Source organism: Symphalangus syndactylus, chromosome 12 (assembly GCF_028878055.3).
Source record: "Symphalangus syndactylus isolate Jambi chromosome 12, NHGRI_mSymSyn1-v2.1_pri, whole genome shotgun sequence".
In the NCBI taxonomy this organism is placed as follows: domain Eukaryota; kingdom Metazoa; phylum Chordata; class Mammalia; order Primates; family Hylobatidae; genus Symphalangus; species Symphalangus syndactylus.
Genome location: NC_072441.2, coordinates 50,290,720 through 50,434,898, shown reverse-complemented (window position 1 = coordinate 50,434,898; position 144,179 = coordinate 50,290,720). Strand labels below are relative to the sequence as shown.

Below are 144,179 nucleotides of genomic sequence, written 5' to 3'. Positions count from 1 at the left end.
CAGTGACTCTTTTAATCAGATAATCATATTTTGTTTTGTGGCTATGGGCAATGGAATAACTAATAGCACTCTACTGACATAAAAACAAAAAAGGTAAAAACAAGATAAGCCTTAAAGCAAGGTGTCACAGACCCAAGGTAGATCTGCTGGCCACATCCTCTTTTTAGATTATTTTTAATTTAGTGTTTTACTTATTTATTTATCTGGATACCCCCATATGAAAACTTCCCCATCACACATACTCTTGATTTTCATAAAAAAATATTACTGGGGCATAGCTTCAAGATGGCTGAATGGAGACATCAGACACGCGCCCACTCCAAAGAAGAACCAAAATTGTGAATAAATAATCACTCGTCAAATAGAACATCTCAGAGAGAACGCTGGAGTTCAACAGAGAAGTCACAGTAAACATCTGAGTCACAGAAAGAGAAGGAAGTGAGCAGCCAGGTCAGCCGAGATCAACTGGGAGCCCAAGGGACTCCCTCTTGCAGGGAAAGGGTAAGTGAGAGACCCTAAGCAGTCCACATCTCCACAACGAACTGCTGCAATCCTAGCTACAGGAGAGCTCCTCTACCCACATGAGCCCTGAGACTAGTGTGGGCAGTGATCTGAACACTCTGGAGGGCACTGCACTAAACAGGGAACAGCGCTGGATCATACACAACCATGAGACCTAAGCAGCTACAGCATGGCACTGTTGTGAGAGCCCAGCCATCATGGGACATCATCCTTTCCTGGGAACCACAGCCTCCATATATCTACATCCCAGGAGCCCCCACTGACATTCCCCAATGTTCATACCAAGGCCTACAGTGGCACAGAGCTGGCTAGAGCCAAAGGTGCTGGGGGTCCTTAGTACTCTAGGCAACATGGGATACTACTCCCAAGTGAAAGGATGGTGCAACATACCAAGGAGGTGGCACCTGGTACAACAGAAACCAAGGCATGCACTTTCCAGAGCTTCAGAGCTCCATGTCTGGGGCTGTGAGAAGTGACCACGCCCCCAGCAGCAGCACAGACTCTATGCTCAGGCCAACTATCAGAGACTGGAACCCCTTCCATTATTCCACACATTGCACAGCAGTTGCTACCACGAGGAGCTGAGGTAGGCAAGCCTGAGAGTAGACTGTCTGGTCTGGGAGTAGTAACCCTGCCCCCACTGGGGGAGTGACCTCTATGCTCAGGCTTGTCATAGAGCAAGATTTCTTCCCCATTCTGCACACTGCTGCAGCCACTGTTGCTGCCACCAAGAGTAGGGGTGGGTGAGCCTGAGGGCAGTGTGTCTGGGGCTGTGTGTGGCAACCACATCCCCATTGGCTGCATGGTCTCTGTGCCTGGCCCATGCACAGAGGGCAAGATCCCTCCCTGTCTCTGCACACCACAGCTGCCAGGGACCAAAGCAAGCACAACTCACAACCTGAGAGCTACCATCTGGGGCTGCGATAGCCAACCTCACCCACTCCAGGAGCATGGCCTCTGTGCTCCAGTGCCATCCCAAATATGAGCTCCCCAGGCATACCAAGGCAGCTGCTACTGCTGCCAGAGGCAAAGTGAGAACTCCCCAGAGACTTGAGAGCTGCCTGCAGGGGACTGTTGATAGCAACCCCACCTACATCAACAGCAGGACTGCTATGCTTTAGCACAAGTCCTGGGGTCAGGCTCTCCACACCCACCACCACAGATTGCCCATTCTGTTTACTACAGCCTATGCCACTGCATATGACCGGGGGCCTGAGGTCAGATCCACCTGGACTGATACTACCCTTGAGAGCCTGAGAATGCTGCTCAAGGATCTGGGCATCACTCCACCCATTCTACCATCTCTGGCATCTGTGCATTCACCACTGGGAACCTGAAAATGAGTCCACCTAGCCTGCTACCAACACCACTCATACCCACCCACATGTACCACCTAGGAGTCTGGAGACTGGCTTCCCAGCCCATCACAGCCACCACTAACACCAACATACACTGCTCAGGAACCAGAGGGTCCTGCCACTGCTACTGCCATTGCCCATGCCACACCAGCTGCCCAGGAGCCCAAAAACCTGTCTACCTGCCCAGCCCACTGCTGCCACTAGTGCCATCTGAGAAAGCCACCTGGAGGCCCCAAGAAATGACCTATCTGAACCCACTAACACCAGTGCCAGCATATGCCACCCTGGGGCCCAAGGAGTGGCACAAGGAAAGTCAGCTTACCCCTGCACCAGTGAGGCCTGAAGACTTATCTACCTGGCATCCCTGTCACCAGAAAAGCTTCATTACAGCCTCTACTAATAACTGCATTCTAAGCCACTGAGGAAATTACAGATTCCACTGATGCTGTTTGCAGATGAAGAACCATACAGAGACAACACTACTGAATACACCCAGAATCAAAGCTAAAGTAGGTCCCTGCTCAACCAACATCATAGATACATCTTTAGGAAAAAATCCTCTGCTACAAAAGTAAATTTAAAAAATTGGAAGAAGTGACTATCACACCTGATGTGCAGATTTCAATGTAAGGAAACAGGAAACTTGAACAAGCAAGGAAATATGACAACTCCAAAGAAATGCAATAATTCCCTAGCAACAGATCCTAATCCAAAAGAAATTCACAAAATCCCAGAAAAAAAAATATTGATTTTAAAGAAGCTCAGTGAAATCCAACACAATTCTGAAAGAACAATACAAAGAAATCAGAAAAATAATTAATGACATGAATGAGAGACTTACCAAAGGAACAGATATTATAAAAACAAACCAAATAGAAATTCTGGAAGTGAGGAATTTATTGAATAAACTACAAAATATATTTGGAAACTTCAACAATAGACTAGATAAAACAGAAGAAAGGACCTCAGAACTTGAAGACAGGTCTCTTGAAATAATCTAGTCAGACAAAAACAGAGAAAAAAAGAATGAACAAAGACTTTGTGATATATGAGATACCATAAAGTGATCAAATACATGAATTATCAGTATTTCAGAAGACAAAGAGAGAACAAAAGAGTTTGAAAACTCTTTCATCTATTATTTAACAAAATAATAGATGAAAACTTCGAAGTCTAGTAAAAGATTAAGTCATCCAGATATTGGAGGCCCAGTGATTCCCAAACAGATACAATGCAAAAGGGTTTTCTCCATAGCACATTACAGTACTATGTGTACACATCACACTTTCTAAAGTCAAAGATAAAGAGAGAATTCTAAAAACAGGAAGAGAAAACCATCTAGTCACCTATAAAGGAATTGCCATCAGACCAACAGTGGACTTCTCAAGAAGAACCTTATAGGCCAAGAGAAAATGGGATTATATATTTGAAGTGCTGAAAGAAAAAAGTTGTCACCACCAAGGATACTATATTACTATATCCAGCAAAATTAGCCTTATAAAGACTAATTTATAAAATGAAGGAAAAAATAAAGTCTTTCCCAGACAAGCAAATGCTATGGGAATTCATCACCACTACACTGGTCCTACAAGAAATGCTCAAGGGACTCCTGAACCTGGAAGCAAAAGGACAATTGTTACCATCATGAAAGCACTCAAAAGTATAAAACTCACTGGTAAAGCAAACACATTAATGAAGAAGAGAAATGATTCAAATGGTACCACTACAGAAAACCACTAAACCACAAGGACAAACAATAAGAGAAATGGAAAAGAACAAAGAATATACACAACAACCAGAAAATAATTAACAATAATGAAATGACAAAACCTTACACATCAATGATAACTTTGAATGTAAACAGATTAAACTTATCACTAAAAATATGTAGACTGGCTGAAGGGATAAAAAATCATTATCCAACTATATGCTGCCTACAAGAAACACACTTTACCCATAAAGACACATATTGATTGAAAGGGATGGAAAATAGATATTCCATACAAATGGAAACCAAAATCAAGCAGGAATACCTATACTTGTATCAGATAAGACAGACTTTAAGTCAAAAACAGGGGCAAAAAAGAAGGTTATTAAATAATGATAAAGGGATCAGTCCAGCAAGAGGATATAATGAGTTTAAATACATATGGACTCACCCAGATTAACAAAGCAGATATTACAAGATCTAAAGAGAGAGATAGACTCCATACAATAATAGTGGGGGACTTCAATACCTCACTTTCAGCATTAAAGAGATCAGCTAGACAGAAAATCAACAAAGAAACATTAGATTTAAAGTTGGACTTTAGACCAAATGGACCTAACAGATATTTAAAGAACATTTTATCCAACAACTGCAGAACACACTTTTCTCATCAGCACATGGAACATTCTCCAGGATAGACTACAAGTTAGGCCACAAAACAAATCTCAACAAATTTTTAAAAATCAAAATCATATCAAGTATCTTCTTAGACTGCAATGGAATAAAACTAGAAATCAATACCAAGAGGAACTTTGGAAACTATACAAATATATGGAAACCAAATAACATGCTCCTGAACAACTACTGGGTCAATGAAATTAAGACAGAAATAAGAAAAATTTCTTGAAAAAAATGAAAAGGAAAACAACATAAGAAAACCTGTGGGATACAGCTAAAGCAGTGCTAAGATGGAATTTTATAACAATAAGCACCTACATCGAAAACACAGAAAGATTTCAAAGCTACAATTTCACAATGCACATAAAGGAACTAAAAAAGCAAGAACAAACCAAACCCAAAATCAGCAGAAGAAACAAAATAATAAAGCAGAACTAAACAAAATATAGTCTAAAGTAAAAATACAAAGGACTAACAAAATGAAAAGTTGGTTCTTTAAAAAGATAAACATAATTGCAAAACTTCTAGCTAGACTAACCAAGAAAAAAGAGAGAAGACTCAAATAAACAAAATCACAAATGAAAAAGGAAACATTATAACTGATACCACAGAAATACAAAAATCATCAGAGATTATTAGGAACAACTATACGCTAACACCACTCTCATGTTTATCACAGCACTATATACAATAGTAAAGATATGGAATTAACTCAAGTGTCCATCAACAGATGAATGGAAAAAAGAAAATGTGGTGTGTGTGTGTATGCAATGGAATACTATATATATATAGTATATGGAATAGTATATATATATAGTATATGGAATACTATATATATAGTATATGGAATACTATATATATAGTATATGGAATACTATATATATAGTATATGGAATACTATATATATATAGTATATGGAATACTATATATATAGTATATGGAATACTATATATATAGTATATGGAATACTATATATATAGTATATGGAATACTATATATATAGTATATGGAATACTATATATATAGTATATGGAATACTATATATATATAGTATATGGAATACTATATATATAGTATATGGAATACTATATATATATAGTATATGGAATACTATATATATATAGTATATGGAATACTATATATATATAGTATATGGAATACTATATATATATAGTATATGGAATACTATATATATATAGTATATGGAATACTATATATATAGTATATGGAATACTATATATATAGAATATGGAATACTATATATATATAGTATATGGAATACTATATATATAGTATATGGAATACTATATATAGTATATGGAATACTATATATATATAGTATATGGAATACTATATATATATAGTATATGGAATACTATATATACACACACACACACACAGACACATATACACATGCACATATATATATATACATATATATAATGGAATACCATTCAGCCATAAAAAAGAATGAAATTATGTCATTTCCAGCAACATGGATGGAACTGGAGGTCATTATGTTAGTAAGGTAAGCCAGGCAAAGAAAGACAAATACTGCATATTCTCACTCATATATGGAAACTAAAACACTCAATCTCATGAATTGGACATAGAAAATAGATTGATAGATATCAGAGACCGAGAAGTGTGGGTGCGGGCAGGGGACAGATAAAGAGAAGTTGATTAATGGGTACAAAAATACAATTAGATATAAGAAATAAGTTCTAATGTTTGATAGCAGATTAGGGTGACTACACTTAGCAACAATATTTTGTATATTTCAAAATAACTAGAAGACATGACTTGAAATGATACCAACACATAGAAATGATAAATACTCAAGGTGATGGATACCCAAATACCCTGACTTGATCATTACACATTCTATGCATGTAACAAACACTCACATGTACTCCATAATTATGTAAAATATTATTTTAATAAAAGAAGAAAGATTTTTTTAATTGCCAATTATTTGTCTGAATTAGAAACTGAGCACAAACAATTCCTATACTTTAGCTAGATACTTAGGTTTTTCAAAAATAATACATGTCATTGAATGATCTGAGCATTCTTAGCCCTGAGTTCTTTTTCAGTTTGACCTAGGCCCATCGAAATGTTCAAAAATCTGTTCCACAGGAATGCTAACCCATTTCTATTTCTCTCTCTAGGTGTTGAAAACTGGGTTTAGAATTTTTACAAAACTGTACAGCTTTAGAGACTCTGCTTTCACTGTATTCAGGAGTGTGCATAAAACATCTGAAGAGGCAATTTCTGGCAAAGTTAACAGCCAGGGTGTTCTATCACCTCTTTAAATTCAACATAGGTAAAACCCAGTTCTAGCACTTTGCCAAGCAAATAACTCCTCCTCCTGTTTTATGCATTTCTAAAAATAGTACCAAAATCCTTTCCAGGAATAAAACCTCATGTTTTTTTCCTATGCCCTCAGCAACTAATCAGTCACTAAAATCATAAACGTTTCTCATGAACTTACTACAGATTTTAACTTCTAAGTGCTTCTGACGTATTATTTCTAATTCATAGTAACCTTGCAAAGTAGTTCTTAAAATTCAATCGATAAAAAAATCTTAGGCTCAGAGAGATTAAATAAATTACATGTAAAGATCTACTAAGTACTAGAGTCCAGATTAAAATCCAATGTTTGATTCCAAAGCCATCTTCCCGAGTATTGCTATTTTTCCTTTATACAAATTCCGGTATCTTTCTGTTTTTTTCCATTCCCAATACTCCCGCCAGCCAGCTTAGGTGCCTATCATCTATTCCCTTCACCAGCCTCTTGGGCTCCAGTTCCTCCCTATTCAACCACCTGCCCACTCCCACATTACTGATGAAGAGTATGAATGGGAGAGAGAGCTCTTTGAAAAATTCCCCAACTGGCTCGCAGGACAAGATCTCTCCTTTTGAAACTTTATAGCATATATTCTTTGTAAACTAATATTGTTCTTGCCATGTTTACTCTTGTATGATTATTTTGTCATCTCTTATTAGAGTCAAAGATTTTAGCAGGCAGGAATTTAATCCCAGTACATACTGCTGAATACGTATTCTAATTTTATTCTATCTTAATTATATTCTGATTTTTCTGCTTCCTAAAATAATTGATATGGATGTTTCCTTACTTCTGTCTTTTTTCCTGCCTAAATTGTTATTTTCCCCTCCTGAAAGTCAAAAAGGCATTAAAGAAAATACAATGGCAAGAGGACCGTATCATGAGAAAACTTTTTTATAAATGTATTTGCCTGGCATGAGAAGACAATTCTGCTTTTCCTAGTGAGACCTGTGCATCACGTTGAATAGCATTCAAACGACTATCTTTGCTAAATCTCCCATCTAACTGTGTCTTTGTTAAAGTCAGGGCACCAGGGAGTTCAAGGTGAGATTTTACACGGCATCCCCTCTTGTATTTTCAAAGATTACTTTATATTGTCCATACATCTCAAAATAGCACTGCCCTTCTTTGACATCGCATTGCACTATGAACTCCTATTCAATTTGTTATCCGCCATCCTTCCCAAGTCTCACTCAGCACGACAGCTTCCTGAGTAGTACCCCCATAATTTGAATCTGTGCTGAGCATTATTTTCTCTCAGGTGCATATTTTTTCTTGCATGGCTTTGTATTAAACCTCATTTCACATTTGTTCAACCAATGCCCTGAATTATCTATATCCTGCTAGGGTTGTAATATGTCATCTTCTTTATCTCCCCTCCTTGCAAGCTTTCTGCTATTTGCAAATTTAGTCAGTATTGCATTAATCTTTTCAAGGTGAGGAGGATTGCATGGAAGTGGTGGGCTCAGGCCATATCCTGATGGAGCACACAGGACCCATATCCCAGCCCTGTACTATCCTGACAATAACCACTCTTTGTAAGCCATCCAAGTTTATCCATCAACTCTCATATTCTCCAGACAATGCTTTTCTAATCTCTCAGTGAGTTATGTGTTGTATTAGTCCATTTTCATGCTGCTGATAAAGACATACCCGAGACTGGGAAGGAAAAGAGGTGTAATTGGATTTACAGTTGCACATGGCTGGAGAGGCCTTAGAATCATGGCAGGAGGTGAAAGGCACTTCTTTTTTTTTTTTTTTTTTTTTTTTTTTTTTTTGAGACGGAGTCTTGCTCTGTCGCCCAGGCTGGAGTGCAGTGGCGCAATCTCGGCTCACTGCAAGCTCCACCTCCCGGGTTCACGCCATTCTCCTGCCTCAGCCTCTCTGAGTAGCTGGGACTACAGGCGCCCGCCACCACGCCCGGCTAATTTTTTGTATTTTTGGTAGAGACGGGGTTTCACTGTGGTCTCGATCTCCTGACCTCGTGATCCACCCGCCTCGGCCTCCCAAAGTGCTGGGATTACAAGCGTGAGCCACCGCGCCCGGCCTGAAAGGCACTTCTTACATGGTGGCAGCAAGAGAAAATGAGAAAGATGCAAAAAGATCTGAAGATGAAGAAAGATCTGATAAAACCATCAGATCTCATGATATTTATTCACTACCATGAAAACAGTATGGAGGAAACCACTCCCATGATTCAAATTATCTCCCACTGGGTCCCTCCCACAACACTTGGGAATTATCAGAGTACAATTTAAGATGAGATTTGGGTGGGGACACTGAGCCAAACCATATCATTCCACCCGTGGACACTCCAAATCTCATGTCCTCACATTTCAAAACCAATCATGCCTTCCCAACAGTCCCCCAAAGTTTTAACTCATTTCAACATTAATCCAAAAGTCTACAGTCCAAAGTCTCGTCTGAGACAAGGCAAGTCCCTTCCACCTATGAGCCTGGAAAATCAAAAGCGAGCTAGTTATTTCCTAGATACAACGGGGGTACAGGTATTGGGTAAATACAGCTGTTCCAAGTGGGAGAAATTGGCCAAAACTAAGGGGTTACAGGGCCCATGTAAATCCAAAATTTAGCATGGCAGTCAAATTCTAAAGCTCCAGAATGACCTCCTTTGACTCCATGTCTCACATCCAGGTCACGCTGATGCAAGAGGTAGCTACCCATAGCCTTGGACAGCTCCAACCCTGTGGCTTTGCAGGGTATAGCCCCACTCCTGACTGCTTTTACAGGCTGGTGTTGAGTGTGTGTAGCTTTTCCAGGCACATGGTGCAAGCTGTCAGGGGATCTACCATTCTGAGGTCTGGAGAATTGTTGCCCTCTTCTCACAGCTCCACTAGGCAGTGTCCCAGTAGGGACTCTGTGTGGGGCTCTGACCCACATTTCCCTTTCACACTGCCCTAGCAGAGGTTCTCCGTGAGGACCCCACCTCTGTAGCAAACTTTTGCCTGGACATCCAGGTATTTCCATACATCTTCTGAAATCTAGGTGGAGGTTCCCAAACCTCAATTCTTGACTTCTGTGCACCCACAGACTAAACACCACATGGAAGCTGCCAAGGTTTGGGGCTCACATCCTCTAAAACCATGCGCCAAGCTGTACCTTGGCCCCCTTTAGCAATGGCTGGAGAAGCTGGGATGCAGGGCACCAAGTCCCTAGGCTGCACACAGCATGGGGACCCTAGGCTCGGCCCATGAAACAATTTTTTCCTCCTAGGCTTCCAGGTCTGTGACGGGAGGGGCTTCCATGAAGACCTATGACATGTCCTGGAGACATTTTCCCCATTGTCTTGGTGATTAACATTCGGCTCCTTGTTGCTTATGCAAATTTCTGCAGCCAGCTTGAATTTCTCCACAAAAAGAATGGATTTTTCTTTTCTACTGCATTGTCAGGCTGCAAATTTTGTGAACTTTTATGCTCTGTTTCCCTTTTAAAATGGAATGCTTTTAACAGCACCCAAGTCACCTCTTGAATGCTTTGCTGCTTAGAAATTTCTTCCACCAGATACCCTAAATCATCTCTCTCAAGTTCAAAGTTCCACGAATCTCTAGGGCAGGGGCAAAATGTCATCAGTCTCTTTGCTGAAACATAACAAGAGTCACCTTTGCTCCATTCCCTACAAGTTCCTCATCTCCATCTGAGACCACCTCAGCCTGGACCTTATTGTTCATATCACTATCAGCATTTTTGTCAAAGCCATTAAATACGTCTCTAGGCGGTTCCAAACTTTCCCACATTTTCCTCTCTTCTTCTGAGCCCTTCAAACTGTTCCAACCCCTGCCTGTGTTCCTGTAACACCTGCATTTGAGAGGCTAAAAAATATTTGGACACTGTATTACACTTTGCCCCTTTCCACTTGGTGCTTATGGTAATCCTGATGCATTTCTAAGTCAGTTTCAAAGTCGCTTCCACATTTTCGGGTATCTTCTCAGCAACATCCCACTCTAATGGTACCAATTTACTGTATTAGTCCATTTTCACACTGCTGATAAAGACATACTTGAGACTGGGAAGAAAAAGAGAGGTTTAATTGGACTTACAGTTCCACGTGGCTGGGGAGGCCTCAGAATCATGGAGGGAGGCAAAAGGCACTTCTTACATGGCATCGGCAAGAGAAAATGAGGAGAAGCAAAAGCAGAAACCCCTAATAAACCCATCAAATCTCATGAGACTTACCGAATGCCATGAAAACAGTATAGAGGAAACCACCCCCAAGATTCCAATTATCTCCCACTGGGTCCCTCCCACAACACGTGGGAATTATGAGAGTACAATTCAAGATGAGATTTGGGTGGGGACACAGAGTCAAACCATATCATGTGTGATTGGAGTCCAGTGTCCTAGAAAAAAATAGAAATGCATCAGGATTACCATAAGCACCAAGTGGAAAGGGGCAAAGTGTAATACAGTGTCTAAATATTTTTTAGCCTCTCAAATGCAGGTGTTACAGGAACACACCTCATTTAGTTGTGATCTGAAGATTTCTTTATCTACCACTTCAGGGGTTGGGTGCTTTAACCCTACTCTTCTGCTTTTTTAACCCAAAGTCCATACCTGCTTCTCCTAGAGCCCATCATGGGATTTACTTGCAGGTGAATGCTCATCTATGTCTTGCTCCTGAAACACGTTCACCTGTCTGGTTTCACCACTTTATCGCAGGCTTATTTCAAATTGTTTATTAAGTTTTCAAACCCAATTCAAATGCTCTTCCCCTTTGTGTTTGGACTCCAAAGAGGGTAGCAGCGAATGCACAATTCTGAATTCCTTGTGTGGAAAGCAGAGCTCTCATCCTGGATGGAGGGCTGGATAGGTAAAAGATAATGGGCTGAGACTGGGTATTGCTGTGGCTGCAGCGCATTTCATCATTTTCATTCTTACTTTTCTGCCATGCGGTGCTTGGTGTAGTTTGCCATTAAGGTGGATTCTGTGTTGTTTTTAATCTCTGTGGACTGATTTATACTTTTGGACAACAGGAACGAAACTGCTCTTATTTCTATCATTATTTCCCCCTTAATATCCATATCTCTGGCATCTCCACAAACACTCTTTGTCCTTAGGTTTTTAAAATAATTGTTTTAGACAGAAATGCATCTCCAAGTGAATGCTATTATCAGTGTTATGCCCAGATTTGTCAACAAACTTCTCAACACGTGTTATAAATTTTCAGATCATTTTACCCTGCACTTGGAACAGCCTGGAATCATCATCAGTTCTCTATCAAGAAGTTTTCTACTCTAATTTAGAACCCAGAATCACAGTGCTACCAGCATCAGTGAATGTCTCGCTGTTTTACTCTCTAATGCAGTGGTTCTCAGCCAGGATTGATTGTGCCACCAAAGGGACATTTGACAATGTCTGGGACATTTTGGTGGTCAAAACATGGGAGAGTGCTTCCTGTGGCTAGCAGGTAGAGGCCAGGGATGCTCTGAATATCCTACAATACCCAGGGCAGATTTCCAGCCCCAAATATCTATAATGCCAGGGATAAGAAACTTTGGTCTAATGTCTTCTCAACATTACACTAGTCAAAAAAACAAAACAAAACAAAACAAAATGAAAAACAAAATGAAATGCCCCCATTAAAGCAATTGAAGTGAGTCGGTATTTTGGCTCCATAGGTTTCAGTGCCTCAGGATAAACTTAAGCCTCTTCCCCCAATACTTCCCTCCCCACCCATGTTCCAGTTTGTCTATTAATCCTCATTCTGACCTCAGTGGAAGAAAGCAGAAGCCACCAGTCCATATATTCACAAGCTTTCCTAGCACTAACACCTTATTAAGAGCGCCTCCATTTGCATTTCTTTGAGAACAGGACCTCTGACACAAATAGTTTATTTCCCCTTTCTCCCTTCTGGATCCCATTAAAGGCCTGGGTGTTTTGTTGTTGTTTTTGTTTGTTTGAGATGGAGTTTCACTCTTGTCACCCAGGCTGGAGTCTAATGGCACAATCTTGGCTCACTGCAACCTCCGCCTCCCGGGTTCAAGCGATTCTCCTGCCTCAGCCTCCCAGGTAGCTGGGATTACAGGTGCCCACCACCACACCCAGCTAATTTTTGTATTTTTAGTAGAGACGGGGTTTCACTATGTTGGCCAGGCTGGTCTCGAACCCCCGACCTTAGGTGATCTGCTCGCCTCGGCCTCCCAAAGTGCTGGGATTACAGGCATGAGCCATCATGCCTGGCCTAGGTTTGGGGTTTTTACGTCTTACTTGGAAAAAAGTTCTCAAACCTGTGGCTGTCCCAAGGCTGTTCAACTGATGAATATCTAGTAAGGGATGGAGGTGGGTGGAGAGAGAGAAAAGAAGGAGAGGGGGAGGAGAGGGAAGTGGGGTGTGGGGAGAAAAGAAAGGGAAGGACTGCAGTGTCTGACAAAACATTTCATTTCATTCTTTGCTGGCAATTAATTTACAGAACTTCTTCTTTCCAGCCAAGCACAGCATATACCAAGTCACCCTCTTGGTAGTCTCACACCTTCACAATGGGTCTGTTCTCCAATTAATTTTCTACTTCATGCAGATAAAGACGCTTACCAGCTATCTGATTAGTGATGCTGGCGTTACCTTCCTTAATGCTGCCAAGCAGTCACAGCCACAGACCTCTCCAAGGAGTCAAACATCCTCCATTGTGCTTTGATGCTCCCACAGCATGCCCAGTAGGTGGGGTAGCCTGCAATTCAGAGCCAGTAGGGGTGCTGTTTCCTGCCCCACGCTGACTCCTATGACCCACAGTCTTCCCTTACCTTTCTCCTATGGAAATGTAACTTTTGCTTTCTCTCATCTGGTAACAGCCTCTCACATGTCCCACTGTGATGTAGCTTGCATTTCTCTGTGGCCTCTCTAAATACTACTTTCAAATTTAACCAAATTTTGATGGGTGTTTAGATCCATGTGTAGACAGAGTCATACTGGAAGTTATTGTACATTCTTTAAGCTAGAATCAGAGCTTAAATTTGCAGTCGTCCAGTGGATGGTAGATAATTTTTCTCATATTCCAGGTAGGGTGATTTGATTTATTTGCCAAGCAAACTTTCTTGTTTCTTTGTGGTTCAGATTTTAGGGAGTTAGACTACTAACAAAAATGATCTCCCCCTCCCTTCTGTACTGTTACTACTCTGACAGATTATATACTACTCTATAAATACAGAGAGTGGTACATCATTTATAAACATTCATATTTTACATGTGCCAGTCTTTTCTGTTAACTAGATTATAGATCATGGTTCAATTCAGTGAGCATATACGAGTGTCTGCTTTGTGCCAGGCACCATGCAAACAAAGGTGAGCAAGATGAACTGGAATCAAATCCACAAATTATTGAGGGTTTTCTACAAATTAGGCACTATGCTGAGTCTTTTACAAACATGCTATCATTAATCCTTATATTAACCCTATAAGGAAGGAATTGTTTTCCTTTTTTTAAAAAAGAGAGAGCCCGTAACTTTCTCATGAAGGTTTATTAGAAGGTCTGTAAGGATGATCTCTGCATTGATGATCTCTGCATTGAGGCCTAATTTTGTATGGGTTTGAATCCCTGTCTAAAAATTCTGATGTGCAATTAGAATTGATTTTAATCAATTTCTATCTTGTGTGCCCATTCTGTCAGGTGGTAGAATTTTCACCTCAGTCAGTTTGGGGTTGTATCCACATTCTGGGGGTGTTTATAGTGCCCAGGTGTTGTGTGTATGGTGGCATTTGAGGGCCTGGCATCTATAAGCACATCCATCATCCCACCAGCTTCTTGGGGTGGTCCATGCAGATCACACCCAAGTCATCCCTCACATCCAGCAAAAGGCCAGTTCAAATCTAGCAACTCCATTCAGCAATTTCCTCTCTGCTGCTGCAGCTGCACATTCTAAAACAAGGGCGCTAAAATCTTATGGCACTTGTCTTCATGAGGTCCTTCTGAGATGCCACAGCTCCCTGAACCAGGGTCTCCCGGCTGGAGCTCTAGGCCTGTCTGCTTGGATGGGCCATGAAACCATTCCCTCTCTGGGGCTGCTTCTCCTAGTTTGGACACAGCCTTCTGTGCTCTCCAATAATACACACCTCTCTAAGAGATCTGCCTCTCCCTGTTCCAACCCCTACCCCACCGCCCCTGCTTTCTCATTCCTCATGGCTCCTCTACCACCTCCTCCTTCCTTAAACCAGTAGAGAATTCATCTTTGGTGCTTTCATCTGTGGTAGGGGAAAAGCTGCTTTTATGCCTCATTATTTTCTCAAATCCATGGCTTCCCTTTCCCTGAGGGCCTAAGGCTTTTAAAAACTCAAAAGTCAAGGATAGATGTCCTTGTCTTCTGCTTTCTGCTTTTCCTGAGCCAATAAGCAGAATAAATACCCCAGTTGATTGAATGATGGAAAGCTACAGGCTAAAATGGTGGAGAGGAGAGAGGCTGTACTGGCTACTCTTAAAAGAATGAGAATTGCTCAGGTGAAAAATGTTAAGGAAGAGATTCCAGGCCTGTAACGTAAGGCGTAAAAAGCCATCAGAAAGCACATGGCAGGTGGTTTGGAATAGACGTGGGTCAGCCTGTAAGGGGAGGGACGAGAGATGCCGGGTGGGGAGAAACAGGCAGGCAGCAGTGTGTAAAAGGGTTTCTAATTCCAGGTGGGGATAGGGGACTTGAAGTAAGGAGGTTGTTCTGGACTAAATGTTTGTGTCCCCCACGAAAATTCATATTTTGAACCCTAACCCCTAACGTAAATGGCATTACGAGGTGGAGCCTTTGGGAAGTGATTAGGTTTAAATAAAGTAGGGATGGTGGGGCTCTCATGATGGGATGAGTGCCCTCAGAAGAGGAAGAAGAGACACCAGAGCTTTGTCTCTCTGCCATGTGAGGATACAATGAAAAAGCAACTGTCTGCAAGCCAGGATGTGGGCCTCATCAGAGCCTGACCATGCTGACACCCCGATCTCAGACTTGCAGCCTCCAGAACTGTGAGAAATGAATGCCTGTTGCATAAGCCACCCAGTCTATGGCGGGTTTTTTTTTTTTTTTTTTTTTTTTGAACAACTCGAGTTTGCTAGAGGGCTTAACAGAAGCAGTGAATAAATTTGTATTTTGGGGAAGCTCGTACTGGCACCATATGAACAGAAACTACGGGGCTGCACCCTCTTCTGGGTTCCCCACAGACTCAGTGCTGAAGTGTGAAGATATTTGGTCAATAAATTAAAGAGAGAGTAGAGTGTCACAGGTTAGAAATCCTGCCAGTAAAACAATCCTGTTATTTACTTTAACTTGGTTCCCCGAAAGTAACGCAGGCCTGTGGGCCCGAGTAACACTCCAGAAGGGAAACTTTGCTACTGACTCCCTCAAACTCCATGTTGTGTCTGTCTTCTTCAATGTCTGTGGTGTCTTTTAGACCTTTTATTTTAAATGGCTGTTATTATCCCCAATGTGACTTTTAAAATTAAAGAAATTGAAATGTAGCAAATACCTAATCCGGGATGTGATTTGCTTCAAAAGAAATTTCAATGCCTGAGCACTTAAATTAGTCATTGGGAGATTCCCCCGCCCCCAGTATCGAGCCCTAATTTTTAATTAAAAAAAAAAAACCAGATTAGCTGCCCACCATGTGTACTTAACTAAATCAGAAAAGGTATACATGGAATTATAAAAGAATTACTGACCTCGTGATCCGCCCGCCTCGGCCGGAAAATGGCGCGAACCCGGGAGGCGGAGCTTGCAGTGAGCCGAGATTGCGCCACTGCACTCCAGCCTGGGCGACAGAGCGAGTTTCCGTCTCAAAAAAAAAAAAAAAAAAAAAAAAAAAGAATTACTGAGGAGGGATCCTATACTATGTATGGGTTATGGTTGATATAAAGCCTTGATTTTCTTTTTTTCCCCTTCTCTTTGGCATCTGGTTTTATTATCCAATTCAGAACACTCCTGTGTGAAAAAGTTAGTTTGTGAAAATGGGCTGAATCAAACTGTTTTTCCTGTAAAGAAGGAAAATTTTTAAATTTCAGGGAAATGGGCCCTTTATAGAGGAACTATTACAGCAGTGGAGAGGAATCACTGATCTTAGCCAGCAAATTTTGCAAAGTACCAGCAGAGGAGGCTGTAAATCAACACTGCTTTTCTTTGCAATTTCCTTTTTTTTTTCTTAATGATTTCAGAAAAGGGTAACTCATCTCCCCGCTAGATTTCAGCATCAAGCTATCTGGTGTTAGAGCAGTTACTTAAAATTACACCTACTGGATAGAAATGCTCTTAACTCTACTGCTGAAATAAGGCAAAAAAAAAAATGCAAGCAATACACTTTTTCTAGAAATATAATGTACATTGACTGGAATTTATACTATAGTGTTAATGACTGATGTCATTTTGATGAGGGCAGATTTTGATAGGAGGGGAAAAAGGAAAGCAAAGATAGGAAAGCAAAGATATCAAAGATATTCGTTAACTACCAATATCTTTGCTTTCCTTTTTCCCCTCCTGTTTCTTTGTGTTAATCTGAGAAATAATTAACTGAAACATGAAAGACTGACCTTTTTCACCAATCTGCCTGACACAGGCTTAATTATTAGAAACACAAAGGTCTTCACAAACTGAATTTTCCCCCAACATAGTAAGTAGTTTATGTTGAAGTGTAAGCCATTGGCTGTGTATTATCTAGTACAGTTCTTAGTACTGGAGTCACAACCCACTATCACTGAACAATCAATTATAAGATATTGTAAGTAACTTGTAACCTTTAATAATAATACTAAGATATAGGAACAAACAGATTTTTCATAAACATGGACCAGAATCAAGATTGTCCCTGTGCTGGGTGCGGTGGCTCACGCCTGTAATCCCAGCACTTTAGGAGGCCAAGGCAGGTGGATCACCTTAGGTCAGGAGTTTGAGACAAGCCTGACCAACATGGAAAAACCCCGTCTCTACTAAAAATACAAAATTAGCTGGGCATGGTGGTCATGCCTGTAATCCTAGCTACTCGGGAGGTTGAGGCAGGAGAATCACTGGAACCTGGGAGGCGGAGTTTGCAGTGAGCCGAGATTGAACCATTGCACTCCAGCCTGGGCAACAAGAGCAAAAAAAAAAAAAAAGAAAAAGAAAAAGAAAAAAAAAAGATTGTCCCTGTAATAACATGAATTTCACTCATGTTCTCTTGAGTGATAAAGGAAAAGGTGGATTTAAAACTAAGCTGTCAGGAATTGCAGGTAAACTGCCCCAGTCTAATCCTTGCCACACCCTATAATCTGGCTATAACCATGAAAGTGTGGTACAGATATAAAGGCCATAAGTGATATGAGTTGCAGCCAAAAAACTGGAAAGCCATTGATCTAGTGTCAGCAAAATAAAAAGCAATATACACTCTGAGTTCATTTTGTTTTTCTTGAGGCAGCCTGGCCCAAATCAAGGTCAAACAGAGACCCTCAGGGGCTCATGTCCACTACTTGACCTAGTTAATAAATATGGAGGCAAAGCAAAAGGTTACATTATACTTGAAACCTGAACGACTGCTTGGATTTTCCTTTGGCTTTGATGAATTGCATAGATATTTTCCTTAATCGAGTCCCAGGGCCTGAGAAAAGCAACTTAAAGCAAACAGAGTCTGAAGACGGGCTAACAGATTAATGGAAAGGTTGAAGAGTTGAGAGAGAATAGCATGAGATAAAGTGAATAAATAACTAAAATGTAACCGCTGGGTGCTCTCTAATAGCCTCCTGGGCTGTACGATGGCTTTCAGTTGATTGGTCATGAGGACACTGCAAATACAGGGGAATTTAATTACACCTCAAGTAAGAGCTAAAATGCTATGTTCTGAGAATTTTTAATGTTCTTGAAATATCTTTGGAATTGTGGCTCTAAAACCACATGTGGTGTCCCCAAATAAATTGGATACACAATGTTGACTGAGTTTTCATGATGTGTCAGTGTGGTGGCTGAATTGAAAGGCAAATAGGGTGAGTTTGGCACAATTTATTCTCAAAAAGTTTGATTCATGTTCATTATGATTCCTTTTCTAAGTATTTGTGTTTTCTAAAAAGCAAATTTAGTCTAGAATACTGTCCTGCATTGTCATAAAACTCATATGCTTGTGGTTTGAAAAGCATATGCTTCTCTTTTTTATTTGAAAAGCTGCACTGTTGCCTTCAGTTTGGGGGTACCTCTCCAGGACTTCTCATTTCCTCAAAAATCACTAAGTAGCATTTGAAGGTTGCACCTGTAAATTCTTAGAGTAACCTGGCATGAAGAAGTTCATCCACACCAGGACACTTGAATGTCACCCTCTCTCCAGCCTTAATTCCCTCTTGCTAATGTCAAATCTAGAATTTCTGCTAATAATAATTTTCTTTGATAGGAAAATAAAATGTGAGTTTAATACTTCTTCCCCATATGTCTCTCACAGATAGACCCAATGCATTTGTTCCTCCAATTGCTTTCTTAACCTTCTGAGAGATAAAACTGTCAATAGAACAAGTCAAGAATTTATGCTGTGAAGTTTTCTTTAAATGTTTATTTCTTCTTCTAGGCCATAAGCAATCTGAAGGTTGAGACCATAGCTTATAATTTTTCTTTCTGTCTCTGACTCATGGTGCTTAGTAGTACTTGGTACAGAAAACTCAGTAAGCATTGAATGTATCTATTTTATAGAATTGAGTGTGAGTGGCAAATGTCAAGGGAGATTGTCCTTGTTATTCAGATTCTGATTCCAGTGCTCCCAGACATTGCCCAGGAGGATTTTAAAAAACAGAGATGTCTTAGGCTACTGAGGATTTCCAACTCAGAGCACTGATGAGGAGAGGGTCTCTTTATCCCAGTGAAGTTGTCTAGTCTTGACATGGTTCAGTAAGTATATGTCTTCTGGATTCTTACTCATAAGTGAATAAAGTAGGCTTGTTCAGAGAAAGGCCTCATCATTCCTAGCATTCTGTGTTACAGGCAGCAGAAATGTTTCTTTGGCCTTTTTCATCCTTTCTATAGCAGCCAACTGTGGCACTTTTTTCCAGTGGTACCCAACACATGTTGCTAAGGTTAGACATTCTTCAAAATAAGGCGAGTTGTTGTTGTCTAAGGGTGTTTCCAGTTCTAACCATCTATGATTCATAAAGAACATTGAATAGTTTTCTGCTCCTCAGGATATCCTAAGACTCCTTGCTAATTGGAAATGGTCCTGCTAGGGCCTGGCAATATGTCTGTTGCTTTGAGTCTGCAGATGGGTCTGTGAAACACACAGGCAAGTAGAATGTCATCTTCACTTGGGTGACCTACAAGCACCTCAAAGGCAACCTGTCCAAAACCAATCACATTTCTTCCCTGACAAACACAATCTACTTCCTGCATTCCCATCTCAATGATTGGCACCTCCAAAAACCAAGACACTCAGAAAAGAAATCAGAGAGCTCTTCCTAATTTTTCCATTTCTCTCACTAGCAACCCTACTTCTTCTCAAGGCCAACGACTCACGAGGTCTTGTATATTCCCTCTACTTAGTTGCCAAAATCTGTCCACTTGGATTACCTGATAACTGTCACAACCTCCTAGGTACAGTCTTATCTCCACTTACCCTTGATCCTCCACAACTAGAACTTTAGCATTACTTCCTCCATGCTGGCATCTTTAACCCAACAGTCTAATTTTGGTGCCCCTTATATAAGCTCCATATGAATAGGTTTATCAGAGTACTTCTGTCACTATTTTGAACACTAATTACCTTATGTCCCCTGTTATTTCATGAGTTCCTTTAGGGCAAAACCCATAAGAATATTTTCAGACTGAATGAATGAGGTGTTTCTTGTTTTCAGATTCTTCTTACTGTAAATTCTTGCTTGTAACTGAAATCTATTCTGTTAGAAAAGCTCCCGTTCCTTCAATGACAGGTGTCTGTGGCTTCAGGGAGTACTACAAAGCCAGGCTGAAGTCAGCTCTGAGCATGTACACTGGGGGCCTCCAATCTACCAAACACAGTCCTCAATTCTCAGTGGCAGTGTCAAGGCCACAAAGAAGGAACTCTAGTGAAAAAAGAAAATTAAGAGAGAGATAGAGAGAGAAAGAGAGACAGAGAGAGAGATCGGAGTTGGGGAAAAATGTGGCCAATAAAGAGGGCCCTCATCCAGCCATGTTCACAAGAGTTGCCTTAAAGAGAAAAGAAAGACTTCCCATGGCTGCTTTGCCAAGGAGTGCAGGAAAGAGCAGGACAGTAAAGAGGCCAATATGAATCTGTTGGAATGCAAAGAAAAGGGCCAGGAAACCGAGTGTACCCAGCCTGCCTCTGTGCTTAGTGAAGTTGATGAAGCCAGTCCCCAGCTTTGGAGAAAGAACTTGCTGGATGAGAGGAAAAAGGTAAAGCTGACCCACCCCCACTCCTACACACAACCTCATGCTCACCTGGCATCTTGTGTGTGCAGGCCCTTGGGCTGGGTGAGGAACACAACACTGCTTGTAGTGATAGGGACCTCATCTATTGAAACAGGAAGCAGAGATAACCCTTTGTTCAAGAAATAGTGGAAGCAAGTAATGGTGGGGTCTGAGCAGCCCTTGTTCATATCCAACACCCAGAGAGTTACTGGTTTTGACTGCAAATCCTTTCTGAGAGTCATGCTGCCATTTCTGGCTGTCCTCAGATAAGCAACAACTCCCTACCAGCCGAGTGATGAGTTATCTACTGACAAAGTTGATCCCCCATGAGACAAATCCCTTTGATCAGAAATTTTGTTTTGTTTCAGCTCATGGAGACAGATCACATTGAGGCATCTGAGAGTCAATAAGAAAATGTTAATAGATTTACTCTTGCTGGGGAGGCCAGTACCAGTGTTTTAATCATCTTGTGGCTGCTTAATTAACATTTGTTGGCATTATTTCTGCTACTGTTAGCAAAATGTAAATATTTAAATGGCATGTATTTTTCATGAAGCAGGAGAACTATGAGCACAGAACTTGAGGCAAAGATCTGGCCTCATCTTAATTGCAGCTCGCATAAAACACACTCCGTAGCTTTTGGCAAGTGTCTTAACTTCCTGACTTTTCTACCTCAGTTTCTTCTCCCATAAAAGAGAGATAATGAAAACAGTTCTAAAGAGGGTTATAAAGATTAATCACCAATTGTCCAGAAAAATTCTTTGAAGATGAAAATGGGCAAATATAGTATTCTACCTGTGAGCAAAAGGACTCAGCAGAGAGAGACCATGAAAAGACATGGAACTATATACTGACATTATTCTATATACTTTGCATTCACCCTGTTTTAGCTGCTCAGGGTGCTGCATATTAAGTATATGCAGACCACAGTGAGAAACAGAATATTCAGGAGAATAAACCAGAATGCTCTAAAAATAAAGTTGTTTGTGGAGAAGCTGTGTATTTCAAACTGCCACTAATGCCCAGATGGATCCTATTAAATAGATCCATCTTGGCTTTTTTGCTTTAACTTTTAGCTGCAAACTGTTTACAAGTCAGGAGAAGAGAAACTGTAGAAAATAAGAATCTTCAGTGTCAGAGAGCAAACAGTCCTCAAGGTAAAACATTATTGTTCATGTTCCGTCTATGAGAATAGAGTTTTTAAATATTTTGACAAGATTGCATGGAAATTGGTCTTTCTTTAAGGAACTTCTGACCCTTACATTGAGCTCATATAATGCAGTAGTTTATATTACCACAGGCTATGGGAAGATGAAAGGGGGTAGATTGTGAAGTCTGGAACTTCTTACACTGTCTGGAACAGTGAAAAACTATCTTCATGCTAAATCCATTTTATCCACTCCTTCAGGTTAAACAAAGCTGCTTCTTATGGCTTCCATTTTGAGTTGAGCTAAAAACAGCCAGGTTTGAAAAGGGAGATTTTATGAGGTGGAAAGATGACAAAACTATGGGTTATACTTCTGGTTTCATCCTTGAACAGTGACGTTGAAACCTGTTTCCATACCTAAAAAAATAGGCATACTCTAGGGGTATACAGTAGAGTAGTGAGTGTGCAGACTCCAGATCAGACCATTGGGATTAACTCCTGACTAAGTCACCTACAGCTAACATACTTGGATGAGTTATTTAACTCAGTATTTTAACCAACAAGCAGGAATGGTAATCATACGGGACTTTGTGAGAACAAAATGATAATATATGTAAACCACCTAGATCTGACAGGGGTCCATAGTTAATGATTGATTAAAATTTAGCTGCTGTCATCGTTGAAGTCATTGTCATCATCATCCTCCTCCTCCTCCTCCTCATTGGCTGGGCTACCTCTGAAAGTTTTGTATCAAGCCTAAATGAATATAGGAATGTATTGCAAACTGCAAAGTGCTACAGGAGTATAAGTTATAATTATATTAAATTAAAAATTTAGACCTAAGAGTCTGAGATTAAAGCTTTACATTCCACACATGGCTTGAGACAGTCTTCTTGGCTCGACAGGTAAGAAATAGGTGTCAGGAAAGCTCAGCTGCGTCTTACAGCCCTAATGTTGTCTGCTAGGGACACTCTCACCCATCTGTGCCTCAGTATCAAGTGCCATGGCTTCTCCCCATTCCCTGGTGGTCTGCCCAGGCCAGGAGGCTATGTGTGCCCCGGGGGAGAGGAGGAAAGGAACGTTTCCTGAGCAGCAAAGTGTGTGGGAAGTTCAGCAAGTGGAAGAAGAGAGTGAAGCATGATGAAATGTGGAAGAGAAACTTGGAGATATGAAAGGCCAAAGCTGCTTTTTCCTGCTGCAGACCTGGGGGAGGTGATATATACTCAGAAAAATAGATAACAGTTGAGACAGGATGGTGGGAGGCTAAAGCAGGAAGGCCAGAAAAAGAGGAAAAACGCGGATTGGCCGTTTTATTGGAAGAGCAGGTACAAATTTCAGTGTTAAGTGAGAAAGAAATGTAACTGTATTTTTCTCTGATTGAACTAATTGTGGACCCTTTGCTTCTAAAGTGGTGAAGTTATCCTCAGGCATTCCTAGCCCAGTCTTTGTGGCTCTCTCACACACCCTTCAGAATGCTGCTCAAATGTTCCTCTATCAATGAAGCCTCTCTTAATCACATGATACAGAATAGCACTCCCTAACTCTATTCCAATCTCTTTCCATTTTTTGTTTGCGTGTGTTTGTGTGTCCACTGCATTTGCCACTATTTGAGATGATATAGCAGATAGATGACAGACAGATTTAGATAGACAGATGTAGGTATAATTTGTTCATTGCCTGACATCCCTTACTAAATGGAAGCTCCATGAGGACTTTGATGAGCATCGAGGGCATCTGTGGTAATATGATGTAGATGACAGCAGACCCACTATGTCAGTCAGCATGAACTGTTTGTTACAGAAAATTTTCGTGAGGAAAAGGCAAGGCTGTTAGCCAATAAATAACTTAATTGTTTCCTTTAGGAAATCCCCTGAGAACAATTTATCAGAGACAATGAACTGTTCACTCATCAACCACAGCTTACTTATCAAAGTTCACTTCAAAATTTTCAATTTCCCATGTTCACTAATCCTGAAAAATTTTATAATAATTTCAAAGTGGGCAATTTCAGGTGCCCACTTCGAAAGGCCTGCCTTAAACTACTTGAGCTCAAACTCAAAGTCATACAACACTTAACTTTTGACTTCTCCTTTCTGAACCACTCTTAAAACTGTCAAGGTGGTGTTCTCCTTTATTGCGGTAAGTTCTAATGAATTTACCTTTGTTTTGTTAACAGGTTGTCTGGTGATATTTTGGGGAAGTTCAACATTGTTTAAACTTCTTACACTGTCTTTCATAGTGAAAACGATTAAGCAGAAGTTGTTTTTTTTTTTTTTAAATGTTGTGCTTCCCATTCTTAGATCCATTCTAGGAAGATAATACGGGTTCTATGAGCATTTGTTGAATGACTGAATGAATGAATGAATGAAGCAATGGATATAAGATCTCCACTCTCCCATCTCTGCAGTTCTTTAAAGGGACATTGTCCATTGGCATGGCAAGTCGAGAATACCTGGTCTGTGGTGTAGGTTCTTAGTCCAGACTAGCATCTGTTTATAACATCAGTCATCCCTTTGGGTCCCTGGCCACTGGATCATGCGGGATACTGAGGGGCCATCCTTTGTTCATTTCTGTGCTGGCTCCCCCAAGCCCTGATGGTATTCTTAGTTATTTCTGTATAGTCATTGTTCTGCTGCATCCATGCCATACATAAGTTGTGAAAAACTCACCTGTGTGTCTTAGGCTTTCCTCCACTCTTTTGCCACTCTGAATGCATGAGAAATCATTTGCTTATTATGTGCTTAGTGGTTGTGTCCAGTCCCTCAACCTAAGCACAGCAGCCATTTCTTCTACTCTCACACAAGACCAGCCAGGCTCAACTCCCTAGGCCAGGGGCTGACAAGTGTTTCTGTAAAGGATTAGATAGTAAATATTTAGGGCCATGCAAACCATAAGGTTTCTGTTGCAACATTAGGCTCTGCCATTGTGACATAAAAGAAGCCATAGACAGTACAGAAATAAATATGTATTTACAAAAAAAGGAAGGCTGGTCTGTGGACCAGCCAGTGTTTGATGACTCCTGTCCTAGGCAATACTAGGATAAGAATATACACGTAATAGGATGTTAGAGGATTACATGCATTGATACATGTAAACCACTTGCATAGTAAATTTGGCAATTAGAAGGTCATTAATAATTTAGTGAGAGCAGTTTCTGTGGAATGTTGGTGGCAGAAGTCAGACTGCAGTTGACTAAAAAAGGAATAAGGCATTGAAATATTTAGTATAGATTATACCTATAAGCAGTTTGAATGAGAAGCGAAGGTGAAATTAAATTGTATTTAGAAAGAGAAACAAGACCAAAGAAGGTGTGTATGTGTGTGTGATTGTTCTAGGCAATTTGAACACGTTTATAGGCTGAGACAGAATACAAAGGGACAATTTAGAGATCGATGAAAGAGGGTGATTCACAGAAAAGTTCTTAAAAGGGTACGAAGAGGGCTTTGAGAGGAATAATCCTGGTATAGAATGGGCTCATTCTCTGAGACTGCAGAGAAGTGCACATGTGACAGTGATGTTGGCAGACAGAAGTTGGGAGTTTCACTTGCTGTTTCCTATTTAGATTACAAATTTGGGGTGGGGAGAGAGGAAGGGTGTTACAGGATCCTTTACTGAGTGGAACCACATGTGTACATACGTATTACGTGTGTGTGTGCATGTTTATTAGACAGTAGGCTTGAGTAAATGTGATGAGGAGAAGGAGGGGAGTAGGAGTTCATCAAGGTCAAGTAAAATGACTGATATGGAGCATTGAGGACCAAGTAAGTGATGGCCTCAATCTAATGGTTGTGAGCCTATCTTTATCTTTGGATCCATAGCCCAGATATGTAAATGAAGAAGTCTGATTATGAGATTACATAGACTGTATAGACAAAACATGCTACCAAACAACTGTTATTTGCAGTAAGTTTTGGAGAAACTTGCCATTTGGATCCTGCCTGATGTACTCTTTAAAGGACTCCATGTCTCTGAAACAACTGTGGTAATGTTCCAAGGAGCTCTCCTTTATCATTTTATATTAAACATATTCTCAGTCTGTGATGATCTTAACTAAAGACGTTAGATTTTGAAGTCCTGTAGAGATCTTCCAAGCAACCATGATTTTCAGGATAGAGGCACTATTCAGAGTCCTTAAACTAGTTAAGATTAGATCCTACTTAGGAGCCTAGCTCTTTTCAACTGCATCACAATATGATTTTTTTCAACTATCCTGTGACTTTTTTCTTCCACTAGAGATAAAATCTCCACTTATTTTATAATTAAAGACATTATTTGTTGTCAGCATTCTTTAAAAAATGTGTAGCATTTCCTATAGAAATGGAAAGATAGATGAAAAGATTTTTTTGGCTAAGTGGGGTGGCTCACGCCTGTAATCCCAGCACTTTGGGAGGCCGAGGTGGGTGGATCACCCAAGGTCAGGAGTTCAAGACCAGCCTGGCCAACATGGCGAGACCCTGTCTCCACTAAAAATACAAAAAAATCAGCTGGGCGTGGTGGCAGGCGCCTATAATCCCAGCTACTCAAGAGGCTGAGGCAGGAGAATCGCTTGAACCTGGGAGGCGGAGGTTGCAGTGAGCCGAGATCGTGCCATTGCACTCCAGCCTGGGCAATAAGAGCAAAACTCTGTCTCCAAAAAAAAAAAAAAAAAAAAAAAAAAAGTTAAGATTTTTTTTCTATGTGGAAAGATATTTTAGTTTCTCTAAAACTATCAATTAAATATAGTAAATCTATTCATGAGAAAATTTATCCATTAAATAGTTAAATGATTTACTCAAGGTCAGATTTAAATCACTCTCAATACTGGCTCATTATCCTAAACTTTTAAATGTGTTCCCTTATGTATTAGGTTTTGGCTTTACAACAAAACATTTTTCATGATAAAATGGACATTTTCTAGATGAAAAAATACAATTGTACTAAATAAGTACATGGATCAGAGGCGACACAGTCTTTAGGTTGTACAAATAGGCTTCCCTATCAACAGAATAAATAGATAAATACTTATTTTTATTTAAGAAGTGCTTATTTACTTTTAAGTTCCAGTGTAGCATTTTTGATTTTGTAACCAACTGAAAGAAAAACAGTTTAATACAACTATCTGGGGGAAAAACATGCTTACTTTTTCACTCTAGCTAGGATCCTTTCAGTTTGTCATTTCTTCCCTATTGACTTCAGAAATGACATGTTCATTTTATACTCTAGTACTCTATTATTTCAAATAAGTAGTCTATTTAGGCCTCACAAATTCTTGCTAAATAAAACGTAAATGGAATGAAACTAGCCTGCACTTCAGAAGAAAAGGTATAGCATTGAACAAATAAACTTATACGTGCTTCTAGGTACAAAAACAATTTTTAGATGAATACACAAAGAGAAATCATATTTTATCTGCAATACTGTGGTGTATATTATCTCTGATTTTTGAAATATGTTATCTCAATTTAAGAATAAGATAAGTTACTTTTAAAGTAATAGATACTAGCACAAAAATTGTTCATATAACTACACTTTTTTAAAGAAAAGTAGTCACATTTTGAGAAATTGATAAAAATTAATGCCTTTTGTTTTCATGAAAGGATATTTTTGGGACAATCAATGCATAAGATTTTTAGCTACAAGTGAACATTTTAAAAGAGATAATGCATTTGTTCTCATTTTAATAAATGATCTGTCCTAACATTTTCAGGAACATAACAAGTATTAAACTTGGCATCAGTAAATCATAGTTCTTATGATAATCATAACTGCCAAAATGACATCACTCATGTTAATTCCAAAGTGCAAAACATTCTTGTATAGCACATAGTATATCTCTTAACCATTAAATAGATAACTACCAATCAGCCACAACCACAGATTTTTGAGTTAACATGTATGGTCCTTAAATCCTACTAGCACTATACGACTAAAGTCTGTGACGTGTAGAATATGGCAAACTTCGTGATGTATCTATAGTTAAATAAAAGAAGACACACACATGATAAAAGTAGCAACACACAGGGTACTTACCCTCAGAGAATGCTATATTTAAATGTATATTAAAAAATAAATATAATAGGCAATAAAATTTCTGTGATTGACTGAAAGGCTTTTCTCAGGAGGTACATGAATAAGTTTGAACTATAGAATCAAAGCAGTATTTTAGCACTGACTCATTTCCTATGATAAAATAGGTTTCCTGAGATTTAACTTGAGAATAAATGAAATTTCTAGTAGCCTAATTACAGAAATAAGGCAACTTTAAGACAGTGTTTCTTGAAATTATAATCATGTTTGTGAATTTCAGGCAAAGCTCAAGTTCAATATGCTTCAAGGTCATGATTATACCTTTTAAAGTAATATTAAAGAATGAATGCAAGCCTGCAAGTCTGTGACCTGAATGTTGTTTTGTTGCTATACTATATATTTTAAAATAGAATACCATGAGGAAAACAGTGCTGAGTAGGACCAATGCAAAGCTTTCAAATATTTATGAATCAGATCATTAATAATACCAACCAAGTACTAAGTGTGAGCAGTCAATCGATGTAAAACCTGTACAGTTATTGGCCCTCTCTGACTGGCTGGAAAAGTATGGGGTAACTAATGATATAAAATGCTTATTACAAATTTGACAGTTATACAGGTATATATTAAGATCTGGGAATAAAATGATAAACTGAACCATAGAAAAGAGATTTTGAAGCAATTACTAATCAGGGTAAGATTCTAATAAATCAATCAGCATTAAGGTTGCTCTTCATCAGTTAGATTCATGGTATTGCAAATTATTTACATTTTTAAAGGCTCACCTGGCTTAGCAATGATATTCAAATAATTTCCATAATGTCGCCTGACAAGGACACCTTAGAAAATTGCTTATTTAACTCTTAGATTTTAATGGAACAAAAAGAGTGTAGGGAAAAAAAGAAAAGAAGGGGGAAAAAAATTCACCTCACCTAAGCCAGTTAGAGGAAAATATGAAGGAAAAAATGCCAAATATAAAGGAGTAAAATTGTAACACGTATCTACAAGCATAGAGTCAGCCTATTGACATAGAGTGTAGATGTATAGATGTAGAATCGTGCAATTTTTCTATGACAGCATATCTGTAAGTAATTTATATGATTATAGAATAAGCAGTGATAGTCTAAGCCCCTTTTCATACATTTGGTGAAAACCGCACAGTACCCTATTTATATACTGTATCCATTCCAATTAGCATATATTTTAGCTTCAAAGCAGAACAATAGGAAGTTACATCATCATCACTTTACAAAAAAAAAATGACTTTTTTAATGTTCTTGAAAAATCTCTAAGGTGAAAAGAAACTCTGCCCAGAGTAGGTTCCACGGAGCACTCAAATTTTTCCCTGTGGTGGAATTTCATTATATTCTGCACCTTGCCAGAAATTACTTTCTAAATTACTCTCTGTGCTGAATTGAACAGAGAGTACATAAGCAAAGAAACAAAAGTGCTTTAAACATAAAGGAACAAAGAGGGAAAAAAACTTCTTAAGCAAATATTCATTCATGTTGAAGTATCATTTTCTGCTGCTGCACTTTTAGGCATACAAAATTTGACTCAGTCTCAGCCCTCAAGGTGCACACAGTCTACTTGGACAGAGATAACTGATAGAACATGAAATAGATAAAAATATAAATATCTACCCACTCTCTAGAGATAGCCTTATCTTATTCACTCCCACTGCTTAAACTATTATCTACATGGTACGGCCAAAGACTCTCTAAATATTATCTTCACTCTCACCTATTCTCTGTGATTCATATTATGCTTTTATAATCCAATAGATGTCTCAATAGTTCTTTAAACTAATGTGAAAATCACTAGCTTTCACTCTCAGACTATACTACAAGAACTACTTTTTCTAATTTTTTCCTTAAAAAATAAGTTTAACCTTCTGATCACCAGCTCTTCTTTCTCCTTCACATTTTCTCATTTAGTCAATCCTTCAACCCATCTGTGAAGAATTTCTCAAATTCTCTCCATTCCCACTGCCCGAGCTGATAGCATTATCTTTGGCCTGCACTACTTCAAGAGTTTCTCAGACTGATCTCAATTACTGCAGGCTCTCTTCACTGTAATTCATCCTCATCATTCCTACCAGTTCCCTTTCTAATATAAATCTGATGAGATAAAGCCCTTGCTTAAATATTGACTATTTCTATCTATAGAAATGGCCGGGCGTGGTGGCTCAAGCCTGTAATCCCAGCACTTTGGGAGGCCGAGGTGGGTGGATCACGAGGTCAGGAGATCAAGACCATCCTGGCTAACACGGTGAAACCCCGTCTCTACTAAAAATACAAAAAAATTAGCCGGGCATTTTGGCGGGCGCCTGTAGTCCCAGCTACTTGGGAGGCTGAGGCAGGAGAACGGCGTGGACCCAGGAGATGGAGGTTGCGGTAAGCCGAGATGGCACCACTGCACTCTAGCCTGGGGGACAGAGAAAGACTCCGTCTCAAAAAAAAAAAAAAAATAGAAACAAGACCTATCAGCTTTCCCACTTTTATCTCTTGCCACTTCCCACCTGCCATCAATATTGAACTATTCATATGAACTAAACATAATGTCTTTCCACACTGCACATATTTTTTACTGTATCTAACCAAGATGTGCACATTATCCTTTTCTCCTCTGGCAAATGCTTACCTAACCTTCAGTACCCTAATGGAATGTCACTTCCTCTGTAGCATTATCCTTCCCATGTGCTCTCATGGCACAATTTATATAAATATATATCTCTCTATATATTTATATACATACATATTATATATTTATAAACATACATATTATATATTTATACACATAAATCATACTACCATGGTTATATATATATTGGTATGGCTTATGTTTTCTTTGTTAGACTATAGGTCATTTTTGTAATTTTTACTTGCATGAATTTGGAAAGGACAGTGATACAAATACACAGAGTTTGTTAGTAGAGTACAAATTACCAGGGCTAGGCTGAGAAATCAGGAAGGACTCACGTAAAATCATTCAGTCTTAGGAGTACATGTACATCAGCAAGCTAGGAAAGGGGGAGGACATTCCAGCAGAAGGACAAACATGTACAAAATGTCATGTTCAGTAATCCATAAGTATTTGCTAGTGGTAAAGCTGGGAAAATGTATATATAAGCTAAGGGGGATAGGAAAAGATAATTGAACCTGATCCTTCAAATGTTTAAATGATGTTGCTAAAGACTCAGATGAGTTGAGCTAATCTGCAAGGATGTAAGATTTTGTTCAACTGTACCTAGCAATACAAAGAATATAGAGTTTGATACTGATCTGGGTTGGGATTTGTGGGGCAGGTGTGGCATAAGCAGACAAGTATAAGGATAATGAAGATCTTAGTGAATGGTTCAGATAACGTGTCATTGGTTCCAGACTATGTAGAAGAACTGGGAGGAATCAAGGAACACAGACTATGTTTTCAAAAATCAGATATGCTGGAACTGCAAAATTGAAAGCTGTAATTCATGGATCCAATAGGTTATTTACTAAGCACTTCCTATGTCCCAAGTACTGTTTTAGGCACTGGGGATACAACAATGAAAAGAAAGACAAAAATCCCCAAGATGTTTGTTAATCTTCAAGTTTTCAGAGGTAAACCAGTTCTGGAAAACATCATGACCACACAAGACTCAAGTGTGGTGGAAGTCTGGGTCCCTGGAGTTTAGGAGAACAAGGAACTCTAAGGAAAACATATTCCATAAAAATATGTTTGAGTGATAAACAGGAAATCAGAATAATCAGGACATAAGGACTTGGATGATAATGGACAAAAGGCTAGGTGCAAAAGTTCTCAGTGAATGTGGAGTGAACAGGAGGTTGCTGGACTGTAAAGATGAAACTGGGTAGAAGAGAGCATGGTCAGATGTAAATGTTTCATTGAAGTAAGAATTTTTACTTGAAAGTAGAATATGACGAGAAGCAGCCATTGAGAGAAAAGAACATGCACTACTTTCTGATCCTGTGGGATGCACAACATGGGCAGAACTAGGTTAGTATTGGTTAAGACAAGACCAAGGAAGACACATTTTATGAACATTAAGGATACGCTTTGTTTACCATGGCATGAGGAACAGCGTTCCACAGGCCCATTAAAAAGGTCAAGGAGATAGTAGCAGTGAAGTTGGTTCAGAAAAAAAAAGAAAAAGCACAGAAAAGTATATGGGTGAGTGTGAGGTGGAAGATGAGAAATGATTTGAGAAATGCACATTGTGGGCAGTGATCTGAGTGCACTTAGCTGACTCAAGTGTTACAAAGAGTATATAGTGCAGCAGATGAGTGCAGGTTCTAGAGAAAGAATTCCTGTTAGAATTACAGCTTTACCACATATAGACTCTGTGACTTTGGAAACCGTATAAAGCACTTTACGTAGAGCTTGCCAAAAGCAATCTTTTTTTTTTGAGACGGCGTCTCCCTCTGTCGCCCAGACTGGAGTGCAGTGGCACAATCTCGGCTCACTGCAAGCTCCACCTCCCAGGTTCACGCTATTCTCCTGCCTCAGCCTCCTACAGGTGCCCGCCACCACTCCCGGCTAATTTCTTTGTATTTTTTTAGTGGAGACGAGGTTTCACCTTGTTAGCCAGGATGGTCTCGATCTCCTGACCTCGTGATCCGCCCGCCTCGGCCTCCAAAAGTGCTGGGATTACAGGCGTGAGCCACCGCTCCCGGCCGCAGTTCTTAAATAGTAGCTATTATTAATGTGCTAAAACCAAAGGAAGTGTTGAAAGTTGAAAGAAATAGTCACTGAAGGCCTGTTTTATAAGCTAGTGCAGGCTGATGCCTTGAGAAATCAGAGGTCTGTTGATGTTGAAGTTAGTACAAATAGGTTCCGAGTGGAAATGGAAGTGAACATATTGCAAAACTCAGAGTGGACTGAGGCTTCACTACACTGGGGTAAGTAACAGACATAGTAGGTGATCAGAGCCTCACAGCCAGCACAGGTATTAAGTGTTGGAAAATCAGTGGCCTTGTTATATAAGCCAATGATTCTCAACCTTTGGTGTCCATCAGAGTCATCTGCAAGGCTTGTTAAAAAAACAAATCGCTGAGCCCCACCCTACCTAATTTGTATTTCAGTAGATCTAGGGTGAGTCTTGAGAATATACATTTATATTAAGTTCTCAAGTAATGTTGGTACTGGTCCAAGGGCCACAAATAAGAGAATCATAAATTCAGGCCCTAATTACAAATGCATTCCTGGTAATCAGAGGTCATTAATAAAGTCTGTTTTGAATGAATAACGTGATCAGCTAAATAGTACAGAAAGCCATGTAGTCTCTAGACATCAGAGAGGGCTCTACAGAGGAGGGGAAATTTAATGACTTTGGAAAGATACGTGGAGATCAGAGAGCTAGAAGCAAGCAAGCTGAGGGGAGAGAGAAACACAAAAACCTAACTCCAAAAAAAATGTGTGTATGTTGTTAGAAAGCAGCTAGTATGGCTGAAGCAGACTATAACTATTTTATACACACACACACACACACACACACACACACACACACACACGAACACACATACATTCCTTTTACGCAGAGTCGAGATTCTGGTGTACCTACCCAACTTGAAGAGTAAAAAGCAAAGAATGCTATCACCTGGTCTCTGCAACTGGCTCACCTCCACTGGAAAGTGAGCCCAGCTTGGTGTTTATTTGTCCCTACCCTAGAGCCTGAAGTAGGCAGGGCAATGAGACAGGATAAATAAATGTGTCAAATGAAAATTCTGCATATTTATGGAGGCATGTGATAAAGTGTTATCACTAAAAGCTTGTGGCCTGGGATGACAGGAGGAGAATCAGCGTTTAAAATACAGGTTCAGGCTTTACCATCTGCTATATGACCTTGGTAGTTAACACCTACTGAACCTGTTTTCTCTAATATGGAAGTAATATTTGTCAAAGGAATTAAATCATCAAATGCATATAGAGTTCGGCATAGTGAATATGGCTAGAAAATATTCTCTAAGCTCTAGCTATTACTTAATACAAAACCACACCTTTAAATCCAGACCTACTGGACATCAGATTCGTTTTCCTGCTGCCACTGCTCCAACAGGAGTGTCATTTCCTGAAGCTTTACTAAGCCCTCATCTGAAAAAGGAAAACAGATGTTCCAATGCCGGTACTTCGGGACAAAGATGGAGGACAGCTGAAAGTTCTGGCTCTTTAGTGCAAAAATGCATTTAGATCTTATGATAAAAATGTGTAAGACTTACATCTAAAAGACAAAAGAAATGTTAATATAAAATTGTGTCAGAAATAAGACAGCTAGATAAGGGGACAGAACCAAAAAGGATAAAATTCAAAAAGCATGCTTTGCTCCATCCTCTTTTTTCACTGAAGGACTACCAGATGGATGGTTTACTTTTAGTGTTGGTTGTATATACAAATTAAAGGCGTATGTCCTCTTCTTGCACTGCAAATCTAACAAAGCTAGATTAAGCCCATGGGCAGGAACACCATTCTGATTTTGTCATGTCTTCATCACAGCAAATGAAAACAGTGTAAATTTAGTTTTTTATACTGAAACTCAAAATTTTCAGCAAATTGTCAAATAGCTGTTATTGGCTCCTTAGGAAATACTTTTTTTTTTTTTTTAAGGAAGCAGAAAAGAATAAAATTCACCATGATTCCAGATCCCAACGCATGAAGTTGATTGTTGAGAGTAGCGCAGATGGAAAAGGACATACGTAACCACGTTTGCGTTCTTTCAATAATCTTCTTACATGTTAAATAATGTTGCTATGTTCTTGTGTGTCTTGTTTTATAATCTCAATTGCTTCCTATAGTTTGCCTCAACAATTCTACAAGGAACCACATACTTCAGCTTTCCAACCCCAGCAGAAAACAAAATCCTAGCTATTCTTAAAAAAAAAAAAAGGAAAACCTTGTTACTGGCAGATTAGTACTTGTGTATATTGTGTTTATATATATATACAATTTAGTGAAAATAGATGACAAGTGAAACAAAATTTGGACTAATTTTGCCACTTATTTTTCATTTATTAGGGCCATGTGCTAGACGAAGAGGGTCTGAGATTTATGCAGTAAATATATTAAATATAGATTGAATAAAATGAGAGTTATTTTATGTTTGGATAGGTCAAACACTATTAAACTATTACAACTAAATTATATCTACTCAATAACAGTTCATTTAAAGTATGTGTCAAAATTTGACAGGCTTTTGGGAGTTTCTAAATTGGGATTTGACCTAAGATATCAACTCCATAAATCATCCCAGTTATGAATGATTTTCGTAAAAAGAAAGACACTGGAAAAGAAAAAACCTGAAAGAGACTATGTTATTGGTAACCTAGATTTCTAGGTTAAGTATAGTGATTCAGTGAAACGCCGACACAATTATTTTTGGGAAAACTTAGGTATCTATCATAAAGCTCAATATTCCCATAGACATTTTGTTTACTTGATTTAAAATAATTCTCATGACTAGGTGTGGTGACTCACACATGTAATCCCAGCACTTTGGGAAGCCGAGGCAGGCGGATGGCTTGGGCCCAAGTTTGAGACCAGTCTGGGCAACATGGCAAAACCTTGTCTCTACAAAAAAACCACAAAAACTAGTCAGGCATGGTGATGCATGCCTGTGGGGGACTGAGGTGGGAGGATCTACCGAACCTGGGAAGTTGAGGCTGCAGTGAGCTGTGATCATGCCATTTGCACTCCAACCTGGGTGACAGAGTGAGACCATGTCTCAAGAAAAAAAAATAAACTCAATTACAAATGACTTTAATGACTTTTATATATAAAAAAAAATTGAAGTAGATAGCAGGTGGAGAGACATAGGTAGTAATGTATAGTGAATTTTCAATCATTAATCTGTTTCTTTGTTGGTAACATACTTGAGAATATATTGCATGTATAATTCTACTCAAATTATCTAAAAAATATATTATGGCTAACAGACACTTTTACAAGTAGTATTAACCGTACTGTGAGGATTCAACATTTTTTAAAGGGTAAGCATTTTTTATAAAGGGGTTTTTGCTTATCTACATTAATTCTTTCTACTCAACAAAATAATTTACATGTCAAAACTTAAAATTGTATCTTAGAGTAGTGATTCTCAAAATTCTCAAGCCAGAACAGCAGCAGCAATAGCATACAGTGAACCAGTATTCCTGGGGAGACCTGAAAGCACAGCTTTAAGTAGTCTTAAAAGCATAGTGGCTAAAATGACCTTGAAGTTTCATCTTGGCCGGGTGCCATGGCTCATGCCTGTAATCCCAACACTTTAGAAGGCTGAGGCAGGTAGATCACTTGAGGTCAGGAGTTCGAGACCAGCCTGGCCAACATGGTGAAACCGTCTCTACTAAAAATACAAAAAAATTAGCCGGGTATGGCGGCACACGCCTGTAGTCCCAGCTACTCAGGAGGCTGAGGCAGGAGAATTGCTTGCACCTGGGAGGTGGAGGGTGCAGTGAGCAGATATCACACTGTTGCACTCCAGCCTGGGTGACAGAGCAAGACTCTCTCACACACACACACAAAAAAAGATAAATCTCATTTCAAGTCTTATAACTTACAAGCTTTATGTTTTGAAGTTTTCTAATGATATATACCCATGTTTCATGAAAAAATGTTTTAAGTTAACCATGGAAAGACAATTCAAAAACATGCATGTTTCTTCCATGGTTTTGCCTAATCCTTATCACACTGAGAGGCATGGCCATGGGTTCAAACTGCCAAAGTATAACGCAGCTTTACTGAGTAAGGGTCTTCCTTTTACTCTTATTCAACAAGATTCTTTTGGAAGTCTTAATTTTGTAATTTTAAAAGAATCTAGTATCCAGTTTTATGTGCAGCTTTTAGATGGATAAGTTTAAGTAAACTTATTTGTATGGTTTTTTGGAATTATAACAAAGAAACATACAAAAACTAAATCAATTCAAAAGGGATATTTTAGTGAACATAAATTCACTGTATTTGTCATGTCAACCCTGTCCCTTCTCATAAGTCCATTTTACCAATTACTGCATTTAGAATCCCTAGTGGAGCCCAAACAACTTAGCACAGCCTATAATCTGACTTTTCTATCCAAACATATTTCTCTATTTGTTCCTTGTCTCCTAATTTATGACCTAGCCATGCTGAACTTTCTCCAGGGTGCCGTAATCTTGATTCTAGACCTTTTTTTGTCCCCCCACCTTTTAAATAAACTGTTCTGTTTCTAACACTTGTGTCCCCAACACTTACCTCCAACCCAGGTAATACACTACCTTCAAGAATCCTTTCCTAACTGCTAAAGATTGCGCACACTGTAATAACACCCAGTAGTTCCTCCAGAAAATTTATCAAACCATATAATTCTTTACTTATTTCACACTGAACCGAAAGCCCCATGATAGGAAGAAATTGTGTTTTATTTAGGTTGGTGCAAAAGTAATTGTGGTTTTTGTAATTTTAATGGCAAAAATCGCAATTACTTTCGCACCAACCTATATTTCATCCACAGCATCTAAGCTGGCATATAGTTAGCAGGTAATGAACACTTGTTGAACAAAATAATTAAAGACTCTCAAGAGGTTAAATGTTAGCAAATAGGCTGGGAGCGGTGGCTCACGCCTATAATCCCAGCAGTTTGGGAGGCTGAGGCAGGTGATCATTTGAGGTCAGGAGTTCGAAACCAGCCTGGTCAACACGGTAAAACCCCGTCTCTACTAAAAATACAAAAATTAGCTGGGTATGGTGGTGGCTGCCTGTAATCCCAGCTACTCGGAAGGCTGAGGCAGGAGAGCTGCTTGAACCCGAGAGGCAGAGGTTGCAGTGAGCTGAGATCACACCGCCACACTCCAGCCTGGGTGACAGAACAAGACTCTGTCTAAAATAATAATAATAATAATAATAATAGCAAATGTTAGCAACGTTATGTGGCTAGTAATCCATATTTCTAGGAGCTATTTTCCTTGAAAGCATAATAATGGATGTTTTACACTGACATACAATCTTTAAAACTGAAACCAACCTCTTCTTAACTGTATAAAGTTAATTGCAGGTACACTCCTGCAGTTAACTTTATAAATAGATACAAAAAATTAAACTACTACTTTACAAAACAAAAATGGAAAGCCAAAGTAATAAATTAATCTCATATGTACAGTGTTATTCACAATGGTGTAGAGAGAAAAGAACAAAGACTTTGAGGTCAAAAAATGTCTCATAATTATCTCAACTTAAAATTGGGCCAAAAGTTGATTTTTGTACCACTAGATATTCCCAACCCTGTATTTCTACAGCATATTTCATAAGTTATCTTACTTGAAACTACAAATAACACAAGACAGAAAAGACATGTACTATCATCACCTCCATTGTACAGATGAGAAAATGGACTTAGATAAATGAAGTGCCTTGCTCAAGCTACCATTGGTAAATGGTGATATGCTCAGCCTCCTGTTCCCTGATGTCCTTATTTTGCTGTACCGTGTACTGTCATAACTTGAATCAGACTAGAAGCTATTTGAAAGTAGTAAGTCAGTTATACTATAACACAACATAAGCATTTCCAAGAATTACCACACTATGCAAAATCATACAATAAAAACCACAGGACTTATGAGGAAAATGATAAGGTTAGGGCACAACACTCAAAATCTTCATCTGTAACACTAAAAAGGATAGAATTAATTTCTTAAAGCAGCACAGTTTACATGTTAAATGATTAATATATAAATACTACTATAAATGACTTTATCTTGAAAACGACCTGAAGTTTGCTTGAAAAAAAGAGGGTGTCAGATGTGTTGAAAACAGCTATCTGAAATTGGATGGGAAGTTATTAGCACCAGATATGGATGAGCGTGGCTCTTGACTTGTGGAAAACAGAGAATGCTAATAGATGTCTGAGGTATGTACATGTGTGCACACCATATATATATTTCTTACACAGCTGGTTCAGCTGGTTGTAATTTCCTGCTTTCATTTGTTTCTCAGGATGAAATCTTAAGTAAACATGAAATTCACATTATGGTTAAATTTTTCCCTAATAAATTAAATATGCTAGAACGAATATGCATTTTCAATGTCTTATAGAACCAGCTGTACTGTGGTTCTGTTTATCTTTGTATTCTCTACAATGTACATAGCAAATGTCCAACGTACATAGCAAATGTCTTTTGAGAGGTCAAAATGATTTTAGGGAAAAAAAAACCTTCCATAAATAGAATGCCAAAAACTGCCCCCACCCTCAATTAGAGGAAAAGAAAAACTATTAATGGAACGGAACAGTATTTCACATAATCCTTATAAGTGAACATATGAAGTAATTCTCTCCATTTTACAGATGAGAAAATAATGGTTTTTAAATGTCTCATGTCAGTGTCTATGCTTTTTCCAGAGTAAAAATGTATTTATAATTAGAGCTATTATATATATTTTACACTATAAAACTCCAAACTTAGGGCAAAGACAACTATAGCAATGTTACTATCTCTTCCTGTGGCTAATTTCTAAGAATCATGACTATATGAATCGGAATCACATTTTAGAATTCTACAAATCTCCTTTTTAAAGGAGCTCTTTAACCATAATTCTTCAACCAATTTCCCTCCACTATAGTTGAATATACCAGTAATAAATACATGAATGCTTCATGTAAATCACTACTAGTGATTTCAACCATCTGGAACCACTGCAATCCCAGAAGTTAAAAAGCAAAACTGGAAAATAATAATAAAAAACCCCACAAAAAAAGGGAGTGGGGGGCAGGGAGGTTTTAAGTTGAACCAGATAAAAATAGCATAACACCTGAATATTACATAAAATGCACTATCATTTATCAACTCATTAACCACAAATAAAAAGAATCTAACTGGCTGATTATGGTTATAAAAAGTCTAAGTCATTTAGTTGCAAAGAAGAGAATGATGGAAGAAAAACAGAAATAGACAGTGTTAAGTGATGGACAGCTGATGCAGCAACAAGGTTTAGAGACAAATGCGGGTGGTAAGCAGGAAATAGTAAGACATGACAATAGATAAAATTGCTAGCCATAAGAATATTTTAAAATTTTGCTAAGGTTATGGGGAATAGCCCCTGAAGGCATACTTTGCACAGGTAATATATCTTTATAGTACAGCTCTAACTTTCAGAGGGAATATCAGAGTCACCATTCAGTAAGGCTTAGGCATTTCAACTGTTAGACTGTGCTATGCAGTAGGAGTAGAGAATGTGACTGAGGAAGCATTAATAGAAAAGCTATTTATGAAAATGACCCGAGTATCATTTTATTAAACCACAAAATGTAATAAACAAATCAGGAATTAAGTGTATTAATTTGCATTCTATTAAAAAAATCAATTCACATGGACATTCCTTCCCTGTCAGATTAGACTTTTAACACTAAATAATCATACTGATTTCTATTATAAGCTATCAACTTGTACATAATAGTTTAAATTTACGAATAATAGCAGGCCTGTATTTCTTTTGATCAGTATAATACATTGAAGACTGGATTGGAAAGCCAGGGACTTGGATTCTAACTACAGGTAAGTTATAATAAATATGTTGCTAAACTATTCATTTGATCTCTGGAACTGTTTATCTTTAAAACAGCAGGTTAAAACTAGATATCCGGGTTCCTTTTCAGTTCAGTTATTTCTTGGTATTAACTATGTATCTGCATAACTTAAAATTACTAATGAAGTAATTTCCACACTCAGGAAAAAACTTTGAAGCTGATTTTTATAGAACTGAAAAAATGCATTCTATTAAGAGTGCTTCTCCAACTTATGTCCAAATGCATCACCTGCCAATCTTGTCAAAATGTAGATTCAGTAGGATCATAGATTGAGTTTCTAGTAAACTCCTTGGTGATACTAATTTGCCACTGGTCTGGTGACTGCATTTTTAATAGTGAGGTTCTAGGATTTGAAGAAAAGTAGTACTGACAAGCTAGGCTAGTCTAGATATTAGAGAAAGCAATTATGACCAGGAATAAAACAACATAAATATATGCCACAAAATTTCTTGATAAAATGTCTGGGATTTGCATTAATAAAGGAGATGAGAATTGGGTGGAGGAAACGAGGAAGATCTAAGTTGCTAACTGAAGCTGACAAGGGTTTGTTATATTCTTCTATTTTTTGTATGTTTGTAATATCTAAAAATGTTAAAATTTTCTGATTCAAAAACCTATACAACATACCGACAAAAAACCAAGTGAATGAAAATAGAGATGCCACAGTCTTTCTGTCCATTGAAATGGGAGCAAAGGAGGGAGGAAGAAAAGGGAGAGAAGTGCAAAAAGGGTGATTCTGTGAAGCTACAAAGGGTATGTTTGTATTTAAGGATCTTACACATAATTCAGCTTCTAAAATACCAATGATACAGCTCCTTGTTTATATCTTTAAGAGAAACCTGAGGTCCAAATGACTTATTTCTTAAACACGATTTAAAATCCTTGTTAAAAATTGGTTAAAAGTCATGAGATTTGATAAGGGAATTATCAATGTCCAGTCTGTTAAAAATTATAAAGTGTATTTTGAACAATATTGTACTATTTAAACACCCAATATTATATTATTTGCCATTTCTATAACTAGGCAGAACAAGAAACTTAGCCTACAGAATATAGGACAAATTCCTCTTGAAAAGCAACCACTGAATAATAAAATACTAAATTGAAGGTAACAATTACCTCTTGGGAAAGAATAAGGTTTGAACTAAGATCACAAAGAGGTTCATACGGGATTTCAGTTCATTCTGTAACCTTTTCTTTCAACTAATATATAATTACGTTTAAACATGGAAAATGTTAGGTAGTGATATAGTTGAGTGAAGTGCATAGGTGTTCATTAGTTTTTTATTTTTCCGCGTATTTGAACAGTTCTTAATGTGAATAATCTAATACTCTGTAACTTTAACATGTACAGTTTTATTTGCAAAATCCGAAACTAAAAAATTCAAAGGGAAACTATCCAAAATAACAAAGAATAACTATAAAACTAAGGTCTTGGATAATCAATGAATATTACGGTTTAAAATTAAGACTTTCTGCTGAATTCTTGCCATCAGATTTTCTAGTATACTCAGTTTCACTGAATTCTGTACTTTCTTCTGAATGAAAAAAACGTTTTCAGATTTTGGCTCCATTTTAATATATTAAGACAGCCAGAAAATCCTGTTTGAAGTTCAGAGCTGCTCATGAGAATATGTCTTTCTTCCTTAGCCTTGAAATTCCTGAGTGTTAGAATTACCTTTGTTTCACAGCAACTTTTTTATACATATGAAATCTTCAGTGCAGTCTATAATTAAATAGGTGCATTTTATGATTGGGCTATCAAGTTCAAACAGAAAATATAAAGCTAAATCCATGGTTTCTTTTCATGTGGCTTGGGATGCTCTCTATAACTGCATTTTACATCTTTCTGCTTTATGAAACTAGTAAATAATTTTAAAACATTAGTATTTCTTTGTAGCAAAAAGACGTTATTAGGATAACATGTATTGTGGATAATGAAGTTTACTGTGGGCAAATCTGGCAGTCCGGGAACTCTGGCATAACAGTTTACTAATTGCATAGCATTCCTTCACTTATCCTATTTGAGCCTCTATAATAATCCTGTGAGGGGAGCAAAGCAGAACTTATTGCCTCCATTTTACAAATAATATTGAGGCTTTGAAAAGTGATTTGTCCTTTCCCTAGTAATTATATGGTGATACAAATAGATGTACATGAATGAATTAAGCTAATCACCATAATTTCCCTGTACTAACCTTAACTCTAGGGGCTAAAATGCTTCCAAAGTGTTAATTTAATCTCTAATATAATGATTCATTACACTTCCTGGTTAAGGAAAAATTTTCTTTGTTGCTTTCAAATGCTAACATTAAACTGTAGATATCTCTTAAGTAGGTGCTTTAAAACCCATTTCCAAAATACATCTTATTTAATATCAAAAAATAATTTTTCGATTAAAGTTATTTCTAAATATTCAAGTTAAGACCTCTATTAACAAAGCAGCTAAGTCCTAAGAATACTTCATTGTTAGCTAGTTCACTCTAAGAGGCACAGAGTACTAATATACGACAAAGCTGTTATTATTTTTATCTAACATTTAATAAGCAATTCACTATATGCCAAGGCCTGGGTTAATTTAACGTACTGAATTAAAAATATTCTAGAATGTCAAAATCCCCCTTTAGTGACTTGGTGCTTCGGAAGGAAGGCTGTATTAGGGCATACTGTAAGAGTATGGAATCTGCTGTAGTCCTTAGGCAGGAAGAGCTGGTTTCTGGTTATCTCCCACTAGGGAGACTGGGAGCTCCCACCAGCTTAGCAACTGTGCAAACTAAGTTCACACACACAGCTCAGGACTTAGTCTCTCCTTCCCAAGGCAATCCCACCCACAATGAGCACCTGAAAAGGTGACAGAACCTACTTTCAAATATTATAACCACCACTAATATGAGAAAAACTTCACCGTGAGAAACTTTGTTCAATTACTGTTCACTAACCCTGGTACTGGTTTTTTAGACTTTAGACTTATCCGATGCTGCTAGAGTTCCTCTGTGCTACAATGTTATTTTAAGAAAAAAACACAGATCACCTAGCTTCCAAATCATCCCAAACTGTTGACTCTAATGTTTCTTCTTCAGATGACAACAGTGACACTAGTGTAAACAAAATTGTTTTACTTATTATATTCTTCTTTCTTGGAGGTAACTGAATTACTACATTAAGTATAGTAAAACATATTTTATGTTCATTTACTTTTTATTATCCTATGTATAAGTTTTACGTAAGTGTGGGATATTTTATAACAGAACAAACCTAAGAAACATGCGTTAACTCCAAAGTTATTTGATACCAATGTATCTGTTTAGAAAAACTGACCAAAATATTTTGAATATAAATAGCACCCTAATTCTAACTGTTTAAAAAGTTAAAGTAGTAACATCTTCAGTTGTTAAATGCAAATTACTCTAAGTTTTCAAATACTTGAATGTATATCATCATCCTTCCCACCCAAGGCAAAAGCAGACAATATGCTGCTCTTTCTTCCCAGTAACATCAAGTTCTTTTTGTTAACTCACAAAGTAGTCTAAGATTAGTAAGAAATCTTTAGCAGACACAAAAGATGAAAGATGAAACTGCAGCAAGAGAGCATGGCAAATCCAAAAGATCTATTAGTGCATAAATCTACTGGAAAAAAAAAACAACAAGAACAAAAGAGATAGAATTAACAAGCTACAATAAAAGTTATGTCTTTAAAGCAGTAGATTATAACAGGGTGGGAAATGTTTAATATGTGTCCTCCTGAAAAGCAGTTACCATCTTTTAAGTTAAAAAAAAACAGCTGGTATATTTTCACAGCATCTAGATTTATTTATGGTATAAAGCCATAGAGTTGTAATATTATTACTCCTTTCCCACCCTGGCAGAGAATAAACATGAATTCAGAAGCACAGTGGAGTGAAAACAAAGAAGAGGAGAGAGAAAAGGCAGCAGAGAAAGACAGAAAAGGTGAATATAGAGCTACAGAAGTGTTTATTGAGCATGCTACAGAGGTAAGCAGAGTACACACAAAATGAAATTAAACAACCATCAAACCTCCCAACTTTGTTAGAAAATTAATTTTTAATTGTGCCGCTTTCAAACTATACTGAATTTTACATTTCTAAAGATGTAAAAACTCAACTAATAGAAAATATACATGACCATTCTGTCTACATAGATAACAGAATCTATGAATCTTGAAACTAAGTACATCAATTTCAAAAAGTATTGGTCATTTAAACAGAATCAACAATTCAGATTGACAAGAACTGTTCAAATTAATTTGACCTGTAGATTCTGAGCCATGTTTTTATTAAAGTCAGATCTATTCCTAAATACAAAATATTTTGAAGATTTATTAAAACTGAATATTACAATGCAAGGTAAATTAAGACTAAAGGCACATAAACTTTGGTCCCACCTGGTTGTCAGTTTTAGAAAACTGCCACAAATTTAATCTTCCTGCATATTTTCGCAGTACACTTTCTTTATCTTTGAAAAATACATGCACCAGTTCCTGAACTAGCTAGACCAGTCTGCACATGCTCAGAAATCCACAACCATATTCCAAATCTTAATTACAAACTAAGGATGGCAATATATATTTAAATGCACGTAAGTCATGTCAACTTCAAAAACATCTACGAAAAATATTCAGCCACAAACAAGACATTACTTAGTGCTGACATTTATATGATACGTCCCACAAGAGTGTGTACAAAAAGGTTAAGATTCCACAATGCTTTCCACATAGGGCTCAAACTTACAGAAATCACTTTGTTGTCTTAAGAAATTAATACTCTGCATCTTGTTAATTTTAACTAATGCCTACATTCATAACTGAATCTAGACCAGAATTGTGAGATACAAAAGGCCAATGTCGTTTTCAAAGCAATAAAGCCTAAGGTAGTAAAAACTAAAAATGCTGCTTTATTCTTTCAATATCATGTATCTTATTTGATTAAATAGAAAAAAAGGTGACAAGCCAGTAATTCAAAATAAGTTCCAAGCAGGAGAAACAAAAACTTAACCTTTTTACACACCCCTGCCTAAACATATTTTAATTCCCATATAACAGTGTGCCCTAAACAACCAATTCCTTTTTTCTAGTAAATGCACAATAGCAACACTAGTTTTCCTTTTTAAGGCACGTATGTCAACTAAGTTGAAAGAGAAAAAAAAGCAAAATTAAACTGAAATTTTAAACAGACAAAATGGCTTCCCTATAGAACAGATGAAATATAGCAGTTAACAACTCTGCCTTTACATATGCCATTTCATTTTATAACCAAGGAATGATAACAGCATGGAAAAAAAAAAAAGAAACCCCAAAAAAACAAAAACAAAAAAAATCAAACTCTGGTCCCCACTTTTCTGAACAGTCAAATAGGTGATGACATTGAACAATGTGATTCACCCCCAATCTTCATCTTCCCGTTTTTAAATTGTTGACTTGGAGAAAGACACTCTCAGATGATGGTTTTCTCCAAGGTTATAATTATGAAGATCAATCAAGGCCTGAATAGCCTCTTCCACTGTTGCCATCTGAAGAAGAGCCATTTTGTGATCTCTTCTGAAACAAAATTACAAAATTAGATACTTCATACAAATTAGAAAGGGCTTATTAAATACTTGAATTTTGGCCATTCCAGAATCAAAAATTTCTGTGCGCAAAAAGAACAAAAACTACTTAAAAAAAAATTTTATCAGGTCACTAATTTAAAGATAAGGAAGCTTGCTTACTGAAAAAACTTAAATGCTTTCACAGTGCCCCCAGTGTTAGCGAACAGTGTTCGTAGATCCTCTTCTGCTACTGATGGACTAGGAAAATTGAATGGGAAGAAAAAGTGAAGATTAATAATAAATTTCATATTTTATCAAAATAGAATGTATCTCCTTAATACACTCTAGCTTATATACTTACGGGATATTAGATAGGTGAAGGGTGGCAGAAGGAGGAAAAATGTTTTGAAAATTTTTGGATCCAGGTTTCTTAAAACGATGCAATGGGGAATTACCAAAATCTTTTGTTAGCCCTTGATCATCAAGTCCCTCTCGAGGTAGCTGTACAGTCTGATGTTTAGACAGAGTAACGCGAATAATTTTTCCATACATTTTCTGTCCATTAAGATGATTCATGGCTATAAAAAGAAAGCATGTCTATTAACAAACAATATCAAAGCTCAAAACATAATTCTTTTAAAGTAAGTTTAAAAATTTGAATTTTCTTACGATTTTAAAATAAATCACCAATTTACCATAGCCATTGGTGACAAGACTTAAGTACATTTTCATTTGTACTTGACAAAGCATTCTGGCAAAAAAGCCAGCTACTTTCATAGAATGAAAATCCAGATTATGAATATCTATCTTCCTCAACAATTCTGCTAACAAATCATATAGTGAGCTATACAAGAAAGAAACTTAATAAGCATCCCTAGCTCTTTTTCTCCCTTCTGTTACACATCCTAATTGCTAAATATTGTGATAGCCTTCCTCCTAATTATCTCTCAAATTCACGATCTATTTCTCGACTTTTCACTGCCATTATTTTTTATCTGGATAACTTAGTCTCGTATTTGTCTTCCTGTTGGATATTTTTCTCCAATCCATTTTCTATACAGCAGCTTGATGACCTTCATAAATTACAAATCTGATCATGTCAATACCTGCCTAAAACCCTTAAGGACAAAGTCGAAACTCATTCTTTAACATGGCTTATACCTTTCCCAGTCTGTACAGGTTGAGTATCCTTAATGCAGAAATCTGAAATCTGAAATGTTCCAAAATCCAAAACTGAGTGCCAACATGATGCTCAAGGGAAATGCTCATTGGAGCATTTCAGATTCGGGAAGCTCAATTGGTATAATGCAAATATTCCAAAATCCAAACCTTTGTCTCTACCCCAGAACGTAGTGCAGTGTGTGAAAATAGAACGTTACATGACTATTTCTTGACATAGCTGCTGGATCATTTTTAAACTAAATGAACTGGTCTGATGCTAGAAACAGTTATATGTTTTATTCACCAGTCAAAATAACTAAAAAAGACCATTTCTAATATGTCATGCACTTTGGCTAAACTGAAGGTCTAAATGACTATAATCAACTAGATAAAAACATTAAAGTATTAACAGTAGATGCTGGGCGCGTTGGCTCACGCCTGTAATCCCTGCACTTTGGGAGGCTGAGGTGGGTGGATCACGAGGTCTAGGAGTTCGAGACCAGCCTGGCCAATATGGTGACACCCCGTCTCTACTAAAAATACAAAAATTAGCTGGGTGTGGTGGCTCGTGCCTGTGGTCCCAGCTACTCAGGAGGCTGAGGCAGAAGAATTGCTTGAACCCAGGAGGCGGAGGTTACAGTGAGCTGAGATGGTGCCATGGTGCACTCCAGCCTGGGTGACAGAGTGAGACTCTGTCTCAAAACAAAACAAAAACAAAAACAAACAAAAAACAGTAGAGTTACAGATAAAGACAATGTGGAAGATCAGGAAACTGAGAATAGAACATCCACTTTCAAAGAGTTTCTAATATAAACAGTATACTACAATATACATTTTGACACAGAAGATACAAAGAACTGGTTAAATCCACGAAATCTCATCATACTTACATGTATAATAAACCAATTAAATATAAAACAGATCTTAAAAGGATAATGTCAAAATATGAGGTACCATTCAGAAAACAAACAGTAAATTCTTATTTTACCTATAACTTCCTTAAATTTTTCTTATTATGATAACCACTAGCCATTGAACTTACTTCCCTAATTTGTTTAAAAAAATTAAAAAAAAAAAAAGAGTCCACTCTTCCTGATTGTCACTCCAGTGTTATATATTTTAAGTTTTCTCAGATTTTTTGCCAAGGCTAAGCATAGAAAAAAAAAAACAAAACAATCTTCTCACAAGCCTGAATTTTCTCATTTGTTTCTCACACTGCATTTCACATACTTAATTTCATATACTTGCAAATTTACGCTTACACCTGTAAAACCAATTATCTACAGAGACAGTACATAAAATCCTTTTACAATAAAACCCACTGAATTATACAATTTTAAAGTTCTATAACTGTTTTAAGTGAACAAACTTTTGTTTAGATAAACTACCTCAGACAAAATGTGCTATTAAGTGTGAGTTTGAGAAATAAAGTGATATAAATAAGTAGACTTAAGGTTGTCAGAAAAAAAGCTGTCTAAATAAAAAGACAGCACAAACAGCAGAGCTTTGAGATAATGGAGGGAAGGAATAAGAAAATAACAAGTCCCAAGCATAGTAACTGCATACAGAACAGATGAGTGATAGATGAATGGGATTAAAATAAAGCAAAATAACCAAACAGCTACCTCAAGAAGTAGCCAGGTAACGAGAGAGTTCTAGCCAGCTGATTGCTGACAATAGGATCTGAAGTGATCTAAAGGGGAAGGTGGAGGATAATTAGAATACCAAAATTTTTAAGTAAAAAAGAAAACAAAAGCTTTGTCAAAAACTGAAAGTACACAATGAGTAAACAGAGCAGAAGGAAACTACGTGAATTACTAATTTTAAATGAATAAAATTTTAAACAATGTGAATCTTACACTTTGAAGTCTCCTATTCCAAGAAACATGGCATAAATGGACAAGGCAATAATAAAGGAAAAAGTCAACGTTTCACAACTGAAATGGCATTTTTGATTGAATATAATTTTTCACCTTTCCCTTAATCCATCTATGAAGAAAATATTAATGAATAACAAAAATTTTAAAAGACCTCAAGAAATTTACAGACATAGGTGGTGTTTATATTATGTGGAAACTGGAGCTTTATCAATGGTTCTCCCCTTTATAATTCAAAAAATATTTCTTTGTGTTACCACTCTCATTTTTTAATCAATCTTTAGATGTTTGTTTTTTTTTTTAGTCTTTTCAAAGAATCCAACTTGTGGCATGTTCTTTTCTCTCAACTGTCTTTTATACCATTGATTTCTAGTCTTGTCTTTAATATCTCCTTCCCTGGGGGTAACACTGTTATTCTTAAAGTTAAAACTTCCCGTCAAGACATCTCTTTCACTGTACCACATGTATCTAATTTGTATATAGTACTTTATCGCTTAATTTTAAGTATTTTTATATTCCCATTAAAATAACTTCTGTCTGGGCAACATAGTAAGAACTCATCTCTACAGAAAAAAAAAATGATAATAAATTAGCTGGGCAGGTGGTGCATGCTTTTAGTCCTAGCTACTTGGGAGGCTTAAATGCAAGGACTGCTTGAGCCTGGGAGGTCGAGGCTGCACTGAGCCAAATAGCACCACTGCACTCCACCCTGGGGGACAGAGCAAGACCCTGTCTCAAAAACAAACAAACTTTTGACTCATGCAATACTGAGACTTATTTTTAAATCTCAGGATACAGATTTTATATGTATCTTTTTGTTATTAATTCTAACTTACTTGTGCAATAGTCAGAGAATGAGGTCCGTATGATACTCTTTGAAATTAGCTGAAGCTTGCTTTATGGTTTAGTATGTGACTGATTTTTCAAAAATGTTCCATATGCATTTAAAAACTGTGTTGGATGCATAACTTCGACACATAATTCTGTTAAGGTAATTGTATTGTATCATTTGTATCTTTGTTGATTTTGTCTTTTTTTCGGTCAGTCCGACATGTAATTCAGAAAGGTGAATTGAAATCCACCACTATAACAGATTTGCCCAAGTCTACCTGTAGTTCTATCCACTTATTATTTATATATTTTGAAGCTATTTCACTAGGCACACATATACATGAACTGTTGTATCTTTCTAGTGAACTAAATCCTTTATCAATTCTCTGTCTTAATAAAGGTATTTAAGTTTTGTTTTGCTTACTATCTGCCCAGTATATTAGCATCTCTTTACATCCTTTTCCTTTCAATCTTTCATATCCTTCTGCTTTACATGTCTCTTGTAAAAAGTATATAGGTACTTTTCAAATACCAAGTTTGACAATCTTTTTAGCTGAAAAATTTATTCCTTTACATTTTTCACTATTATTGATGCATTAGAATTTGATTCTACCATAATTTTTAATTTTTCCCCGTATAATTTGCTGTCTCCCTCTCCTTCCCTTGTTTTGTTTTGGAGGGTAAGATCTCTCTTTTATGAAAACAGCAATACCCCAAAGTGTGGCAATTACTCATTACTCATAACAGTGGAAGTGAAAACCAATATATACAAAAATTGTTCAAGTATCATAACACCAGAATGATTTCCACTCACTTTACAGAACACTTTGATATAATTTTGTAAAGTATAGGCTTATTATAAACAAGAACTAAGTTTACTTTTGAGATGGCAGATATATATTAAAAGCAGGCATTTAAAAAAATAGTTCTTGAAACATGAACTGGAGAAACTAAATTATTTTACTATGAATAAACTATTTGGCATTTTGTTAGAATTTATTTTAATCTTTGGAGATCAATATACTATTTTTAAAGATGAGAATTTACAAATTACACAATTATTACCCAATAATACTCTAAGAATAATTCTAAGAGTATTAATCTTTGAAAACATCTTAATGTTTGCAAATTTTAAAACTCTGGTCTGAAACAATTTAACATGGCCTGTAAGATTTACAATTCCATTCACATTTAAACATTACTAAGTATCTCTTAATATTCCTTACCATTTATTTTTCCCATGTTACCTCTTAAGCATAAAGACATCTGCCTACAACACAAAGCAATGAATACTCACAAACAGAGTCCCCCTGAAAACCAAAAATAATAAGAATAGAGTACAGAAACAAAAAAATGTTTTGGCCTCATTTATTTGTTCTCAATAGTACACCACAGAGTTTTGTGTGGGGTGTGTGTGTGTGTGTGTGTGTGTGTGTGTGTGTGTTTTAAAGGAAGTGATGGTGTCAGTACATATTTTTATGGTCACACAGTTCAAGAAAGCAAAATCTACCTAGCAGCAATGAGAAATGATTAATTATTTACCACTACAGATAGTCCAAAAGTTATAAGCCCTACTAGCAAGTCAAAACTTCAGTGACAATATCTTACAAAATTGGCGATAAATGATTTACAAATTTAAATACTATTAACTGAACTGTGTCCTCCCCAAATTTGTATGTTGAAGTCCTAACCCCCAATGTATCTGTACTTAAAAACAGGACCTTCAAGGAGGTAATTAAGGTTAAATGTGGTCATTAAGGGTAGAGCCCTGATTCAACAGGACTAGTATCCTTATAAGGGGAAGAGACTCTTAACATGCTCGCACAGTGCAAAGGCCACACGAGGACACATGGGGAAGATGGTTGGCTGCAAGCCAGGAGAGACCTCACCAGAAACAATCTGCTAGCAATTTCATCTGTGACTTCTAGACCCCAAAGTTTTATTTCTCAAAACTTTGAGGAAATACATTTTTGTTGTTTCATCTACTCAGTCTATGGTATTTTGGTTACAGCAGCCCAAGCAGACAAGTATGGCAAAAAATTAAAATATTACTTAAAACAGTCTTTACATAAAACAAAAACTATCTGGAAGATCTGAGGTAATTCTACCACAGGTAATTATCAACCATAAAGACTATGCATCCCTTATTTAAATGACACAATGCCACCCACACCTCAAACAATTAGGGGAAAAAAATGACATATTTGAGAACACTCTGATTATGAAGTACTGTTAAGCGCTACTTACAACATATATGAAAGCAACAGCAATGACTATTCCAACCAGAGTACAGAAGTGCACACAGAGAAAGAGGAAAATATATACTAAGTATCTTGACATAATCAGCACTTGCATATCTCTTTAAGACACATACCACCATTTTTAAAATGGAGAGCCAGATGGATAGTTTTATACCTCATCTGAGTTGCTAAGACTATTGCCAAGAAACACTAAAATTCAAACCTATTATGTGTTTGAAATTCAAAATTTTCTATGTGATGCCAAAGGCCAAAATTGGTCTAGTATAACAAGCTGTTCATCTCTGAGCAAAAATACACTCGTTCTTACATCAAAAATGGTAAATTTACAAATTAACAATGCGAATACAATCAGTCTGAAGCACCATTATCCCTGAATCTCAACGAACAGAACTGTAAGAACATCCTGGCATTTACAGTCAATCACTGGTGTGAATGTGCAGGTGTGTTCTAGATTTATGTATTCGACTATGTACGAAGACAAACGACATAAGTTTAAATTAAGTAATGATATAAAGTGTAACTTGACTAAAGTACCTTTTAAGATTCCCAAAGGGATTAACAACAGTGTTTTTAGCACAAGCTTTTCATTTTGTAAGAACCTGGTATCGCAAGACTTTAGAAGAATTAAAATAACATGGCATTAAGAAGGATTCTATGGACTATATGAACAGTTAGCCTCTATTAACAAGGAGTAGCTAGAATAAAAATCACTATGAATCTTCAATATAAATGATACAATTCTCATGTAAAACTATTATTACAGTTTTGAAGCTAAAATCTTTTCCTATTACGAGTGCATTTGAAAAACAGTAGGAGGATAGCAGAAAAATACAAGTATGTTCATCACATACAACTATTCACATTAAAATGACATTTTGAGCCCTGGCCATTAAAATAAATAATTTCTTACCGATGAAAAGGAGTTTATTTTTATTCACAGATTCACATTATGCATTTGAAAGCAGAAGTGAAGATGTATAGATAAAACATAGTTTAATCTTACCAAGTTGTGATTGGTTTCCATCAGCCATCTGTATTAGAGCGCTGTCTTTCTTATTGTACAAAATCTTCACACGCTGCACATCTCCATAAACACCTTTTTTGGAGCCACAGAGAGGTAATCCAAAAATGGAATTAATTTTACGTGAAAGTCACCTAAAGATTATCTTTCTGACATATCAATGAAACATTCAGACATCAACATGATCACTCAATCTCATCATTCTCACAAATGAATAAAGAAGATCAAGATTTTGAACAGTGAATTTTGAAAAGAATAATTTTTGATAAACCCTCAAAGCTATGTGAATGATATTAAATTAAAGACCATGCAAAATAAATTAGCATGCATTAAAACAAATTTTGTGTCTATGGAGAGTTTTAAATAGCAAAGAAAAATAGCAAAAGATTTACTATTCAACTTTAAGCCAAAGTGCTAGCTACAAATAAGAATTAAGGTGAAACAAAAATCAAATCAATAATAAAAGTATAGTGCTAACAATAACATACCGAAGAGGGTAAACAGACTTTGGGGCGTAACCATCTTTAGAAGGAGAGAAGAGCAAGCAGCGTAAGACAAGAAGAGAGAAGAGTCGAGGAAGAGCGGAGATGAACAGATCATCCATAACGAAGGGTGGTTCCCGCAGAATGGTGAGGTGGTCATGGATCATGGTTCAAGGCGGTTAATTGGGGCAAGTTGGTCCGAGGAACATTTGTTCAAGCACAGAAGCATGAACATAGGGAATGGAGACAGGGAATGAAGACAAGGACAAGGAAAATAAAGGATAAGACAGGGAAGGGAATGGGCATTTGGGAAAAGACAAGGAAAGGGAAGGTGAACACACAGGGAAAAGGATGAAATGGGGAAGGGAAACAGCAATGCAGAAGAAAAAAATAAGGAATTGGGGAACAAAAACAAAATAAAATATAGGTCAGTACATAGGAAATGCAGGAATTTGGTCAGAAAATGGTTTATGTACTGTACAAGAAAAACTGAGTAAAATGTAGTCATCCAAGACAAATATGGGTAAAGTACATCTATATCAAAGAGTAAATTACAGCATTTCATCTCAACATAGGGAAGGAAAGCATGCATAGGAATTTTAAACTTTGAACTTTAACTGCATAAGCATGGCTGGTTATGAAATGCAGGCAAAAGTCTTAAAATAAAAACAAAGGCACTCTGATTCAAACATTTTAGCATGCAGAACTGTGAATGATAATAGTATTAAATGGATAAAATAAGCTAATGTTCATATTAACAGAGGCCAATTAAAAATGAAACAAATATTCAAATTAGACATCATAAACCTGATACACTGAGCTTCCCACATTTCATACCAGCTTCCATAGCATTCAAAATAAAATATACCAGACATAAAATGTACAACTAAAGAAAATAACTTAGCAATAAATTTTATTTAACTGGGTGGGGGGGGGTGGTAAGGAAGGAAGGGGTGGGGGAATAAAGTTAAAAAATATTTTTAGAAGACAATGACTAATAACTGCAAAGAAAAAATTACTAAGAAAGACTGGAAGAGTGCCTCGTCAAGATCTTTGGAAGAACCTTCAAAGAAAAATGTATTAGAGTAGTTCACATAAAATAAGATTTAAAAAAAGTGCAATGACATATAAGCATGAAATGAACAAGCAAATAATTAGAAAAGGCAAAGAGCAAAATTGTTTTACAGTTAAATTTGCAAATTAGATCACATTTGCCTTTGAGAACAACAAAAAGATAAGCCAAACTACAGTACTTCACCATATTTTTCTTAGGAAAAATAGGTTAGGTTAAAAATATACATATATAGATATAGATATAAAGAGACATGACTGTTTAAGGAAATAAAGTATTACCTAAACAATACGTAGATTTTATTCAGAAGTAGAAACATACAGAAAATACTTTGACTAATGAATGTACATAAAAAGAAAGGCAAGTGCAAAATGAAATAAACATGAAAAACTTTCACGAATGAAATGGAGTTAAAGAATAAACATTAGAGATTATTTTACTAACCTCTTCATTTAAATTGCTAACCAACAGGACTGTATTGCCACCAGCTGAGACTCCAGGCATACCCACTCGGCCAGCAGCAGCTGCAGCAGCTGCTGCAGCAGCATTTGGAATAGCCAAAGGACTCAGAGCTCCTGGAACAGCTGCAACAGGAAGCCCTAATTTTAAAATAAAGCAAATTTTACGAAACACACACAAGTCGTTTACAAAAACCAATTTAAGCACGATGGCTGCATGGCTTACGGCTGACCATTCCAAATGGTTCCTGAAAGTTAATTTTTATAGTGTTTAGAAAAATTGTTTGCTGATGTGTAGTAAAGAAAAATAATTGATTTCAACAAAACCATTAATTATTTGAACTAAAATACATACCTGTATTATGTTAAAATATCAAATATATAATACTCTATTTCCTCTGGAAAAGCAAACAAAGCATGAAGAATATAATTCCAAGTCACAGGCTTGGAAAATTCACTTCCATGATTTACAGTAAAAGGCCAAATGTAAAAAAGTATCACTTTCGACATAATGGTAATTCACTTCTTTCCGCAAGTGCTATCTTCTTCATAAACTCACACTTGAAATCAAATAATTACAGCTTATGAAACAAAGGTAGTAGTCTTTCAGCTCCTAGAGACAAATCACTCTAAACATCATTATTTAATTCATGCAAATAAAGAAAATCTTAGCAAAATGTGCTTGCCTTCTTAATTATACACTCAAGTAATTATAATGAATACAAGTTCCTTCAACACAATGCTCTCCAGTTGAAAGAACAAGAAACCATCACTATACAACAGATTGTTTCAGTATTTTCCTATCCTTTCCCAATCTATGTTATCATTTCCTTCTTATTTTATTGTTCTAGTTTCCAGTCTTATTGCTGTCCTACTATCTTTAAGTCACATTTTCAGTCATTTATTCTAGACAGAATTCCCTTTTGTGTTAGCACCCTTCATCTACTTTTCAATTACCAATCAACTTGGAATACTTTCATCCCTTAAATTCTTACACACCCAGCTTATTTCTCATAAATACTGGTTCACTCAAGAAATGAATTATATGTTCTTTTTTACCTTCCCAACATAAAGGAACAAACACCCAAACTAAATGAATTTGATTTCATAACATACCTGGGTAGAACAGGCCCTTAACACTCTTGCCCCATAAGTTCACATTTTATTTCTTCTTTCTTTCCAGCTTTCTGGTGCATTTCATAAGAATCTGCTGTTACCTTTGGTTTTAGAGATCTTACTCTTTTAAGTCAAGTTTTTGATCATTTTACTTTATAGAAACTACTATGACCTTTCATTGGCAATCTGAAGTGCTCTTTAATATTCACAATCCTTAACCTAAGTTTTTGACTTATAAAACTTTCCCCTCCATCTCTTTTTAATGCAGCCTTTATCTCTTCTGAGAACTCTGTCAGTGGCATATGTTTCTCATTTAATACTCTTGCTCTTGATGAGTTTCTTTTCACGGCTTTTTGCCTGTACCTTTTTTTTTAGGCTCTCCTTTTTTCTTACTTTGCTCCCTTTTTTTACGGCTATATATTTTGTTTTGGAAGATTTCCAACATATACAAAAGTAAAGAGACTAAAATAATGCACCTCTATGTAGCCATCACCCAGCTTTAACAATGATCAACTCATGGCCAATCTCGTTTCATCCCCTTTTACTCTTAAAGTAAATCTCAGAAATTAGGATCCAATTTTAAAATTAAAAATTCTCATGTTTAATACTAATGCACAAGTCTTCAGTGTGACTTTGAATACACCAATGTGGATCTTTTCAACCAAATATTCTACTATATTACTAACTTTTCCATGTTAAATACTATACCTCTCACTATCCTCCCCATAAGTTATTCTCATTTAACATTCAATGGATATGTTCCCTTGTTGTCAAGTATACGTTCCTAATTCCTAGGCATGCATTCCTACACACAATAGTTTTTTTTCTTGCAGTCTTGAGAAGTGACCTCCCCACATTGTAATACTATTCATCAGTATTTTCAGATAGCTCTCACTGAATGCACAGAATATTTGACTAAAGTTGACAATACAATTATTTATTAGTAGCAGAAACTCCAGATGTAGTCATTGTATTGTTGCATCATTCTCCTATTTTCCTGCCTTTAGTTAGCTACCTTTTAGGAAAAACGGTATCTTAAAAATTCTATTAAATTCCATAGTCCGTATGAGATCCAACTGATGGCAAACAAACACAAAAGCACCAAGTTCAATATGGCATGCAGAAGAAGTTGAGTACCGAGCCTCAAATTCCCTTTTTAACAATAAAAAGCCTGTTTTTAAAAAGTCCATCAAAGATATTTGGACTAGATCTTTGCCACAATAAAAAAATTAAATCACTTTAATTTCTGGTTTCACTTTTAATTCTAACAGGAAGAAGTAATTCTAGGGCCCACTAAGCCAAAAAATCTTAACTGAGGAATTATAGTTACCAAAATTAAAATAATCTAAAAAATCTGATCACTAGCATTTTCTCTGTACATCTCTTGACTCTTATAACCATCTACTGTTAATTAAAATACTCTGTTATCTCCTGCTTATTTAACTATAATTGTCTTAAACTTTATCCCACAGTGAAAAAGTTCTCAAACTTTTTGGTCTCAGGCCCCCTTTATAGTCTTAAAAACTATGGAGAATCACAAGGAGTTTTTGTTAATGTGGGTTCTGTTAATGGTTGTTATTTCCGAAATTAAAACCAAGAACTTTTTTTTTTTTTTTGAGACGGAGTCTCGCTCTTGTCCCCCAGGCTGGAGTGTAATGGCAAGATTTTGGCTCACTGCAACCTCCACCTCCCGGCTTCAAGTGATTCTCCTGCCTCAGCATCCCGAGTAGCTGAGACTACAGGCACCCGCCACCATGCCCGGCTAATTTTTGTATTTTTAGTAGCGATGGGGTTTCACCATGTTGGCCAGGCTGGTCTTGAACTCCTAACCTCAGGTGATCCGCCCGCCTCAGCCTCCCAAAGTGCTGGGATTACAGGTCTGACCCACTGCGCCTGGCCAAAACCACGAATGTTTTAAAGCACACAAACACACATACTATTAGCCTTCAGAGTCATACCACTGTATGCTATTATGAGAAAAAGTAAAAAAAAGGCAAAATACATTTTAGTATTACCGTGAAAAGTAATACTAAACTTTGTGGGCCCCCTACGAGGATCTCAGGAACTCTCACAATCTCTGGACATTTGTAAAATGCTACCAAATATTCACATGCTTTGTACATATGGAGTGCTCAAAAATTACCAAGGAATTTAAAAGATACATTGACTCACTTCAAATAAAAGAAAATGCTATAATATATGACATATATTTTTTAAAAGAATGCTGTTAATTGACACTCCCAAACTTTACAGCTCAGTCATCTCCTACTCATTTTTCCCTCTTGAAATATCAAGAAAAATTACAAATTCATAAAATATATAAAAAAAATCAATCTATTTAAATTCAGTATTGATCTAAACATACCAGCCTAAGGTTAATACTTTATTTTTATGAAAAACTGCTTCACATCTTGAGATACAACCCTACCGTGCCACCATACATTTAAACAATCTAATGAAAATTACTTACCAAAAAAATTTAAAGATGGTTAAAAACATGTTAAAAAGAATTTTAAATATTTAAGACATAATTGTTTTCAAAATACATTTTTTTTCTTGAAATCTGGGTTTTCCAGTAGAGATAACTTGGTGGTATAATATTGTTTAGAACATCAAGCCTTATCATGGAAAAACAGTAATTGAGAATTAATTAGTTAATAATTAAAATAAATTTATAATGGTAATTGAGAATTAAAAGTCTAGGCTAAAGCTTCCCCACCCTTTATTTTTTGAGGCAAGGTTCGCTCTGTCACCCACACTAGGGTGCAGTGGCATGATCATGGCTCACTGCAGTTTCTATCTTCTGGGCTCAGGCAATCCTCCCACCTCAGCCTACTAAGTAGTTGGGACTACAGGCACATGCCACCAGGCATGGCTAATTTTTTTTATTTTTAGTAGAGACTGAGATCTCACTGTGTTGCTCAGGCTGGTCTCAAACTGCTGGCCTCAAGCAATCCTCCCACCTTGACCTCTCAAAGTGCTGGGATTACAGGTGTGAGCCACAACACCTGGCCTAAAGCCCTTTCTAGTGTGATAGATCTGAAACATTTAAAAAAAAAAAAAAAAAAGAAGCCAGAGAATGCTACCTTTTACTAAATAATCTTGTACTTTAGTAAAAATAAGACTACCAATCTTCTAGAGCGAAAAATTTGGGCTCGAAATAGATGAATTTACCTCTTTCTAAGGAGGTAATAAAAATCTTACCAAAAAAGGGTGTGAGGTCCCCACTGTCTGAATGCTAATTCGGTCTCCTCACTTGTCGATTTACTTCCACCATTCTGGGCCACCTTGTCAGATGATCTATTATGTCCAGTGATCCTTCCTTTTACACAGTTCACAGTATGGTGTAAGAATGCTTTAATAGGGAAGAGGAGCCACCACCTGTCCTTAATGCCACTCGTATGTATTTCTCTTTCATTATTTCCTCCCCTCAGCTGATAACTTAGAAAAACTACTTAGGCTATCTTTACACAGTTCTAAATCACTGGAGTAGTCTAAGATTTTCCTGGACTTTTAAAGCCCCTGAAGATTCTCCAATTTCCCTCAATATACTTTTGTCTGAAAAATTACTTTGTCAATCAGGTAATTTTAGGTTTAATCTAAATGCTGTCTGCTGCAATAAAAATATAAAAACCTACAAAATATTTCATGATGCACTATTTATATCATAATTAATACATTCTAGAAAATAATTCTGTTTTTAACTCCCAGCTAAATGAAAGAACAATAAACTCACCATGGGCCCTTTGAGAAAGTTATAGAAAGCGTATTACACATATTGTATACACTGGCTCTAACAGATTACTTTTAGCTACAGAAATTATAATTTTAACTTTAATGATTTGTGTCTTTAGCTAAGGCAGCAGATATGTGGGGAAAAAACTGTTTACACATGTTGAGGAGGAGGGATAAAAATGCTTGATCTATCACGAGGTCAGGAGATCGAGACCATCCTGGCTAACACGATGAAACCCTGCCTCTACCAAAAATGCAAAAAATTAGCCGGGCGTAGTGGCGGGTGCCTGTAGTCCCAGCTACTCGGGAGGATGAGGCAGGAGAATGGCATGAACCCAGGAGGCCGAGTTTGCAGTGAGCCGAGATCACGCCACTGCACTCCAGCCTGGGTGACAGAGAGAGACTCTGTCTCAAAAAAAAAAAAAAAAAAAAAGCTTGATCTGCTCTGAGGATTGCTATAAAGATAAAACAATGTAAAAGAGCTTCATAAACGATCATGTGCTGAAGAAAAGAAGGTGTTGCAGGAATCTTTTTCATGTGAAATGGCCCTCATCAGCTGGGTCACCCAGACATTTTGAGTGACTCAGTAATCTCCTAAAATTCTCATGTTAGTTCTGACACTATTATTCCTAACCTTTCCTCCACTGAAGCTGATGGATGCCCAGTCATGTATATGACAAGAGACCCTAAGTCCAGAGAGAAATGATATAAATTATGTATCTATTCTTTTCCTTTCAGATATTACACTGAAACACAGGTATCCTTAACCTTGCTCATTCCAACTGAAGAATTAAACTGGTTTTGTTAATTAAATCATTTAGAAATTGTTATCTATAATTTTTAGCTATTTTAAAAGGTTTAGATTTACAAACAAATTTAAGACATTACAGAGTTCTTATATAACCTGGAAACCCTAGTTTTCCCATATTATTAGCATCATACATTAGTATGGTATTGCAATTTATTAGTTGTTGCAATTAATCAACCAATATCAGTAAGTTAACAAAAGTCCATTCTTTATCGGATTTCCTCAAATTGCATCTAATGTCCCTTTTTTGTTGTTCCAGTATCTCCTATTACATTTAATCCTCTTGTCTCCTTAGGTTCCCCTTACTTGTGAGAGTTTACTCTATGATTTTGAAGAATGTCAAATTTATCCCTCCATCTTCCATTCTAAAAGTTCCATCCAAAGTAATTTATGATTTCTTTTGGTCTTACTTCTTTTCCCTGTTCACAACATCTGGTAGTTATTAGTCTTGTGTACTACTGAACAGAAGAGCATTAGTGGTGGGACTCTAAAGCCCCTTCTAATTTTTTTTTTTTTTTTTTTGAGATGGAGTTTCACTCTGTCACGCAGGCTGGAGTGCAATGGCATGATCTCAGCTCACTGCAACCTCCACCTCCTGGGTTCAAGCAATTCTCCTGACTCAGCCTCCTGAGTAGCTAAGATTACAGGCGCCCACCACCACACCTGGCTAATATTTGTATTTTTAGTAAGAGAGTGTTTCACCATGTTGGCCAGGCTGGTTTTGAACTCCTGATCTCAAGTGATATGCCCACCTCGGCCTCCCAAAGTGCTGGGATTATAGGCATGAGCCACCATGCCTGACAGCCCCTTCTTTTTTTGTGTGTGTGCGTGTTTTTTTTTTTTTTTTTTTTTGAGACGGAGTCTCGCTCTGTTGCCCAGGCTGGAGTGCAGTGGCACGATCTCGGCTCACTGCAAGCTCCACCTCCCGGGTTCACGCCATTCTCCTGCGTCAGCCTCCCAAGTAGCTGGCACTACAGGCACCCACCACCACGCCCAGCTAATTCTAATTCTTAAAGTATAGTCAGCCCTCTGTATCTCTGGGTTCCGATTCAACCAACCTTGGACCAAAAATATTTGGGGGGAAAACAATGGTGTAATGCAAATGTATAGAAAGTTGTTCTTGTCATTATTCACTAAACAATACAGTATAACAACCATTTACATAACATTTATATTGTACTGGGTAATAATAAGTAATCTAGAGATGATTTAAAGTACATATAAGAGGTTGTGTATAGGTCATATGCAAACACTATACCATTTTATACAAGGAACTTGAGCATCAGTGGATTTGAGTATCCAGAGGGTGTATGGGGGCAGGAGGTGGGGTGTGGGACTGTGTGTCCTAGAACCAATCTCCCATGTATACCAAGGGGTCTGGAAGGCACATTTTACGTTTTATTTCCTGATTTGAAAATAAAAATTTTACTTTTCATAAGGATGACAACTGCTATTCTTTCTTGAAACAATTCAATCCTCTTCCTCTTCCACCAACCTTCCCTTGAGTTCTTATTTTGCCCTATGGAATCCATTCTCTTCTACCACTAACAACTACATTTTTATTCTACCTGTTCCTCAGATTAACTTTTTAATTAAAAACTTACTTTTCTTCCAATGAAACTTCTACAGTTCCCTCAAAAAGTCATTTTTGGTCTCCCTCAACTTTTCTCCAAAGGAAAGAATAAGGATGCATCATGCACCACTCTACCTCACCAACAATGTTACTTTCAAACTGCTGTTCCACCACCATCAATGAGGATGGCTTCCGATGTCAATGCCACCCAATCATACCACACTCTTTCCCATCAAAATAGCCATTGGGTTACTGGAACATCCCCTCCCATTACATAAAGACTTCAGCACCTGGCTTTATTGCCTTCTTCTCCATTCCCTGCATCATCCTATGACTTTTCCAAGACTCTGGTCTCATGATTTCTTAAAAACGTCTACTTTGCCATCCATATTAGCAACTTCTTTTGCTACATCTTCATTTTTCTTTCCTCTCCTTTTGTAATGGTCATTCAACACATATCTCCTTTCCTAACTTCATTCTTTTCTTGATCCTCCTATTCCCACACAACCACTAAACCCACTTTTGACCTTTATGGTGACCCCCCTTTCTATTCTCCCTTGACTTGACTTTACCATAGAGCCTAAGCTTGAGCCAACACTCTGCTCATTTGCAACTATTCCTTTAATGTTACACAATTCCAGACTTAGATAAATCCACTTACATTCTTTCTATGCTTTCATCTGGGCTTGACAAATATTAGAGTGAAAACACACACACCCCACAAATGCTAATTCTAGAAATATTGTTATCCACTTTTAGCTGAATTTCCAGTCCATTTTTGAGAGTTTCCCCAAATCTAGTAGAGTCTTAAGTCTACTTTCCTACTTTCAACTTGTTAAACAAGTGCCTTATAATTTTCAGATCAGAATTCAATCAAATTTTTCTGCCAACTTCAAAATCCTCACTTCTTTCATCTGTTCTTTCTCCCTTGCTTCATAAAGACATATAATGGTGACAGGAAAGAATAATGACTGTAACACTGATGCTTTCGGTTCTGCTTCCAGCTCTGCACCTACTTTTTTTTTTTTTTTTTTTTTTTGGTGGAGTTGTGGTCTTACTATGTTGCCCAGGCTGGTCTCAAAATCTTGGCCTCAGGCATTTCTCCTGCCTCAGCCTTCCCAAGTGCTGGGATTGCAGGTGTGAGCCACGATGCCCAGCCAATGCACCTACATTTCTGTGTGAACTTGATAAAAAATCTCTTCTGGTTCTAACAATGGTCCCAAAAAGCATCTCTATATTTAAATCCCAACATGTCCACTATACTCCTGATCTAATCCTTACAATCAATTCTAGGACTTAAACTAGCCTTAGAAACAAATACTAGTTAATAGGTAGGCAAGCATTTATTATATGCCAGGCACTGTGCAAAGTTCTTCGCACATTAACACATTTAATCCTCACAACAGCCTTAAATGAAAGGGATTATTATCATTATGTCCATTACAAACATGGAACCTGAGAGGACTCCAAGCCCATGTTTTAAATGATTATACATACTGCCTCACTGCAAACAGTCCCCCCACTGGGTCCTGCTTTACTCCTGAACTACCATCCTATTTCTTCTTCCTTTCTATGGCACACTTCCTCAGAGTACAGTGCATACTTTCTCATCACATTTATATCCTTAATTCCTTGTAATTTGATTTATATACTCTTGTGAATAATCAATCGTATGTAACTAGTGTACTGAATAATCACTACTAATTTTAATCCTATTTGATCCTTAGATTTCTTATCTATAACATAAATATGCACTGCTTAAAGTTTAATTACAATGCTATAATCCTCTTGCTCTCTTATATCTGGGAAATCTTAAACCAAAATTTTAAATATCACATCTCTGGCCTCTGAACTCACAACTCCACAGAACTCTTGCCCAAGTCTTAGGCTGAATTTCCTACTGTCCAGTGGACTCCACCACATGCTTCATTTTTCTCATAATCAATTACATCAATAAGATGCCAAGTCCTATTACTTCTACATATAATTTTCCCCATATTTCTTACTTTGCATTCTCATTTTACATTCTTAGCTTAGATTTATAATTACATCTTAATTAGACTAATAGTCTCCTACCTGTTATTCCTAGTTTCCATTTTCACTTCTCCAACATACTCTGGAGCCACAGTCGGTTTCTTAAAACTAAATTGGTCATTTTTACCCAACTGCCTAAAAATAGTTGATGAATCCTTCACAGCAACGGTTCTTAACTCATTTCCCCCCCTTTGATAACCTGAAAAAAGCCAAACATCTAAAACTTGGTATATAATATAATCAAATGGTCGCAGATACTCTGACACTCATCTTCCAGTCATAAAGGAGTTTAAGAATTCCCATATAAAATTCATACTCCCTGGATAACACTGATTTTAAGATCTTGTCCCATAATACTTTCTGGTATCGTTACCTTTCATTTTTTCAATTGTCCTATTCGTCACACATAATTGAATGTTTATCACTCCTAAAATATGACGTATACTCTATCACATTTAATCATGCTGTTTTTGGCCCATAAAGCCCTCCCAATTTCTCCTTTTGTTGATGGATCACTCATTTATGTGCTGATAACCACACTAACTCCACTATACATTTCAGTTTGCCTCCAATTAGATCTAACTCATATGTTTGCTGTCTCTGATAAGCTTCATGAGAACAGAAACCCTGTTACTCTTCTGAATCCCTGCAGTGTCTAGCAGTGTTAAAATGACTGCTGAATAATACAATAAATGAATAAACCAGGATGACACTGAAATGAGCCAACATCGTTCTAGGGCTATGAAATGTTCATGGCAATTCACTGAGGGTAGCCTTTTAGAGCTGCTAGTGAAAATCTTCTGCATAACCTTTACCTCCCTGGAAAGAATCCTATTTTATACTTTGGTCACAAACATATATAGTTTTTCTTCTACTAAATGCAGAAGCAACAGAAGTATTTTCTTTGTTTTAGCCATACAATATATATTTGTCAACTCTTAAAAACACAATTTCTTCAATAAAATCTGCAATCTGATTTGATTTAAACCTATCTTTATGCAGAAGTTCATTATGTAAAGCTGGAGTTGATTACCATAGAATTTAGGCTGTTTGGCCTTAAAAATAGTAACTCTAAGGTGAATACAAGAGAGGTCTTCAAGTATCAACAGATTGTCATAGAAAAGGGGAAGATAATGGAAAGTATTAATAAATGAAATAAATTTCTTAAAACTACAGCTGAGAACAATATAATGGGTAAACATAATGGATCAATTTAAGCAAGACTATGTGAAAAGTTTTTAGTGGATGATCACATAGTCTTAACTATCTGCCCTGGACAGTTAAACCTTTGAAAAATATTTTATAATCCTATAGTAATAAGCTTATTTCATTGAAAATGCTGGTCAGTATGTAAACATGAAATGATGTAGTAACATTTTTTTCTCATCTGTAGCCCATAATACCTTCAAAGTACTCAACTACCATCAAACATATTTCCTTTACTCAGATGATAAAAATCATTCCAGATGCAAAACACATTCATTCAAATATTACTTATAATGGAATTGAGTTGAATAAGCTCTCTAAACGACACAGTTTCAAATTAACTTGTGACTCAAAAATAAAAATTTTATCCAGTGTTAAAAAATTTTAAATGAGGCCAAGCACAGTGGCTCACGCCTGTAATCCCAGCACTTTGGGAGACCAAGGTGGGCAGATCACGAGGTCAGGAGATCGAGACCATCCTGGCTAACACGGTGAAAGCCCGTCTCTACTAAAACTACAAAAAAAATTAGCCGGGCGTGGTGGAGGGCACCTGTAGCCCCAGCTACTCAGGAGGCTGAGGCGGCAGAATGGCGTGAACCCAGGAGGCGGAGCTTGTAGTAAGCGGAGATCGCGCCACTGCACTCCAGCCCAGGCAACAGAGCAGGACTCCACCTCAAAAAAAAATAAAAAATGAAAAATAAAAAATTTAAATGAACAACTGTATCTACTTTAGTTCTTCCAATGTTTTTTCCAAAAGACACATTTTAAGACTTCAAAATTAACATTTTAAAAATTCAGCTATAGCAAAGCAGAGGACAGTTCAATAATCCAAATAAGTCAACATCATTTAAAATTGCACATATAAAGAGACATGCTCCAATTATTTTTTACTTCTTAGATACTAAAACACATGAAATGAGAAAGCCAAAGTTATGGGACATTAGGACAGGTATTATCGTGTGACCTCAGACCAAGTATTTCTGATTTATGTTGAAAATAAAATATCAATTTCTAATTTACATGTATTTTTTAGTTTGGTGTTACTATGGCATTCAGCAATGTGCTTCAAAATCTATGTATTTTTAATATTTCTGGGAAATACTAGCATGTTTAGGTATGTGTGATTACTTTGGTCTTTCTTGGGGGATAGCTTTCAAATATGTCTGCAGTAGATGAGTTTTTTGGTTTAATTTTATGGCTATTATTTGCTATAATTAGTCTTAATAAAATATAGAAAAGGATTTTGAAAAAATAAGATTGACATAAATTTTAGTGTGTTGTCAAAGATAAAAAATATAAGTTCAGTTTATTATTTGCATGTTACATATCTACCCCTATTTTGTACCCAATTTTGAATCAATGCATGAACAATACTCATTTTTGGTTTTTTAATCAATAAGATAATCAGGCTAAATACTGAATGGACTTGGTAACAAAAAATATCTTAGTATGTAAAAAAAAGAAAAAAGCTAAAATGATGGGACTTACATTTTTACTATACGTATATTACTATTCTTGATAACTATTCTACAGGGGAGAAGACGACAGGCTAAAATGTCAAGCTAATCTAATTTTATTCCACTATTTATTAGTTAGGAGTACGGACTTTGGAACTAGACTACCTGGCTTTGAGTGCTAGGGCTCGGCCACTCAAAAGTTAAAGGAATCTGAGAAAACTGTTCTTTGTGCCCTACTTTCCACATCTATAAAATGGGATCGATAACGGTAACTACATTTAGAGATGATGTATTAACTTACTTGTAAAGGGCTAAGAACAGTGCCTGACACAGAACACAAAAATGGTTAGCTAATATTAGTATTCATATCCATCAAACTTTTGGCTTCTAGGATTGAGACAATTTCATTCTAAGCTACAGTATTTTAAATGTTTGTGTCACAAAATAATTACATAAAAAACTCTAAGCAGGCCAGCGGCGGTGGCTCACGCCTGTAATCCCAGCACTTTGGGAGGCCGAGGCAGGAGGATCAGGAGGTCAGGAGATCAAGATCATCCTGGCTAACTGGTAAAACCCCATCTCTACTAAAAAAACACAAAGAAATTAGCTGGGCGTGGTGGTGGGCACCTGTAGTCCCAGCTACTTGGGAGGCTGAGGCAGGAGAATGGTGTGAACCAGGCGGAGCTTGCAGTGAGCCGAGAATGCACACCACTGCACTCCAGCCTGGGTGACAGAGTCAGACTCCGTCTCAAAAAAAAAAAAAAAAAAAAAAACTCCAAGCAACAGAGGTGGAATCTAAGTAACTAGTATTAAGTTAATACTTTTCGAGCTATTCCTAGGGTGGCAACTATTGCAAAGGGATCTATCTAAGCATTTTCATAGTGGAGCCAAACTTTACACAGAGATCCAATGGTGGCAGAAAACACAGCGAATCCTTTCTACCAATACCAATGATCCAAAAAGATTAGTTCTTAGAAACCAGTATATATGTATCTTCAAAACCCCTTTTCTCTGGAGTTTCGTTTTAGAAAAGTTTACTTAATGGCCTACATCACAATAATTAACTAAAAGTAGCCTTACTAAACCATGAAAATACCATGCCATATTTTTGTTCTTTCTAAGCTCTGGTTCAAGAAACCCAAAAACTTAGAAGCAGCATTCATCTTTGTAGGATACTGAAACCCTGAACAGCCTATATTTATTAAATTATATCTAAAAGACTACAATGAATCTTGTTTAAAAACACATACACACACACAAAAGTAAAGAACACAGGCACCACCTACATATATATTGTAAGAAAATATATGGGTATTGCTCTATTACCTCACTACTGCAATACTAATTTGCAATCTGTCTAGCTTTGTAGTTTTTCCCTTCATCACTGTAGATGAAATGCAATAATGTATTTAAGAAAACCACATTTCACAAAAGATGTTTTTTTAATTGTACATATCATCCTATTCAAAAATAATAAACAGGCAGACTACACAAAAGTACACATACAACAACAAAAAACACCTGAGAGATGTATATCCTCTCAATGAATAAATAACATGCATACCTGGATGGTTTCTTTCACAATTATGTATACAAGAAAAGTGATTTATAAGCTGTTGGTATTTACCGAGAAAATATGAATGTATCCTGGTCTTTGTTTTATGGGCATGAATTCCTTCTGAGAGAAAAATTTCTAAATTTTAATTAATTTTGTTTAGTCCTTTATCCACCCCACCCCCTTCTTTTTTTGGGCCATTGGTCAAGGCCAAATTAAATAATTAAATAATTACATACATCTGGGCTAAGGTCACCATTTCAAACCACTCTGGGCTACCAGAACCTGTAAACAACTGACAGTTTCAAAAGTTTAAAGCAGACAGTGGGAAGAATCTATAATGTACTTGTTCATAAGCTGGTTTAAATACTTACCTGAAAACAAAAGCGGGCACCAACTTAAAATTAGCAAATAAATGCAAGAATTTAACTAATTGTCCTGCACAAATTGAATTACAAGGTTGATAATTCTAGTTGATGAAGGAAAATTCTACTTTATAAATATTTTCAGCTAATTAATGTAGAGAAGGAATATGTGAATTAGGGGAGAAAAAGCAATATTTGCAACCCACTAGTGAAATTAATTAAGGCAGCAACCATTAGTGGATACGAAAATCATTAGTACAAAAAAATGTAACGAAAGGATCAGAATGTCAATACCCAAATCCACAATCAGTCTTAAAGCATCATTAAAATCACTAAAAGTGGGGCAACCAGATATTAGATGTCTCCTACTGAGACACAATAGGAAGCACAAGAAACACTTTAAAAAAAAAGTCTCTAAATCTTATCAAGCCTTTGGAATTAACTTTAAGTTTATATAAGAAATGCAGCAGATAGAGGAACAAGTTAACATGACACTCTAAGGAAACAGCCAGACTAGTCTAATCTGTAAAACTTTCTAAAAGGATAACCACATCACTTCATAAGTAAATGGACGTGAGATTGGGAGTAGAGAGAGGGAGAGGACTATTACAGACTGAAACAGACTAATGAGATATAACAACCAAATACTATGTGAGGCCCTCCATAGGACCTTGTTCTGAACAAATCAAACTTTAAAAGCATTTTCAAAATAATTGGGGAAACTTTAATGTGAGCTGGGTATTTGATGACATTAAGAAATCATTGTCAATTTTGGTAAGTGTAATTATCGTATTATGATTTGGTAAGAAAATATAATTATTTTAGAGACACTAAGGTAGTATTTGAGAAGACATGTCATAATGTCAAGGATTTGCTTTAGAATACAAAAGAAAAACTGAATAGATAAAACTAAGTGTCAGTGCTACTGAACCAAGATGACAGGTGTATGGGATTCATTATATTAGCATATAGCTGAAATCTTTAATAATAAATTAATAAATATTACCAAATGAATAACCCATACAAATGTAACAAAGAAAGAAAATCAAAATGTTTTCCAGTTAATTTTATGTATCACAAACATATAGAAAATTTAAAATTCAGTTTAATAGCTAATTAAAATTGTGCCAGCAGAACTGTACCAAAATAGATTTAAACGACATTAAGTTACAAGCTCTTTTCTGTAGCAGTAATTCTCAACTCTTGCTACATAGTAAAACCATCTTGCGATCCTAAAAACATAGGAATGCCTGTGACCCACTCTAACTATTCTCAGCCTGGGGTAGAATCTGGTGACTTCAATGTGCAGCAAAATTTTGAGAAACAATGTTCTACAAGACCTATATGTTTACCTTCATGAATAAATGTTGTATCTGTTCACAATGATAACTGTTTTAACGTCAATGACTTCCTACAAAAAGTCTGCTTTGCCTTTCTCTTAAAAACTTTATGATGAGAATGCCTGTTATTCAATTTGAAATACAAGGAAAACTTTAAAGTAAATACTCTTTGTACACACTCTCTCTCCTAATTTTTAGAATGTAGATAACATGATCATGAAAAATTACTTCCAGCAATTTTTCTAAAAGTGATCTACCCCTTAATAAATTAACTACACCTCTTAACATGATAAAATGATCCATTATAATGATGTCTCAATTTATAATCTGAAGGATTTTTGATCACCGTGTTCTTTGAAACAGAGTATGTGAATGACTAATAGTCGGCCACGTTTGTGATTATGTATTTTAGATGTCAGATTTTAAACTCATTACAAAGCACTTAGTCTTCTTTCTTTGAACAAATTACATTTTCTGAGACACTGTGATACCTAGCATTAAAGGAAACAGAAAAGCCAGACATAAATGTTAGTCTTAAAAAATTACTGTGTAAAATAAATCAATTAAAGTTTATAGTACTGATTCTAAAGTAATTAAATTCAGTCAAGTAGCTAGATCTAATATAAAAATCATAAAAGGTAAAGTGAAGCCCCCTACAAATATTTAGCAAAAGAGTATCACCTTATATTTGTGTTCTTACAAAATTTTTGAAATACTCTATCAATTATTTCATTTTGAACAAGTACTGTTACAGGAAGACTGAGCAGGAAGTTAATTCCACCAATACTAGTCTGTTGAAGTCATCTGATTAAATAATTAGAGGAAAAGATTCAGTTATTATTCTAAAAGGCATGACCTCACTCATGTGATATTGGATATCACCGTAAACAATGTTTAAAAAGCAAAAACAAAAGCGGAAACTGAGATCAAAATATTCACCAAATGTATGAAGAAGAAAATTGTGTCTTCATGTCCTACAAATGAATACTTTGGGATTGAGATCAATTATTTAAAAAGATAGATTATTGAAAAATACTTTTCCAAAAACTGACCTAACATACGTGAATAAAGCTGAAGGCTTGGCTCATCCAAAATATGCATATTAATATCCTTACTATGCATTTTATAAGAATTACTGTACAACCTAACAGAAAGAATGTAGGCAAGCAATTTAGAGAATTGTGACTATCAAATAAACATTTAAAGACTGTAAACTAAATCTTAGCAGAAATTAAAATAATAGACATTTTCCTATCAAATTAATCTTGTGAAATTAAAAAATAGTATGCTGATGGGGGAAAAAGTAGGACACCCAGCCTCATACATAATTAATTTTAGTTTAAGTTAATATCACCTTTAGATGAAGAAATTGGCAAATAATGCAAATAGGCTTTAACATTTTCTTTGACCCAATAATTCTAATTCTAGGAATCTAGTCTAAGAAAATAATTTGAGAGGCAAAAAAGTACAAGGGTGTTTTAATAAAAAGTATGGAATAGCCTACATGTCCACTTTCAAAGGTACGACATACCCATGAACATGCTATGCAGATAGTAAAACTATCTTTTAAAACAAATTCTAAGTAAAATGTCTATTACAATAAAAGATAATGCAAATCTGCAAATACAGAGCAATTTTAATTTTGTACAGAAACATGTCTTTACATAAAAAATATAAAAATAAACAGTTATCTCTTGTGAATTATCAAAACCAGGGTCCATTATCTGATTTTTAAAACCTTTAACTCACCTACTTTTAACCTATTTTTGAGTACAGTTAAAAAGCCCAGTTATAAGAAGATGCAAAAACATTAAAACAGATACAAAAATGAAGTCACTTAGGAAAGGCTAAACATTTTTTCCTTTTTCTTGCGAGGCAGAGATGAAGAAACAAAAATGCGTTATACTAAAAAATTCAACACAGAAGTGGAAAAAGACACTAGAAAATTTTTTGGCAAAGGGAGCAACTTAATTTACATGCCTTTAATGTAAAAATATAGAACACTTTAAAAATGAACAAAAGCGGCCAGGCATGGTGGCTCACACCTGTAATCTCAGCACTTTGGGAGGCTGAGGTGGGCAGATCACCTGAGATCAGGAGTTCCAGACCAGCCTGGCCAACATGGTGAAATCTGATTTCTACGAAAAAACACAAAAGTTAGCCAGGAGTGGTGGTACACGCCGGTAGTCCCAGATGCTCGGGAGGCTGAGGCGGGAGAATCGCTTGAACCCGGCAGGTGAAGTTGCAGTGAGCCGAGACGGCGCCACCGCACTCCAACATGGGCAACAGAGTGAGATTCCGTCTCAAAGAGAAAACAAATGACTTTCTTATTGTTTTAAAAGTTTCACCAAGGTCATAAGATCACAAGAAAAATGGTGATAAATTCCCTAGAAGAATCCAGGTGACTTCTAACCAAGCCTCCCACCCAGGATCCAAGCACATCTAAGTATATTCAGATGGGCAAATACACATAGCTCAGTAGGGTCCAAAGAAGTGATTATTGTAGTCCATTGTTAATACTAACTGGTGTTTCTTGGTATTTTATCTTTAAATTGTTTCTTTGATGAGCTGCATGTGAATTTTTCAACTTCTTAGAAACTATATGTAAAATCTTGATGACACCATCTATTTTAATAAAGTAATGTATCTGCCAAGTGCCTAGCTGAATGCCTATGACCTAGAAGCTACTCAATAAATTGATTCTTTCTAAAACAATGTCTATCAGTAAAGAGTTTAATAATCTATAGTAATAATTATAAGCAAAAACCATGTTTCACTGTTTCACTCTTTGCCTTTAAAAATTGCTGCACACTGTGAAATATTCAATCTTAGTAACTTGAATTACGAATTAAGCTAAACACAAAAGAGTGTAAGTGAACTAAAGCATCTACTACAGTCATAATAAACACTATGACTTGTGCTAGATACACCAGAAAATTCGAATAAAAGGTCAGGTTTGCAGTTGCCAGAATTAACAGGTAGTTAATTCTGATTAGTTACCAGAATCAAATACCAACTGCCTTAGAGTATCTCTCTCTACATATATACCACTTACAGATTTCATATTCACAAACTGATGGCATGATTGTTATATATTGGGAAGTAAATATTTCCAATAACTACTTCATTATACTATTTTTTCTTTTTGAAATGACGGACATAATCTAAATTGTAAAAACTAGTTTGTCAACTCTCAATTTTGAGTTCCATATACATAAAAATCATGACTTAAAGATAATCTTACAAATACTAGAAATCAAGAAATACACCAAATAAAAGGAAACTCTAAAATTCCAGCTTAACTTATAAATCACTTCGCACATTTTACTTACAAAGTAAGATTTTCCTTTATTTTTTTCTTCATGTTGATTCCACTCTATCAACTATAAGTTGCATATGTTTGCACTGTATTTTTATGAGGTGGTTTCAAGTCCATTGTGGTACAAAGTAAAATATAAATGATTAAGACAAAATGCAAAGAAACAGCAAAATTAATTTTACAAAAAATTCCTTCTAGTTTAAATTGTTTTTTGAAAAGGCCACTACAATATGCTTCAAAATAAATCCCATATGCCTCCACCCATTATGTATGTTTTGTCTCTTAACATTTCACTGTTTCCATGCAATGCTAAATTAAAACAATCAGATCAGCACTGAAAAACACACATAAGAACTTCAGGCCTAGACTCAGGTATAGCGACATCAAGTTTAAAGTGTAAATATGGCATTAAGAATTCAACAATATCTCTTCATTAGAGCTTTTCTTCTTTTGTTCTGGGAGAGTGGCATGGAAGAGAAGCTGAAAGTACTAAAAGGAACAAAACTAACATATAATTTTAATTAGACTTATGAAGAACACTTCGGGTTTTTCTTAACAGTATTCATGTGCCTTCTCACTTGAGAAAAAGACAACTCATGAAACCTAACACAATTTGGTAAGGTCCAAAATGGGGGGATTCATTATACTTACTGGTACTTTTCCATTTGGCAAAATGGGAGAAAAGTGGTTAAGACAATAAAAATCATACCTAAGAGGGATGTCTCCTTGGCAAATGCTGCAGCAATAGCTGGGTCCAATGCAGGTTGTCCATCCCCAGATGGAAGATCAGGTCGAGTATAATCCCTACTTTTATCGTTGTTGTATTTTACATTCAAATTCACAAGTTTGGAAAAATCAATCCTTAGGGTACAGCAGGCATTATAAATATTCTGACCATCTAGGGCCTGTAAAAGTGAATAAGGTATATCAGCAATCTTAAACAAAAAATAAAAATTAGTGAAAGTTTAATTTTAGTAATAAAACTCAACAACAAAAACTCGAACTTAAAAGCTACCAGGAAAAGGATTCAAATTTCATATATCAAATTTTGCTATTCCAGCTGTCCATGTATTAGTTTCCCCCAAATATTATCTTCCTTAAATAGAAAATGCTACTTCAACCTAAAACACAACCAGCTAAGCATCCATGCTAATACTTTTAATTTTTAAAAATTGCAAATAGGTTAATTTAAAAAAAACTAATAAGGGTCACAAACAGGAAGTGCTACCAAAGTAGTACCACACTACTCTGCTCAATAAGATTAATTTTATTATGCATATATTTATTGCTGGATGGCAGTACTTACATGATTCAGTACAGTTTTATAAGGTAACTGCTATTTGATGCCACATTGTACAAAGTTGCTTCAAACCAAATTATCCTAACACATAATAGTAATTCCCATAAAATGAGGCAAAAAAGAAAAATACTAGTATTTTCCTTAACCTGAATGTTCACCCCCAATCAGATTATCTTGATGAAATTAGCAAATCCAATGTCGTTCCAGAAAAGTTCTGAAACTGACAAGTGCCAGGTCTAGGATTAATTAAAAGCCTAGACTCTTTTAGGTCATCTTAAGCAAGTTATTTAACCTCTCCAAATCTCAATTTATTAATCGGGAAAACAGGAATGATGACAATGGCTGTCATGCTTCTTCACAGGGTTATTAAGAGAACTAAATTAAAGACAACATATGTGAAAATACATCATGAATTATAAAGGACTATGTTACCGCTATGATTATCTTGTATTTTTCTGCTCCTATATAATCACCATTTCTAGTTCAGCTGGATATAAGCTGGAAACAAACTAGAGAACAGGTGAACATACTGTTAACTTTTCATTAGAAGAATAAACATGTCGTGTTATGGAAAAAGTAAACCTCTACAGTTGCTTAAGTATATAAAGCTTTTAATTCAAATATTCTCACCTCTGGGAATATAAAACCTTTTCTCTTAATACACGAATTTTTTTATGGACTAATTTACCTAGCTAAAAACTAACCTAGAAAATAATTCAACACAGGTTCATCCACTTCAGTACAGCACTGGTAAAAACTCAAAGAGAGTTCATACACATCAGAATTTGAATTACATTTGGGTTAGGCAAGGTACCTATCATCACATAAAGTGGAAGCCATGTATCAATCAACTTTATCAGCCAGAATAACATAACTATTAATTCAACACCCTGGTGTAAAGGCAAACAAAGCACTGAAGATAGGTATTCATTTACTAATGTAGCATTCCTATAGGGAAAATGTGAGATAAGTAATAGAATTGATGTTTCTATACAATAGATAAATACCAAAAGACAAGTAGCAAAATTCACTCTTAGGTGACTACTTCAATGTTATCAAAGAGAAAATGATACCTTATGAGAAAAGAGCCCGGTTTGAGTCCCAGTAACTAGGTTAATGCTAAAAGTGCTGATACAAAATTACTAAACATACACTAAGTTTTTTAGGAGCTGAATTCTTTCCCAGCAATACTGAGGTGACTGCCAAATTATCTAACAATGAATATGCAAATTGTTAGAAAGCCCTCCAGGAAACTTTGAAATTTTCCCTTTGAACATTAAAAACAAAAACAAAAACTTTATGTAGGTGAAAGATGCACAAGTATACCTAAGGTACAAAGAGCTAGAGAAATAAGCAAACAAGATGTAAATTAATCATCTGTTAGCAAAAGAGGAAAGAAATAGGAGCTGAGGGTGTACGAGAACAAAAATCCAGGTATTTTAAATAGTTGGCTAAAGTAGATGACCACAAATAAGAAAGGGAGTAAAATCAAATTTAAAAAATATATGCAAGCTCACTTCAAGCTCATATATTTGCAAAATCCCAAGAAATAGCAGTAGCACACAAACCAGTCCTGTGGATCAGCAATCAGGAATGCGGTGATCTTGTTGGAGCAAAGATTTCTGACAGTAAAAGCTCAAGACAATTTGCAGAAAAACCTTCCAAATGTGCCTACTCACAGCGAAGGTTTAGACAGTAAGCAAAAACAATCAGAAAAAAAATTTTCATGTAAATTTAAAGTTTATGGCTAAAACATGGAAATCAAAACACAGGAAAGATACTAGGCACAGAAAGCATAATTAAAGCAGCACAATGAAACATTGTATACGGACTGAAAACATGAAAAGCCAAAATAAAACTATTTCCATTTTTCTCATTGTTTACTATTTATAACTTACTTTTTTGAAGAGATTGTTGGGAATCAGATTTAACACACGCTGAGAGAAACCTTAACTTCCAAATTCTTTAAATATTTACTTTTTAATTTTTGGCAAGTCATGAAAAATTATCAAAATCAACAACACAAAATTAAGCATATAATACTAATGTAATACTTCAGACTAATTATTTACCAATATCAAATAACCCCACCCTGGTAGATTATGCAGGATTTTCCTAAAGCATCCTAAAACCACTGATTTCATCATAAATTCTCCATTAATATGAATGTAAAATACACAGATTGTAAATTAAGCAGATGTCAAGGAGAATCTTTGCCCAAGAAATTAGGAAAGGATAATTCCATTAGGTCTCTCAAAGAATCTGCATAAAGCAATGTGTACTCTGTGAGAAGGAAATGAATGACACAATCTTTCTGCCGCAAATGTTTTATCTCACGTTTATTTTTATTATCAGTTAGTGATGAAATGGAATCTCCTGGAAGAAATAAATAATAAGAAACAACCACTTATATGTTAAAATAAAATGATCATATAAACAGGACTTCCAGAAGACACAATATACTGTCCAGTGTCAACTAAAGATATTCCTAATAAAGACATGTTTCTGAAAAGCTGTTTCTAATAACAAAAACCAAAAAAACCATTTCCTACTTATGTGTGTTATAATGTAAGGACTATGTAAAACAATTTTTAAATCCCAGGCGAAAAACAGATTACATTATCTGTCTTTTTATACTATTAAAAAGATTGATATTTTTATGCATCAAGTAATTACATTCCTCAACATCATAAAAGCTGAATTAGAATGCCAAGACACATCTTTGCCTAATACACTACTTTCCAATAAATAAACAAAATTTTCTAAAAGGTATTCAAGTGTTTTCTTTAATAAATGAGGATTGCATAAAATACTTTTTATTGATAATTAGGATTGTTACTATGACTTCTAATTTTCACCCTAAATGTCAATGCTTAATAAATACAGCAGAGAACAAAGCAGACATGGTACTCAGAACTTATAGTCCAAAAGAAAATATACACATTTAACGAATTATAAATTTTATGTGTGATACTGAGAACTAAGAAAGGACGGGATCTAATCTAGTTGAAATGTTACAGAAGACTTATCTCAGGAAGAGGCTTCTAAACTGATACTTGAAAGACAAAGAGAAGCAGAAGTTGGGCATAAAGAGATGAAGAGAAAAAATAGTATTAGCAAATGGAACAGCAATCTGTAAATCGAGACATCACAGAAAATACAGTATATGCAAGCTATTTAAAGAAGTCCAATATAGCTAAAAAGGCATGAGAAGAGGATGGAGAGGCAAGCTGAGGGACTCATTTACAGCCTTATAAGCCATGATAAGGACTGCGGACTTTATTGCAAGGACAAAAAAGTCACTAAAGGGTATTGTGATTAGAAGCAATATGACTTGAGGTTGAGATGATTCTTAGTAATCTGTGGAAAAATAATGGAGGTAGGGGAAGATGTCAAAATGGTGAGTTCAGTCAGAAGGCCAAGGAAGTAGAGACGTGAAAGAGAATTATTACTACATCAATGCTACTTAAATTATGATTGACGGTCCAGAAGCCCAGGCTACTCTGCATGAATATAAGAAGTCTGTGTCAAAATTTATGCCAATATCGACATTAAGCATACTGTTGCTAGAAGTATGCTGATTTCAGTCTGACACACACTACTACCTTGAGAGATCAGCATCTTGAGTAACACTGGCTTAGACTGCAGTGGTAGCAAAAGAGTTGGAGAAAAAAGGCCAGATTCAACAAAAATTTAGGAGGTATAATCAATAATATCTGATGACAGGCTGGAAGGAAGGGGAAAAATACCATGTTTATTGGCTTGTTAATGAGACTGAAGTTGGTATCTTGCACTTTACTAACACAGCGGACACCAAAAACAGGAGCTGGATTGAACACACTTAAGTTTGAAGATATTCATTAGTCTGCCAGGTTCTTAGTGTGGGTCTCTTAGGAGAGGTCTGAGCTAGAAAATGTGATGTGAACTCTGTCTGAATCACAGAGGTTTAATGGAGCTCTGAGAGCAGGTGAGGCCTCCCAGGTAGAAGGGGAGTTACAGGACAAGGAAGAAATAGAGAGGTAGGATAAATCTAGGTGAGAAGTATCAGAGACGAAGAAGAAAGAGAATTTTAAGACAATGGTGCACAGTGCCAAATATTATCTAGATATTAAGTAAGACAAGGACTAAATTATACTACTAGCATTTAGCTACTCTAATAATCACTGATGACACTAGGGAAGAGCAATTTGGGTCAACAATGCTAAAACCAAATTATAGTAAGTAGAGAAATGAGGAGATAACAAACAACAAAGATAGCCTATTTAAGAAGTCTGGTTATGAGTGAAAAGGGAGAGGGGAGGCAGGGTGATAGAAAGCATGTAATGAGTTATAGATGGATGGATTGAAAGTTGAAGGTAAATTCATTTAAAATGAAAGAAGCTGAAAATGTTTGAAACTGGTGAAAAGTGGCCAATATAGAGAGAAATAAATGAGAAAGAGGAGATGACAGATAGTGCAGTCTCTTGAGAGGCAGAAGATGATAGACTTTGGTGTTTATTGGTCTTAGATAACTAAACATCTATGCCTTTTATTAAAAGAGGAAGACAAGTGTTGAGTATTAGCAGATTTTGCAAGAAAAGCTGAGGAAGCTTCCATGTGATTTTCCTCTTCAAGCAAGTGAGAGTGAGGAGAGATATGGTAGAAGGGAAAATTTCTATCTGATATACGCATTGTGAAAAACAGAAAAACTGTTGACTGAAGAAACGTGAAGAGATTTTTAAAGCAGAGTAGAGGGCTTATTTGTAGTTGATGCTGATGGATTTAAACTGGTACCAATTGTCAGATTATGTAATATTATGTGATATTCTCTAAGTAGAGCCCAGATGCAGGCATGTAAAATCAACATTACTGTAGTTATCAAAAATGTAAATTTTACCAAAAGGTCTAGATTACAAGGTAATGGGGCAAAGCAAGTTTAGGAAACAAATTTCCTTTTCCTTCTCTAATAAGTGAAGTGTGAGTTCTGATAACAGAATAAGTACTTAGTAAAACAATTATCTACTCTCTTAGAATTATAACTTTAGATCTTTGTCAAGAAGACCTGAGTGTGTATCTGTGCACAAACATCAATATTATAGTTGGATGCTTAGTATCTGTTCACAGAAGATTAAACAAAAATTTCAAAGTTGACATAATTGAGGTACTTTTATGATGAGATTAAATGTAACTATGTATTACTTCAGACAAGATACACATATAAACTATTTTCCCCATAAGAATTATAGCTCAAATACAGTATAATCCCCAATCAAATTTCATTTAATTGGTCCTCTAACAAATACTTTTCTTTGGGGTCAGAAGAGCAAGGAAAATATTCCATACCAAGAAAAATACAGACTATATTTAAATGTTTGAAGTTGTGAAAAATGTCACAGAAACCATGACTTCTATATTGTCTCCTATTCATAAAACCTCATACCACATTGATTTTGGTAGCCAGGGCATGTTAAAGGAGGATAATCATTCTTTGGAAAAAAAAAAAAAAAGAGAGAGAGAGAATTCTAATTGTTAACCTATGCCTGAAGTGGAAAGCATAATAAGATTAGATTATACCCGAGAACCAGTGAGAAGCAGCATACTGGAGAGAAAGGCTAAGACTGAAAAAATGTCTACCTTATAGGTGGTGTTCACTGTAAGTAATTCACCTCTTTAAATCTTAGCATCCTCTTGTAACGCAGGGGAAAACCCTGTTTTGTTGACAATATAGAGTAGTGGTCAAAAAAAATGAGACTACAGCACTTGGTAAACTATTACAATTATGCTATTATTACTTGTATAGCCTTTCTGCTACCTACAACTAATTTTGCTCCCAAAATGAGGTTGTGAGGATGGAAATGCAATGAAACAATTATAAAAAATGGTCTGGGCTCCACAGAAGTAATCTTGATCTGGAGGATGCATTTAAGTATTAGAGACAATAATTAATCTGAAAGTAAAAGAAAGAATGAAAGGAAGAAAACCAGTTAAGACAAATGTAAGCTTATTAAATGGTTTCATAATAATGGCTTAATAACGAATTTTTAATAGCTTAATAATGGAATAGTAATAATAATGAGATACTATGGCACAAAAAGAGACAGAGCAAAAGTAGATTTAAGATATACAAACAGAAGATTAAGGTACTTGGAAGCAAAGATGTGGTATGCAGTTTTCAGTGGCAGCCTTGACGGGAAATTTTACATCTCTCAAGGACCTTACAACCTCCATATATAACAATGACAAAAAAGATAAATGATATGAATAAAAAGTGACTAGAAACCTATTCACAAAACCTTTAAAAAAAAAAAAAAAAAGACATTAAAGAGAATATATAGTTTTAAATAAACTGAGAGCCTATCATAGCATTTGAGCCAAATCTGTATATTTCAGCCAAACTCTCTTGAAAACTAATTACTTTGAAATTCCCAGTAAAAGCCACTTCAAATCTTATGCTGGTGCACATCCACAATATAGTCCTGCTTTTTTCTTAAGAGTACAAACTTTTGTCATTTAAAAAAAAAAAAAAAGTTAAATAATAGAAGCCTACATTGTGGTTAACTACAACTACAGTTTTCCTAAAAATAAATATTTCTCTTTTATGATAAATATTAAAGTTTCTTAATATTATTTTAATGCCATCAATTTCTACTATCTATAATGCTACAAGATTTTATTAAGTATATATACATATATATATTTTTCTACATATACATTTCAATAAAAAAAATCACCATCTCAAAAGAAAGACTTACTAGTTTTGCTTGTTGGGCATTTACTGGATCACCATACTGGAGCAAAGCTTGAAACTGGTTATTTTTTGTAAATGTGATTATCTTCAATACAGCACCAAACTTAGAAAATATCTGTTAAAATATTAAAATCAAAACATTACTTATTTACTATATTATTATTTCTCTAATTTGTAGGTTATTATGCAGATTAAACTTACTTGGTGAAGAACATCAAGTGTTACAGGGTAGTACATGTTGTCAATAATTATTCTAAGTACTGGACTCTGGGCTGGAGTCACTGCACTCTCGCTAACTGTGGTGCCACTAAGAGGAGTATTTGCTGTCTGGACAGCTGTCACAGCTTGAAGAACTGCTTGAGCACGCTGGAAATTAAGATTATGTAATTTAGAAACATACCCATTATTGTCACATACTTTGCTACCTGTTACACTACTAGTTCACTTTGTTCCTAGAACTTACATAGATTAAACAAAATTAAATGGCCACTCAACAAATATTTTTAAGCACCTGCCATGAGCCAGGTACTACCTGTTTAATAAATCAAATATTCTACTAGTATTTCATTCAAAAAAATTATCCAGGCTTTGGGATCAGTGTTGAACAAGCAAAGGTATGATATGTAATTTATTCTCAAAAGAACAAGATGTAGTTTTACAGACAAATGTACCCATCAGAAAATGTTTTAAACAGAAATTTAGAGAACAATAAAACTTTAACATTAATCACTCCATAAAACAGGTACATTGTAAATCTCAACAAGGGGCTTACTGAATTATCCAAAAGAACTCCCATAAAGCTTATTATTTCTAATACAATCTTAAAATAGGGACATTCAGAAAATACATTTTTCATACTACACTTAACTTCTGACACCAAAATTTTTAGAATAGAAACCGACGTGTAGTCTAGTCCAAAACCACAAAATTCTCAGGTAAACTTCAAGATAAAATATGAAGGATATTTCCCATACATTTTATGGTATCAAATACACCATCAATTATAAAATGCACTATTGTTTTATGTATGACTAATAAGATGTTGCCAATTAACTATGGAAGATAGACTATTGTAGAACACATCAAATTTCTGAGATTTTAAAATGCAAAAAAATATACCCATAAAACTGAATAAACACAGTATTTGTAGGAAATCTGTCAAATATTATGTTAAATGCTCCAAAAGACTGCCTTTATTACTATTGTCCCTTTCTTGTTATTATTATTATGACAGAGTCTATGATAAGGAAATATTTCTTTCCACCTTATCTGTGGGCAAAAAACATACAAAGGCAAACAGTTCTAAAATATAACAATGACAAATACCACAAATACCTATATATAGGTTTACAGTTTGAAAAATCTGTATTAACAGGTTAATGAAAGAGAATACAAAAGAATTAGGACACTCAGGAGAATAAACAAAAACAGTCATTTTACTAAAATATTATATAACGACAGATCACACAGCTTGAGAGTTCAGATACATACCTAAACAATCATTTAAATGCTACCTAATTTTATCTATAAATTTATGTATTAGCCAAAATGACTTACTAATTAAAACTCAACATTTTGAAATGTGATAGATTATTTTTGTAGACATCTTGATACTATTATTGAAAAAATAACTGTAAATTGGTAAAATTATAGAGCAGAATCTATTCAAATGTTTAAATATATTAAAATATTTTAAGTAGCTCATTGCAATATTATCTTCTTCATTAGTGAACATGTTCTTACTGTATTTATCTATAATAACAAGCATAGACTACCACAACTTAGAAAAACACTAACATCTGCTGCTTCAAATAATAAAATGTGTTTTTTAAAATAGGAATCCATGATCATGGTATAAAAGTGGTATAAAAGATTAAAAATTCCCCTGCAGCTCTGTCACCCAGTCTATTTTCCCCTACCAACCCCTCACAGTATTATCTTAGGTATCCTTCCAGAGATACTAGCTACATCTACAAGCATACATACATATATAAATATTATACTTATTCCATACTTTTTTCCAATACTATTCATATTTTTATTCAATACTATTCATACTTTTTAATTCAATACTATTCATACTTTTATTTAATACTATTCATTGTTCTCTATCTTCCTTTTATGGCTTAACAATCATGTTCTCTCACATCAGCAACAAATTACTTCATACATTTCTTTATAATTTCATATTTTTAATGACTTCATATATTTTTTCTTATAATTCATGGAGAAGCGTTGGCTTGCAAACCTCGATTTTAATAAAACTTCTTATCAAAATATTACACATACGCAGAAAAGGACACAAAACCTAAGTAATAAAGCTCCATAAAATACCACAAATTGGACATCTCTGTGAAATAATTACCCAGATAAAAAACAGCATATTATCAACACTCTAGAAGCCATACTCATGCCTCCTCCAAGTTACATAAACGGAATCATATCACATGTATTCTACTTTGGTTTGGCTTCTTTCAATAATTATGATGTACATTACCCATGTTTTGCAGGCAGCAGATTGTACTTGCAATGAGAATGTACTTGCAAATTACTTAAATAATAATGAACTAGAAATGGGATATTAAATGTCATTTTAAGAGGACACTGTGTGTGCTAAGTGAATAAGCCAAAGAAAGAAAGACAAATGCCACATTATCTCACTTACATATGCAATCTAAAAAAGCTGAACTCACATTAGTAGAGAGTAGAAAGAGTCACCAGAGGCTGGGGGAGGGAGGAGTGAACAGGGAAAGGGGAGATGATGGTCAAAGTACAAAGTTTCAGACAGGAAGAATAGGTTCTGGTGATCTAACGCACAGCACGGCAACTACCGTAATGTATAATATTGTATTGTGACATTGTAAAATAGACATTTGGTCCTCAACCCCATTTCCTGGCATACAACTCTAAATTCCTAATAAATCTCCAAAGTGATATATTCTGTATGCTAATGAGTTGACTGATGGCTGGCAGCCCCACTTTAGGATGGGGACTGGTCACCTGAAAGACCAAGGCATGATTAGAGGCTTATTATCCTTTGTAATATCCTATACAATAAACTAGTAAATCTCAATAAATGTTTCCTTGAGTTCTGTGTGCTGCTCCAGCAAACTAATGAAATCCAAAAAGGGGGTTGTGGGAACCCCAACTTGAAGCTGGGCAATCAGAAGTTCCAGAGGCCTGACTTGCTGGTGTCTGAGGAGATCTTGTGGGACTGAGCCCTCAACCTGTGGGATCTGATGCCATCTCCCAGCAGACAGTGTTGAAACTGAGCTAAGTTGGAGAACACTGCAGACCTGACTGCTTGCTTGGCGTGGAAAAAAATTCCCCCACATTTGTGGCCACAGAAGCCTTCTATGTTGATTGTTGTGGTGTGAGCAGAGGAAAAACAGTTTTTCCACATTCCACTGTATACTTCAAAATAGCTAAAGGAATTTTAAATGCTCTTACCATAAAGAAATTGTAAGTATTGGAAGTGATGAATATGTTAACTAGCCAGATTTGATCATTCCATAATATATATGTATTAAAACATCACATTGTACACCATAAGTATATACAATTATTTGTTAAAAACAAGTTAAAAATGCAAAAAAAATCTAAGTCAAAAGAAAGAAGAGCAGATGTTTTCTTTTGGTATTCTTCCTCTTGATAAATTATTAGAAGCGTACATTCTTTTTCAAAAGAAATTAAAAACTCATCATCAAATTAAAAAAGCATCTGAAATTTCAGTCCTATCTTTTAGGTAAAAAGTTTTACAAGCTTACTTTCCATAAACTATCAAAATGATTTTGTCACTTTGTAAAGTGACAAAAATCTATGAGGAATAGTTTTCCATTACATTTTTATTAAGAAAAAGTTTGTATTTTACTGACAGAGAAAGATATCATTAGTTTTAAAACTATATTAAAACAGCTAAAGTTTTAGATCATTACAGCAGTCTTATAATGTAGGTCAGAAAACACTCTAATGTTATTTTTAAATACATTAATTTTAAATAATATCTTCTATATTACATTTTTAAAACATCAATACATTCATATATTCTTCATCCTTAAGATTTCTTTTCCAGGAAAACCATTAACACATCTTCAAAAAAAATTTTTCGTAAGAAATTAAGACCTATAAAAAAGTCAAATAACCAAAGGCATTGAACTTCATACCTTAAATTCTAGGCAGGAGAGTTGTATAAATAGTTTATGCTAATAATAAATCCTACCTGGTAAGTTTCTACACAAAAATTTTAACTTGCAACAAGAAAAAGAACATTTGACCAGGGGTTTAAAGGAATTCAAAATGACATAGTATTTAATACTCAGAAACATTCTGCACGAAAATACCTTAAAAATAACAAGAAAATGCCTATAAGGAACATCTGAACAGGTAAACATTTCCTTCCTATTAATGTTTATGAGATTCATAATATGTTCTAGGCCATTTTATTTATGTACCTACACATACTTACTTGGTTTAATGTATTATCTGTCTTTAGTTCTTTGTGATTCGAGTACTGGATATATATTGGTTGGTTACGAAGATGAGGTGTCACAGCAGAATAGTAATTAACCATAGTAATAGCTGCTTCCTCGGTTGCTAATTCCAAAAATGCCTGAAAATTTAAGTAGCACAATTTTAATACTATAAATTCAAATAAAATTAATAGCTAAGCAATCTATTCAGCTGATTTTAATTAATTATCTAGAATATAATCTTTCAAGTTACTTTTAAATGTTCTAATAAGTAGAATTAGAAATCTCTTGTTGAAGTTTAGGTATACAGTTAAAGCTAACCTCAGAAGAAAATTGAGTACATGCTGCTTCTGCCTTCCACCTATGATTTTTCACACCCACAAAGCTATTCCCGCAACAAATGCTAGAGAAAACATAAACATTTTCTAGCATCAGAATTTTACCACTTCTACCCTAGAGAATGTAAGACTTCCAAGTCATTTAAAAAGCAGTGTAATTGTATAGACAAAGAACAAAATTACAAATTAAATGTCAGATTAACCTTAAGTATATAAAAGGGAGTGTTAAATTTCATAAATTCTTCTAAATGGTATCATTTAACATTTTTAAATAAAATTTCATATTCTCATAAAGCTTAAGATGCGACTACTACCCCTACTGATTTCTGATATCAAAGAACAGAGCCACAGTAAAAGAAATACTTCATTTGTATTTTCCACAATTTCGTAACAATTACTCAATTAGAGCCCTAAAGTGAATTCAAAAGGCAAAGCTTAAAAACTATAGTGATTCATTCACTTTGGCTACCTAGCATTAGTTTCCCACAGACATCTACTCAAAAAAGTGAGAATAAGACTTCTGTTCTTTAAGGAAAATAACCTACTATTTTCTCCCCTTTACAATTAATTCACACCTGCTGGATAGTTCGGGGTTTAACATTTCATAAACCCCGAAAGAAGTGTACCTGATTTTTTCCTTTCAGCATAAGGATGTTGGTCACCTTACCAAAAGGTAAGCCTAAAGCAATAACTTCAGTTTCTGTTACTTCCCCAGGTAATTTTCGAATATGAAGTACACGAGAAGGAGCACCATCCATTTTATCTTCTCCTTTAAATTTTTTACTATCATTACCATTGGCTGAAAGATATTAAAAAACAGTATATATCAACAATAAAAGAATGTATGAATTTTCCTATTTGTGTAAAAAAACTACAAATTTCTAAAAAGAACTTAGAAACATAGCTGAGAATACTTAAGTAATTCTTGAAAATTCAAACGCTAGGCTTTCAAAGGAATAAAAACATATCCACCTATTATTATTAAATGAAATTATCAATTAGTTAAGATTGCTGTTAATGTTTCTCAACAGTACTATAAAAAGTAATTATTAATAAGCAACAACATTAAAATGTAATCTCATAAAGAAACTGTCCAATGACTAAGAATACAATCACAGTCATGTGCCACATAACTACATTTTGGTCATTGACAGGCCGCATATACAATGGTGGTCCGATAAGATTATAATACCATATTTTTATTGTACCTTTTCTGTTTAGATACATCAATACTTACTACTGTGTTACAACTGCCTCCAGTATTCAGAACAGTATCATGCTGTCAAGTTTGTTGCCTAGGAGCAAAAGGCTACATATACCATATAGCCTACGTGTGTAGCAGGTTTGTGTAAATGTACTCTATGACATTTATGCAGTGACAAAATTACCTAACAATGCATTTCTCCGAGGATATCCCCATCACTATTCCCAAGATTTATGACTGTATCTTGTAATTTAATCATCTTATAATGAACTAATATGAACATTTTTAAAAAGTGAAAAAACTGGGTTGACAAAAATTAGGAAGATTATAATTTAAACTGAGAAATTATAAATTGTTTGATTTGAAAAATGTACTTGAAAGTGGGATCAAAGAATGTAACGTTTATAAAAATGATAATGCAGTCAATCCATATTATGGCTTATCTAATACTATTACCATCTAAACTACCTAATATTTTGTGACTATTAACATCAATATACTCTAAATCACTCATGAACTTAATTACCTTATTCTGTTACCGTGAGATTTAAAGTAACATAATTCAATCAACAAATTAGTTAACTGTCTTCATTCCAATCTTCACCAAAAAATAAAAATATTATTCAAAATGCCTATAAAATAGGTAATATTTAAATACAGTTGTTTGAAGGACTTGCAGTATATCTACTATGCCAGATCAATGGTTCTTAGTCTTTTAGGTTCTCAAGGATATTTCTGAGACTGTAGCTAAAATAAAAGATCTTGACACATTCAGAAATATACATGTATACTCCATTTTGTATAAACTTTAGGTAATTTATGGTATTTCCCAAAACATTCGACACAATCTATAAACAATATAATGTGTTTGTGTATGTTCAACAATATCTATAAGACTGTCAAATTATCTTGGTTTCCAAAGTATCTTCAAAATTAATTCACTCATTAATTCCTTAAACATTTACTGGGTATGCAGGGATGTGTCTAGCAATGTTTTACGTTCTGAGGGTACAGCAGAGTGAACAAGATGATTATGATTCCTGATACCTTATAGTGGGGAGCTGGACTAACTAGTAACTAAACCAGATACTTTCTACGGTATGTGCTATGAGGTAAAACAGTGATGTGCTTAAAAGTGACTTTGTCTAGGACTGGAAGATGATAGTAGTAATGACTTCACTGGATGATCAGAGAAGGTATCTCTAAGAGATAATATATGGACTCAAGTTATACTTAAGTCATATTTTACTCTAGGAGTTTCACTTACATTTATATACTTGAACGGCCAGCCAATGCATTTAAAAATCCCCTTAGGTTGTCTTTGTACAGAAGAGTAAGCTCTGGCTTCTGAATATATTACCCTGAAAATCTTGGCTGGCTAGCTCTTCACCACTCCAGAAATATGAAAAAACTACAGGAAGCTATCACATGTCCTTCCACTACTGACAAAGATTTGTGTGTGCACAGAGCACCTGAGTTTGTCAAAAGGAAGAGACTGAATTTTGCATTTTGTAGTATTTTATCTAACAAAATCATCTCTAGGCCCATTAATTGAAAATATAAGCTAAAGCAAAGAATCCAAAAAATACACATATACTTTAAAACACGTAATTGGCACACACAACAATCGGCATCAGTCAACAAGGAACACATATTCTTCCGATACAGGACTAAGACCTTTTTTTGACAAAGCAGTCTGAGTACAGAAACTTGATAATTTGTTCTTGTTCATTAGTTTGTTTGAATAACAAGAACAAATACTTCACAAGCCAACCTAAAGCCCCATGTGTTATAGGTTACGGTATCAGGATACTCAAAAAAGCAAATTTCAGTTTCTCCTTATTTGGTCTGTCCTTTTCCTTCTGGGAGAAAGACAAGGGAAAAAAAAAGACCAATAAAGATACTACCTATCACTGTACCCATAAGGAGAAAAAAGGCTTCCCCTTTCAAATGATTTTCCGAAAATAATTCCCAAAAGGCAAAAGCCTGCCTAAACCTATTATTAAGGAAACTAAATAATTTACTTTGGATTTGTGTTGGATGTTTTCTGGATGGTGGATGTTGAGCAGAAGTAAAACAGCTGAATAACACAGAAAGAAGGTAGGAAACTTACGAGAATCAAAGGATAAGACAAAGATCTTGACTTCTTGGAAAAACAGAGAAAAGATGTAATTTTATTTTGCATCAATATTTAACATTCACTGATAATTAACTACATGCCAGGCAATTTACAACTCTCAGATTGCTATCATCATGACCTATCAACTCCATTTACAGGTAACAATTAGTTAAATGCCCAAGATTAGATAGTTGCTAAGTGGTATAGATAGGAAGTAGTAGAGAAAGGATTAAACTTAGGGAGCATGATTCCATAGTCTGTGCTCTTCAACAACTACACTATAGAAGGATCTCAAAAACAAACTTTACATTACATACAGGTTGCCTAAAAAAGATCTGTCCTTTTCTCCCAAAGACCAAGCCAGTTACTGTAGTAAACTATCAACATTTACACTACCTGACACGTGCCTCAGTTAGTTAATAGCTTCCATGGGGTGACTACTAAGTATTAATCTTAGTGCCAAATATTATAAAAAGTCTTCATTTTAAATAAATGATACTATGAGAATGTGAAACTGGGAATGGGGGCTCCTTTAATAATATAGCAAAGCCTATTTTCAAATATAAAAACACTCCAGTAACACCAAAAAAGGGTCCAAAAATGTGTGGTTCACAGCTTATGTTAGGTCTGTCTGTGTTACAGTTCTACGATTCTTCAGCATCTTCCCACGATCCTTAATGGGAAAGGTTTACTGGGGGAATGAAAGAGATCTTTCCCTTCCATTCCTCCAGTAAACCCAGAACTTTTGTTTGGATGTGTAAAACCAGTAATAATTCAAACGTTTATGTTCAGTTAAGAAGGCATGAGGTAATGCTTTTATTTATGCATATAAATTTTATTCATTGCATATGAATGTAAAAATCTTTAAGCACACCATTTTCCATATATTATTCAACTCTTTTAAAGTCTCTTGCTTAGGGAAGATGTTCATGTAATCACGGATTCAAAGCAAACAAAATTTTAAAATGGTTTCTACTTGAATACTTCTCTTCCAAACTCAAAACCATTTTACCTCAATTCTAAAGCCAGGATCTTCCCCTCTGATCAGTACATCACTTTTCTCCTGCTGACTGACCTTTGTTCTCCACTAGCTTTTACTAGCAATTTTTACATAAATGGGTGTCAGCAAGATCATGGGTAATTTGTTAAATCACCACATCTATCAGTCAACAAGGAACTGTGAACCCTCTCTTCCTCACCGAATATCTCTGTTCTAATAGCACCCCTAAAAATTTCCATTTCTACTTTTCTAATTTCCCCCGACTCATTTGATACTTGCTTTGAATCCTGATTACTCATTCATTCCCCAAAATTGTTAGTTTCCCATGCTGTTTCTGTTCCGATACTCTACCTAACTTTACTTATTAAATATAAACACTCTAGCACTGGGTTTCACAATATCTATCTTATCTATCTATCTATCTATCTATCTATCTATCTATCTATCTATGACAGAGTTTTGCTGTATTGCCAGGCTGGAGTGCAGTGGCGTGATCTTGGTTGACTACAACCGCCACTTCCCAGGTTTAAGTGATTCTCGTGTCACAGCCTCCCATGTAGCTGGGAATTCAGGCATGCACCACCACACCCAGCTAATTTTTGTATTTTCAGTAGAGATGGGGTTTCACCATGTTGGCCAGGCTGGTCTCGAACTCCTGGCCTCAAGCGATCCACCTGCCTCAGCCTCCCAAAGTGCTGAAATACAGGCATGAGCCACAGCACCTGGCCTACTTTCTCATATAATTTGTAAATTATTTTAGTCCTACTCATTCACCGTTATACTTTCAACTGTGTAAAAATATAAAATACAACACTGCAAAACCTTATACTTCTGTCCAATGAAAACCAGTGACAAAACTTAAGTACATCTTCATTCTCCAAGTCTTTCAGAGACACACATTTATAAAAGTCTTCCTAACTCTCTTTATCAAATATGAAACTGAGAGGCAAAGCAGTTTTAATTCTAAGCAGTTTTAGACTTCAAGGCAGTGTTTTCTAGCTTTAGAAAAAAAAAAACAAAATAAAAAGACTCTAAGCTAAGAAAAAAAATGAATGCTGCTACTCTTTCCTGTATGAGAAACAAATTCCAAAGAAGAGTTAACAAGAAAAGAAGCAGGTAGATGCAAATAGGTGGTACTTCTGTTATTCTGTTGGCTGTTTCTGCAACAGCCACCACACAAAAAGCCTCACTAGGTTTCTGTAAAAGTTAACTATTAACTCTTGTCTTTCCAAGTAGTTGTGTGGCCTAGTTGTCAAAAGTATATTAGGCATGAGCTGGAAAAACACAGAAGGCACCTAGAGAAGGCTCTCACTACCTTTATATACAAGAAGATAAATTGTTAAAACCCTCATAAATAGTAACACTATGAAATAAGGCTCTCACTACCTTTATATGCAAGAAGATGAGTTGTTAAAACCTTCATAAACAGTGAAACTATGAAATAATCTACTGGAATACTTTCAAAACATTATAGCAAAACGAAATGACATCACCCCAAAAATATGTCTGTAAAAGTTAAAATGAAAATCTTAAAAGAGTTCTAAGTAAAATGTTCCAGACTCTATGGAATGGTTTAACTGCTTTCAGGTAGAGCAAAATGTCATGTTTAGCAATAATTTTCAAAAAATCCTGCTATTACAGAGCAACAATCAGCACTGGCACAAATATGTATACCTAAAGGGATATTCCAGTTCCGTAGCTACAAAGAAATCACTAGAAAATTAAAGAGACTGTACCTTAGAATTGTCAAGCCTCGTAGTCACTGCTAAATAGTTATAAATTTAACAAAATCAAATTCTAATGCTACTTGGGAACAGTTGTATTTTTGAAATATTTCACTTTTACATCTCTTGAAGGAACCAATTCATTAGAAAATGTCCTCACTGTATCAATTTATTAAACATTTATTTACCTGAGATTAAGTTTCTAATAACATGAAATTTTCTCACCTGTAAAATTAATTTTTTCTTTGACAAAAAGCACCTATTCAACAGGTACAGAGAAAGAAAAGTCTGCACAGATAAGGGAAAGGCTTACGTTTCTTTCCCTTAGGAAACAATTCTACAGTAAAATCTATTACAATTACAAGAAATATTTTAGATAAAGCTGGAAGCTGGAACATAAAAATGAAATCCTGTACTATATCTGATAGCTATAAAAGTGTCCTTGTAACATTGTCTACCAACGTCCTTTTGAGTCATCTGAATTACATGGAGTATTTTTCCAGGCAAATATAATCACGAATTTTTAAAGGTCTTTTATGCTATTTGCTCTTATAAGCAACAGTATTCAAATTGGTGTCTCTTAGAATATTTGCAGACTTTCATCTTTGTCAGAAAAAAAATAGAGAAATCTTAAAACTTAGTATTTCCTCTGTACATGGAGGTTAAATAAACTGACTTCTTGTATTAAAACAAAGTTTAAAGGAATTTTATGCCATCACTACAAAAAGATTAGATTGATTCTTTGGTCATGAAGTACATTATATATCATCCCTAAAGCATAGTTAAAAAAATAGAACAGTAGCAGATTATTCTTTCTTTCCACCAAAAATGAGTCTCCTTTTCCTACTTTTCCCCCTTTGTTAATGGTATCATCTACCAACCCAGTGATGCTAAGACAAAACTCTTTAACATTATTCCAAACTTGTCTTCTTCCAGATAACTCGTTTTATCATTTCTTGCATATTCTCCTTCCAAGACCCTAAAATTCAGGACCTTGGTATCTTTGGAACGAACTACTGTAATGTTTTAAAACTATTCTCCCCTCTATACAATACTGATCCTGCCTCTAAAATACAAATGGAACAAAAATTCTTTCTAAAATGTAAATCTGGTGAAGTCCAAGCTATACACACACACACACACACACACACACATCAAATCCCGTATCTAGGCCCCTGCCTACATGGAGTCACCTAGTCATTCCCAATCTCATATTTCGCATTACAGCAAGACACAACTACTGGTAATTCAGAGTTCTCAGAGATCATCTACTGCTTCAAACAAATTTTGGATTTGTTTTACAACTTAGTTTATTAACATAGGATGTTTCCATCACACCAGAAAATGCCACCATGTTCCCTTTCTGTTAATCTCCAACATTCTGGTTTCTAAACAAAAAATTAATGATCTGCTCTTAAAACTTTCAAGAAATGGAATCACACTATGTACTCTTTCAGGTCTGTCTGGTTTCTTTTGCTTCATAAAATGCTCAATATTCACCCATGTTTTCACATGTACTACTAACCATTCTTTTGTTATTAGTAAGTAGTAATATACCGTATGATTATACCACAATTTATCCATTTTCCTGTTGATAAACATTTGGGTTATTTCAAGTTTGAGACTATTATCAGTAAAGTTTTTGATACACATACAAGTTTTACAGCAAACATGGTTTTACTGGGTAAAAAACTAGAAGTAGAAGTTATGGACCATAAAGTAGGTTAATGTTTAACTCCGTAAGAAAATAGCAAACTAGGCCAGGCACAGTGGCTCACGCCTGTAATCCCAGCACTCTGGGAGGCCGAGGTGGGCAGATCACAAGGTCAAGAGAGCAAGACCATCCTGGCCAACATGGTGAAACCCAGTCTCTACTAAAAATACAAAAAATTAGCTGGGTGTGGTGGCGTGCGCCTGTAGTTCCAGCTACTCAGGAGGCTGAGGCAGGAGAATCGCTTGAACCCAGGAGGCGGAGGTTGCAATAAGCTGAGATCGTGCCACTGCATTCCAGCCTGGTGACAGAGAAAGACTCTGTCTCAAAAAAAAAAAAAAAAAAAAGCGAACTATTTTCCCAACTATGTTATATACTCAGCAGTAATTAAAGACAGTTCCACATCTTCATCAACATTTGGTGTTGCCAATCTATTTAATTTTAGCCATTCTAGTTGGTGTAAATTCTATCTCATAATGGTTTTGACTTGTGATTACCTGATGACTACTGTTATCTTTTCATGTGCTTGTTACCCATCCTTATAATGTCACTTCTTTTGCCACTTAAAAAAAATTGGGCTAGTCATATTTATCGACTGGAAGAGTTTTTTTACAAGTCCTTTGGGATACAAGTCCTTTGTCATTGATATGGTTTGGCTGTGTCCCCACCCACATCTCCTCTTGAATTCCCATGTGTTGTCAGAGGGACCTGGTGGGAGTCTGAAACATGGGGACAGGTCTTTCCAATGCTGTTCTCATGATAGTGAAGTAAGTCTCAACGGTTTGTAAAAGGGGAGAGTTTCCCTGCACAAGCTCTCTTTTCTTTGCCTGTTGCCATCTATATAAGATGTGACTTGCTCCTCCTTGCCTTCCACCATGATTATGAGGCTTCCCCAGTCACATAGAACTGTAAATTCATTAAACTGGTTTCTTTTGTAAATTGCCCGCCCAGTCTCAGGTACGTCTTTATCGGCAGCATGAAAATGGACTAATACAGTCATATATATGTATCGATATGCAAATATTATATTCTCCAAGTCTGTGCCTTGCCTTCTCAGTGTCTTAACAATGTCTTTTGATTAAGCAGAAATTTCCCATTTTGATGGAGTCAAGTTTATACATTCCTTTAAGATGAGTAATTTTTCTATTTTAAAAAATCTTCACTTACCCCAAAGTTGCAAGCATATCCTATGCTTTTTCCTAAAAACTCTATATATGAGTTTTTATATAATTAATCTCACTGTTTTACATGGAATGATGTAGGGTTTCAGTTTCTTTTGCTTTTTTGTATGTATATTCAGCTGTTCTAGCACATTTGCTGAAAGGCCTTCTCTTTCTTTTAATGCATGAGTTATTCCCTGAACACTATTCTATGTCACTACTATGCTAGTCGTAAACTGTTTTGGATTAACTACAGGTTTGCGGTGAGTCTTGAGAACAGTGGCAAAATTTACTTTTTCAAAATGGTTTTAATTGTTCTAGTTCCTTTTTATTTCCACACACCTTTTAGAATCTACTCTCAATTTATAAGTTTTTATAGATTCAATGCCATCCCAATTTAGGGAGAACTGGCATGTTAACATATTGAGCCTTCTAATTCATGAACATGGTCTATGTCTTCATGTAAGTCTTTTTAAAACTTCTCTTAGCAGTGTTTCATATTGGTGTACATGTCTTACACATCTTTTGTCAAATTTTTTTTCCTGATATTTTGTCTGATACTTTTATAAACAGATTTTTAAAAAGTTCACTTTCTAAGAATTTGCTGCGAGTATAAGGAGACTATTTCTGTATATAGAACTTGTATGCTATAATTATTCTAAAGTCACTTATTAGTTCTACCAAATCTGTTGTAGATTCCTTTAGGTCTTCTATTTTAAAAAGCATGTTGAATGGTGAATAAGATTTTCTTTCTTCCTTTACAATCTTTATTTCACCTGCCTTAATGTAAGCAGAAAGCTAGGGGGAAAAAGTTGAGAGAACAGACATCCTTGCTTCATTTCTGTTTTTAAGAAGAAAACATTCAATATTTCTCCATTAAGTATGAAATTTTTTGTAGGTTCTTAGTAGATACCCCTTATTTACATTGTAGAAGCTCCTTCTCTTCTTAGTTTTCTGAGAGAGATTTTTCCTTCTTCATTCTATCATTGTGACAAATTACACTGAGTTCATTTTCAAATGTTAAACAAACCTTACAATCCTGCGATACGTCTCAGAATTGTCTCTCTTATTCTACTGGAGGTGATTTACCAACATTTTCTTAAGAATACATGCATTTAGGTTAATGAGAAATACTAGTCTGAAATCTTGATATATTACCCTTGTCAGGTTTTGCTGTCAGTTATACTGGTTTCATAAAGTGAACAGGGTAGTATTCCCTCCTCCATTTTCAAAGACAGATATTATTTCTTTAAAATTTCATAAAATTCAATAGTGAAACCATCTATGCCTAGAGTAATCTTTGTGGAAAGATTTTTTAAATTATAAATTCCAATTTGTATAATACAGTAGTATATAGCTGTTAAGCTATATACTTAGGTCAGGTTTGCATTTGTCAAGAAACTTATTTCATCTAAGTTGTTGGATTTGTTAGCCTTAACAACATTAGTAATATTGACTTATTTTCCTATTATATTCTATATATCTCTGCTTTTATTGAAAGTGCTATCTCTACTTTATATTATTTATGTTATACTATTATACTCTGTATATTTCCACTTTCTCTGAAAGTGATTATCTCGATTTTGATTTCCAGTATTGGTAATTTATGTCTTTTTTCTTGGTCAGTCTTAAATAGGGAGTTTTAAACCTTTTTTTGTAATATAGGTATTTGAAGACATACTTTTCACCATACACACCCTTGGGTCGTATCCAATAAATTTTGATGTATTTTCATTCAGTCAAAAATATGTCCTTGTGGTAACACTTCTATAATCCATGCATTGTTCACAACTGTGTAATTTCTAATATTTGGTACTTTCCTAGATGTCTATTTTTGATTTCTAATTTAATTCCACTATAGTCAGCCAGATACTACATGAGCTGTCAATCATTTGAAATTTATTGAGTTATTTTATAATCCAATATAAGGTCTATCATTGTGAATGTTCTATGTACACCTGAAGTTATTTTACAGTTACTGGGTATAGTTTTATAAATGTGAGTTAAGCCAACATGATAGCACTTTTCAAATTATGTATCTTTTTATTTGGGGGATAGGACTGTAACTGTCCTATCAATTACCATAAATTATGTTTTAAAAAATCAGGCTACGATTGTGGATTTCTGTTTCTCTACTTAGTTCTGTGATGTTTTTCTTAATGTACTTTAATTTGTTATTATTGGCATACAAATTAAGAAATGTTTTCTGATAAACTGACCCTTCAGCATTGTGAAATATGCTTTTTTATATCTGGTAATACTTCTTGTCTTAAATTTTTCTCTGTCTAGTAACATAATCATTTCAACTTTCTTGTGCTTACTGTTTGCACGGAATATCATTTTCCATCTTTTTACTTTCAACCTGCATCTTGGTATTTCCACTTGACCCTCATATAGACAGCGTAGTTAAGCCTTGCTTTTTAATCAAGTCTGACAATCTTTGTCTTTTAACTGGACTACTTAGACAAGTAATATCCAAAAGAAATGCAATGCAAACACATGAGTAAATTTTCAAAGACATTTTTCAGAGTAAGTTTAGGTACACAGCAAAATGGAGAGGAAAGCAGAGAGATTTCCCTGCCTCCTGCCCCAAACAGCCTCCCCTTTATCAACATCTCCCACCAGATGGCACATTGTTACAACTGATGAACCTACACTGACACATTATAATCACTCAAAGTCTGTAGTTACCTCCGGGTTCACTCCAAGTGTCTTACATTCTATGGGTTTGGAAAAATGTATGACATGTATCTATCATTATAGTATCATGCAGAATATTTTCATTGCCCTAAAATCCTCTGTACTCCACCAATTCATCCCTCCCTCAACCCCCAAACCCTAGCAACGACTGATTTTTACTGTCTCCATAATTTTGCTTTTTCCAGAATGTCATATTCATATAGTTGGAATCATATGGTATGTAGAATTTTCAGAGTGGCTTCTTTTACTTAGTAATATACACTGAAGGTTCTCCATGGCTTGATAGTTCATTTCCATTTAGTGCTGATTAACATTATACTGTCTGAATATATACCACAGTTTATTTGGCCATTCACCTACTAAAGGACTTCTTGGTTGCTGTGAAGTTCTGGCAACTATAAAGAAAGGTGCTAAAAACGTCCATGTGCTACTTTCTGCACAGACTAAATTTTCAACTCCTTTAGGCAAATTCCAGGGAGCACAACTGCTGGATCATACAATAAAAGTATATCTGGGATGGAGTCTCGCTCTTGTTGCCCAGGTTGGAGTGAAATGGCACAATCTTGGCTCACTGCAACCTCCACCTCCTGGGTTCAAGCGATTCTCCTGCTTCAGCTTCCTGAGTAGCTGGGATTACAGGCATGCACCACCACACCTGGCTAATTTTGTATTTTTTAGTAGAGATGGGGTTTCTCCATGTTGGCCAGGCTGGTTTTGAACTCCCGACCTCAGGTGATCCGCCCGTCTTGCTTCCCAAAGTGCTGGGATTACAGGCGTGAGCCACCGTGCCTGGCCATATAGTTTTCTAAGAAATTGCCAAATTGTCTTCCAAAGTGGCTGTAATACTCTGCATTCCACCGAGCAATAAGTGAGAGTTCCTGTTGCTCCACATCCTTGCCAGCATTTGGTGTTATCAATGTTCTGAAGTATGGCCATTCTAGTATGTGCACATGTATTTAAATTATAAAATTTGACAAGTTTTGACATATATATACGTCCATAAAACCACCATCACAATAATTTATATGTCCATCACCCCTGAGTTTTCTTGTGTCCCTTTGCCACCCCTCCTGCCTGTCCTTTTCCACTCTTAAACTCCTAGGAACCACGAATTTGCTTTAGATTAGTTTGCATTTCCTAGAGTTTTATATAAATGGAATCATACAGGATGCATTCTTTTTTTCTCCCATCTTTTACATAACATAATTGTTTGGAGATTCATTCTTGCTGTTGTGTGTATCAACAGCTCATTCTATATGGCTGTTGTATTCCACTGTACGGAAAAGCATATGATGCCAAAACAGGAATCTACTCATTAATTCATCTGTTGATGAATGTTTGTTTCACATTTTGGTGATTACAAATAAAATGGCTATGAACATAAACATGAGAGTTTTTTAATGAACAGATGCCTTCATTTCTCTTGGGTAAATGCTTAGGAGACAAATAATCTGGATCATGGAGAAACTACCAAATTGTTTTCCAAAGTACTATGATTTTACATTCCCATCTGCAGTATTGTGAATATTATGATTCTTCCACATGCTTCCCAGCTCATGCTTTCCAAGATGGCACTCTTTTTAATTTTAGTCACTATTAATAGGTTTGTGATATTATCTCACTGTAGTTTTAATTTTCATTTCCCTAATGACTAATGATGCTGGTCAGCTTTTTCATGTGCTTACTTACCATCTGTGTATCTTTTGTGCTGTACTACCTGTTCAAATATTTTGGCCAATTCATTGAGTGGTTTGTTGCTTGAGTTGATTTTACATATACTGAATCTTTTAATATTCTGGATATAAGTCCTTTATCAGCTATATGCTTTGTTATGATGTTCTTCCAGTTTACGGCTTGTCTTTTCATTCCCTAAGTTTCTTCTGAATGGCAGAAGATTTTAATTCTGATGTCAAATTCCATTTTTTAATAGATTGTGCTTTTAGGGTCATATCAAATACATCACAAAGATTTTCTGTATTTTTTTCTAGAGGTCTTATAATTTTTGGTTTTACATTTAGGCCATGATGCATTTGGAGTTAATTTTCATATGTAGTGTGAGATAGAGATCCAAGATCCTTTTTTTGCATACGGATAGATCCAACTGCTATAGCACCCTTTGTTGAAGTCTACTTTTTCTCCACTGAATTGACTTTGCATCTTTGTCAAAAATCAGTTATCCATAATTGTGTGAGTTAACTTCCGAACTCTCTGCTCTGTCTCACTGACCTGTTTATCTCTCTTTATGTCATTATGATGCTATTTTTAATTACCGTAGCTTTGCAGTAATTCTTGAAAACAGGTAGTCAGTGTTCCAATTTTTCCTCTATTGGCTTTTCGTTCTACTTCTTTATATCTTTTTAAATGAGATTACACTTAGAATTTTGATATACAACCTTAACAGAATCTTTTTATGTTAGAGTTAACACTGTATATCGCTTCAGGTAAAATATAAGAACCTTACCACTTAAGAATTCCATTTATCTTCACTTTGTACTAACTGTTGTCATATAAACATCCATTTACATAATAAACTCCATAATACAAAGTTGCTGTTTACATAAAGGCTTTCAAAGAAACTGATACGAAGAGAGCCCTTTTAAAATTTATACACATATTAACCATTCCCAGTACTCCTCTTATCCCCTGCAGAGCCAAGTTATCTAATGTCATCCCATTCAGTCTAAAGAAATTCGCTTTTTTTTCCCCCTTTAAGACAAGGTGTTGGTCTCCTGTTAGACGTTTTTTTCGTGGCTGTTTAGATTTGCTCTTCCTTTCTAGTTTTCAATATTTTGACTACTATGTGTCTAAGTATGGTTCTTTTTATTTAGCCTACATGAGGAGTTTACCTGAGCTTCTCAGGAATGTAAGTTGACATATTTTATTCAAATTTTAGAAGTTCTCAGTCATTACTCTCTCAAACAGATACATGTTTTTTCCCCCACATTCTCACTCTGAAATTCAAATTATATGTCAGACTGCTTCATTGTCCATTAGGTATACTTTCTCCTCTCTGACAGATTTAATCACTGTATTCATCTGTATTGAAGTTCACTAACATTTCTTCTATTGTCTCCAATCTGCTATTAGTTCCAACCAGTGAAATTAGTCCCAACTATTTCAAAAACTGTATTTTTCAATTAGAATATTTCTACATGCTTTCTTTATAGTTTTTTTTTTATCTCTTAAGCACACTCCTCCATCACTCATTATTTCAATCTTTTCCTTTACAGCTTAAAATACTTATTGTCCTTGTCTGCTAATTCTAACTCTAGGTCATTTTGGAATCTGTTCCTATTAAATGTGTCTTTATATTTCATGGGTTACTTTCCTGCTTCTTCACATCACTTGTAATTTTTGATGGTATGCTAGATATTATGGAAGATAGTTGCAGGAAAACTATATCATGTCTTTCTTGGGGGTGTTGTTTTGTTTTGGAAGGCAACTAAATTACTGGTTAATCTTTCATCAGTTACTGGTTAGATTAACTGGTGAATCCCTTCACTTCCTATCGGGTTAGGTTTTTGGTTTTTATCTCAGTCTTATAGATGGCACTTCCTATAGGGTGTGATCCTTTCTATTCAGGTCCAGGCTTTCTGTAGTCTAAATTGAGTGTTTGAAGTACCCTGCAAGATGTCTGGATTCTGACTTCTCAGAACTCCAATGTTTCACAGTACTGTGCAACCTATGGAATCACCATTTAGCCCCAGAGCAGACAATTTCTGATAGACCTGGCAAAGCCTCAACCTGCACACATGTAACCCAGTCATTATCCAAAACTCTGAATGAAGTGAATGACCACACTAAATTCTGCCCCCTGCTCTATTCCTAAACCCCTGGACAGCTCTCTTTTCTCCAGGACTTCTCCATAAATTCCAAATGATTGAGCAGCTCTGACACCCACTCTTGGTCTCCTCAGCTCAGTGAGACCTGTGTGGGCTCTCCATTTCTCTGTGGTTTAGAGCAGTAAAATAGTCCAAGGCAGAAAGCCAGGGTGTTCATGATACTTACCTCACGTGCACCCCTTCTCTCAAGGATGATCTTATACCGTCTGCTCATCACTTCCAAACAACAGTTGTTCCACGTATTGTATTCAGTTACATAGTTTTTGGTTTTGGGGAGAGACTGAAAAAAGGGCCAAGGCTGCTACTAGTTACTCTGTCACTGGCCCTAAATATTTGGAAACTAATTCCAAATTAATTTCCCATTATCAATCACAGTATGCATTACAAAAACAAAAAGAGAAACTGACAAACCAGAGTTGCACACTTCTATTTGTTCAATTATGTGTACATGGTACTTTGACTATCAAAATCAAGGCCCAGTGATTTTGCTTTGTAATCATTACATAGCAAAATCAATGATAATGACCTGCTGACAAATTTATCTTCACATCATGACTATTATCTGTTAAGTCCTTATAATTTTTAGTTAACTGAATTGTCAGAGATATGTGTTTGTGTGTGTCAAGATGTACGTATACATAAGCACAGCTACCTAAGGGAAATCAAAATGTCTTCTAGTCTTTCATGATCCTTTTATTGCCAAATATAATTTGTTCCTCAAGCAAATAATTCAAAGTTAAAATACAGAAAAAGGAACTTTGGTTTTCAGGTAAATAATGTAAACTGTGGAGTTGTGAGATAAATTCATTTGATAATAATAATAATCAAATTCAAAATTTGGCCCATTCAGATGAGAACATGTCAATTCAAGCAAAACTAAATACAAAAAAAAAAAAAAAAAATTTGGCCCATCAGCCATAAAACTAAGGTCTAAAATTTGGTCTATATTGTTTTACTGACAGATGATACAAACAACATTATTTCAGACATATACAATTTTTTTTTTAACTCTAACTTTGAAGATTAAAACAAATCATCTTAAATGCAGGTAGACAACATAAAAGGATCAACTCAGAATTAAAATACTGTTTTCAGCAAAAAATTAGTTAAAACCATTGCAACCACAGTTGCAATGCAACTGCACAGTTATTCAAACCAGCCAGTGACATTTTAGCTATTTTGAAAATGTTATGTATTTACAAAAATATGAATGGACTAATATTTAAACTAGCTAAAATCAACTGTTTTGCCTTGGTTATGTATATTTACATACATGGATATTAGTATTTAAAATAGGTTAAATCAATACTGGCTGATTTAAAAAATCAGTACAAACAACCATAGTTGCAATGGTTTTAAACAACTATGTGGCTGAATTCTTTGGTTTTTACTTAAAATTTGGGTTTTAGGGTAAAGTAAAAATATTATATGACACATAAACACAAAAAATAAAAACAAAATAAAAATACCAGACGGGCACATGAAGGGACTATAATGTGAGAAAGAATTACATTTGTGGTTCAAAAATGGAAAGCAATCAAACTTAAAGAGTAACTTGTTCACCAAAGTTACCAACTTCATGTGTTTTTTTTTTTTTCACTCAGCTCATATATACTCTAGTAAAATTTACTCTAAAATGTTTCAACACAGCATTTAAAAAGAGGCTGGGCGCGGTGGTTCACGCTTGTAATCCCAGCACTTTGGGAGGCCGAGGCGGGCGGATCACAAGGTCAGGAGATCGAGGCCATCCTGGCTAACATGGTGAAACCCTGTCTCTACTAAAAATACAAAAAATTAGCCGGGCGCGGTGGCGGGCGCCTGTAGTCCCAGCTACTCGGGAGGCTGAGGCAGGAGAATGGCATGAACCCAGGAGGCAGAGCTTGCAGTGAGCCGACATAGTGCCACTGCAGTCTGGCCTGGGCAAAAGAGCGAGACTCCGTCTCGAAAAAAATAAATAAATAAAAATAAATAAAAAGAAAGGCTTTCCTGGTATAACAGAATTAAATTTGAGTTTTAACATTCTGCCCCCTAAAATGGCAAATGACAGAGTGCTAAGAGAGTAACACTTACCTGTAACTACCATGCTGCTCATATTAGAGTTTGGACTACTGAGAACACTGCCTGAGAGTAGTTCGTCAGATCCTCTCTATAAAAACAAAAACAAATTAGCATAAGACATCTTTAAATTTAAAAATATTAATCTAAAAGCCTTTCACTTAAATGTCAAATGTTACACTATTAGGAATAGTTAAAAATGTTAATCCCTATAATAAAAAATTAACTTCATCCCTCTCCTCTCCCATCTATCCCTCTCCCATTCTCACAAAGGCAACAGTGTTCCCTTCCCTTCTTTAATCTAAGTCCAAAAGACAATAAATAGAAAAAGTGATTAGATTCTATAAGCAAAAGCTTTGGAAAGCTATCTCAATTGTTTACAAACAAACCAAAGCCACACTAGCTAGACTTTCTCAGAAATGTTCTATAAATCCTCCATCCCAATGGTCCTTTATTCATCCAGATAATTCAGGTCTTTAGAAAATTAGAACTTCATTCTGGTGAGTTAGATATCATCATCATCAAAATTAAACAGGTATATACTTCAGTGGCTAGAACACTGAAAGCAAAGGCAAAATCTTTGGAATAAGAGATTTCTGTAAAAAAATAAGGTCATGTCTTAAAATTCTTTAGAGAAAAGGTTATACATTCATCTCTTTGGGAACTGCACAGTTGTTCAAACCAGCCAGTGACATTTTAGCTATTTTGAAAATGTTATGTATTTACAAAAATATGAATGGACTAATATTTAAACTAGCTAAAATCAACTGTTTTGCCTTGGTTATGTATATTTACATACATGGATATTAGTATTTAAAATAGGTTAAATCAATACTGGCTGATTTAAAAAATCAGTACAAAGAAGTTAAATGCAACCATCAAAATGAAAAAAAATGTGCAAAGGAGATAATGAATTATCAAAGCATTTCAGAAAGTCCAAAAAATCCAAATAAACCATAAGCTTTACGCTAATTTGTATTTAAACTCATAATGAATAAACTGTACTACAAGAAATATGAGAACAGTAAACAGATATCCATAGGTTGTCTCCCTTAAATATTTTAAGAGCTTTCTACTTATTAGCGTCAAATGCACAGAAAAAAAAAAAAAGAAAAATACAACCAGTTTCAAGCCATGTTGATACCGTATTTACACCAAGCCTAATTTCTTAACCAATTTCTAATCAAGATATGGAAGATTTGGCATGGCATAGTTTTATAAGAACATGATGAGCAGAATTGTATACGTTACTGATTCTCACAGTGTAGTCCCTAAGATCTAATTGAATACTCTAGTGATTCTCAAAGTGTGGTCCCTACTCCCACGATTAGACCTGGAAACTTACTAACAGTACATGTTCTCAGGTCCAATCCCAGACCTACTGAATAAGAAACTCTGAGGGTGGGATCTAAAAACCCAGGTTTTAAAAAAAAAATCCTCAAGTGTTTCTGATGCATGCTAAAGTTTAAGAACCACTGATACACATTATTGGCTCATTATCAACAACAGAAAATGTTTCCTAGCTTTCTTCATGTTTTCATGACAAGTAGAAAATATGGTATTAAGAAAGGGTGCTCTGGAGCTCAGCTTCCACTTATCAGTTAGGTAACAGTACTTAATCATTCTAAGCCTGAAGTTCTTTATTTGTTAAATAGGGGTAACATCTACATCACAGCCGTTGGGATTAAATTAAATAATACACGAACAGTGATTACCGGGCAAAGTGCCTGGCTCACATCAGTAGTGCTCACTACAATATTCCCAAGTGTCAACCAAGTACAGCGTCCCCACATATTTATTGACTAAGTAAGTGAATTAACGTTATTATTAACTGTTACATATTTTTTGGCCTTTGTTCTCAGACCAAAGAAACTGAAGGTCAAGTTACTCCGCATACAAAATCAAAGTTGGCCCCTCACCACAGGATAGAGAAATAAATCCAGCCCTTCCATAAATCCATGGAAGTCCAGATCAGATATTCTAAAAGTAACAAACAACAAAACTTAAGTGATGCTTAAAGTTATACTCACCTGAACAAAATTCCTAATCAAGTAAAATATTGTTAATGCTTTGTTTCCAAGTTCGCAAAAACACTTTAACTCTCCTAGTTTTCAAAAATATACCTGACCTCTTTTCAAATGTATTATTATCAGCTTATTCTTTTGATGTTTGACTATTTGTGAATTCAAATCCTTCCATACACCTAGAGTATTCCACTGTAAAACTTGTGATTGCAGTGGATCACAGGTAATTTTGGAAGACGATAGTTGGGGAATCTTGGGTCTACTCAAGTAGAGAAGCAAGCCTCTAATACTGACGTGTGGTGTGCTATGAAGGACACTCTTCCTCCTTCCTGCAATGCATCTTTTTGCATAGAAAAGTCTTTCCATTTTTTTTAAGTTTGTATTTATGAACTTTTTCTTCCTCAAACGATTTCATACCTGCTGTTAAGAGAGCAGATTTAACAGCCTTCATTACTGAGAATAATGTCAAATTATTTGCAATTTTGAGATTTTACAAAAATTACTGGAGTATTTTTACAACTTACATTTTTTTTTAAAAAAAGCAATTATGCCTGTCTTTGCACTGAGCAAAAAGCTTACCACTATTATGACCAAAAGAAGTGATTCAGCACTACTGATAAATGTTAACATTACCACATTAACTGACAGAATAATTTCACCTGAATTATTTCAGCCTGGTCATTTAACTTACAATGCATATGAAATAAATGATCAATGGTAGTGATTGATGACTGCCCCACATTAATGACTGTTGAAACAAATCAAATTAGTGGTACTTAGAATCAAAATACTTACTAAAGAATACGTGCTCTTTAAAAAATTTTTAATTCATCTAAGAATGATATCAATTTTAGATTCAACTAAAAGAAATTAAATGTTAAGACTAGCATAGATATCTCTTATTAAATCTGACCACAGAAACTTTTCTTCCTGAGTAATATCAATGACCATTTCAAGAGAAACTAACATTCCACAGAAACAAGAAAATGCAGAAATAGGAAGATACACCCTACACGTCAGAGAAAGAAACCACTTAAAAAAAAAATGTGCAACAGTAAGTACAGATTAAAGGCCATCTGGCGCTCATTTCATTGTTAGAAATTTCTTGTTTTTTATTCTCATGGTTATTAGATACTCTGTTTATCATAATAGTCTAGTCCAACTATTAATACCATGTATCACTTTCAGGTGGAAGAGCTGCCAGGTCTGCCAAGAAGGCAACCAAGGACTGAAGGCTGAGGGTGACAAGAGTCTCTGGGCCCTGCTATGGTTTGGGACTGAGAACTAACCAAACATTTTCTCCTCTGGAGATGTCAGCCTAGGGAAACATGACAGAAAGACACAGGGCAAGGACAGAAATATTAAGTTCCTGAGGAAAAGCAGATTATCAGAGAGGAAGAAAGGTACGTACCCAGGTGAGTATTCCTGGTCTCCTTAAACAGAGATGCCACCGAGATGATGAAGAGGTGGACTGAATACCACCTACCTATTGAAGGCTTGCAAAAGCCCTGACTCACGCAACCAATAGAGAACACAATGGTACAATGAAGAGGATCAGTAAAATCAAAAGCTGACTTTTTTTAAAAAAGACAACGAAATAGACAACTACAGGGAAAACATTTTTTAAACAAGGAGAGCACAATCACACATCAACAGACCACATAGCCAAGAACAAAAGCCTAGGCATTAGTGAAGCAACAATGTGAAAGAAACTTGGCCCAGTGAATAACCTTATGGAGCAGATTGATACCACTTTCTTATACCAGCAGGACTTTTGCTATGACAGAAAAAGAAACAAACAAAAAAAACCTTCTGTTTATGCCACTATGTTCTGCATTTTGTTACGATTGTTTTTTCAGCCTTCACCTTATGATATATACACCTGAAATATGAAAAAGTCACTACAGAGATTTCAATTTAATTGACTATCTTAATAAGGGCAAAAAAATAAAACCAGATCCCTATTAAATACAATACACAAAAGTAATTTTCTGATAAACATAAAAAGCAAAATTTTTTAAAATTTCAGAAGAAAATATAATATCTTTATGAACTATTGAGTATGTAAGGATTTTTAAATTAAGACACAAGAAAACTGAACATGAAAGAAAATACTGATAAATTCTACTACAAAAATCTCTTTATAAGAAACCATATCACAGCAACAGTTGAAAAGCTAAAAACTGTTATTAGGGATTGCCTTCAAGACTTCCAGCAATAAACATGGAAGATGTCCAGAAGAGCAAAGGAAAATCTGGAATGTGTAAAGAATGGGATCATATAAATTATTTTTATCTAAGATCCAAAGGGAATCTGTGGCCACATTAAAACTCTATACATTAAGAATCTGTATTAATCCGCAACAATATGCACTGGGAACTAGTGGCGGGGGGAGGGAGAAAGGATTGTAAATCTAATTGTTGAGTACTGAGCTCACTCTCTGGCTGACAGGATCACTTGTACTGCAAACCTCAGCTTCATGCCATATACCCATGTAACAAACCTGCACATGTAACCCTGAATCTAAAGTAAAGTAGGAAGGGAAGGAGGGAGGGATGGATGGAGGGAGGGAGGGAGGTAGGGAGACAGACAGAGAAGACAGCATAAAGAAGTGACAAGGCAAGCTACAAACTGGGAAAAGACACCAGCAACACAAATAACCAAAAGACAATCAGTAATCGTAAAACACACACTTTTTTTTTTCCCCAGACGTCTTGCTCTGTCACCAAGCCAGAGTGCAATGGAATGATCATAGCTCACTGCCTCAAACTCCTGAGCCCCACAAGCAATCCTCCTCCTTCAGCCTCCCAAATAGCTGAGATTACAGACGCAAGCCACTGCCCCCAGCAATTTTTCAAAACTACAAAATCAGTTAAATAATAAACTCACATTTTTATGAAGCAAAAAACACAAATAGGCATTTAACCGAATTTCACGAAAGAGAAACATCCATGGCCATAAATGTGGGGGAAAAAAAAGATGTAAGACCTCATTAATAATCAGGGAAAGACAAAGGAAGACCAGAGAATATACTATACACCAAATCGTTAAAAATTAAGAAATTAAATACCTAGCCAACTGCTGGTGGGGATCTGAAACAGCAAGAACTCCTACGCACTACTGGTGAGAACATAAATAGGAACAATACACTGGAAAATAATCTAGTACTGTCTCGTAAAGTTTATTTTACACACTAGCAATATATACCTATATCTTTAAATACACCCTCTCAAAAATGCTTGCATAAATGCACCATTAACAAGTACAAAAAAGTTCACAGCAGTATTGTTCTTAAAGTCAAAATCCTTTTTTTTGTTTGTTTGTTTTTTCTTTTTTTGAGATGGAGTCTCGGTCTGTCACACAGGCTGGAGTGTAGTGGCACGGTCTCAACTCACTGCAACCTCCGCCTCCCGGGGTTCAAGTGATTCTCCTGTTTCAGCCTCCTGAGTAGCTGGGACTACAGGCACCCACCACCATACCCGGCTAATTATGGTATTTTTAGTAGAGACAGGGTTTCACTATGTTGGCCAGGCTGGTCTCGAACTCCTGACCTTGTGATCTGCCCGCCCTGGACTCCCAAAGTGCTAGGATTACAGGCTTGGGCCACCACGCCCGGCCTAAGTCAAAATCTTTAAATATTCAAATGTCCATCAACCCAAATGTCCAATAAAAGAGATAAAATGGGTATTTTCACAAAAGAGTATATCACAGCAATGAGTATTATAAAACTACCCAAAAAATACGGCTATTTATTAGAATCATTAATGAATTAGAACACAAGACATGGAAAACATTATATGGGCACACCATTTCCATAAATTAAAAAAAACCTAAATATATTTTTGTCATTTACATGAAAAATCCATATTGAAAAAATAAGGCAAAAGTTGTGGCAGCCACCTACCCATGACAGGGTAAGAAGGGGGATTAAAAAGCAATATTGGGCTGGGCGCAGTAGCTCACACCTATAATCCCAGCACTTTGGGAGGCCGAGGCGGACGGATCACGAGGTCATGAGATCAAAACCATCCTGGCTAACAGGGTGACACCCTGTCTCTACTAAAAATTCAAAAAATTAGCCGGGTGTGGTGGTGGGCACCTGTAGTCCCAGCTACTCGTGAGGCTGAGGCAGGAGACTGGGGTGAACCAGGGAGGCGGAGCTTGCAGTGAGCCGAGATCACGCCACTGCACTCCAGCGTAGGTATCAGAGCAAGACTCTTTCTAAAAAAAAGCAATATTGTTGCATATAGAATATACAACAGTATTGGTAATATTCAAGTTTTTTTATTTGAGTGGCAGATTCATGATGTTCGTTTTCTTATATTTCATAACATTCTCACAAATAAACTTTGATTAATGTAACAAAAAAGATTCTAGGGATAAAACTATAAGGATAAGGTGATCAGGTATTTTGTCACCCAAAATGGGATACATTTGTGAGAGGACAATTACACCTGAAAACGAATGTAAACCATGACAATAAGAAACCTGAATAAGAAAGAATAACAATCAGAAAGTTTAAATAAGACACTTAAGTAAAACCAGGCATGTTATAATCATCATTTTTATGCAGTATAACGGCTTTACAAACAAGTGGAAATAGTAAAAGAATGATCAAACCATAATCAGAATGGTAGATTAAGATGATCACATTACTTTATAAACAATGTACACAAAAAGTAAGAATAAGGATAATTTAAAGAACTTAAGACACCACATAGCCAATATTATCACCTACAAGAAAGATAAGATGCTCTCTGAAAGACTACAAATGATTTTTAATACATGACATACTAAATGACACTTCCCACAAATAAAGCTATCCCTAAGTTATGGTTGTTTTGCTAGCTAATCATCACTGATCAAGGCATGAGATGTAGAGAGCTAGTATTCTGGTCGTCTTTTCTACGTAATAAGACATTTTTTAAAATAGCATTTATTGCATATTTTAATACAGGTATATATACAATAGGAGGAATCATGGACTATAATCTTTCTCCCCAGATAACCCCATTGACATCTTCTACATTAAAAAAATTCAAACATTAACTAAGAAAACTAAAAAAAAAAAAAAAGAAAATATAAAGAAGTTCTCGTTTACTTTTATTAATTATCCTGAATTTTCATACAATTCTTTTCCTCAAACTTACATATATACATGGTTTTGTTTTTGAGACGGAATCTCAGTCTGTCGCCCAGGCTGGAGTGCAGTGGCGCGATCTCGATTCACTGCAACCTCCGTTTCCCGGGTTCAAGCGATTTTTCTGCCTCAGCCTCCCCAGGTTCAAGCAATTTTTCTGCCTCAGCCTCCCGAGTAGCTGGGACTATAGGCGTGCGCAACCACAAAGGGCTAATTTTTGTATTTTTAGTAGAGACAGGGTTTCACCACATTGGCCAGGCTGGTCTCAAGCTCCTGACCTTGTGATCCAACCACCTTGGCCTCCCAAAATGCTGAGATTACAGGCTTGAGCCACCGTGTTTTTAACATTCATACCAAAACAAACAAACAAACAAAAAAACAAAAAAACCACACACACACACCATACAAGCTGCTTAGCATTGTTCTCTTTTCATTTAATAAAACAGCTTAGAAATTTTAAAGAAAGAATGATTTCTGCAATACACTAGAAAATAAATGTTATTAAACTCTTTGCTGTTGCGACGATACTAACAGCAACAAAAAGGAACTCATATTGATTATACTGGAGGTTTTAGGGTACCAACTCATCAGAAAACTTAAGAAGTCAAAATCTCTCCTGCTTTTCTTATAAAAAGGGTACTTATGTATGACCAAATAGTTGATGGACAAAATTCTTAAGAATTCTAATATACGCAGAAAAAAAGAATAGCGCCACTTTTGCAATACCTAATAAAATTATGCAATCATTAGCTACTAAAAACTATTAGGTGAAAGGATGATGCACTCTGTAATAGATGGATCCAGCTGACACCTGAACCTACTGATAAATGTTAATATCATGAAGAGGTAACGAGACATTCTGATCCTCTTAGTGAGATACAATACGAATTACATAGAGTACATCTGCAAAATATTCTTGGTAAAAATTAAACCAGAGTCTGATCAACCCCCTGTATTTCAGGTAAACTTGTTTACATGAGGAACATGTGAAATGACAACATAGCGGTATAATCAGCAGAATCCAGAAAGTGGAATTTTTTTTTTTTTTTTTTTTTTTTAAGACGGAGTCTTGCTCTGTCGCCCAGGCTGGAGTTCAGTGGTGCCACTGCAAGCTCCGCCTCCCGGGTTCACACCATTCTCCTGCCTCAGCCTCCCAAGTAGCTGGGACTACAGGCGCCTGCCACCACACCCGGCTAATTTTCATGTTTTTAGTAGAGACAGGTTTTCACTGTGTTAGCCAAGATGGTCTTGATCTCCTGACCTCGTGATCCGCCCGCCTCAGCCTCCTAAAGTGCTGGGATTACAGGCGTGAGCCATCGTGCTTGGCCAGAAACTGGAAATTGTACAGATGACTCAGTTTATTTAACAACAACAAAAGAGAAAAGGCAAGAAAAATAAAATAATGAAAAAAAAGTATTCTGAATACTGGAGATTAGATGACATCAAGAAATTATTTTAAACTTTATAATGGTACCAATGTCACATATAAAAGAGAGAGACACATTCTGATATATCTGCAGATTATATGAAATGATCTGAGATTTGCATTAGTATTATCCAACAGAAAAAAAAGAGTGTATTATATACCATTCCCTCTACTTTGTGTAGCTTAAAACCTTTATAATGAAGTTTACAACAAAAAGAGAACTCTAAAAGTAAAAAAAAAAAAAAAAAATTGCCAAAGTTATCAGCTGATTACCTTTAACCTTGAATGCATTTTAAAACAAGAAAATAAAGAGTTCAGGATCAACTTAAAGTGAATCCCTCCACTGCCCCCAACAAAAAAGAAAACAAGTAAAAAGGTTGGTTCTTTGAAAAGACCAGTAAAATAAATTCTGTGACAAGACAAATCAAGAAATAGGAGAAAACACAGGTGCTTGATATTAGTAATAAAAGAGAGAATTCAAAAATGCTACACAATTCTGAGAAGTTTGAAGCTCTCAATAAAACAGTTTTCTAGGAACGTACTCAATAAACCAATAATTTTAGAAATATTGAAATATTAGTCCAAGTATCCCTGTTCCCTCATCCCTTACATATAAGGTGTTTAAAATCCTTTTAACATATTTTCTGCATTAAGCATGTCTCTTAGGGAAAATACCATGAAGAAGAAAGTGGAAAATTCTTCAAAGAAATGTTATAGCTCTCTGCCTTTCAGCTAAAAAAAATTTGCCATTTTATTTTGATAATGCAACTATAATGTTCTCCCAATTAACTACTAAATTTAAGGCAAGTATAAATAAGACCCAAAAAGCCTTCACAGAACTTAGCCAAATGATCTTAACATAAACTCAGTGAAGAAAACACCAAGACAATCTTGAAAAACAAAGCTTTGACACTCACTGTACAAGATTCCAAAACTTAATGCTGATGCCTTAGTAATTAAGACACTGTTGTACTGCTACAACACACAGCACAGAAATGGTTCTGTGAATATATTGAAACCTGAAGAGCTGAGAAAACAGATCACTGGAGAAAAGCTGAGCTATTCAATCAAGTAGGTACTAAACTTGTTATCCATATAGAAAAAATAGTTAAACCTGTACCATATGCTAACGAAGAATAAATTCCAGGTAGATTAAGGCCATAAATGTGAAAATCAAAATTTTAATACTTTCAAATAAAATACACAAGCCTATATGTAAGGCCTTAGGTTAAATATTTTTTTAAAAGAAAAACATAAATGTCACATTAAAATTTACAACTATTCATCAGTGTAAAAAAAACAGGTCAGAGTGGAGAGAGTTATCTGTAGGACATGTAACAAAACAGGCCAGGCACAGTGACTCATGCCTGTAATCTCAGCATTTTAGGAGGCCAATGTGGGAGAACTGTTTGAGCTCAGGAGTTCGCAACCAACCTGGGTAATATAGTGAGACTCCATCTCTACAAAAAAATTGAAAAATTAGCTGGGCATAGTAGTGTATTCCTGTAGTCTCAGCTACTCAGGAAACAAAGGTGGGAGAATTGCTAGAGCCTGGGATGTCAAGACTGCAGTGACTGTGACCGAGCCACTACACTCCAGCCTGGATGACATAGTGAGACTGTCTCTCAAAACAAAAACAAAAACCAAACCAAACAAAACAAAACAAAACAAAAAACGAACAAAACAATTAGTGTGCACAGTATATAAAAACACCTAGGAATCAATGCTTTTTTTTTTTTTTTTGAGACAGTCTCGCTCTGTCCTGCAATGGATCGTGGCTCACTGCAACCTCCGCCTCCTGGGTTCAAGCAATTCTCCTGCCTCAGCCTCCCAAGCAGTTGGGATTACAGACACCCACCACCAAGCCCAGCTAATTTTCTGTATTTTTAGGAGAGACGGGGTTTTGCCATGTTGACTAGGCTGGTCTCGAACTTCTGACCTCAAGTGATCCACCTGCTTTGGCCTCCCAAAGTGTTGGGATTATAAGTGTGAGCCACCGCGCTGAGCAGGAATCAATTTTAAAAAGAGATAAAACTACAGCCAAAAAGAAAATGAACAAACTATATAAACAGGCATTTAACAGAGAGGAAACATTAATGGCCAATAAACTAATAAAATATATCATTAAAATAAAGCATTGATAGGGAATGCAAATTAAAAACACAAGATATCCTTCCCATGTACATTTGATCAGCAAAATTTAAAAGTCCAACAATGTCGATTTTCAAAGAATGTATAGAAACAAGAATCTACACGCAACACTAACAGTATAATTAGTACAATCACCTATGAAAGCAATGTTAATATTCAATCGATTTGAAAAGACACAATCTATGAGAAACTCTAATATTAACATGTTAGAATATGCATATTAATGCTTACAGCAGCAGTTTGTAATGCAAAAAAATTTAAAATATTTGACAAATCAATCTCGTCAAATATTAACTCATTTGTCAAGATGATATATTCATATATCATATACTATATGGCAAAGGAAATTAGATATATATATAAACTTAAAAAAAAACACTGAACAAAAAGAGCAAATTACAGAATACATACAGCATGACAGTACACCTATAGTTTAAACATGCAAAACAAAACCATATATTGCTTAAGATAAAAATACATAAACATGTAGTAAATGAGAAATTTATGGGAATGGTAAACATCAAATTTAGTATAGTAATTACCTGGAGTGGAGAAGTATGGGTCAACCATATGCAGGGTATTATGAACTGAATGCTTATGTTTCCCCAAAAATCACATGCTGAAGTCCTAACCTCAAATGTGATACAATTTAGAAATAGGGCCTTTAGGAGTTAACTGAGGGATTTCATGAGATCATGAGAGTAGGGCCTTCATGATGGGATTAATGCCTTTATGAGAAGAAACACCAGAGAGCTTCTGCTACCCACTCCCCCAAAGTGTGCTCACAAAGAAAGGGTCATGTGAGGCACACAAAGTAAAATGGCGGCCTCACTTCAACAGAAGTGGCCTCAGAAGGAAAGTTGCCTTGCTGGTACCTTGATCTTGGACTTCCCAGTTTACAGAACTGTAAGAAAACAAATTTCTGAAGTCACTCAGTCTATGGTATTTTGTTATGGAAGCCTGAGTTATGACACAGGGGGCTTCAAATGAACTTTTGTGTACCACAATGGAATGCTATGTAGACTTAAAAAGGGAGGAAATCTTGTCACATGCTATAACACGGATGGACCCTGAGGGCATTATATTAAGTGAATATAAGCCAGTCACAAAAGGACAAACACAACCTGAGCATTCCTAATCTGAAAAGCTAAAATCCAAAATGCTCCACTAAGCACTTCCTTTGAGCAACACGTAAGTGCTGAAAAAGTTTCAGATTGGCCGGGTGTGGTGGCTCAGGCCTATAATCCCAGCACTTTGGGAGGCCGAGGCAGGTGGATCACGAGGTCAGGAGATAAGAGTCCATCCTGACTCTGGTGAAACCCCGTCTCTATTAAAAAAAAAAAAAAAATACAAAAAATTAGCCGGGCGTGGTGGCGGGTGCCTGTAGTCCCAGCTACTCGGGAGGCTGTGGCAGGAGGATGGCGTGAACCTGGGAGGTGGAGCTTGCAGTGAGCAGAGATCGCGCCACTGCACTCCAGCCTGGACGACAGAGTGAGACTCCGTCTCAAAAAAAAAAAAGTTTCAGATTTTGTGGCATTCAGACTTTGGATTTTCAGATTAGGGATGCTTAACCTATATTGTATAATTCCATTTATGTGAGGTATTTAAAGTACTCAAATTCATAGACACAGAAAATAGAATGCTGGTTACCAGGGGAAGGACAAAAGGGGGAGTTTTAAAATCAGTATAGAGTTTCAGTTTGCCAAAATGAAAAAAGTTCTGGAGATGGGTTTCGCAATGTAATATTATTAAGTACGTATAACAATAATTAAACAATTTAAGTGTACACTTAAAAATGGTTAAGATGGTAAATTTTATGTGCTTTTTGTACAATTAAAAAGATTTATATCAAGTTATGCAAAGTTTTTTAAAGAAACAAGAAAATGTCAGTGTTTAATCAATTAAGCAATATTAATAACTTTATCAATATTAATAACTATCACACAATACTTAAAATGTGGAATATAGAGAAAATATATAAAGAATTATAAAAAACGAATCCCATCAACCTGAAGAAAACTACTCTATTTTGGTACACTGCCCTCCAACTTTTGGGGACACACATAAATTGTATGCATTTGTCAAAGTTATTTTTAATCCTACTTTTCACACATAGGAAAAATATTTTAAAAACATTTGTAATGTTTATGAACAGAATTTATTCATTTTCTTATCACTGAAAATTTGTTATTTCTATTATTTAAATAATGCTGTAATCAGCATTTAAAAATATACTTATCTGATCATTTTTTCCTTATGAGTTACTAGACATAAAACACTAGGAAAAGAATATGAAACAAAGCATTCTTTTCTAAAGCACTACTCCTACATTAGAAGTGTCCATTTCAGCCCAGATTTTTTAAAGTGGTATTTTGGTATTTAAACCGACATATATTTGAATTGTACATAAGAGAGAAAGATTATAAAGAGCTCCTACCAATATTATTGTCTTATTTAATCTTCATAACAATCATGCAAGTTAGGAATTATTATGCTCAATATTACAAACTAGGAAAGGGAAATTCAGAGAATAAAAGACTTATTCATCATCACTTAAGTACAACAGGGGCTCAAACCCAATCAATGCAACAATGCAAAGTATTTCCGAGGCAGACGGATCATGAGGTCAGGAGACTGAGACCATCCTGGCTAACACAGTGAAATCCCGTCTCTACTAAAATACAAAAAATTAAGGCCGGGCGCAGTGGCTCACGCCTGTAATCCCAGAACTTTGGGAGGCCAAGGTGGGCGGATCACCTGAGGTTGGGAGTTCAAGACCAGCCTGACTAACATGGAGAAACCTCATCTCTACTAAAAATACAAAATTAGGCTGGGCGCGGTGGCTCATGCCTGTAATCCCAGCACTTTGGGAGGCTGAGGTGGGTGGATCACGACGTCAGGAGATCGAGACCATGGTGAAACCCCGTCTCTACTAAAAATACAAAAAATTAGCCAGGCACGGTGGCGGGCGCCTGTAGTCCCAGCTACTCCGGAGGCTGAGGCAGGAGAATGGCGTGAACCCGGGAGGCAGAGCTTGCAGTGAGCCAAGATCGCGCCATTGCACTCCAGCTTGGGTGACAGAGCGAGACTCCGTCTCAAAAAAATAAAATAAAATAAAATAAAAAAATAAAAATACAAAATTAGCCAGGCGTGGTGGTGCATGCCTATAATCCCAGCTTCTCAGGGGGCTAAGGCAGGAGAATCGCTTGAACCGGGGAGAGGGAGGTTGCGGTGAGCCGAGATAGTGCCACTGCACTCCAGCCTGGGCAACAAAAGCAAAACTCCGTCTCAAAAAAAAAAAAAAAAAAATACAAAAAATTAGCCAGGTGTGGTGGCAGGCACCTGCAATCCCAGCTACTCGGGAGGCTGAGGCAGGAGAATGGCATGAACCCGGGAGACGGAGCTTGCAGTGAGCCGAGATTGCACCACTGCACTCCAGCCTGGGCAACAGAGCGAGACTCCATCTCAAAACAAACAAAAAAAACCCCGCCTTATTAATTCAATCAAACCAAAGCCAAGCAAGAGTTTACATATATATACCACTCCTTTTATAATAGTTGAACTATTAAGACAAAGAACTGGAAATGGGTGTAGTAGATGTTTGCTACAATTTGAATAAATGAGGGAAGAGTTTGCTTAAAACAAATAGCAAACACGTATGTCTTACCTGAAACCCTGCTAATAGCTTGCCTAGACAATTATCTATATCAAATAGCAAAGTATCTTTCTGAGAAGTTAAGGAAAGTGGAACTGTGTTTATTGGAGTTCAACACTTATAAAACCTAACTCTTCCTCAAAAGTTCATCACAAATAAAGATTAGAAGCCTTAAAATGGCCCATAAATATTTAATCAACAGCGTGACTTGAAAGCAAGCTAGTAAAAAAAAGAAACGTTACTACAACAGCAGTTATGCAAACACATATAACAATACAAAGAATCAAGTTTATTTAAACATAAATACTGATAGGAGAAAGCAGGTTCAATTTTCAAAGGTTCTCACTGCAAATCCTTTGCTCTCAAAGCTCTCCATATTACTGTCAAAAACTACTTTTTAAATTTTGTCTTCTGCTATTCTAACTCAACCTACGTTCCAAAAAATTACTTACTTCCTCAACATGTCCCAATTTTCCTCATCATTACTTGTTTTTGTAGCTTTAAAAGTGAACAAAAACAGTGCCACTCTTTCCTAGAACCAGACAAGAAAATTCTACCTTTAAAGGCTCTAAGAAACCCTTCATAGAACCTTTCCACACCATTAACATATAAGCTCACTTTGTGTCTTTCCTTTTTTTTTTTTTTTGCCTTCTTTTGGATTATACATCTTTAATTTCAGTCAACCCCCCTCCCCAATTATTTGCGTTCTATCTCTATTGCATTCACCCTTAGGATTTTAAAATGCAAGCTTATCTGATTCACTCTGGTACTGTCCAAAAGAAATGTAGTATGAACCATAAATATAATCTCATAAATTTCTGTTAGCCACATTTTTAAAAGTAAAAAAGAAAACGGTGGGCCGGGCGCAGTGGCTCACGCCTGTAATCCCAGCACTTTGGGAGCCCGGGGCAGGCAGATCACGAGGTCAGGAGATCAAGACCATGGTGAAACCCCGTCTCTACTAAAAATACAAAAAATTAGCCAGGCGTGGTGGCAGGCGCCTATAGTCCCAGCTACACGGGAGGCTGAGGCAGGAGAATGGTGTGAACCCGGAAGGCGGAGCTTGCACTAAGCAGAGATAGAGCCACTGTACTCCAGCCTGGGCAACAAAGCGAGACTACACCTAAAAAAAAAAGAAAAAGAAAGAAAGAAAAAGGTGGCCAGACTCAGTCCTGTAATTCCAGCACTTTGCAAGGCTAAAGCGGGAGGATCACTTCAGCCCAGGAGTTTGAGACCAGCCTAGGCAATATAGCGAGATGCTGTCTACAAAAAAACTCAAAAATTAGCCAGGTGTGGTGGCACACAATTGTAGTCCCAGCTACTTGGGAGGCTGAGGTGAGAGGGTCACTGGAGCCCAGGAGGTTGAGGCTGCCACGATCATGCCATGGCACTCCAGCCTGGTGGACAGAGCAAGACCCTATCTTAAAAAAAGGAAAGAAAGGAAGACAGGAAGAGAGAGGAAAAGGTAACACAGATAATATATTTCATTTAACCCAAAATACCAAAATATTATCAGCTCTACATGTAACCAATATGAAAACTTGGGATATTTTACATTCTTCTTTCAGACTAAGGCTTAGAAATGTGTATTTTTCAACTAAGGTAGAAAATCAACTTAAACTACATACATGTCAAGTGCTCAGTAACAAATGACTAGTAGCTACTGTAACTCACAACACAGCTCCAATCAATACTAGATCATCAGAACTCAAACTCCAGTGTCTCTACCACTCTCTTACATATTGTTATGATTTAATATTTTTAATTCTATTTTTAAACCCCTTATCAGTCACTGCTATTACATTCTTATATGGTCAGTAATTAGATTTACTCACAGACCTACCAATTTCTTGATTAGCCTCACTTCTATATCAGACTTCCTTTCTGGTGTCATTGGCTTTCTTCCTGAAGTACAAGCTCCAGAAATTCCTTCAGTGGGTCTGTTGATACATTTCCTAAATTGCTTTTTTTGGAGGCAGAATGACGTGTTTCAAAAAGTGTATTTATTTTGTTCTTCTCCTTATATGATAATTTAGCTGACTATAAAATAATAGGTGGGCAGCTATTTTCACTCGACACATTGAAAATATTATTCCACTATCTTCTGGATGCCTATGCTGATGAAGCATATTGGGACTTTCTAGTTCTTATTCTTCAGGGAATCTGATTTTCTCTGGCTGCTATAAAGATCTCTATGTCTTTGGTGCTCTGCTCTTTCACTGTTATGTGTCCAGGTTTTCTTGAGCCTCCTAAATCTAAGAACTCATATAGCTCACCAATTCTGAAAAATTGTCAGCCTTTTTAGCATTTCAAATTTTGCCTTTCTGCAATCTTTAATTTCTTTCTGGAACTCTAATTAGGTACTCGTTAGAACTTCTCTTCCTTTCCAACACATTTTTAACCCTTCTGCTATTTTCATCTCTTTGTTTCTCTGTGCTAAATTCAAAGTTATTTTTATTTTTTTGTTCACTAACGAAGATATTTAGTGCTGTCTGCAGCTATTTTTAACCTGAACTCCAGGATCTCTTAGAAATTAAAGTATTTGATTTCCATAAAAGTGTTCCCTCCAAATGTAGATTTACAGATTAAAGAACTACAACAACCACCATTCTCATCCTTTCAGCGTAAGTCTTTTCCCTATCTCATCTAACATTCAAAATAATTTTAGAGGTAGGTACAACTAAAACCATTTAAAAATGTATAAAACTGCAGCTCAGAGGTTAACCTGTTCAATGCTGTAAGAGTCAAACCCTCATCTTTTCATTCTAAATCATATGTTCTTGACAAGAAAACATTCTTGTCCACCATCAATAGTTCCAACTTACATTAAATGTTAACATTGTATAGTATTACTATTATGTGAATTTTAAGTTACATTTCTTTTTAGATATCCTTTAAGAATACTCATTAAGAGACACTTATTGGCCAGGCACAGTGGCTCATGCCTGTAATCCCAGCACTTTGGGAAGCCAAGGTGGGCAGATCACTTGAGGTCAGGAGTTCGAAATCAGCCTGGCCAACGTGGTGAAACCCCATCCCTACTAAAAATACAAAAATTAGCCAGGTGTGGTGGCAGGCGCCTGTAGTTCCAGCTACTTGGGAAGCTGAAGCAGGAGAATTGCTTGAACCCGGGAGGCAGATGTTGCAGAGCTGAGACTGGGCCACTGCACCCCAGCCTGGGAAACAGGGCGAGACTCTGTCTCTCAAAAAACAGGAAAAGAAAAAAAAAGGAGACAATTATCGAGCACAGACTATGCCACAAACAAGGTAAAGCATAAGAAATGTTCCTGGGAAAAACATGACATACACGAAAAGTCAGAAACCATGTCTAACAGAAATAAAAACCCACCACTTAAAAATATTACCAAAAAAATAGAGACCTGACCAAGTCTCTAGATCTAACTACCAATTTACTGGAAATATGGAGAACATACTAAATTACAAAATCATAACGCAATCAGTAAATGTAGTCTATAGGCATCTGTGTAAGACCAATAACCAGTTTTCTTCAACAAATGAAATGCAACTTAAAAAAAAAAAAACAAAAAACAGGGACGGAGAACTTGTACCTTAAAAGATATTTAAGAGGTAATAACGACCTGTTAAATTTGCTGATCTTATTTTATTGTTGACTCCTTCCCCCACTAAAAAAAACCCTATAAAAATACCATGACTTTTATGAGACAATTTATGAGACAAATTTAATACAAATTTGACATTTTATAATATGAAGTAACTTAATGTGTGTGTGTGTCCTAATAGTCTTTTGATTATATTTTAAAAAGAAAAGAGAGAGAGGAGAGTCCTTATTCTTTAAAGATATACACTGAAGCTTTTACAGATAAAACAATATGAATATCTGAAATTTATCTCAAAATAACAGAAGTGGAAAAGCAGAGTGTGGATATCATCGTTTTAGCTATGGGTTGCTGATGGTTTTGGGGACTGAATGATAGATACACAATAGTTCATGATACTATTGGGTCTAAAATTCATTATAATAGTTATAAAAAAGAAGTACTGCTCAAAAAAATCTCTTCTGATAACTTTCTTTGACACCTTATTACTTTTAAAGTGAAAATATCACCTAACCACCTTATCCCCTAATGTAGTATGCCTAGAACTAAATTAAGAAAGCTACTACAGTTTAGGAACACACATAGACCAAGAGACTAAAATAATTAACAATATAGCGACTCAGGATTCTAATTCATAGCACTCCATGAAATATTGAAGCCAATCTTTTTGGAGATCAGTCATAATAAAGGTCTTCATCCTCACTGTCTTCACACTGAGTAGGCTGAGGAGGAAGAGGACGAGTTGGTCTTTCTGTCTTGGGTGGAAGAGGGAGAAGAAAATTCTGTATAAGTGGATCCATGCATAAGTGGACCTGTGTAATTCAAAATCATGTTGTTCAAGGGTCAACTGTACTTCATTTGACCCTCAGGAAAGCCCTTTTCCTTTTTTTTTGAGACTGGATCTCCTCTCGCCCAGGCTGGAGTGTAGTGATACAATCACAGCTCACTGCCGCCTGGGCTCAGGTGATCCTCTTGTCTCAGCCTCCCAAGTAGCTGGGACTACAGGCCCATGCCACCAGATCTATCTAATTTTTAAAAGTTTTTGTAGAGATAGGGTTTTGCTATGAGGACCAGGCTGGTCTCAAACTCCTGGGCTCAAGCCATCTGCTGCCTCAGCCTCCCTAAGTTCTGGGATTATAGGTGTGAGCAACCACTCCAGCAAAGCCCTTTCTTGTGAATAGGTTAAAACTCGTTTCAGTTGCCACTTCATTAATCTGTAATTTAAACATTTATCCTGAATTATGTAGTTGGGCCCATTGTAATCACAAGGTCCCTGGTAAGTGGGAAACGGAGGCACAAGAATGTGTCTGAGTGATGTGATGTGAGACAGTCTTCTTTGCCATTGCTTCTTTGAAGATGAGGCTAAGAGCCGAGTTATGTCAAGAAAACAAATTCCCCCCAGATCCTGCAAAAAAGGAACACAGCCCTGCTAACACCTTGATTTTAGCCCACCTGTGTCAGATTTCTCACCTACAAAACTATAAGATAATACATTTGTGTTGTTACAATAAATTTGCTATAGCAAAAAAAAAAGCAAAATAATGAGCTACTTTTATGTGGAAAAATTACAGGTATATAGAATAATGCCTACTAGATGAAGTACAAATTTCACAACCTGTAATTGAGGCCTTCTATATAACCTATCTGCCATTCTATCTTTTCTCTCATATCCATATACAAGCTGTTAGCCATAAAGGCCAAATTATTGAACTCACTATCAATGGCTGTAAATTTATGCCAACCTATAGACACAACTTCAGTTATGTCATTCTCTCAATGCCTAATGCTCTCCCCTCCTTCTCCTATCTCCCAATCTAGCTAGGTCACAGACCACTATTCTAAGCCTACCAACCCAAACCAATCTTTCCTACTGTAGCCATATAGCACTTAATTAAAACCTTGAGTCCTTATTTCCCTAACTAGATGAAGTCCTAAAAGACATAGTCTTGGTATTTATCTTTTTATTGATAAATGGCTCATTATAGTATGAGCATATTAAAGCCTATGACACTTCTAAGAGTTATTAAATATTAAGTGTGTATGCACTATTTAATACGTGTACTATTAATGATGGAGGAACAAACATAACAAATAGGGTCACTGCCCTCAAGGAGCCAATACATCAATTTCTAACATAGTACTGTCATTTCGCAGACATTAAAATATCTGTTAATTGAAATTCTAATAAAAATACCTTAGAGAAAGCATTAAGTAGCATTTAAGAAAATATTTTAAGAAAAGTCAAAACCTAAAAACCCAAAGTTTTGAATAACACATCTATAATGAACAACCAGTTACACTCAACTATTACCAAAAAAGTTACATTTAGCATTATTTGATTGTAATTTTCTATGCAAGCCAATGATGGTGAATTCAATAGTCATATTATAATTTAAATCGTCAGTTGAGCAATTTACAACCAGTACTTTCAGAATACTTAGAAAAAGCTACTATTTTAAGAAATAGGTTATTAGTTGTCCAGTTATAGGTCTTGATATATTAATAGTTAACTTACTAAAGAACACTGCTACAAATTTCACCATACTTAAAATCTACATCTAAAAAGTTAACATTTTACCGTATTGGGGACCATCCTGAATTATTCTACAGTCATTTCATACAATTCTGTCTTCCCAAGTAATAGGCCCATTACTTTGCAAGGATTTCACATTGGCAAAATGGTTAAGAGTACAGAAATGACACCCCTGACGTTACAAATTACGAAGAATAAAAAAGCCATTTTAAGGAAATGCAACAAATCTCCTATTACAAACTCACAAATATTCTTTCTTAATAGTCTCATTGGGCTAACAAAAAAAAGTCTAAAATCAAGAAAAGCTGAATACAGCAGATTTATAAAATAATGGAAAATGAGATTTCATTTGTATCCTAAAGCCATAAAAACTTGGATATTCTAAATGTAAATACATTAACATTAGACCTAGTTTGTGGAACTATTAAGATCCTAATTTTAAAGATGGAGAAGCTGAGGCCAAAAACGTTTACATATCAAATGGATTTTAAAAAGTGAAATCACTTAATTCAAATATATATATATGCCTAAAACTATACAAAGAATATCAAAAAAAGCAAAAAAAAACTCAAAGAAAAAATATCTACAATGCATATGAAATCATTTTATACAAAGAACTGTGATAAGATAAAGATGACCATTAAACTAGGTCCAGTACACAGGCAGTTCACAGAAAATGAAATATAAATAGCCAAATTTGAAAAAGCGCACCCATTTCAAAATATAAATTACAAAATAATTTTTATTGTAAAATAAGCTAGTATTCTAAATTTTGATAAAACCTAGAATTGCCAAGGATATGGAAAAATAGGCATTCCCATACACACTTGTGAAAAACAAATGAGTGTTCTGGCATTGTGGTTTTCAGTAACTCTTTAAGTATAAATTTCATTTGACACAGCATTTTCACTTCTATTCTAAATATGTCCACACGTTATAACGACAAACTGGAATCAAACCTAAATGTCCATCAATGTAGGAAACTAAATTTGGTATGTCCAGTAACTACACTGTGGTGCAGCCACACAAGAGTATCCTCCATTGTCATTAACAAAGTATGAGGTAGATCTACAACTGCTGAGACCATATTATGTAATTTAAAAAACCAGAAGACTTCTACTTCCAGTCAAGATAGAATAACATGACCCAGATTTGCCTTGCCAAAACAACACCAAACAATCAAGCAAATATACAGAACAACTGCTTTTCAAGACACTGGAGATCAGGCAATGATGGACAATAATCTCTGAAAGTTAGAAAACAAATGAGTCCATGTTTGCCTCAGCTTACTCCCTTGAGTGTCCAGGCCATAGCACAGCTATGAGGAAAGCAGGCTGAGCCTCAAAGACTAATTGTGAAAGAGCCGAGAGCCTGAGAAAACCAAAGTAACTAGAGTTTACAGGTCAAAGTACCAGAGAAAAGAGCTGCACAGAGATTTCTCCAAATCTGCAGAGAATCATCAGAGTATTCAGTGAATACTTAACAACATATATTTGGACCATAAAACAAGTCTCCCTGTTTACAAAGATCCAAGTCTTAGAAAATACATTCTCTGGCCAGAATAAAACTAAAATTACGAACACGTAACAGAAAGATATACAGAAAACTCCAAATATTTGGAAATTAAATAACATAAATAGCATACTTCCCAATAACCCATGGGTGCAAGAAATTTTTTAAAAAAGTATTTTGAAGTGAATAAAAATATACATGTCAAAATTTGAGGAATGCCATGAAAGCGGTACTTAAAAGGGAAACATATAGCACTAAACCCCTATATAAGTAAAAGTATCAAGTTAATGACATCAACTTCAATGTTAACTAAGTAGAAAATGAAGATCAGCTGGGCGCGGTGGCTCACGCTTGTAATCCCAGCACTTTGGGAGGCCGAGGCGGGCGGATCACGAGGTCAGGAGATCCAGACCACGGTGAAACCCCGTCTCTACTAAAAATACAAAAAATTAGCCGGGCGTGGTGGCGGGCGCCTGTAGTCCCAGCTACTCGGAGAGGCTGAGGCAGGAGAATGGCGTGAACCTGGGAGGCGGAGCTTGCAGTGAGCCGAGATTGCGCAACTGCACTCCAGCCTGGGCAACAGAGCGAGACTCCGTCTCAAAAAAAAAAAAAAAAAAAAAAAATTAGCCAGGCGTGGTGGCGGGCGCCTGTAGTCCCAGCTACTTGGAGAGGCTGAGGCAGGAGAATAGTGTGAACCCGGGAGGCGGAGCATGCAGTGAGCCAAGATTGCGCCACTGCACTCCAGCCTGGGCAACACAGCGAGACTCCGTCTCAAAAAAAAAAAAAGAAAATGAAGATCAAACTAAACACAAAGCAAAACAAAATAAAAACAGCAGAAATCAATAAAATAGAAAACAAAAAACAAAAACAAAAAACAAAAAACAAAAAACAAGAGAAAACTCAATGAAACCAAAAGCTGGTATTTTGGAGATTAATAAAATCAATGAACTTCAATCCAGACAGACAAGGAAAAAAGATGACACAAATTATCCCTATTGGGAATGAGAAAGCTGACATCACTAAGGATTCAACAGATATCAAAAGTGTAAAAATGTAGTATCGTGGCTGGGCGCAGTGGCTCACGCCTGTAATCCCAGCACTTTGTGAGGCCAGGGCGGGCGGATCACAAGTCAGGAGTTCAAGACCAACCTGGCCAACATAGCGAAACCCCGTCTCTACTAAAAATACAAAAAATTAGCCAGGTGTGGTGGTGTGTGCCTGTGATCCCAGCTACTTGGGATGCTGAGGCAGGAGAATCGCGTGAACCCGGGACGCGGAGGTTGCATTGAGCTGAGATGGTGCCACTGCACTCCAGCCCGGGCGACAGAGTGAGGATCCGTCTCAAAAAAAAAAAAAGTAGTATCATGAACCACTCTACGCAAATACATTCAGCAACTTAAAGGAAATGGACTAGTTCTACAGAAGACACAAATTACCAAAGTTCACTCAAGAAGAACTAAACAAACTGAGTAGCCCTTTATCTATTAAATAAGTTGAATATGTAGTTTAAAACCTCCCGACAAAGAAAACAAACATCTGGCCCACATGGCTTCACTAGTGAACTGTATCAGTTAAGGAAGAAATTTTAGAGTTTTCACCCTAATATCAGGAGCAAGGTAAAGATATTCTCTCAGCACTTCTATTAAACATTGTACTGGATACCACAGACAAGAAAAAGGAGACAAAAAATGGCATCCAGATAGAAAAGGAAGAAAACTATTTAAAACAATTGGGTATAAATTGTCTATGTAGAAAATGTAATGGCATAGGCTGGGGGTGATGGCTCACGCCTGTAATCTTAGCACTTTGGGAGGCCTACGCAAGTGGATCACTTGAGGTCAGGAGTTCGAGACCAGCCTGGCCAACATGGTGAAACCCTGCCTCAACTGAAAATACAAAAATTAGCTGGGCATGGTGGTGTGCACCTGTAGTCCCAGCTACTTAGGAGGCTGAGGCAGGGGAATTGCTTGACCCAGGAGGCGGAGGTTGCAGTGAGCCAAGATCACGTCACTGCACTCCAGCCTGGGTGACTGAGACTCCCTCTCAAGAAAATCTGATGGAATATATAAAAAAAACTATTAGATCTACTAAATGAGTTTAGCAAAGGTTCAGAACATAAGAGCAATATGCCATAATCATTTCTATACACTAGCAAACAACTGGAAATTAAGTTTTTTAAATATCATCTACTTCAAAATACATAAAATACTTATGGATAAATCTAATCAAACAATGCACAAAACCTGTGCACTGAAAAAGAAAACACTGCTAAAAGAAATTAAAGACCTAATAGAGACATCGATTGTAGTCATGATGCCAATTTTCCCCAAATTGCTCTACAGATTCAAGTCAAATCCAGTAAAATCCAAGCAGTTTTTGTAAAAACTGACTCATATGAAAATACAAAGGTCTCAGAAGAGTTAAAAACTTTGAAAAAGAACAGAGTTGGAGGGCCAAGACTAAGTAAGTGGTTTCAAGCCTCAATATAAAGCTACAATGATTAAGACAGTATGTTTCCAGCATCTAGGTAAAGGAAAATGGGTCAATACAAAAGAGTAGAGTACGGACATAAAATCAAACATACAGAGATAACTGATTTTTCATGAAGCTGCAAAGCTAAGTGAATGGAGAAAGGATAGTCTTCTCAACAAATGATGCTATAAACACTGGATGTCCCCATGCAAAACCAAATACTTCTGACCCACACTTTGTACCATATTCAAAACATTAAGTCAAAATGAAAGAGACCTAAATGTTAAACCAAAGTATAAAACTTCTATTAGAAAACAAAGGTGGCCAAGTGTAGTGGCTCATGCCTTTAATCTCAACACTTTAGAAGGCTGAGGCAGAAAGATCGCTTGAGGCCGGGAGTTCAACACCAGCCTAGGCAAAACAGAGAGACCCCAGGTCTATAAAAAAATTTAAAAATTAGCTGGGCATGGTGCTGTGTGCCTATAGTCCTAGCTACTTGGGAGGCTGAAGCAGGAGCCCTTGTGTCCAGGAGTTCAAGGTTATCGTGAGCTACAATTGCACCACTGCACTCGAGCCTGGGTGACAGAGTCACGCCCTGTCTCTAAAAAAAAATTATTATTATTATTAACAAACAAAAGGAAAAAAATCTTCATGGCTTACAGCCAGGCAAAAATGGCTCAGACAAGACCCCAAAACTACAATTCACAAAAGAAAAAACTGGTAGAGTCCATCAGAATTAATAAGTGTTGCTCTTCAAAAGACAATGCTGAGAACGAGATGAGTGGCAGAAAATATTTGCAGGCCATATATCTGATAAAGGACTTATAACCACAATGAAGACCTCTCAAAATTCAATTTAAAATAAATAACCAAATAAAAAGTTGGGCAAAAGATATAAACAGACACTTCACCAAAGATAACAGTTGACAAAAAGCACACGAAAAGATGTTCAACATCATAGATACTAGAGGAATGCAAATTAAATCCACAATGAAGTATCACTTCATATACACCACAATGTCTATAATCAAAAAGACAAGATAACAGGCATTAGAGAGGATGTGGAAGGACTGGAAATTTCATATCCTGCTGATGGCAATGTAAGATGGTACAACTACTTTTAAAAAGTTTGCAGTTCCTTAAAAAGTTAAACATATGCCTACCACATGATCCAGACTTTCCAATCATAGCCCCGCCCCCCCCACCAAGAGAAATGAAGACTTGCACAGGAATGTTCACAACTACATTTTTATTAGCTCAAAATGGAAAACAACACAAATGTCCCTCAAGACTTGAACGGATTAACAAATTGCTGTATAGCCATGAAGTGTAATATTACTAAGCAATAAAAGAGAATGGACTATTGAAACACAACATGGGTGAATCTCAAAATAATTATTCTGAGTGGACTAACCCAGACCAAAAATGTACATACCATATGATTACATTTACCTAAAATTCTATAAAAAGTGTGAACCAATCTATAGTGACAGAAAGCAGATCAGTGGTTCCTTGGGGAAAGAAAAGCAGAAAGGAGGGACTACAAAGGCACAAGATGATACTGTGGGGAGTGACAGATGTTCATTATCTTGATTGTGGTGATGGTTTCACCATATTTAATATGGGTAGGTTATTTTATGTCAAATTATATCTCAATAAAGCTATTTTTTTTAAAGGCAAGATGTGGGCCAGGCATGGTGGCTCAAGCCTGTAATCCCAACACTTTGGGAGGTCAAGGCAGGCGGATCATGGAGTCAAGAGATCAAGACCATCCTGGCCAAAATGGTGAAACCCCGTCTCTACTAAAAATACAAAAATTAGTCTGGCATTTTGGCCAGGCGCGGTGGCTCACACTTGTAATCCCAGCACTTTGGGAGGCCGAGGCAGGCGGATCATGAGGTCAGGAGATCGAGACTATCCTCTCTAACACGGTGAAACCCTGTCTCTACTGAAAATACAAACAATTCGCCGGGTGTGGTGGCGGGTGCCTGTAGTCCCAGCTACTCGGGAGGCTGAGACAGGAGAATGGTGTGAACACGGGAGGCAGAGGCTGCAGTGAGCAGAGATCACGCCACTGCACTCCAGCCTGGGAGACAGGGCGAGGATTCATCTCAAAAAAAAAAAAAAAAAAAACTAATCTGGCATGGTGGCGTGCACCTGTAGTCCCAGCTACCAGGGAGGCTGAGGCAGGAGAATCGCCTGAACCCAGGAGGCAGAGGTTGCAGTGAGCCGAGATCGTGCCACTGCACTCCAGCCTGATGACAGAGGGAGACTCAGACTCAAAAAAAAAAAAAAAAAAAAAGGCAAGATGTGGGCCAAAACAATAGTTTAATTCAATCATGTAAATAAAGATGTTTATATGTGTGCTAATATATAAATTAATAATTTCAAGAAAAAAGGCACAAAATTTTAACACAACTACCTACACCTAAGAAATAAAAAAATAACTGTGAATCAGTTTGAATTTTTTTTTTTTTTTTGAGATGGAGTCTCACTCTGTCAACCAGCCTGGAGTGCAGTGGCGTGATCTCGGCTTACTGCAACCTCTGCCTCCCGGGTTCACACCATTCTCCTGCCTCAGCCACCCGAGTAGCAGGGACTACAGGATTCCGCCACCATGCCCGGCTACTTTTTTGTATTTTTAGTAGAGACAGGGTTTCACCGTGTTAGCCAGGATGGTCTCGATCTCCTGAACTTGTGATCCGCCTGCCTTGGCCTCCCAAAGTGCTGGGATTACAGCCGTGACCCACCGCGGCCAGCCTGAATTTTTTTAAACATGCACATGCATCAGTGTCTTTAAAGCAAATTTACAAATGTTTTAAGTTTTAAAGAACACTTAATTACTTGTACACAGGCCTGACACCAAAGCAAAAATTCTTAACCATTATTCCAGAAACTTTAATTATTCAGACTTTCATATTAAACAATGGATTTTTAAAAATGGTTTGCAATTTTTTTTATCATCTTTATCATCTTCTAAAGTGTTCTCCTCAAACAACTAATAAAAAACTGGTATTAACGACAAGGTCAGGAGATCGAGACCATCCTAGCTAACACGGTGAAACCCCGTCTCTACTAAAAATACAAAAAATTAGCCGGGCGTAGTGGCAGGCGCCTGTAGTCCCAGCTACTCGGGAGGCTGAGGCAGGAGAATGGAGTGAACTCGGGAGGTGGAGCTTGTAGTGAGCCGGGATCATGCCACTGCACTCCAGCCTGGGCAACAGAGCGAGACTCTGTCTCAGAAAAACAAACAAACAAACAAAAAAAACTGGTGTAACCAATACATTACATCTGGACATCCTATTCCGAGTCTTCTCAGTTTTTTTGTCTATTCATTCTGAGCCTTGTCTACAAACTCCTCTCCTTTTCCACTAATAGTGGACAACTCACACTTGTATCATTTATTCTTTTACAAAATTTACAGAAATCTGTTTGGATGAAACCTATGACATCTACCATTTTGTACTCTTTAGATATTCCTGATTTTAAATCCCATGACTAATTCAACTTGGAAAATACTATCACCAAAAAGAGCGTATTATTTCTCCTTCAGTCTGTACAAAATGAACTCAAGAAACAAGCTTAAAGAATGGACAAATATCTAGTTCACTGTAGGTAAGAGGACAGAAAATAAGCAAGAAAACACAGTACCATCCCCAAAAGTATTCTAAAGAACATCGCATCATTATGGAAACAATTTTAAGAACTCCAAAAAAATGTTTGAACAGTCAGCATCACTGGACTAAGCAGACAGCCTCTCAGGACACAGGCTTGCAAATGAAAAATGACACTACACACTACACGCCGGGCACGGTGGCTCACACCTGTAATCCCAGTACTTTGAGAGGTCGAGGCAGGCAGATCACGAGGTCAGGAGTTTGAGACCAGCCTGACCAACAGGGTGGAACGCCGTCTCTACTAAAAATACAAATTAGCTGGGCATGGTGGTGGGCACCTGTAATCCCAGCTACTCAGGAGGCTGAGGTAGGAGAACTGCTTGAATCCAGGAGGCAGAGGTTGCAGTGGGCCAAGATCACGCCACTGCATCCAGCCTGGGCAACTGAGAGAGGCTCCATCTCAAAAACAAACAAACGAAAAAAATTACAATACATCATGACATTAAAAGTTTGAAGTACTCAAGAAAATGTTAGGCATTAAAACTAAAATTTAAACGACGAGTAGTTTTCTTAGCCAAAAAGGAAGGATTCCAAAGGATCTCTACCATAAAGCCTTTCTTTAATAGACAAAACAGCTCTTAACTTCTAATTCAAATTTGAAGCTAACTGCCTCAAAAACTTTCTTTTTAAGGATCAGGATAATTCATTTCTAATGTGCCTTATTATTTACCAAAATATATTCATTTTCATATGACCAAAAAGTAAAAAAAGAAAACAAAAAACTTAGATTAACAAAATTATAAGATATAGGTCAAACCACTTACCGTCCATTTAAAATCATTATTTCCCCTCAGAAAATTGGGGTATCGTTTTATATTACAAGAAGCCATGTGTGAAAGCATTTTTAATTTCTTGATCATTCATACTTACTTTAAAAGGTTATTCTTACAGACTGCCAGTTCTAGAAAAACTTATGGTGATTACAAACTGTTTATATGGTCCAACTTTACAAATGAAAGGAAACATTTTACACTTGGGTTTTGTTAGCTACATTATAGTTTTCAAAAGCAAAAGCTAAAATTTTCCAGTAATTATGATAATAGTAGATCCAACAATCCCAGTTTCAAACATAGTATTTTCCTACCTTCACACCAACTGCAACCTCAGTGACGATTCTGCGAAGAAAAAATAAATAGTTTCAACTTCCTGTTATTCTTCTAATCACTCACTCTTTGGCTCTAAAACTTTTTAGGATAGTTCATCATTCATAAATCTTCCAACCACTCACACACAGATGGGGAAAAAAATACCACAGATGGTCAGTGACTTACCTGTACTGTTATCAACCTGGTTTTCTAAAAGTAACTTTCAAACGTGAGACAACTTGTGGTATTTTTTAACAACACATTCAATAGCCAAAAAGAACAAAACCCAAAACACTATGCCATTTCTACAATGCCAGTATACTGAGATTAATAATTTAACGCTTAAACTCTTTAGCAGTCGCCATAGGAACCAAGAATCAGGAAACATGAATTCTAGTGCAAGTTTTGATATCAATTTCTGTGTTGATCTGGGGGGAATACTGAACTTCTCTGGATTTGTTTCATCTGGAAAATAATCTTTAGGTAACATCTAGGATGATCTGAATTCTCTAAGACTGTGTTAACTTTTAGAAAATCTTGTTCTTCATATCTTTTAAAAAACACCAAACTCTAGGCGCTTAACCAAATTTTTGCTTCTTCAAATACTCACTGATTTTAATAAATGTACTTGTTAAATGATACTATGCTTACACTCCCAAAAGAGCTGCATACTGCTGTATTTTTGACCTTAAGTGTGCCCCCTTTCTAACAATGAGTTAAATTACTGAGTCTTTTCAGGTGTGAAGCGTATCAGGGAGACATCGGTCCCTACCATTTCACAGTCTTGCCTCCCCCCTCACTCAGCATTCTGTCTTCACTCGGGTTCGCAAAGATGCAGCATGGTTCTGTGTTTTTGTAGTCGTTTTTCCAGAAACTGACCAAAGTAGCTAAAGAGATAGCCCTTTGTTGACTATCTGCTCTTGTTTCTGCCATTGCTGTTGGCCTTTGCCCATGTGACTGATGTCGGCTTCAAACACTTCGTTTTTCAGATTATTTAATTTCTGAGCCCTTTTGCCAAGCCTTGAATGTTTTCAGTCCCCACAAAAAGGCATTTTTTCCTCCCTCCCGCCCCCACTACCAGACTCAAATGAAAACAAAGGAGTATGACATCTGCCCTCCCCCTTCCTCCCGCCGCCGCACGCCCTCCCCCCTTGCCCAGCGGCTCCCACTAGGCTTTCCCCGGAGCTCCCGCCACCGGCATCTCTCCCGACCACGGCGGGCCGGGCGAGGCCGGAGAGGTTGCGCATGGCTGGGGTCCACAAGGGGTGCCTCTCTCCTCTTCCCCCAGAGGCTCCCCCACTCCAAAGGCCTGTCTCTGCACATCCCACTCGCTCTCACAGGCACCGCTAACCCAAGGGTCGGGTCCCAGGGTACGGATCGAAATGGCTCCTAGAGGGGGCAGGGACAGACCGACGAGACGTTATGGGGTTCCCACCCCATCCCCCGCCGCCACGCCGGTGCCCGCTCCCACTCCGGGATCCTCACCCCCGCCATCGCCCCAAAGCCTCCCCAGCCTCCAAGCCCGCTTTCTTCTCATTTTCTCGACCAAAGCCCGCCGGGGGAAGCAAAGGGAGGGGTGTGTGCGATGGGGCGGGGGTTGGGTAACGGCAGCCCAGCCCTGGGAGGGGCCGCGGGAGGGTTTCTCCCCGGCCCGGGACCGGGCCGAAGGACAGTCCAACTCCTCTCTCACACACACCTTCTCGCCGGCCCGATTACATACCCGTCCATTGCCGAACCGGACAAAGCTTCGCTCACAAGAACCGAGCCACGCAGCCAGCGAGCCACACAAGCGGCGAGAAAATGGCGGCTGGGGCCCGACGGAAATTGCCGAAGGTGCCGAGGCGCACGGGCCAGCGCGCGGCAGCGGCGGCGGCGGAAAGAGCCGAGCGCGCCGGCGCCCGGCAGCGGCAGGCGAGCGGCGGGGCGCTGGGACTAGGGGGAGTGGGCGCCGCCGCCGACACCTCCTCCGCGCCGCCGCGCGCCTTCCTCCCTCCGCCCTCCGCCTGCCGCCCTCTGGAACCTGGCCTGCTGCTGCAAACCGCGGCGTCCTGGTTTCCCCTCCTTGGGGGGACGTGGGTGGGACACCTCCCAACAGCTCTCCACACTCTCTCTGCCCTGACTGCAGGACGCCCCCAAGCAGCCTCCACTTTTCACTCCAAGCCAAGTACCAGCTTGGCTACCGTCAACCTATGCGGGCCGAGGAAAAAACATTGGATAGTTTTTCTCCTAAGCCATCTTTTATTTGCAGACCGGCTCCAGCCTCTAAAACAAAAATCTTTACCCCACTGAGCAAGACCACTGGTAACAACAGTACTTTCTCAAGCAAGTAGAACTCCTTAGACTGAAATATAGGCTTTTGCTTCAAGACCTGTAGTACCAAGCCAAGTGGAGGAAAATGTGATTCTCACTTCAGCTGGTGATTAGTGTGCGCCTGTAGAAAATATTCACAATACCCTAGGTGGAAATAGACACAAATGGAGCGATGTGTTAAAATGCTACAATAGTTGGAGTTTAACATTTGGAGGCATGAAAGGGAAAGTGGAGATGGGAGTGGGAACAACTGAGTCTTCAGATTGGTTAGAGAAAGTAGAAGCATTAAAATGGGCTATGCAAATTGACTCCCTTTGCTATACCTTACGGTCTCAATTTTTACTTGATACTATAGTGGACATTTTACTTTAACGTGTTTTTATCAGAGGCTCAACAAAATTGGGAGAGGCACCCGCTTGAAAATTGGCTCAGTGAGTAACGACTTTGCCGGTACCCATCCTTCTCCTGCACCCTTCACCTCCACCCCCAACACACACAAGCACAAATGCACTTCTAATTCTGAAAAATGACAAATACTCCCTGTGTCCCTCCAGTTACTCTCAATACTCACTCTCGGTTTTTCCGTATCTCCTTCAGGCAAAGCTCTTATCCGTTACTAATTGGAATTTCACTATGCTAAATGATATTCTGTATAATTCTTAGAATATATTTTTTGAGACGGAATTTGGCTCTTGTTGCCCAGGCTGAAGGGCAATGGCGCAATCTCGGCTCACTGCAACCTCGGCCTCCCGGGTTCAAGCGATTCTCCTGCCTCCGCCTCCCGAGTAGCTGGGATTACAGGCACGCGCCACCACGCCTGGCTAGTTTTAGTAGAGACAGGGTTTCTCCATGTTGGTCAGGTTGGTCTCGAACTCCTGACCTCAGGTGATCCGCCCTCCTCGGCCTCCCAAAGTGCTGGGATTACAGGCGTTAGCCACTGCGCTGGGCCATAAATAATATTACTTTTAAATTGGATAGACCCTTAAAGAGCATCTTGTCCAAACACTTTGCTATAGAACTCTTTAAAGCACCCAAAGCTTTACAAATTCTTGATTTGCCTATGGGACTGTCAATCCTTAAAAAAAAAAAAAAGGCCAGGCACGGTGGCTCACGCCTGTAATCCCAGCACTTTGGGAGGCCAAGGCAAGCAGATCACCTGAGGTCGGGAGTTCAAGACCAGCCTGACCAACATGGAGAAACCCCGTTCTCTACTAAAAATACAAAATTAGTCTGGGTGGTGGTGCATGTCTGTAATCCTAGCTACTCTGGAGGCTGAGGCAGGAGAGTCACTTGAACCCGGGAGGCCGAGTTTGCGGTGAGCCAAGATCACGCCATTGCACTCCAGCCTGGGCAACAAAAGCAAAACTCTGTCTCAAAAAAAAAAAAAAAAAACCACATATCAAATTTCCTACAGTAACCCCCTTCACCGTAAACCTTAAAATAAAGGATCTGTTATTAGTGCCACTAATAATCACTTTTCACATATTTGTGGTTTCATACACATGTTTTCCCTCAACAATTAAATATGCAAGCTACCAAAGGGCAGGAACTATGGTATTAATTCTCGTTATTCCCCACATTGGCTCGATCGATATTGATTGATTGGTTCTTACTTTATCTTGGCAAAGACAAACCATTCTGAGGAGGGAAGCTTGTCCTTAGGCAGCAGAAGAAATTACAGTGTTCACAAAAACACATTTTTCTTTATTTTTTTTTCCTAATATGGTACAAGACCACAAACATACAATAGTTAATCTGCTTGCTTATTTAAGCTAACACTTTCTTGGAAAAATGCAAGGTAATTTACAAGTCAAGGCACATAAAGTACTAGATTAAGACATGAAGTGAAATAAGAATAAAACAAGAGGACAAAGCATAGCATGAGTCAGGAATGAGGCTAATGCAACAGTGTACACAAAAGCATATTGATTAAAGCCGGCATTCAGATTTGAGCTCTTTCGTTTAATACCTGTGTGACATTAGGCATGTTCATTAACCTCTCCAGGAAACTTTCCTTTGCTGAATATAGGATTAAAAATAGGGCCTTTGGGCCTGGTGCGGTGACTTAGGTCTGTAATCCCAGCACTTTGGGAGACCGAGGCGGGCATATCATGAGGTCAGGAGATTGAAACCATCCTGGCCAACATGTTGAAACCCCGTCTCTACTGAATATGCAAAAATTAGCCGGGCATGGTGAAACATGCCTATAGTCCCAGCTACTCAGAATGCTGAGGCAGGAGAATCGCTTGAACCAGGGAGTCAGAGGTTGCAGTTAGCCAAGATCGAGCCACTGCACACCAGCCTGGCGACAGAGCGAGGCTCCATCTCAAAAGAAAAAAAAAAAAGAAAAAAATAGGGCCTTCATCCTAGATGACTGTGAAGTAAATACCTTAATGTATGTAAGGCAACTCCCTAGCTCAGTAACTACTTACTTACAGTAAATACTTAGCAAAGACTGTTATCATCATGCTTATTATTTTTATTACTATTATTCGTTTGAGAAGGAACAGGCCACAAATTTGTAGCTTAGATTTTAACAGCCAACAATATTCATAAAAATAAATCTATATAGAGATTTTCACAAAGGTTAAACATGTCACTAAAGTAATTAGATTGGCTGCTATCTACAGGAATAAATCTGAGAAAATGTCATAGATAAATTTCTAAACCTCTATCCAAATCTAAATTTGTATGATTTTATGAGTTAACCATGGGGTAGATTATTAATCTCAACATTAGCAGATGGCCAATCTTTGTAATATATGACAAGATTCTATTAGTGTTTATGGATTCCTAACAAAATAAGGCAATAAAAAGTGAAGTGCCTGTACAGTATTATTTTCATACCCATATCTTTTTGCAGTATAATGATTTGTTCTTTCCCATCTGAATGGTAAATGTTTTGACCTTTTACAGAGATTTACACTTATGTGACCAATGATTAAATTTCAGTGTATGCTAAGCCAAAATGAAGCCTAATATTTATGCAATGAAAATAGGAAGTAGGATTTGGTTCATAATGTTCTGATTTTATTCTTAGCCCCACCTCTTGACTGCTTATACTACCAAAGACATTTACATTTTTCATCCTGTAGTTTCTTCATTTGAGAAGAAGAATAAAAATAAGATCAATTAGATAGTATTTTACTTTTGAATAGGTCATCAAAATACAAAATAGAGGAGAACACATTCAAAAGACATGAAATCACATACATTTCCAGATAAGACAAATATTTGGAGATAGAAAGTGAAGTGGTCGCCTAGAGCTGGGAGTGGGAATGGGGAATAACTGTAAATGGACACAAATTTCGCTTCAGGATGATGGAAATGTTTTAAAACCAGATTGTGGTGATGATGGTACAACTCTACAATATATTAAAATTCATTGAATTAAACAATACTGAAAAATTTCAGAGGATATAAATTATATATCAACAAAGCTGCTGTATAGCTATTGGCTTGGGGCTTCTTTCACCAATATATAATTCTCTCCTATATTGGATCTCTGGTTTCCTAGATCCCGTATCTTCCTTCCTGATATATTCCCTCATTGGGAAATACAACTTCCAGAAGGTTCCAGAGAAAAAAATCCATAGGAAACACATTTTTTTAACATATTGCTTATTCAGAGATATGTTTATTCTATTTTCACATGTTATTGACAGTTTGGAAAGGAATGCTTTTTCTCAGTACAGTACTTGTAAACTTTGTACTATGTCTACTTGGAGGGGGTGTCACAAAGATAAAAAGCATATACTTTTTACTCCTGCTTTCCAGCTACTGAGTTCCATGTTCCAGAGGCAAACCATCTTACCAGTTAATTACACATTTTTTCAGAGATGTTCAAAGACATATATTGATTATATATATATAGTTTTTCTTTTGATTCAAAAGTGGTAACTATTATGCACACTATTCTGTAACATTTTTTCAACTTTAAAAATTTACATCTTAGAGATCTTTCCTTATCAGTATGTTTAGAGCTGCCTCATTCTTTATATACACCTGCATAATATTCCACTGAATAACTAAATCATGATTTATCTAGATCATATTGAGGAACATTTAGATTGCCTCCAATCTTGCTATTTACACACAATTCTGCAATGAATATCCTTGTTTCTGAGATGTTCCCTGCAAGTGTGAATATGTCTTCTGGATAAATACTATAAATAAAAATTACTAGATACAGTATATTTTTTATTTTAAAAGAGGCTGTCAAGTTGCCTACATGAGCGTGAGCCTTGGTGTAAAATATTAGCAATTCCTACCATTTAAAAAGGGAAATGTACTGATTTCTTTAATATATAAGGAGCTCCTACAAATACAAAATCAAAAGCGAACAATCAAATAGAAAAATAGTTAAAGCATATGAATAGATTATGACATATTACAGGAAAGTAAAAACAAATATGCTCAGCCTCATTTTAAAGCAATTCAAGGTGAAACTGTACAAAGATACTTTTTTCACTTGTCAACACCCCTTCTAGGCAGACTAGCACAAAGCTTCTGAGTGCAGTACTGAGAAAAAGTATTCCTTTCCAAACTATCAGTAACATATGAAAATAGAATAAACATAAATCTAGATACACCAAATGTCAAAAATTTGTTTTCTATGGATTTTTTTAATTTGGAATCTTCTGGAAGATGTATTTCCCAATGAGGCTAATACACCTGGAAGGAAGATGTTGAACCCAGGAAACCAGAGATCCACTATAGAAGAGAAGAAAATTGTATGTTGGTGAAAGAAGCTTCAATAGCTATGATTACAATGGAATATGAGACCAGAAGGCTCAAGGAAAGACGTCTCTAAGAAAAATATGGAATTTTTATAGATAAAACATAATACGTCTGTATATGTTTAGTACAGGTTTGTGGTGCTATTGGTAAGCTTAGGAAAGCATTAATCAAAAACACATGAAATATGTTCTAAATTAACTACAGGATAAGGAAAAAGTTGTAAAGAAATACAATTATAGCACACTCTGTGGCTTGGTTTGTAAAAGTAACTACATCTTGATAATAATATAAGCACTGAATACTAATAAAATTAAGTTTGTGAAACAATTTTGTCAGAGAAGGAAGAGAAATATAGATTTGCACATATGTGTATGTGGTAGGGTTATAAACTCTCATCTTCAAAAGTAGGAAGTCAATAGAATATGTCTAGAATTAATAGGTGAGAAAATGGCACATGAACATATTTTTCAGAAGTATGGAGGTAAATATCAGGATGATTAGGGAGAATTGAAAAGTATACTCTTCTATCTCTTATGCTTCTGGGGCATCACACCGCAGGATGAGAAATAAAAAGATAGAAGAGTATACTTTTGAGTTTTGTTTTTGTTGTAAGCCAGAAATAAAATTTGAAGCCCCTCCCCTCCAACTGAATGGACTCCTCCTCTTGGCCAATGGCATTCCAAAGTTAACCCAAAACATGTGTTCAGGCCCTGATGGGAATGGGTGGCCTCACTATACCATCCTGTCTTCAGAATCAAGGAACTGACCAGCATTAACATTAAAACAGAGATCTTAACACAATCTATTCTCTCTGAAACCTGCTACCTGGAAGCTTCATCTGCATAATAAAAACTTTGGTTTCCACAAGCCCTTATCTTAAACCAGACACTCCCTCCTATTGTTTCAGGTCTTTAGATAAACTCTTTCAACTAATTGCCAATCATCAAATCTTTGAATCCACCTATGACCTGGAAGCCCCTGCTTTGAGTTATCCTGCCTTTTCAGATAGAACATGTATTAATTGATATCTTATGTCTCCCTAAAACATATAAAACCAAGCTGTAGCCTGACCACATTGGGTACATGTTCTCAGAACCTCCTGAGGCTGTCATAGACATGTCCTCATCCTTGGCAAAATAAACTTCTAAATTGATTGAAACCTGTCTCAGATACTTTTGGTTTAAAAATGTCATGGTAAATCTTCCAGAACTATTTACTTTTTAAGCTATGGGCATGTGTTACTTTGATAAAAATAAATTTTACATTAAAAAAGAGAAGGAATTAGATGGCAGTGAGCAAAGGACCGTTTTAGCACAAACATTGCCTCTTTTGTATTCAGCAATAGTGACTGCTTATCTCCATGTTTACTGAAAAAAGCTCAGCATAGCTGGCTGTCCTTCCTATATTGCGCACATAATAAAGATTATTCTTGGAAGAGAACACAATAGTTTGAGTGGATCAGCAGTTTTTAGAATGATCATACATAAAGACCTAAACTAGGGGAGAAAATGAGAAAAGTAAAGAAAAATACACAGAAAAGTAAAAGATGGGAAAAAATGCTAAATACCAAGGAAACGACATCATTCTGCTTTGTAATATTATCAACTATGAAATACAAAAATCTTATACAATCCACATCATAATGTATGTGGCCTTATGCAAACAGCCACATAGATGAAAACAAAGAAAGTGATTTGCAAATAAAAATACTGTAGTTGAGCCAGGCACGGTGGCTCACGCCTGTAATCCCAGCAATTTGGACGGCTGAGGCAGGTGGATCACCTGAGGTGAGGAGTTCTAGGCCAGCCTGACCAACATAGTGAAACCCTATCTCTACTAAAAATACAAAAAATTAGCTGGGTGTGGTGGTGGTCACCTGTAATCCCAGCTACTAGGGAGGCTGAGGCAGGAGAATCACTTGAACCCAGGAGGTGAAGGTTGCAGTGAACCGAGGTTGTGCCATTGCACTCCAGCTGCCCGGGCAACAAGAGTGGAAAAAAAAAAAAAAAAAAAAAACTGTAGTTTAAGTCAACATACAGGTTTTAAGCTCATACATGGAATGAATAACACTTCAAAACTAAATTCTTTGAAAATGTCACAAAGAAAGGAACTACAACAAATGAAAGCCATCAGCCTTTTCAAAATCTTTTAATATTTCTAAAGTTTTCAAAGTAGTTTTAATTCTCTACAGTGGCAATGAAGAACTAAGAAATGAAGCTGAAAATAGTTCCAATTTGGTTGTTTCTTAATTGTTTTGCAATAGATGTCTCTGTTGAAGGATTGTCACTTCAGACTATGATCCCCTCACCCTCATACCCATTTTCAATTATAGAAATAAAGTATCCTTTTAAGGAAGGGGAAGGGAATATGATTTTGTTCTTATTTAATATTTACAGTGAAGTATGTTTACCAAATTTGCAAATGACAAATAACTTGTATTGGGAAGACAGAATCAGCATTCCGAATGATATTGAAAGGAACATAAAATGAATATAAATGGAAGGTCTCTCATAGGTTAAAAAATTGAGCTACTCTATTCATAAAAGCAAAGACATAGAGTCAACCTAAATGCCCATCAACTATAGACTGGATAAAGACAATGTGGTACATATACACTGTAGAACACTATGCAGCCATGGAAAAGAATGAGATCACGTCCTTTGCAGGGACAGCTGGAGGAAATTATCCTTAGCAAACTAACATAGGGACAGAAAACCAAATACTGCATGTTCTCACATACAAGTGGGAGCTAAATAATGAAAACATGAACACATGGAGAGGAACAACACACACTAGGGCCTTTAGGAGAGTGGAGGGTGGGAGGAGGGAGAGGGTCAGGAAAAATAACTAATGGGTACCAAGCCTAATACCTGGGTAATGACATAATCTATACAACAAACCCTCATGACACAAGTTTACCTATGTAACAAATCTGCACTTGTACCCCTGAACTTAAAAGTTAAAAACAAAACAAAAACAACACACACAAAAAATTACAAACTAGTAAGTATGCTCAATTTTCTGTAATATCAAACAACTTTTGTTATTTCCCATTTTTATAATGTATATGAATTATTTCTTGAGATTGTAGTGGTCTAGCCATAGCATTTCTACTCATTTATCCATTATATAATTAATTCATTAATTCAGTCAGTACTTACTGAGCACTTACTGTATGTCACATACTGTTCCAGGCACTAAGGATACAACAGTAAACCAGAAGTAAAAAAGCCCTTCTCTCATGAAACTTACATTGTAGTGGAAGAGATAAACTATGAGCAAGTAGACAAATTAAATGGTTTTGAGGATGGTAAGAGTTTTGAAGGAAATATAACAGGTTAAAAAAATAGTCGCTGGGTGAGGGTACTGTCTTATAAAGGTGGTTAGAGAAGGATGTTACAGCTCCGAACAACAAAAAGGATTAATTTTTCTTTAAAAAATTGAATGAACTTATAGAGAGAGACAGTATACTACTGTGGATATATACACCCATTCCTAATTCTGGTTTTTAGGAATTCTAAAGGGAGTTAAGTTTCCCTTAACCTAAATGGGAACTTGCCAACTAGAAAGTCCATTGATGTACACAATGGCCCTATTGCTTTAGTCTTTTGTTTTTATTTCTAATTGACAAATAAAAATTGTACGTATTTACAGTATTAAATAAAAAAGCAAGCTGCATAA

General features: G+C 36.4%; 1 protein-coding gene across 5 annotated transcripts; it reads right to left on the bottom strand.

Annotated features, from left to right (window-relative positions):
- Positions 1-44,586: 44,586 nt before the first annotated feature.
- Positions 44,587-135,449, bottom strand: PTBP2 (polypyrimidine tract binding protein 2). 5 transcript variants are annotated; one of them, XM_063624335.1, is made up of 14 exons: positions 135,169-135,449; positions 133,448-133,478; positions 104,211-104,286; positions 87,307-87,479; positions 86,339-86,482; positions 82,075-82,239; positions 81,878-81,988; positions 74,556-74,751; positions 55,325-55,479; positions 53,815-53,848; positions 53,309-53,401; positions 46,537-46,753; positions 46,356-46,433; positions 44,587-46,185 (listed from the first exon to the last, which is right to left on the bottom strand). In XM_063624335.1, the coding sequence occupies exons 1-14, from the start codon at positions 135,174-135,176 to the stop codon at positions 46,053-46,055; spliced, it is 1,614 nt and encodes a 537-aa protein (XP_063480405.1). In that variant the 5' UTR covers positions 135,177-135,449; the 3' UTR covers positions 44,587-46,052. The 5 variants fall into 5 exon arrangements, with proteins under 5 accessions (XP_063480405.1, XP_063480408.1, XP_063480409.1 ...); XM_063624338.1 differs by having other exon boundaries at positions 55,325-55,464; positions 135,169-135,386; XM_063624339.1 differs by having other exon boundaries at positions 44,587-46,182; positions 55,325-55,464; positions 135,169-135,386.
- Positions 135,450-144,179: the final 8,730 nt, after the last annotated feature.

Coding starts and splice junctions, on each gene's coding strand:
- PTBP2 (XM_063624334.1), bottom strand. CDS start 106,090: ATGCGGAGTAACTTGACCTTCAGTTTCTTTGGTCTGAGAACAAAGGCC. Junction 55,480..74,555: donor CAAGGAGACATCCCTCTTAG/GTATGATTTTTA, acceptor TTTTAAAATTAG/GGCTTCCTGTTGCAGCTGTT. Junction 46,434..46,536: donor CTTCACCTATCTAATATCCC/GTAAGTATATAA, acceptor CAATTTTCCTAG/TCCATCAGTAGCAGAAGAGG.